We start from the raw sequence: 143,350 nt of genomic DNA on the forward strand, positions 1-143,350 counted from the left end.
CAGGAGAATGACTTGAACCCGGGAGGTGGAGGTTGCAGTGAGCTGAGATGGTGCCACTGCACTCTATCCTGGGCAGAGCAAGACTCGGGTTCAAAAAAAAAAAAGGTGGGGGGAAGGAAAGGCCAAATGTTGTTTGGTTTTTCCTGGCAAGACTTTGTGTTTATATACCAGAAGGAATGCCTTTGCAGTGGACTTCAGCCTGCATCTCATTATCCTGAACTGCGTCTCACCGCCTCCACTGGAGAATCAATTATTCAGCTTCCTGGTCTCTCTGAAAGAAGAAGGCAAGGGGAAGGGGATTGGGAGTGGACGGTTTGGGCAGGATGATCAACCATCCTGGTTTGCCTAAGACTAAGGGAATTCTGGAGACGTGGAATTTTCAGTGGTAAAACCAACCTCCAGGGTCTGCAGCCATACCCCATGTGGCCGGAGGGAGCGCTGTTGTCCTCTCTGTCACCCCTCCTCCTAACAACCTCTCTTTCCCTTCATCACTTCCTCTTCAACTAGAAGGTGGCCAGGTCCTCTGCTGTGCCCCATGTCCACTTACACGCTGTGTCACAGTTGGACCTCCTTAGCCCCCAGCTCTGCCCTGACTTCCGGGAAGCTCAGTGGTGCCAGAGCCTCTGTCCAGCTCTCAGCAACCCCCTTACTTCCACCATCTTGTTTCCGGCCATCTTAGGTCCTTGGAATCCAGAGTTTGCAGGGGTGGAAATGGAGACAAAAATCCCTTCTGAAGTACCGATCTAGACAGTCAATATCTTCTTCTTTTTTTTTTTTTTTTTTTTTTTTGAGACGGAGTTTCGCTCTCATTACCCAGGCTGGAGTGCAATGGCGCGATCTCGGCTCACCGCAACCTCCGCCTCCTGGGTTCAAGCAATTCTCCTGCCTCAGCCTCCTGAGTAGCTGGGATTACAGGCATGCACCACCATGCCCAGCTAATTTTTTGTATTTTTAGTAGAGACGGGGTTTCACCATGTTGACCGGGATGGTCTCGATCTCTTGACCTTGTGATCCACCCGCCTCGGCCTCCCAAAGTGCTGGGATTACAGGCTTGAGCCACCGCGCCCGGCCAATATCTTCTTAATATAAAAAGTGGAGCAACAAACAACTCCAGAAGACGAACTCCCTTTCACTGAGTGCCCACCTTCTATGGAAAAACCTCAAGGTTGCTACTCAAATGCAGTTTGGAACAAAGGCCCTGGCAACCTCTGCCAGCCAGTTGGCTTCTTGCAGCGGGTCACACTCAGAGATTTCTGGCACCACTGCCACTCCTCCCGCCCCCTCTCATGCAGCACAATGGGACTCTCTCTGGCTCTGAACTTCATCACACCCAGTACTTAACTCCGTTTTCCTGGACTGGGGAAGGCCTTTATGTTGTGGGCAACTTTGTGCTAAGTCAACAGAAAATGCTTCTTGGCCCCTACCCTCCTGAGAGCACGTGGTGCATTAATCAGCTTAACCCAGAGTTCCCCAACCTTGGCGCTACTGACATTTTGGGCTGCCTCATGCTTTGCTTGGGGGACCATCCTGTGTGTTGTCTGATGTTCAGCAGCATCCACAGCCTCCACTCACAGAGGCCAGAGGCAACACCACACCCAGTGTAACCAAAACTTTCTCCCTAGGGAAAAAAATCACCCCCAGTCGAGAAACGTTGTCAACTCCTACTAGGAACCACTGAGGTTTGTAATATTATTATTACTAATTTAATTATTTGTTATTTATTATTTTTTTTGAGACAGAGTCTTGCACTGTTGCCTGGGCTGGAGTGCAGTGGTGTGATCTCAGCTCACAGCAACCTTTGCCTCCTGGGTTCAAGCAATTTTCCTGCCTCAGCCTTCTGAGCAGCTGAAATTACAGATGCCTGCCACCATACCTGGCTAATTTTTTGTATTTTTAGTTGAGACAGGGTTTCACTATGTTGCCCAGACTGATCTCAAACTTCTGACCTCAAGTGATCTGCCCGCCTCGGCTTTCCAAAGTGCTAGGATTACAGGTGTGAGCCACTGTGTCCAGCTATATTCTCATTATTATAGAGATGAGGAAATCAGGATTTTAGAAGTGTGATGACTTGTTCAAGTGTAAGGGGCAAAGTTAGGGATTGGAATTTCTCCCAAGCCAGTGATTTTCTTTTCCTCTTCTCTTTTCTTTCTTTCTTTCTTTTTTTTAACACAGGGTTTCACTCCTGTTGCCCAGGCTGGAGTGCAGTGGAGAGATCTCAACTCACTGCAGCCTCCACCTCCTGAGTTCAAGTACTTCTGCCTCAGCCTCCTGAGTAGCTGGAATTACAGGTGCCTGCCACCATACCTGGGTAATTTTTTGTATTTTTCGTAGAGACAGGGTTTCACTGCGTTGACCAGGCTGGTCTTGAACTCCTGACCTCAGGTGATCCACTTGTCTTCGCCTCCAAAAGTGCTGGGATTACAGGCGTAAGCCATCACGACTGGCCTAAACCAGAGATTTTCAAATTCGCTAGCTGATAAATGTCACTGGGGCCCTTGCTAACAGAGGCCTGGCCCCATTGCAGAGCCACTGCATTAGAACCTTTAGGAAAGAGTCCAGGACTTCTGTATTCCCTACAAGATTCTTTCCTGACAACCTGCAAGCATCAGTATTTAACAGCCAATATCCTCTGTTTTTATAGCTTTTCTCACATGAAACCCCACTCTTTATTTTTTACTTTTTTTTTTTTTTTTTTTAAATAAATGAGACTAAGTCTCATTATGTTGCCTAGGCTGGTCTCCAATTCCTGGGCTTAAGTGATCCTTTCACCTTCGTCTCCCAAAGTACTGGGATTATAGGTGCAAGACACTGTGCCTGGTCTTTTAAATGTTTTTAGAGTTGCACTGGCTATTTGTAGGAGTGATCATAGCACATTACAGCCTTGAACTCCTGCCTCAGCCTCAGAAGCTGGGACTACAGGCACGCTTAGGGTGTCCAGTTTGCCATTCTTATTTCAGAGAAGAAACTGAAGCACAAAGAGATTGTGACTTACCCAAAGCCATGTAGAAAGTGAGAATAGGCCGGGTATAGTGGCTCAAGCCTGTAATCCCAGCAGTTTGGGAGGCAGAGGTGGGAGGACTGCTTCAACCCAGGAGCTGGAGACCAGGCTGGGCAACATGACTAAATCCCGTCTCTACAAAACATACAAAAAGTAGTCAGGTATGGTGGCACTCGCCTGTAGTCCCAGCTATGCGGGAGGCTGAGGTGGGAGGATCGCTTGAGTTTGGGAGGTCAAGGCTGCAGTGAGCCGTTATTGCACCACTGCATTCCAACCTGGGTTTTAAGACCATCTCAGAAAAAAAAAAAGTGAGGCCAGGCATGGTGGCTCAGGCCTGTGGTCCCAGCACTTTAGGAGGCCAAGGCAGGCAGATCCCCTGAGGTCAGGAGTTCAAAACCAGCCTGGGCAACATAGTGAAACATCGTATCTACTAAAACTACAAAAATTAGCCAGGCATGGTCGTGGGTGCCTGCGATCCCAGCTACTTGGGAGGCTGAGGCAGGAGAATTATCTGAACCCAGGAGGCGGAGGTTACAGTAAGCTGAGATTGCAGCACTGCACCCCAGCCTGGGTAACAGGGTGAGACTCTGTCTCCAAAAAAAAAAAAAAAAAAGTGAGAAGAAAAATAAATAAAATTTAGGCTGGGCGCGGTGGCTCAAGCCTGTAATCCCAGCACTTTGGGAGGCCGAGGCGGGTGGATCACGAGGTCGAGAGATCGAGACCATCCTGGTCAACATGGTGAAACCTCGTCTCTACTAAAAATACAAAAAAAAAAAAAAAAATTAGCTGGGCATGGTGGCGCGTGCCTGTAATCCCAGCTACTCAGGAGGCTGAGGCACGGGAATTGCCTGAACCCAGGAGGCGGAGGTTGTGGTGAGCCGAGATCGCGCCATTGCACTCCAGCCTGGGTAACAAGAGCGAAACTCCGTCTCAAAAAAAAAAAAAAAAAAGAAAAAAAGAAAAATAAATAAAATTTAAAATAACCAAAAATAAGAAACAGAAACACACACACACACACACACACACACACACACACAACCAAACAAAAGAAAACAAGAAAAGGAAAAATGAAACAAACAAAAATAAGCCAGAAAAAAGAAAATGAGAAGAATGTCATCATGTGCTTAGACTCATCCCTGCCAGGTAGATGTCTTGGAGTTGTGATTCGCGTAGATAAACAAGACGTATACATTTTCCTGTGCACTTGCAGCTACACACACACACACACACACACACACACACACGTGTGCATATGTTTGGACACACAAACACAGGGGCTGGGGAGACGCACAGCCTCCCCTTAGACACATCGTTGTCCAATGTCCCCTACCCCAACTGGGGTTCTGTAAGCAAAAGAGAAAGAACAGGACGAGTATTCAACAGGCAACCTGAGGCTTTCCATGGACCTCACCTCATTTGATAGACGGAAAAGTCCCTACAGCAAGTTCATTGGCAGGACTAGGCCTGGGCCCACTCTCTGGGCTAGCCGACTCCACACCACCTGTTACAACTAGAGATTGTGTGTCTGCCGGAAGCTGTTTCCTGGAGAATAGCAGCCAGCTGCTGGCCACACAGGAGCTCTTCGTTCCCCACTACCGCACCTCCCAGGGATCTACCCAGGACCTGCCTGCTTGAGTACCAGGATGTGACCCTACAGTCACCAGGGCACTTGCTGCCCATTGAAAGTCCTCATGGGTCATCCTCCTAGGTTCCAAGGGAAAAAGAAAAAATGTCCTAGATAGGGGTCCATCCCAGAAAGAATAAAACATTGGCCCAGGGCCCAGACTTTCAGGGAAACCAGCTGGCCTGCTTGTGGGTAGGGGGTGAGGAGGTCACCTTGAACTGAGATCTCTCTGGACAGAACTGCTTTCTTATTCAATCATTCATTCATCGTCTATTTGTAGACATGACATTTATTCATACATTCAGCTAATCTTTATTAGGAGGGGCAAAATAACTCTCCCTTCTACACATTTTTGAGTTGTTTACGTTCATTATTATACAAGCATGTCTGCTTTCATTTTTTCTAAGCTTTGTTTTTAATTAATTAATTGTATTTATTTTTTGAGATGGAGTCTCAGGCTGGGCGCAGTGGCTCACACCTGTAATCCTAGCACTTTGGGAGGCCGAGGTGGGTGGATCATCTGAGGTCAGGAGTTCAAGACCAGCCTGGCCATCAGGGTGAAACCCCATTTTTAAAAAAAAAAAAAAAGTAAAGAAGAAAAGATGGAGTCTCACCCTGTCACCCAGGCTAAAGTGCATTGGCATGATCTCAGCTCACTGCAACCTCTGTCTCCAGGGTTCAAGCGATTCTCCTGCTTTAGCTTCCTGGGTAGCTGGGATTACAGGTGCCTGCAGTCACATCCGGCTAATTTTTGTATCTTTGGTAGAGACGTGGTTTCACCATGTTAACTGGGCTGGTCTCGAAGTCGTGACTTCATGATCCACTCGCCTCGGCCTCCCAAAGTGCTGGGATTACAGGCATGAGCCACCATGCCTGGCCTAATTAATTAATTTATTTAGCAATCCCAGGATGGAAACAGATTTTATTATTTTAAAATAACAGGCCGGGGATGATGGCGCACACTTGTAATCCCAGCTACTCAGGAGGCTGAGGCAGGAGAATCGCTTGAACCCAGGAGGAGGAGGTTGCAGTGAGCCGAGATCATACCACTGCACTCCAGCCTCAGCCACGGCCTGTCTCAAAAAATAAAAAAAAAAAAGGAGAGAGAGAGGCTGTTTTCTGATCCAGAGGACATAAATGCCTCACTGGCAAGACAGAAGATCCCCAATTCAGACAGCTACCTGGAGAAGTTGACCTCTAAGCTGAAAACTCAAGGATGAACGTTGCCAGATGACAAGGAGGAAATGACCAGAAGTGGTGCTCTGCGCACATGTACAAAGGACCAGCATGTACAAAGGTCTGGAGGTCATGTCTTGTTTCCGAAAATGAAAGTGTTTGAGATCGATACTGTAGGAAGTGGGAGGGGAAATGATGAAGTCAGAGAAAAAGAGAGAAAGGCAGGAAGTCCACTTAAAGGAATTGCAATTTAACCACCCCTATCGCTTCCCGCCCACATCCCACTCCCAGGACCATGACTCAGTCACGGGGTTTTTACACTCTCTCACTTCAAGCTGGGCACAGTTTCTGTATCTCAGCCAATGTGTCATTCATCAGCAGATCAGGTCATCTCCCACCCGATCCACACCATGGTTCCAGAATGTCAGCTGCTCCTCATGAATTGGAACACAAAGCTTCCAGAGTTTTATCAGGCAAAGAAATCTTACATTGAAAATCAAGGACGCCGGGCGCGGTGGCTCAAGCCTGTAATCCCAGCACTTTGGGAGGCCGAGGCGGGTGGATCACGAGGTCGAGAGATCGAGACCATCCTGGTCAACATGGTGAAACCCCGTCTCTACTAAAAGTGCAAAACATTAGCTGGGCATGGTGGCACGTGCCTGTAATCCCAGCTACTCAGGAGGCTGAGGCAGGAGAATTGCCTGAACCCAGGAGGCGGAGGTTGCGGTGAGCCGAGATCGCGCCATTGCACTCCAGCCTGGGTAACAAGGGTGAAACACCGTGTCAAAAAAAAAAAAAAAAAAAATCAAGGGAGCATTAATAAATATTATACCGCTGGGTGCATCCCCCACAGATAGGCAGGCAAGTTTTGTTCAATTGGAGGCACTTTATGACTAGGTCTAAAGCCACCATTTTTTTTTTTTTTTTTTTTTTTTTTGAGAGGGAGTCTTGCTCTGTCGCCTGGGTTGGAATGCAGTGGCACCACCTAGGCTCGCTGCAACCTCCTCCTCCCAGGTTCAAGCAATTCTCCTGCCTCAGCCTCCCACGTAGCTGGGACTACAGGCCCACACCACCACGCCCAGCTAATGTTTGTATTTTTCTTTTCTTTTTTTTTTGAGACGGAATTTCGCTCTTGTTACCCAGGCTGGAGTGCAATGGCACGATCTCGGCTCACCGCAACCTCCACCTCCTGGGTTCAGGCAATTCTCCTGCCTCAGCCTCCTGAGTAGCTGGGATTACAGGCACGCGCCACCACGCCCAGCTAATTTTTTTGTATTTTTAGTAGAGACGGGGTTTGACTATGTTGACCAGGATGGTCTCGATCTCTTGACCTCGTGATCCTCCCACCTCGGCCTCCCAAAGTGCTGGGATTACAGGCTTGAGCCACCGCGCCCGGCCTGAGCTCAGGAGTTTGAGACCAACCTGGGCAATATGGTGAAACCCCGTCTCTCCTAAAATACAAAAAATTAGCTGGCATGGCAGCGTGCACCTGTAGTCCCAGCCACTCAGAAGGCTGAGACAGGACAATTGCTTCAACCTGGGAGGTGGAGGTTGCAGTGAACCAAGATTTCGCCACTGGGCGACAGAGCAAGACTGTTTCTAAAACAAAACAAAACAGAAACAAAAGAACATCATAAAGGAGCGTATGTTACATGCTTTCATTTATATGAAATGTCCAGTATAAGCAAATCTATAGAAGCAGAAAGTAGATTAGTGGTTGCTAGGGCAGAGGTATTTTGGGGAAAAAATGGGGATTGACTGCTAATGAGTATGGAGTTTCTTTTGGGAGCAGTGAAAATGCTCTGAAATTGAGTGAGGATTTGGTCGCACAACTCCAAAGGTGCGAAAACCCATTAAGTCATACACTTTTGTGTGTGTGTGTTAGAGAGAGACAGAGTCTCACTCTGTTGCCAGGCACTGGGCTGGAGTACAGTGGCATAATCTCTGATCACTGTAACCTCCACCTTCCCAGGTTCAAGCAATTCTCCTGCCTCAGTTTCCCAGATAGCTGGGACTACAGGCGCACGCCACCATGCCCAGCTAATTTTTTTATTTTTAGTAGAGATGGGGTTTCACCATGTTGGCCAGGATAGTCTCAATCTCTTGACCTCGTGATCCGCCTGCCTCGGCCTCCCAAAGTGCTGGGATTACAGGTGTGAGCCACTGCGTCCAGCCTAAGTCATACACTTTAAATAGGTAAATTATGTGATATCTGAATTATATCTCAGTAAAGCTCTTATAGGAAAAAGTGGTTTTTTTTTGTTTTTTCATTTTTTTTTAAGAAGGGGACTCACTCTGTCACCCATGCTGGAGTGCAGTGATGATCCACCTGGTGCTCCACCATCCTCGACCTCCCAAAGTGCTGGGATTCAAGCGTGAGCCACCACACCCAGCCTAGGAAAAAGTTGTTTTTTTTTGTTTTTTTTTTTTTTTTGAGACGGAGTTTGGCTCTTGTTACCCAGGCTGGAGTGCAATGGCGCGATCTCGGCTCACCGCAACCTCCGCCTCCTGGGTTCAGGCAATTCTCCTGCCTCCCGAGTAGCTGGGATTACAGGCACGCGCCACCATGCCCAGCTAATTTTTTTGTATTTTTAGTAGAGACGGGGTTTCACCATGTTGACCAGGATGGTCTCGATCTCTCGACCTCGTGATCCACCCGCCTCGGCCTCCCAAAGTGCTGGGATTACAGGCTTGAGCCACCGCGCCCGGCCAAGAAAAAGTTTTAAAAAAATAATAATAGGAGCCAGGCGTCCAGCACTTTGGGAGGCCAAGGCAGGTGGATGACTTGTCAGGAATTCAAGACCAGCCTGGCCAACGTGGCAAAACCCAGTCTCCACTAAGAATACAGAAGCTAGCCAGGTGTGGTGGCAGATGCCTGGAGTCCCAGCTGCTTGGGAGGTGGAGGCTACAGTGAGCCGAGATCATACCACCGCACTCCAGCCTGGGTGACAGAGCAAGCCTCCATCTCAATAATAATAATAATAATGGGCAGTCTGTGACCATGACCTAAGCCATGATCTGTGTTTGAACATCTGCACTTACTATGGGCTAAACTAGCCTGATCCAAAAAGAGCAAGGTTTTTTTTTTTTTTTTTTGAGATGGAGTCTCATTCTGTTGCCAATGCTGGAGTGCAGTTATGTGATCTTGGCTCACTGCAACCTCTGCCTCCTGGGTTCAAGTGATTCTCCTACCTCAACCTCCCAAGTAGCTGGGATTACGGGTGCCCATCTCCACACTGAGATAAATTTTTAGTAGAGATGGGGTTTCACCATGTTGGCCAGGCTGGTCTCAAACTCCTGACCTCAAGTGATCCGCCCACCTCGGCCTCCCAAAGGGCTTAGATTGCAGGTGCGAGCCACAGCACCTTGCCAAAGTTCTTACCCTCCCTGTGTTTCAATGTGTTTGTCTGTAAAATGGACTCACGGTCCCTCCCTTGTAGTGGGGTTGTTCTGAGGCTAAAATGAGACTCTGAATAAAGGGCTTAGAATGATGCCTAACGGGCTGGGTGCGGTGGCTCATGCCTGCACTTTGAGAGGCCGAGGCATGTGGATTGCCTGAGCTCAGGAGTTTGAGATCAGCCTGGGCAACATGGTGAAACCCCATCTGTAGGAAAATACAAAAAAAAAAAAAATTAGCCGGGCATGGCAATGTGCCGCTGTAGTCCCAGCTACTCGGGAGGCTGAGGCAGGAGAATCACTTGAACCCAGGAGGCAGAGGTTGTGGTGAGCCGAGATCAGGTCACTGCACTCCAGCTTGGGGGACAGAGCAAGCCTCTGTCTCAAAAAAAAAAAAACGAAGAGGAAAGGGGAAAAGATAGAATGACAGGCTTGGGGCCACCAATGGTGCCTCTACTCCACCCATCAGGGCACACGTCACTGTGTGGTAATCACGTAACCCCATCAGACTTTGGGCTCATCTTTGACTCTTGGCACCTGATAGAAGGCCTGACCCAGTAGGGTCGCATCCAGGGATATAGGTCTTGAAGTTCATGAAATTTTAGGAAAAGAATGCAAAACTATAAATACGAAATAGTTAAGGAAGTATTTATTGACAAAGGAAATAATTGTTTATTTCCATTTACCGAACACTTGAAGAGTCAGGATCCTTTCATCTGAGATCTCTTTAGGCAATTTACCAGAGATATCAACTCAAAGCCTGCTCCTCCCTTACCCCAGAACACTCTAGAACTCCCAACACCCCCAGTACTGGTAAATTATAGTAAATTTACCTTTGGGCCTAATATAGATTCTAAATAAATGACCGTTGAATCACTAACTGATTCTCTAGCTACACCCCAGATAATCCTTTTTTTTTTGAGATGGAGTTTTGCTCTTGTTGCCCAGGCTGGAGTGCAATGGCGTAATCTCGGCTCGCTGCAACCTCTGACTCCTGAGTTCAAAGGATTCTCCTGCCTCAGCCTCCCAAGTAGCTGGAATTACAGGCATTCATGACCATGCCCAGCTACTTTTGTATTATTTCTAGAGATGGGGTTTCACCATGTTGGTTAGGCTGTTCTAGAACTCGTGACCTCTGGTGATCCACCCACCTTGGCCTCCAAAAGTGTTGAGATTATGGGCATGAACTGCTGTGGTTGGCCTGTCAATGTTATTTTAATGATAGTTGCTCCTTCTCAGTCTTTCCTCACATATTCAGATACTCTTTTTCTAGACACGTTCTGGTTCTGTTACATCAGCCTCCTGAGTAGCTGAGACTGCAGGTGTGTGCCACAATAATTTATTTATGGGAGTCCTGCTATGTGTCCCAGGCTGGTCTCATACTTCTGGCCTCAAGCAATCTTCCCACCCCAGCCTCCCAAAGGGCTAGGATTACAGGTGTGAGCCACGCACCCAGCCCTCCCTTGCACATTTAAATGACCAACTCCCTTGGCTTCTTCAAGTCTGCTTAAATGCCACCTTCTCAGGAAGTCATTTTCTGAGCACTCTATTAAATTGCAACCTGCGCTCAAACATGTCTTGCACTCACTATTCCTATCTCTGCTTAAATGTTCTCCATAGCATCCGGAAGCGGTGGCTCACACTTGTAATTCCATCACTTTGGGAGGCCGAGTCATGTGGATCACAAGGTCAGGAGATCAAGACCATCCTGGTCATCATGGTGAAACCCCATCTCTACTAAAAATACAAAAATTAGCTGGGTGTGGTGGCATGCACCTGTAGTCCCAGCTACTCAGGAGGTTGAGGCAAGAGAATGGCTTGAACCCAGGAGGCAGAGGTTGCAGTGAGCCAAGATCGTGCCACTGCACTCCAGCGACAGAGCAAGACTCCATTTCAAAAAAAATTTTTTTTTTCTCTCCATAGCACTCATACCATCTAACACATTGTGTATTTACTTGTTTATTTTTATTTTTTTGAGACAGGGTCTCACTCTGTCACCCAGGCTGGAGTGCAGTGGTGTGATCATGGCTTACTGCAACCTCCATCTCCTTGGCTCAAGCAATCCTCCCACCTTAGCCTCCCAAGTAGCTGGTACCACAAGCATGCATCACCACACCTGGCTACTTTTTGTATTTTTTGTAGAGAAGGGTTTTGACATGTTGGTCAGGCTGGTCTCAAACTCCTGGGTTCCAGCAATCCACCCGCCTCAGCTTCCCAAAGGGCTGGGATTATAGGTGAACCCATGCTGGGCAACTTACTTATTTTCTATTTCCCTCCACCAATAAATCAGCTCCAGGAGAGCAGGGACCTTGTCTGTTTTCTACACAGATGCATTCCCGGCACCTAGCACAGTGCCTAGTAGGTAAGGTACCTGAATGAATGAATCAATCAGTGAATGAATCCATGCATGCATGAATGAAGTATCTTTGTACCAACCATGAGCCATGTACATGTTAGGTGCCCACAACTTTTCGTTTGAATTAATGAATAAAAGAACAGACAGCACCAATCCTCCTTGTGTGTTCCATCTGAGGTTGATCTGAAGCTGCTGCCCAAGGCTACTAATTGAAATTTCCTTCTAAACAAGTCTGTCCCACAGTTCCGGTGTCTAATATGGACAGTCAGGCTGCCTGGCACCAGACTGGACCCAGATGCAGAAATGGAATCAGGTCACATTACAGGGGCAAGGAGAGCTTTGCGGCCAGAGGCTCTAGGGGTGGGCACCAAGTCACGAATCTGAAGGGGAAGTTGATTGTTGTAACTTGAGCTGAAACGGAAACTGCGGTGGCTGGCAAGGACGGGTCGCCATCTGTGCCTCTCGGCCGCTTGGCCATTGCTGGCTTCCAACAGACCACAAAGACTTTTGGAGGGAAAGTTTTTTATTGAAGTGTAACAGACATACAGAAAGATGCACAAATAAGGAAAGTGCACACAGGAGTGATGGCTCCATACATTTCCACAAAGGCAACACAGCAGGGTAACCGGGCCCCAGCTGAAGGGACAGAACATTCCCAGCCCTGGAGAAGCTCCCTTCAAGTCATTTCTATCCTCAGCGATAACCGTTATCCGGATTCCAACAGCAGTGATGATTTTTGCTGGTTTTTGAACTTGATGGAATAGCAGCACATGACACGGATTTTTTTGTGTGTGACTTGCTACGAACTTCATATGTTTGCAGCAACTGCCTTTTGACCCTGTCTGTTCCTCCATGCCCTCAAAGAGAACAAGGAACATAATAACAACGTGAAATAAAGCCAAATACTACTTGCTTGACTGCTTTAAATGTGCCATCCGCCTGGGCATGGTAGCTCACGCCTGTAATCCCAACACTTTGGGAGGCCGAGGCGGGTGGATCACTTGAGGTCAGGAGCTCGAGACTAGACTGGCCAACATGATGAAACCTCATCTCCACTAAAAGTACAAAAATTAGCCAGCTGTGGTGGCACGTGCTTGTAATCCCAGCTACTTGGGAGACTGAGGCAGGTGAACTGCTTGAACCCGTGAAGCAGAGGTTGCAGTGAGCCGACATCGCACCACTGCCCTCTAGCCTGGGCGACAGAGGGAGACTCCATCTCAAAAAATTTAAAAAATAAAAATATAAATAAATAAATAAATAAATGTGCTATCCATTCCTTCACACTTCAACCACCCAGTGGGCTGGAACTGTTACTGTCTCCATTTCAAAGACGGAGAGACTGAGGCATAGAGAGCTTAAATCATTTGCTTAGCCAGGAAGTGAAAGTCTGTATTTAAACCCTGTTTTCTCTGATCTCTAAGCCCATGTTCTTACCCAGCACGCACTCCTTATCAATAAAATAACCATGTATTGAATACCCTCTTTGGACTAGAAACTATACTTCAGCTTTATGTCCATTGTCTTATTTGATTTCCTTAGTCCTTGATAAGTAATATACCATTATCCTTGCTTAGCAAATGATGAAAGCAGGGTTCAGAGAGGTTAAGGAACTTTCCCCAACATCACACAGCCCAGGAAGGCATGAAGTAAAAATGTAAACTCTATTTTATTGATTCCAAAGTCCAGTGCAGAATGATATCAGTACCCAGCATTTATGTGCATCTTTCAAATATACCTTCTGAGGCCCAGCATGATGGCTCATGCCTATAATCCCAGCACTTTGGAAGGCTGAGGCAGGTGGATCACATGAAGTCATGAGTTTGAGACCAGCCTGGCCAACACAGTGAAACCCCATCTCTACTAAAAGTACAAAAAATTGGCCGGGCGCGGTGGCTCAAGCCTGTAATCCCAGCACTTTGGGAGGCCGAGGCGGGTGGATCACGAGGTCGAGAGATCAAGACCATCCTGGTCAACGTGATGAAACCCCGTCTCTACTAAAAATACAAAAAATTAGCTGGGCATGGTGGCGCGTGCCTGTAATCCCAGCTACTCAGGAGGCTGAGGCAAGAGAATTGCCTGAACCCAGGAGGCGGAGGTTGCGGTGAGCCGAGATCGTGCCATTGCACTCCAGCCTGGGTAACAAGAGCGACACTCCGTCTCAAAAAAAAAAAAAAAAAAATACAAAAAATTGGCCAGGCATGATGGCACAAAGCTGTAATCCTAGTTATTCAGGAGGCTGAGGCAGGAGAATTGCTTGAACTGGGGAGGCAGAGGTTGCAGTGAGCCAAGATTGCACCATTGCACTCCAGCCTGGGTGACAGAGCAAGACTCTGTCTCAACAAAAACAAACAAACAAACAAAAATATACCTTCTGAGTTTTTTTTTTTTTTTTTTTTAAAGAGACAACTACAATAGCAATTATTGACCTCTTATGGAGCATCTGAGAGTCAGATGCTTTGGTCAAATTTTGCAAATGATCCCCTAATGTCTGTTCTTTTTTTTTTTTTTTTTTTTTTGAGACAGAGTTTCGCTCTTGTTACCCAGGCTGGAGTGCAATGGCGCCATCTCGGCTCACCGCAACCTCCGCCTCCTGGGTTCAAGCAATTCTCCTGCCTCAGCCTCCTGAGTAGCTGGGATTACAGGCACGCGCCACCACGCCCAGCTAATTTTTTTGTATCTTTAATAGAGACGGTGTTTCACCATGTTGACCAGGATGGTCTCGATCTCTTGACCTCGTGATCCACCCACCTCAGCCTCCCAAAGTGCTGGGATTACAGGCGTGAGCCACCACGCCCGGCCATGTCTGTTCTTTTCTTCTCTCTCCTAGTAAGAGTTTACCTATTTTTAGCTTGTCACATGGCTTCCCATGGCTTTACTATCTATCCCAGCCTTCCTTGTGGCTAGGGGTAGCCACACGACTAACAGCCAGTGGAGAACTCTTCCCTAATATGCTCACATGGCTCATGTAAATTCTGGCATTACATCATTTATTTAACCTCTTGGAAATAGGGATTTAAATATTTGTTTAAGCCAGGTGTGGCTGAGGTGGGAAGATCATTTGATGCCAGGAGTTAGAGACCAGCCTGGGCCACATAGTGAGACCCCTGCCTTTACAAAACAAATTTTTAAAAAATTAGCTGGGCACAGTGGCATGTGCCTATAGTCCCAGCTATCTGAAGTGGGAGGATTACTTAAGCCTGAGAGGTTGAGGCTGCAGTGAGCCTTGATTGTGCCATTGTGCTGCAGCCTGGATGACAGAGCAAGACCCTGTCTCAACATATGTATATACCTCCATCTATCCCTCCATTCATCTATATCTCTCATCTCTCTCTCTCTCTCTCTCTCTCTATATATATATATATATATACATATTTAATTTAACAAATATATAAATATACATATATTTTTTAATTTAACAAAAGCAGGAAGTAAACAGACACAGTGGATGGTTCATGCCTGTAATCCCAGCACTTTGGAAGGCCAAGGTAGGAGGATCGATTGAGGCCAGAAGTTTGAGATCAGCCTGGGCAATAGAGTGAGACCCTTATCTCTACAAAAAGTTAAAAATTCTCTCAAAAACATAGCCGGGCGCGGTGGCTCAAGCCTGTAATCCCAGCACTTTGGGAGGCCGAGGCGGGTGGATCACGAGGTCGACAGATCGAGACCATCCTGGTCAACATGGTGAAACCCCGTCTCTACTAAAAATACAAAACATTAGCTGGGCATGGTGGTACGTACCTGTAATCCCAGCTACTCAGGAGGCTGAGGCAGGAGAATTGCCTGAACCCAGGAGGCGGAGGTTGCGGTGAGCCGAGATCGCGCCATTGCACTCCAGCCTGGGTAACAAGAGCGAAACTCCGTCTCAAAAAAAAAAAAAAAAAAAAAATTCTCTTAAAAACAGAAAACAGAAAGCTAGGTATTAGAGTCACCTTGGGTGTGTATTGGGAGAAGAACCTAGGACAGGAAGGACACTAATGGGTTTGTGTTGGGTAAATAAACCCTGTTTATTGGGAGACCACCTGCTCCAGGAGAAAAGACACCAGGTGAAGACAGGAAGCTGGGTGCTGCTAACTGAATGACTTGGGGCAAGGCCCCTCCCATACCTGGGGGTAGACAATAAAAAATATTATATTGTATACACACACACACACACACACACACACACACACGTATTTCTTCCCCCGAGAAGGAGTTTCACTCTTCTTGCCCAGGCTGGGGTGCAATGGTGCGATCCCAGCTCACTGCAACCTCCACCTTTCAGGTTCAAGTGATTCTCCTGCCTCGGCCTCCTAGGTAGCTGGGATTACAGGCATGTGCCACCACGGCCAGGTAATTTTTGTATTTTTAGTAGAGATAGGGTTTTGCCATGTTGGTCAAGCTAGTCTTGAACTCCTGACCTCAGGCGATCCTCCTGTCTCAGCCTCCCAAAGTGCTGGGATTACAGGCATGAGCCACCGTGCCTGATCTTTATGGAATATTTTTAAGATACTGATTCCTTGTCTGCAGAGTGAAGATTTAGATTACATCTACCTTTTGGTTTTGTCTACTCACTATGAATACCCCATCCTCTCATAACATCACCCCAATTTCTCTGGGAGCCCCCTTCTTTACACCCTGTCCATGTGAAAGGCAGGCAGCACTAACCTTATCCTTGGCTTCAGGGAAGGCTAAATGCTCCATGCCAGCCAATCAGCAGCACCCCTCATCCCTCTGTCCATAAGGATTGGCTCAGAAATGGGCATGTGCCCCAAGTGGACCAGTGAGTCATTCCTTGGGTTTTTGCTGGCATTGTTTTGCTTCTGCTGTGCTAGGACAGTGCGAAGAGGGTTTGAAGCTCAAAGGTGGCCACCACTGTGAGAGTGAGAGAAAGACTGAGCCCTGGTAACTTACGAGCCCCTGAAACCAGCTGTACCTGAAGCCAGCCACACATTTTTGAACATGTTATTTGTCATGAGTCAATATGGTTACTCTTTGCTGTTTTTGGGTTTTGAAATGGAGTCTCACTGTCACTCAGACTGGTGTGCAATGGCACCATCTCGGTTCATGGCAACCTCCATCTCTCCCAGGTTCAAGCAATTCTCTTGTTTCAGCCTCCTGAGTAGCTGGGACTATAGGCACGCATCACCACTCCCAGCTATTTGTTTTCGTATTTTTAGTAGCAACAGGATTTTGTCATGTTGGCCAAGCTGGTCTCGCACTCCTGACCTCAAGTGATCCACCCACCTCGGCCTCCCAAAGGGCTGGGATTACAGGCGTGAGCCACCGCACCCATCGTCAGTATGGTTCCTCTTTGGACTTCAGTCACTGTAGCAGATGATGTGGCTTCTGCATGCATATCCTCTTGGCACTCAGCCTTTTGACGCACAGTGACTGGATGGCTTCCAATTTCCACACCTATGCTTGCAGCCTGAGGGCTTTGCTCCCATACACGCTCTGTACACACAGTCAGAGAATGCTGGGGGCTTCACCCTCCCCTACAAGTGGCCCTTAACCAATGAGTGACAGGGGTCGGTGTATAAATGCCCCCACTCCCTTGACCTTCACCTGGATAATTCTGAGGTGTGTTGCACTCTGTGTCCCAGCAGGGTTGAGTGCCAGCTGCCCAGAGTGACAACCTGCTCAAGAACTGACCTTTGATTGGTTTCTTTCCTTTGCCTATGTCATTTCCCTCCCCCACCAGAGCTTCCTGGTATCATTTCTCAAGTAAACAATTTAATATCTGCACACAAATCCTTGTCTCAGATCTGCTTCTGCAGGAAACCAACCTAAGCAATTCCTAAGATTGGTTTTCCGTCACGCACAGCTAAAGCTGCTCTGGCAGACACATGGTTCAAGAATTCTTCTAAAATATTTGCCTCATAACTGTATTTTTCCAGCCTGCTTTTCAGCTCAAAGGAAGTGTATGCACTGTGAGTTGACTCATCGGGCGCATGGCAGAAAAGGACCCCGTAAGAGAAAGCCCCCAGTGTGGTCCTGGGACAGCTGAGTGAGCCCCACCTTCGCTGCCTCCTCTCTACCTCGTGCTCACACACTAACCTTTCCCAAGCCTCTTCATTCCGAGGCTCCAGCCGTCTCCTCCACCCACCCCAGGAGATAACCCCAGTTCCTTCCTTGGACTCTTTCATCTGCAAGGCCTCAGTGTTCTGTCTGGCCAATGATAAGGATATTCCACGTCATTTTCCTGTCCCTGACCTTTGAAAGAAACCTACCCATCCAGGGCCTGTGATGTAGACTCAGACGGAGATGTTCCTTCTTGGGGATATAATCAGTGGGAAAGAGAGAGATTTCCAAGACATCATCATTCATTCATTCATTTATTCAACAAGTATCTATTGAGTGCTCAGGCAAGGTATTCTAAATTGTAGTGTCAACTAGAGCCAGCTTAAGCAGAAGGAATTTTTTTTTTTTTTTTCCCTGTGAGGGAGTCTTGCTCTGTTGCCCAGGCTGGTGTGTAGTGGAATGATCTCTGCACAGTGCAACCTCTGCCTCCAGGGCTCAAGCGATTCTCTTGCCTCAGCCTCCTGAGTAGCTGGGATTAGAGGTATGCACCACCACGCCTGGCTATTTTTTTGTATTTTAAGTAGGGGTGGGGTTTCCCCACGTAATCAGTCTTGTCTCGAATTCCTGGCCTCAACTGATCTGTCTGCCTCGGCCTCCCAAAGTTCTGGAATTGCAAGCATGAGCCACCATGCCTGGCCCAGGAAGGGATTTATGAAAGGTAGGAAGTATCCTAGAGGTTAAATAGCCACAAACAGTGCAGCCAGGAGCAGCAATGCCAGGAGCAACACTCACCTTCACTGTTGAACTGTTCCAATCAAAACATCACTGCTGAGGCTGGGTGTGGTGGCTCACACCTGTAATCCCAGCACTTTGGGAGGTCGAGGTGTGCAGATCACGAGGTCAGGAGTTCAAGACCAGCCTGGCCAACATGGTGAAACCCTGACTCTACTAAAAACACAAAAATTAGCTGGGTGTGGTGATGTGTGCCTGTAGTTCTAGCAGGAGAATTGCATGCACCTGGGAGGTGGATGTTGCAATGTGCCGAGATTGTGCCGTTGCACTCCAGCCTGGGTGATAGAGCAAAACTCCATCTCAAAAAAAAAAAGATGGTGGTGGTGATAATAAAAGACCCACATCACAGAGATTCAGCAGGACAGGGCTTAAAAACATTTGGCAGAAGGAAGACTATTGCTGTGTGGGAACCGTACTATGTGGTGAGTTTGGAGTCAGGTAAACTCTGGATCAAAGGCCAGCTCACTGTGACCTCAGGCAACTCAACCTCTGAGCCTCACTCTCCCTGAAAAATAAGGATAATAAAAATACCTACTGAGTTCTTTAGAATGCCCTTTGCTAGAAAGAAGAGGGTAATAAAACTCATGCATGCTTTACTGGAACAGGCTACCGTGGAGCCCCAGGACATTTCTAGGACTGGGTCGTAGCAGTAGATCCAGCAGCCTAATGGTCTCATCCTGGAGCCAGGCTTTTTACACGTCTCTGTCCACAATGTCGGTTTCATCCTCAGGCTGGTCCTCCTCGTGATCACAGGATGACCGCCAGGAGCTATCAGGGCCACAGGCATCCTCTTTCATGTTCTGTAGGAAAACAGATTCATTTCCAGGCCATCTTCCTAGAAGAGTGAGGAACAACTTTTCCAGAAGCATCTGGCGAACTTCTCTCCATTTCTCATTAGCCAGAGGTAGGTCAGAGGCCCATTCCAGAACCAAACTCTGGCAAGGAGATGCAAGTCCCATGACTGGCTTAGACTCATTGGTTCCGGTGCCTGTGGCTGGGCTGGGATGGATGTCAAGGAGTCAGTCGACAACATTGTCCTCTCTATCTGCCTCAAACGGCTACTGGGAGAATGAAATGAGATCATGCTTGCAAAGCTTAGTACACAGTAGGCACTCAATAAATGGTACCTCTTATTACTATTACAGGTTGGGTATCCCTTATCCGAAATGCCTGGGACCAGAAGTGTGTCAGAATTCAGATTGTTTTGGATTTGGGAGCATCTGTATTCTATTTTCCCGGTGAGCATTCCTAATCTGAAAATCTGAACTCCAAAATGCTCCAGTGAGCATCACATCAGTGCTCAAAAAGTTTGGGATTATGGCACATCTCAGATTTCAGATTTTCAGATTAGGGATACTTGTGCTTAGCACACATCCAAGCCAAAGTAAAAACAAACAAACCAACGAAACAACAAAAAAGGAATACTTAACCACATTGTTTTCTTTTTTGAGACGGGGTCTTGCTCTGTTTCCCAGGCCGAGTACAGCAGTGCAATCTTGGCTCACTGCAGCCTCAACTTTCCGGGCTGAAGTGATTCTCCTGCCTCAGCCTCCCAAGTAGCTAGCTGGGACCACAGGCACCAGCACACTAGGCTAATTCTGTTTAGTTTTTGTAGAGAGGAAGTCTCACTATGTTTGCCAGGCTGGTCCCAAACTCTTGGACTAAAGCAAAGTGCTGGGATTACAGACATGAGTCACTGCCCCCAGCCTTCAACAGTATTCTGATTATTATCTACATCACCATCATCCTTTGGGGGCTTTGACGCCAGGCAGGCTCTGATCAAGTTCCAGTGTCTCTACTTCTTAGCTGTGTGGCCTTGTGCAAGTTACTGAGCTTCAGTTCCACTCTGTAAAATGGGAATAATTGCTCCTATCTCTTACCATTATTGTGTGGCCATAGTTAATGCTCCATATGTGCTGATAATGCATTTCCTTGGGCTTCCCATTAGGAATTTGGGTGGCTTCTGCCACCCTCCGTAGATGTGGTTCTGGTTGGGGAGACTCTCCCTGCTGTTCCAAAAGTGGACGCATTCTCCTCACGTGAATTCCTGAATCCCTTAGGTCAATATGATGGGTTCAGGGAGCCAAGGAAAGAGGTTTTCTCTATTCTCTAGAATTGCTGACTGGAAAAGCAGAAGCTAGGAGCTGCTGGAAACCATCTTGGGGAGAGTTTGCTTGAAGTGGAGCCAACAAGAAGGAAAGCAGAGATGAGAGATGGAGAGAGGCAGAGGGCTGTTGATGCTGTTGAGCTCCTGGATCCAGCTGTGCCTGAATCACATTTACCACTGGACTTTTCGTTATGTGAGCCAATAAATTCTCTCTGTCTCTCTCTCTCTCTCTTTTTTTTTTTTTTGAGACGGAGTTTCACTCTTGTTACCCAGGCTGGAGTGCAATGGCACGATCTTGGCTCACCGCAACCTCCGCCTCCTGGGCTCAGGCAATTCTCCTGCCTCAGCCTCCTAAGTAGCTGGGATTACAGGCACGTGCCACCATGCCCAGCTAATTTTTTGTATTTTTAGTAGAGACGGGGTTTCACCATGTTGACCAGGATGGTCTCGATCTCTCGACCTCGTGATCCACCCGCCTCGGCCTCCCAAAGTGCTGGGATTACAGGTTTGAGCCACCGCGCCCAGCCTCTCTCTCTTTTTTTTAGTTTTCTTTTCTTTTCTTTTCTTTTTTTTTTTTTTTGAATAAGCCAGTTTGAGGTGGGGGTTCTGTCACTTGCAGTGATGTGTGTAGAGTCCAGCCCAGACCAGCCAGGATGGAGAATTAGAAAAGGAGATAGTCCTCTGAGGTCAGGATTATGCCTACCTAAATCAGCTTGGTATTTGCCCCGGCCAACACGTAGAATGGAACTCCAGAAGTATCAGGAGTTAAAATCATAAATAGGCTGGCCTATTTGTGCCCTATAATCCCAGCACTTTGGGAGGCCTAGATGGGAGGTCTGCTTGAGCCCAGGAGTTCAAGAACAACAGCAACAGCCTGAAAAACATAACGAGACCCCATCTCTCCAAAACAAAAATAAAAAATTAGCTGGCCATGGTAGTGTGTGCCTATAGTCCCAGCTACTGTGGAGGCTGAGGCGGGAGGATTGCTTGAGCCTAGGAGTTTGAGGCTGTAGTGAGCCACTGCACCATAGCCTGGGTGACTGGGCAAAACCTTGTCTGTAAAAGCTAAAAAAATAAATAAATAAAAACACAGATAGTCTAGTGAGTATCCCTCCAGACTTCTTCTCTGTGCTTATAATAAATAGTCATATACAAACACAGAAGAATATTTTTACAGAAATGGAATCATACTCTACATTTTCAGTTCGAACGCTACCTCCCCAGCCACCCATCTGAAGTAGCCCCACCTCCATCATGCTTTCTTGTATGCTAGAATTCTTCACTCCCTAAATTAACTTCTTCAGAGCAGAGATTTTCCTCTGTTTGCCATTGCTGTGTTGCCAGTGCCTTTCACAGGCTGACCAAGTATCCAATACACATTTGTTGAGTAAGTATCACTCTATAGTTGGTGTGTTTGTCTTAACCTGCAGGGAAATAGACAGGGATCTGCTTTGACCTTTGAGATGAATGCATGGAGACCTATGGATTGGATGGGTCATGTTTGTTGCCCACATTTTGTTGAAAAATTGGGGGTGAAAAATACTGGGAGTGAAAAAGCAGCCAAACCAAGAAAAAGAAAAAACTTCTGAATATTAGCTCACTTCACCCAAAAGTAATACTCTGAAATACATACCGGGGAAACTGAGGCACAAGGAGGTTAGCTTGCCCAACATGACAGAGCAGTAAGTGGCAGTGCTGAGATCTGAACCCTAGATACTTGGCTCCAGTGTCTGGGTTCTTAACTCCTAATCAGCCTCTCTGTTTACTCGTTGGCCCAAGAGAGCTGGCCAGCCCTGGGCTACTCGAAGCAAACTCACTTTCAGCTAGGCACTGAAGGCAGCAAGGTGAATACGTATATTTTTCCTTTTGAGTGATACTCATGTATTAACTCGCAGTTCTGTAGGTCCTAAGCTCATGCAGGCTTTGCTGTGTTCCATGCTCAGGGCATCACACGGCTGAAGCAGAGATTCACTTCTTTCAGAAGTCACTTCTTTTTAGGAATTCACTTCTATTCAGATTGTTGGCAGAATTCAGTTCCTTGCAGTTGTAGAACTGAAGCTCCCATATCCTTACTTGTGATTCTGCCTGCAACTAGAAGCTTCCTGCATTTCTTGTCCTGTGCCCCATTCTATCTTTTATTAATTTTTTTAGATGGAGTTTTGCTCTTGTTGCCCTGGCTGGAGTGCCATGACGTCATCTCAGCACACCACAATCTCCACCTCCCAGGTTCAAGCGATTCTCCTGCCTAAGCCTCCTGAGTAGCTGGGATTACAGGCATGGGCTGCCACGCTCGGCTAATTTTGTATTTTTAGTAGAGACGGGGTTTCCCCATGTTGCTCAGGCTGGTCTTAAACTCCCAACCTCAGGTGATCCACCCGCCTCGGACTCCCAAAGTGCTGGGATTACAGGTGTGAACCACCACGCCCAGCTGTATCTTTTAATTTATGGCAAATATTTTTTTTTTTTTTTTTTTGAGACAGAGTTTCGCCCTTGTTACCCAGGCTGGAGTGCAATGGCGCGATCTCGGCTCACCGCAACCTCCGCCTCCTGGGCTCAGGCAATTCTCCTGCCTCAGCCTCCTGAGTAGCTGGGATTACAGGCACACGCCACCATGCCCAGCTAATTTTTTTTTTGCACTTCTAGTAGAGACGGCGTTTCACCATGTTGACCAGGATGGTCTCGATCTCTCGACCTCGTGATCCACCCGCCTCGGCCTCCCAAAGTGCTGGGATTACAGGCTTGAGCCACCGCGCCTGGCTTATGGCAAATATCTTAACTGTCCCACGATTTGTCTTGAATAAAAAGGAAAGACATGGGAAAACCCCTTAGAAACAGATGTTCAGTGGGACTTTTCTTTCGTTTGAGACCAGCCTGGCCAACATGGTGAAATCCCATCTCTACTAAAAATACAAAAATTAGCTGGGAGTGGTGACGCACACCTGTAATTCCAGCTACGTGGGAGGCTGAGGCAGAAATCACTTGAACCCAGGAGGCAGAGGTTTCAGTGAGCTGAGATGATGCCACTGCACTCCAGCCTGGATGACAGACACTTCGTCTTAAAAAAAAACAACTAAAGGCCAGACGCGGTGGCTCACGCCTGTAATCCAGCACTTGGGAGGCCGAGGCGGGTGGATCATGAGGTCAAGAGATCAAAGATACTTGAGGCTGACGAAGGAGAACTGCTTGCCCCCAGGAGGTGGAGGTCGCAGTGAGCCCAAATTATGCCACTGCCCCCGAGCCTGGCCACAGAGTGGGACTCTGTCTCAAAAAAAAAGAAAAAAAGAAAAACAAACACCCAAAGAACAATAGTGACATGTGGAAGTAACGCAAAACTCAAATTTCAGTATCCTTAAAGTGGTGTTCAAACACAGCTGTGCCTATTTATGTTGTTTATGCTGCATGCAAACTGCAGAGCTGATTTGTTGCTACAGAGATTGTAAGGCCCACAAAGCCTTCAATATTGACTGTCTGACTCTTTACAGAGACTGGTCAGGGAGGGCTTCCCTGAGGAGGTGATATTTAAGCAGAGACCTGAATAAGAAGAAGACTGGAGGTAGTGAGCAGAGCCGTCTAGGCAGAGGGAACAGAGAGCAAAGGCAGTTTTCTCTCTAATCTTGTAAATCTTCTAAAGAGAAGTGTTATTAAGAAAAAATATATATGAGGGGCCCTGAGGCTCTGAGGGTGCTGTAGCCTCTCAGGGTCCTGGAAACTGTAGGTCCTGAGGAGGGGTTGGGAGCCAGCACCGTCTGGCACCAGAATTTGCGGTGCCTTACGCTGGCACCTTCTCAGCCTGACATGGCATAGGGGCCCAGAAAATGCATGTTGAATGGCTTTATTTACCTTCCTTGGGCAAGGACCGTGGATTTTAGATTCATTGCCAGGAATTGGTGAGAAGAGCCAACCCACCCATGGGCCTGAGAGCAGGTTCTCTGCCGTCTCATGGTTGGTAGCAGGCCAAGAGAAGGCTAAGGCCAGGAGCTCCATGACCATGTAAAGCCCTGATCTGGCCCTGACAGCAGAATCTGTAGCAAGGGCAGTAGGCGGGACACTGGATAGGGAAGAACAGCCCTGGGTGAATTACAGCCTGGTGGGGTTTTCCGGTGCTTGCAGAATGGCAGCCTCAAGCCCTCCACTGACAAGCGTGGCCAGGGAGAACTCCACTCTTACCCTCCCCGCCCCCCCAGACGGAGTCTTGCTCTGTTGCCTGGGCTGGAGTGAGGTGGCATGATCTGAGTTCACTGCAACCTCTGCCTCTCAGGTTCAAGCAAGTCTCCTGCCTCACCCTCCCGAATAGCTGGGACTACAGGCGAAAGCCCAGCTAATTTTTCGTATTTTATTAGAGATGGAGTTTCACCATATTGCCCAGGCTGGTAGCGAACCCCTGAGCTCAGTCAATCTGCCCTTCTTGGCTTCCCAAAGTGATGGGATTACAGGCGTGAACCACCGCGCCTGGCCGAGAACACCACTCTCAATCCTTGGCGGACCAACCAGGTCATTCCCGCCAGGCTCTGTGCTGAGGGAGGACAGTAGGTTATTAGCTCCATTTAAGAGCCAGAGAAATTAAGGCAGTGGAGAGCAACAGAGCTACTGGTTTAAAACCCAGGCTCTGTGCCTGGATCCCAGCCTTGTCATTTGGTATCTGTGGGACTGCAGGCAAGTGCCTTGATTTCTCTATGCTTTAGTCTGTGGATGCTTGTATCTACCTCAAAGCTATGTAAAGAATTAAGGAAACAATAGCCCAACACCACACGGCAGGAAGGAAGCCATTTTATTATTATTCAATAAATATTGGTGGATCCCGAAGACATTCTCTCATAGCTTTGGCAGCACTCTTAAGAGACCTTAGAGGACGAAGAACTCAAGGTCAGAGCCAGATTTCTTCTCTACCCAGTTCCTCTGGCCCAAAACCCTGACATCACACCTGACTCTTCTTTTACACGCCATAGTACATCAGCCAACCCTGTCTTCAGTATGCATCTGGAGTCCAACTGTTCCCGCCACCTCCACGGTATTACTTTTATCCAAATTGCTCTCAGTGGTCACCTAGATTATTGCAAAAGCCTCCTTACTGGCCCTGGGGCTTCCATCCTCTCTCCCCCAACCCCCAATCAACTCCCAACAGGCAGCAAAACTCATGTTGCTCCTCAGTTCAAAACCCTTCTGTGACTTCCTAACATACCTAATTAACTAACTGATTTATTTACTCAAATGATTATTATTGAATGTCTACTATCTGCCAGGTACTGTTGTAGGCATTGCAGACAAAATGGAGAAGAAAATAGACAAAAATTTCTACATTCATGTAGCTTCCGTTCTCATGGAGGGAAATGGTTAATAAACCAAATGTATGAGTAAAACGTGGTAGGTTGTCATGTGAAAAATAGTTTAGGGAAGGTTGGATTTTTTTTTTTTTTTTTTTTGAGACGGAGTTTCGCTCTTGTTACCCAGGCTGGAGTGCAATGGTGCGATCTCGGCTCACCGCAACCTCTGCCTCCTGGGTTCAGGCAATTCTCCTGCCTCAGCCTCCTGAGTAGCTGGGATTACAGGCACGCGCCACCATGCCCAGCTAATTTTTTGTATTTTTAGTAGAGACGGGGTTTCACCGTGTTGACCAGGATGGTCTCGATCTCTTGACGTCGTGATCCACCCGCCTCGGCCTCCCAAAGTGCTGGGATTACAGGCGTGAGCCACCGCGCCCGGCGGCCTTGGATTTTAAGTAGGGTGATCAAGGAGGCCTAACACGCAAGATAAGGGTTAAATACAAGGCAGAACGTACAAGAGGTGGGAGTCAAAGAGCTACCCAGAAGAAGATAAAGATAAAGCCTAGATAAAGGCTCAGCAGGTGCAATGGCGGAAGTATTCCTGGTGAGTTTTGGACACAGCCAGGAAACCACTGTGACAACAGTGGAAAGTGAACGTGTGTGGGAGGGGAGATATAGAGCCCCATGTCCCCCTCCCACACACTTCAGAGAGGAAAAGGTGGCAGGGTTGAATTCTGTACATTCCCCAAGGTTTTTTTTTCTCTGATGGGAGACTGGAAGCCATTGGAGGGTCTAAGCAGGAGTGATGAGTTAACAGATCACTCCAGCTGCTGCGTGGAAGTCATAAGCAACAGGGGCAAGTCAGAGACCCTGAATGGAGAAGCCGTTGCAATTATCCAGGTGAGACAGAGTGGCTTGGATCAGGAAGGGAGTTAGCAATAGAAGCGGTTAATAAAGTCCAAAGTCCTTATGAGTGGGTGCCGGTCCTCCCGATGGGGGTCCCACCTACCTCTCCCACCTCACTTTGTTCCTCCCTGCATCCCCACCCCACTGGCCACTGCTAGGCACATAGGAGGCATCGATTAAACATCTGCTCAATCAATGAACTACTCAAGGAATGGTCCACCGCTAGATCATCAGCGTCCATTTTAACGCTAGGCATATAGTCTGAAAGCAATACAAGTTTACAGATGGAAAGCTGCACAGGCCTGCCAAGTCCAGGCGGTTATTCCTCTCCACAGCTGAGGGAAACTGAGGCTCAGATTGAGGAAGTGCTCCCTAGGGTCTCTCGGCACAGCTTAGGCTAGAGGCTGGACACCCTTCTTCACAATCCTTTTAGCACAGCGAAGTCCAGGGCACTGGATGGAGGGCGCCTGCCCTAAGGGTGAGTCAGTGATCTCACAGAGTTTCCCCAAAACGACCCTACCCTGTGGTGGGGAAATCCGGAATTTCTCGTGCCCAGATGGTCACGTGCCTCAGGGCGGACAGGCGTCCGGAAAGCCCCGGGAGGGACTAAGGAGCTGTCCTCCCACGCGCTTCCTCCCACCCTCGGGCCACTGAGACCGAGGGACAGACGGCCGCCCTCGCGCGGCTGAGGCCACGCCTCCCGCTCGTCGGCCCGCGCCTCCAGCGGAAGCCGGAAGCAAAAGCGAGTTCTTCTAGCCCCGCGGCTCCGAACTCGGTGGTCTTGGAAGCTCCGCAGGACGGGGGAGAAGATGGCGGAAGAGGAGTGAGTGGGCTTTTTCCCGGGCTGCGGAGGCGGCGGGGCTGGGCCGCGGCGGGGCTGGGCCCCGGCGGGTGACAGCGAGCGCCTCAGGCCGCCCTCCGGCCCCGGAAGGCGGAGCTTCTTTTGCTGGTTGGCCAGGACTGACCATGCCGGTGCCTACGAGGAGGGCGGGATGGGCGGGCCTGGGCCCAGGTGGGCTTTGCGTTCTCCTGGAGGTCTGTTCCTCGAGCTGGAAATCTGCTGCCCAGCGCAGGCCCCGAGAGCCGTCTTGCGAAAAATGCAACCCATATTTGCTTTCCCGGTTTTCGGTTATCTCATGGTTACTGAGTCCGCTTCCGCCGCCTCCAGGAAGTCGTCCGGATTCTCCACACCCACCTCCTACGTAGCCAGTCGCCTCTTCCTCTGTAACGATCAGTTTTCATGTCTTTCTCCTTCACTAAGTTTCATTCAGCCATTAACTGTTAGCCATCTACTCAATTCCAGGCCGTGGGCACATAGGAGAGGAGGCTGACCAGGAGCCGCTCTTTGGGAGCTTCCATTCCAGTGGGAAAAGAAAACCATAATTAGTCAAGATGGTTTCAGATCGTGATGAATTAACCCCATTTGTGCGCTAAGCATGTGGGAGTTATTTATATTCTGCTGTTCAAGGTCATCCCCTAGGTCTGATTTTTCACACATGTCTGCAATTCAAAAAGTTGCAACCTCTGGCGTAAATGCGTTAAATGTTCTGAAGGAAGCAGAATACAGTTAGGGTTGAGGAGGTCGCTCAGGAAAAAGTGACATTCAGCAGAAGCTTGAATGACCAGAAGGAGGGATAGGAGAAGGAACATCAAGTTCAAAAGGCCTGGCTCAAGAAAGGGTTTAGTGCATTGAGTGACAGGCAGCCTGGCTACTGTGTAGAAAGGAGGGGGTTAGCTGTACAAGGGGAGATAGGGAAGGGCCGTCTATGTCCTCCAGGTACTTTGGGCAAGTCCCAAAGTCATCTCCATACCTGCAGGGCAGAGTTTATTGCAGATTGTAGATGCCTTATCATTGTGGAATGAATATGTGAACATGAATAAAGAACCCTTTCATTGATACTGGACTCCTTCACCTGACAACTTTTCGAATAGTATTTCTTGGCCAGATTGGGGTCATTTCATGTGATTAGCTTATGTATTGAGCAGTTGCTCAGTCCCAGACTAAACAGGGCCTCAGCAGTACGAAATAAAAGAGGCAGTGTAGCCTAGCGACTTCAAGTTTGGGTTTTCAGCTTGATTCTGCCACTAACTGAGATGTTGGTGAAGTTTTGCAACCTCCCTGAGGCTTAGTTTTGAATGGGTAAAAAAGGGAAAGTAATCGTACCCACGTCAGGCATGTTATACCTATTAAATGAGAGGTAGTGTGTTACCTAGTTCCTGGAATGAAGCAGTGCACGGAAAATACTAACAATTACAGTTAATTACAACAATATTGCACTAGTTGACAATCCCAGAGAAGAGAGCTGTGGGAACAGAAGCAGTGGAGTGGGTAAATTGGGGTGAGGTAAGATGGGGTAATAGAGAGGAGGTGACATTTGAGCCTTTTGAAATTTGAGAAGGATTTGTAAAGTAGGGCAGGGCATGCCCAGATCAACAACTGGGCAAATTTATGTGGCTTCTTCAACTTGTGGAAGTAATGCAAGGAAAAGAATGTAAATTGGAGAAATAAAGATATAAATAAACAGTGTTTGACCATGGAAAGGATGAGACCACAGGTTGCTTCCCTTTAAATGCCCCAGTAAGTGCCAAAGAGCAGGCAGCATTTCGATTCTGTACTAGCCTGGATTCCCTGTCGTTCCTGTCCTCTAAGTGGCTGTACAAAAGCACCGGAGGCCACTAGTACCCTTGTGCTGTGCAAGGAGGGATTTCTCTTAATAAGTTTCTCTCCAAGGCCTGCCTGCTAGTTAAAAGGCTTGTGAATCCCATAAAGCTCTTGGTCAGCTTTGCTTTCTGGTGTGAGGTGTGTGAATTGATATTCTGGGGCCCTTTTCTATGATCTAATTCTGCTTTTTATGTCTTCAGTAGGTTCCCCAATACAACTCATGAGGGTTTCAATGTCACCCTCCACACCACCCTGGTTGTCACGACGAAATTGGTGCTCCCGACCCCTGGCAAGCCCATCCTCCCTGTGCAGACAGGGGAGCAGGCCCAGCAAGAGGAGCAGTCCAGCGGCATGACCATTTTCTTCAGCCTCCTTGTCCTAGGTGAATACAGACACCGTCATCCCCTTCATCTGCCATCTCCAGGGTCTGTGTGTTTAACCCTGTCACTGCTCTTGACTGTGTCAGGTCTCCCTCCCATTTGGTTTTCATATCAAACACTGAAAGAACATGATCAGTTCATAACAGGGAACTCTTTTTTATAAAATAATGGCACTTAGCAGTTCTGAAGAACTCTTAGGTAATACCTTAGCCTTTGAAAGAAAGAATTAAAGAATTTTTGGCCTAGAAAGAATCTTGAGGGTGGGCGTGGTGGCTTACCCCTGACATCCCAGCACTTTGGGAGGTAGAGGTGGGCAGATCACTTGAGGCTAGGAGTTCAAGACCAGCCTGGCCAACATGGTGAAACGCCATCTCTACCGAAAATACAAAAATTAGCCAGGCATGGTGGTATGTGCCTGTAATCCCAGCTCCTTGGGAGGCTGAGGCAGGAGAATTGTTTGAACCTAGGAGATGCAGTTTGCAGTGAGCCAAGATCACGCTACTGTACTCTAGCCTTGGCGATGGAGTAAAACACTGTCTCAAAAGAAAAAAAAAACAACAAAAACCATAATTTCGTTCAACCTTCTCTTTAATGGGTAAGGAAATTTCAGCATGGAGAAGTCAAGCGATTGTCATACCAGGCTGGTAAAGAACAAGAGACTGATAACCAGGTTGCCAGATACCAGTCAAGAGGTTTAGATAAAAGACAAAAACTTAAATGTCTCCCGGAGGCAGTAGACAGTAGACAGTTGTTTTAGACAAAAGAAATCCAGTTGAAACTATACAACTACTTTTGATTAGCTAAGGAATAAATAGCTTTGAGTTTGACTCAAGTCCAGAGTCTTGTTTGGCCGGACACAGTGGCTGATGCCTATAATACCAGCACTTTGGGAGGCCAAGGTGCATGGATCACCTGAGTCAGGAGTTTGAGACCAGCCTGGCCAACATGATGAAACCCCATCTCTACTAAAAATACAAAAATCTTTATCTGGGTGTGGTGGCATACACCTATAATCCCAGCTATTCAGAAGGTTGAAGCACTGGAATCATTTGAACCTGGGAGGTAGAGGTTTCAGTAAGCTGAGATTGCACCACTGCATTCCAGCCTGGGTGACAGAGCAAGACTCCGTCTCAGAAAAGAAAAAAACAGAAGGTTGAGAGTGGTGGCTCACATCTGTAATCCCAGCATTTTGGGAGGCCGAGGCGGGTGAATCACAAGGTTGGCAGATCGAGACCAGCCTGGCCAATATTGTGAAACCTCATCTCTACGAAAAATACAAAAAAAATTATCCAGGTGTGGTGATTGATGGGCACCTGTAATCGTAGTTACTCAGGAGGCTGAGGCAGGAGAATCCCTTGAACCTGGGAGGTGGAGGTTGCATGAGCCAAGATCACGCCACTGCACTCCAGCCCGGTCGACAGAGAGACTCTGTCTCAAAAAAAAAAAAAAAAAAAAAAAATTCTTGTTTGAAAGTGAAGCAGACTTTTTGTTTGCTGCTTTTCTTTAATGATACCAAAGTCATAGTCCTAATGAGATTAGATCTTTTCAGAAAGTTGAAAGGTGGACTGTTTTTTTTTATTATTTCTCTATTGTGTATTAGGACTGTTTTTTAAGGAAAAGTGTAACTTCTGTAACATTTGCATTCAGTCTCTGGTAAGTGCTCAAAGAATTTTAATAATATGTTTGAGGCCAGAGGTTTGAGAACAGCCTAGACAACATGGTGACTCTGTCTCTACAAAAAAATAAAATATTTTAATAATATAGTCTTTCTCTTTGAAGTCCTAGAACTTGGCCGGGCATGGTGGCTCACACCTGTAATCGTAGCACTTTGGGAGGCCGAGGTGGGTGGATCACCTGAGGTCGGGAGTTTTAAGACCAGCCTGGCCATCATGGTGAAACTCCCATCTTTAAAAAAAAAAAAAAAAAAGAAAGAAAGAAATCCTAGAACTCATTCTTTATCTGTCATAGTTTTAGAAACTCTTAAACCGATACTGAAAAAGTACACAGACCAGATTTATACCATGTCTCATATAGGTATAATATACCCTGGTAATTTTTTTTTTTTTAAGACAGAGTCTCACTTTGTCACCCAAGCTGGAGTGCAATGTAGTGATCTTGGCTCACTGCAGCCTCTGCCTCCCCGATTCAAGCAGTTCTCTTGCCTCAGCCTCCTGAGTAGCTGAAATTGCAGGCATCTGCCACCATGCCTGGCTAATTTTATGTATATTTAGTAGAGACAGGGTGTCACCATGTTAGCCAGAGTCTCAAACTCCTGACCTCAGGTCATCTGCCCACCTCAGCCTCTTGAAGTGCTGGGATTACAGGTGTGAGCCGCCACGCCTGGTCCACCCTGTAAACATAGTTGAATTCTTTTTCTAGGGGATTACTTCAACAATGAAGGACTCTTTTTTGTTTCGTTTTCCTTTTTTTTTTTTTTTTTTTTTTTGGTGATAGTAATTGAAGACGAAGAAAAGCATTTCTTTTCTTAATTAAGAAATTAGTAGCCAAAGCCTTCCTTCAGGGTTAAGGAATATTATTGTCTATTTACATTGCTGTCAATTTGATGTGTTAGACAATGTAAAAGGTGGGCCTGGAAAAAAAAAAAAAAAAAGCTTTTGTAATTACTTTTTTTAAGGTAAGTTGAAAAGTATAATATAATATGACTTTTAAAGTAACTTCCAGAGTGTGGAGCATTTAAGATTAGCTGTACAAAACACCACAAAACAGGTTTCTCTAATGTACTTTTTTTTTTTTTTGAGACGGAGTTTCGCTCTTGTTACCCAGGCTGGAGTGCAATGGCGCCATCTCGGCTCACCACAACCTCCGCCTCCTGGGTTCAGGCAATTCTCCTGCCTCAGCCTCCTGAGTAGCTGGGATTACAGGCACGTGCTACCATGCCCAGCTAATTTTTTGTATTTTTAGTAGAGACGGGGTTTCACCATGTTGACCAGGATGGTCTCGATCTCTTGACCTCGTGATCCACCCACCTCGGCCTCCCAAAGTGCTGGGATTACAGGCTTGAGCCACCACGCCCAGCCCTGTACTTTTTAAACCAGGCAAAATCCTGCCCAGTGTTAATACATTTTTGGGGCCAGAAAGGCTGAACTGTATTTAATAGTGCTGTATATTTCTCTTGGACTGTCCTCTCCAAACAGATTATAAATCTAGATTCTAGAGTCACACCAGTGTTAGGTGGGTTTCATTTTCACCTAATTAGATTCTTTTTCTTTTTTTAAGGTTCATTTTTATTTAATTAATTAATTTTATTTATTTTTGAGACGGAGTTTCTCTCTTGTTACCCAGGCTGGAGTGCAATGGCGCCATCTCGGCTCACCGCAACCTCCGCCCCCTGGGGTCAGGCAATTCTCCTGCCTCAGCCTCCTGAGTAGCTGGGATTACAGGCACACACCACCATGCCCAGCTAATGTTTTGTATTTTTAGTAGAGATGGGGTTTCACCATGTTAACCAGGATGGTCTCGATCTCTTGACTTCGTCATCCAACCGCCTCGGCCTCCCAAAGTGCTGGGATTACAGGTGTGAGCCACCGCGCCTGGCCAAGGTTCGTTTTTAATGTTTTATTCCACTGCGACAGCCTACTCTAGCTTTCTACCACCCCGCATTCTCTGCATCTGAGTCCAGGGTCCTTTCTGCTCCAGCACTGGGTGCTCTGAAGAGATAGGGCTGCCACATGGGGGGCCTCTCACTGGAGCTGAGCCCACTCTGGGGAACCCTGGACCTGGCCCATGCCCCTAATCAGATTCTTGGTAGTTTATGAGTCAGTGTTTCTGTTTATGTGGAGGTCAGCATGTATTAGCAAAATAGAATTATGCTTTCTTTTTAAGTAAATTTGATGGCATTGTTTCTCTGTCTTTCATATTATTATCATTTATTTCTGATTAGATATCCAAACAATGAAAATCTTTTTTTTTTCCTTTGAGATGAAATCTCTTTCTGTTGCCCAGGGCAGAGTGCAGTGGAATGATCTCAGCTCACTGCAACCTCTGCTTCCCAGATTCAAGTGATTCTTCTGCCTCAGCCTCCCAAATCACTGGGGTTACAGGTGCCTGCCACCATGCCTGGCTAAATTTTGTATTTTTAGTAGAGATGGGATTTTCCCATATTGGCAAGCTGGTCTTGAACTCCTGACGTCAGGTGATCCTCCCACCTCAGCCTCCCAAAATTTTTGCTGGGATTATAGATGTGAGCCTCTGCACCTGGTTCAAACAATGTAAATCTGATAATGTTTTAGAAATTACTGTTATTAGGTAGCTTGCTAATTCATAAATAAATGAACTCAAGTGAATTGAGGGAAATTAATCCATGGATTATTCTAGACCTCAGAACTCCTGACTGGGAATTTATTTGCCACTTTTGGTTACTCTTAGTTAATTCAAATGAAGCGGTAACTGTCCTGTAAGCACATAGGACTGCAGTGTGTTCCTCTTTGTTGAGAAGGGATGATATAACTCTGTAGTTAGTTTTGACTTTTAGAAGCTTGAAATCAGGTGACTTGCACTTAACCTTTGTTGATCTTTGACTTCACAAGAAACAGTGGCGAATCATTGTTATTTACTTACACTAAATTAACAGTTAACATTATTTGACACATACGTTTTATGGGCCTTGAAACTTAATGGAGTTATTGGAATTGATACGTGTATTATGTATTTTCCATAGTCATTACTCCAGGCATGAAAACTTGGAAGCATACCCTCCATACTACAGAGAAGTTTTTGCCCTTTCTTGCTCTGTGTTTTTCCAAGTGTACTTGAAAACATGTGCTTGTTTTTGCATATACATATGTCTATTTGTAACCACATACACATACACGTGTAATGCTGTAATATATGTTTGGAGTTGCAAATTTGTTTTGACATAAATGGGGTTCTATAACTTTTCCTCACACAGAATGTCTTGGAGATCACTGTGTTGGTGTTTTTTCTGTCTACCTCATTCTTTTTTTTTTTTTGGTAGGAAAATGTGCATAACATATATTTATAGTTTTAACCACTTTAAAATGTATAATTCAGCAGCATGTAGTACATTCACAGTGTTGTGCAACCGTAACTACTATTTAGTTTCAGAACATTTTCATCACCCCAAAAGAAAACCAATAAAGGCAGTAATTCCCCATCCCTCCCTCTTCTAGGTCATTGGCAACCACTATTCTGTTTTCTGTCTCTGGGAATTTGCCTATTTACAATATTTCATATAAATGAAATATAAAAGGCCATATAATATGTGGCCTTTTGTGTCTGGTTTCTATTACTTAGCATAATGTTCTCAAGATTCATGTTATAGCATATGTTAGAATTGTGTTCCTTTTTATGGCTGAGTGATATTCCACTGTATGGATATACCACATTTTGTTTATTCATTCATCAGTGAACATTTGGATTATTTCTACCTTTTGGCTATTGTGAATACTGCTGCTATGAATATTTATGTACACGTTTTTGTGTAGATAAATGTTTTTATTTCTTTTGGACATACACCTCCAAGTGGAATTACTGGGTCAAATGGTTACTCTATGTTTAACTTTCTCGGAAACTGACAAATGTTTTCCACAGGGGCTTCACCATTTTACAAGGGTTCCAGTTACTTCATGTTCTTGCCAACACTTGTTTTCTGGTTTGAAAAAAATGATAACCTAGGCATGGTGGCTCATACCTGTAATCCTAGTGCTTTGCGAGGCTGAGGTGGGCATATCACTTGAGGCCAGGAGTGCGAGACCAGCCTGGCAATATGGTGAAACCCTGTCTCTACTAAAATTACAAAAAAATTAACTGGGCGTGGTGGCATACACCTAGAATCCCAGCTGTTCAGAAAGTTGAGGCACTAGAATCATTTGAATCTGGGAGGTGGAGGTTTCAATAGTCTGAGATCGCACCGCTGCACTCCATCCTGGGTGACAGAGCAAGACTCTGTCTCAGGAAAAAAAAAAAAATTATATATATACATAAAACTATCCTAGTGGGTATGATGTCGTATCTCATTGCATTTTTTTTTTTTTTTTTTTTTAAACACAGAATCTTGCTCTGTCACCCAAGCTGGAGTGCAGTGGTGTGAACTTGGCTCACTGTAATCTCCGCCTCCCAAGTTCAAGTGATTCTCCTGTCTCAGCGTCCCATGTAGCTGGGATTACAGGCGCGTACCACCACACCCTGCTAATTTTTGCATTTTTAGTAGAGACGGTGTTTCACCATGTTGGCCAGGCCGGTCTTGAACTCCTGACCTCAGGTGATCTCCCCACTTTGGCCTCCCAAAGTGCTGGGATTACAGGCATGAGCCACCGCACCTCGCCCTCATTGTATTTTTTTTTTCTTGCATGTTCTTCCAGTGAAACATTATATTTTGATTTTTGTTTCTGTGGTGATTATTGATGTTGAGCAACTTTTCATGTGCTTATTGACCATTTGCACATCATCTTTGGAGAAATGTCTGTTAACATCCGATGCCCTTTTAAAAGATGTGTTGCTTGTTGAGATTGAGTTTTTTATGTATTGTGGATACTGCATTCTTATCAGATACATGATTTGCAGGTATTTTCTCCCTTTCTATGGATTGTCTTTTCTGACTTTATTCTTTTTAATGGCTGAAGGCTTAATTACTCTAACTACTTGGCATTGATGAGCCTTATATTTAGCTCTTTCTGTTAGTAGACAAGTTTCCCCTTTTGCTCTTAAAGCCACAAAGATTTGTTTGGTCTATGTATGAGAATAACTTAAAATTTTAAACATCTAGCTTGGTACAAAGGAAGAGCAGAAACTGGTTCAACTTTTTTTTTTTTTTTTTTTTTTTTTTTGAGACGGAGTTTCGCTCTTGTTACCCAGGCTGGAGTGCAATGGTGCGATCTCGGCTCACCGCAACCTCCGCCTCCTGGGTTCAGGCAGTTCTCCTGCCTCAGCCTCCTGAGTAGCTGGGATTACAGGCACATGCCACCATGCCCAGCTAATTTTTTGTATTTTTAGTAGAGACGGGGTTTCACCATGTTGACCAGGATGGTCTCGATCTCTCGACCTCGTGATCCACCCACCTCGGCCTCCCAGAGTGCTGGGATTACAGGCTTGAGCCACCACGCCCAGCCTGGTTCAACTTTTTTTGGTCTATTTTCTGTCCACTTATGTGCTCATTTGCCTTTTTTGGTTTTGTCTAGACAGTGGTCATGTTCATCAGTCACATGTTATGCTTATGCACTGAAACTTTTTTCTTGCCCTTAGTATTTAATGTAGGATTTCTATCTAGGTTAAATATTTATATAAAAGTAACACCACAGATTGATAGTTTAAAGCACAGAATTAAAAGAGGACAGAATGTCTACATTTACAACACTCTGGCCACCCGGTGCTTTTTGGTGGGATTAAAGAAAACTAATTTGTCAGCGTAGCCTCTGAGAGTGACCAGTTAACAGCCATATGGATTGTTTAAACGTTTTGTTGAAGAAAATAACACAATTAATTTCAGTCCTGTTAATACTGTGATTGATGAGGTGGTATACCATCTAGGTGCCAATGAAGACCATTTCTCAGAATCAGAAAAATTTGAATAATTTTATATGATTGTATAACATTTACCAGCTTATATTAAAAAATAGATTTCTGGCAGGGCACTGTGGCTCAAAGAAAAAGAGAGAGACATGCACACTAACATTTGGATTAGGAAATTACGTTCAGGAATAATTTTTGTGAAGTACCCTATTTTTTTCAGGGGGTAGTCCAGAAATAGGCCTTTCAAATAGTTTTATTTTGCATCTGCTTATTTTCTTTCATGACAACACCTCTGTGAGGAAAGTTCGACATTATTCTATTTTGGAGGTTGAGGAATGAAGGCGTCCAGCCAGGAGGGAAGTGGTAGGGTCCACTGTGGTTAAGATTTGGATCTGACTCAGCACTGCAGCTCCTACCGGTGGTGTGACAGGTGCTGTGATGTCTTGAAGCCTCAGTTTTCTGATCTGTAATCAGAGAAGATAGTGGTAATCACAGCTAGTTCAGAGGGGATTTGGAGGATTAAATGAAAGCGTATTTGGGGTGTTTAGCCTAGTTCATGGCTCATGGGAAGCCCTCAGACAGTGGGAATGGCAGGACACAGCTGTACCCAGCTGGGGAGCAGGAGTGGTCCATATTCAGATCTTGGCATTGATGAGCCTTGTATTTAGCTCACGATTTAAAACAAGATGTTCTTGTTACGAAACCAAAGTATTTACTTTTTCCTGTTGTAAAACCCTCACTTCCCTGTATGTTAAGAGCCAGTCACATGGTGGCAAAATAATTTGTGTCATTGCAATCTGTTGTGGTTACGTTTGTGCAAAAGTGATTGATTTCATCAACTTCCTCTTCACCATATAGAGTGTTCCCGTTGATAATCACTTCCAAAAAGTTGAAGACCATTTCTCAGAATCAGAAAAATTTGAATAATTTTACATGATTGTATAAGGTTTAACAGCTTATATTAAAAAACAGATTTGTGTCTGGGCACTGTGGCTCAACGCCTGTAATCCCAGCACTTTGGGAGGCCAAGGTGAGTGGATTGCTTGAGCCCAAGAGTTGGAGACCAGCCTGTGCAACATGGTGAAACAAAAAATTTAGCTGGGTATGATGGCATGTGCCTGTAGTCCCAGCTACTTGGGAGGCTGAAGTGGGAGAATCACCTAAGCCTGGAAAATTGAGACTGCAGTGAGCCTAGATCACACCACTGCACTCCAGCCTGGGTGACACAGTGAGATTCTGTCTCAAAAAAATCAGGTTTCTGTGGTTCTTCCAATAGCTACTGGAAAACAAACTAGTTCAGGCAGACAAATAAGTATAGAGAAAATATAATAAACATTGTAAGTGTACCTCCAGTTTAAAAAATGAGACATGAAAAAGACAGCTGAAGTTCACTATGTTATTGAAATTTTTGTGAGGGACATCCCAGAAAGAACCACTGACTTGAACTTGGTGTTTATTATTTAAAATTGGGTGTTTTTTTTTTTTTTTAATGTCTTTTTTTTTTTTCCCACAGCTATCTGCATCATATTGGTGCATTTACTGATCCGATACAGATTACATTTCTTGCCAGAGAGTGTTGCTGTTGTTTCTTTAGGTAAGTGCATATTGGTGATTCCATAATAAAAGCAGTAACAGTAACTACCGTTTTTTGAGTGTGTCTTTAGTGCCAGCAACCACAGGAGATGCATCACATCCCTGATCTCATTTAATCCTCACTGCAACCTACCCTAAGGGTATTATGGTCCCATTTTACAGATGAGGACACTGGGGTTCAAGAAGGGTAGTGACCTCCTAAAGGTCATGTAGAAGCCCAAAGGCCATACAGCTCTGTAAGCTTAGAGGCCCTTTCTTAGCCTTTTAATTCTGATAGAACTACCCTTAGGGAACATTGACCTCTACTACTAGGCTAGGCTGGCATCCAACTCAACTAAGGTAAGTAATGACATTTCATAGAATCACTCAGTTTTGGCTGGGCATGGTAGCTCACACGTGTAATCCCAGCACTTTGGGAGGCCGAGGTGGGCAAATCACCTGAGGTCAGGAGTTTGAGATCAGCCTGGCCAACATGATGAAACCCTGTCTCTCCTAAAAATACAAAAAATTAGCCAGGTGTCATGGCACATGCCTGTAATGCCAGCTACTTGGGAGGCTGAGGCAGGAGAATTGCTTGAACCCGGGGGGCAGAGGTTGCAGTGAGCTGAGATCACGCCATTACATTCCAGCCTGGGTGACAGAGTGATACTCTGTCTCAAAACAAAAAGAATCACTCAATTTTTTAGACAGAAGGGGCTCTGACTTTACAGTTTAGGAGGGAGAAATGGCTCACTTGATGCCAGACTCAGATCTAAAGTCTTCAGAGAGCGTTCCGTTCTACCCCACTTAAATTTCTCTTTTGTTTCCTGTGCCAATTAAGTGTTGAGATCTAGTTGCAGTGAATGAATTCATGTAATGACAGGTGTGAATGCACACGCAAGTTTAGGAAGTGAAGGAAGTGGGGAGTTTCAGTAAATAGAAGTTCGGGACAAAAATGTGGGTGGAGACACATAAGGCACAGTAAATGAAGTCTTGCTAAGGTCAGCCAAAGGTTTTTACCAGTTTATTATTTTGTGGTTACTTGCACAAGTTTCCCCTTGCCAACTAATGGCATTTAATTTTTCCTGATCATCGCTGATGTTCAGAAGTTAACTTTCATTGCCTGGTAGATCTTTAGTGGAGTAATAGTTCTTTCACAAGATAGTATTATTTAGGTTGGCTTTGGAAATGATCATTCAGATTCTGTTCACTAGCTTCCCTCTCCTTCCATCACCACCAGCAGTTCTGCTACCTTGGTTCAGACTCTCCTGAATTTTCCCTCAGCCTCAGTACTACTCAGTGCCAGATTCTGGCCTGTGAGCCTTCACAGTGTCATCTCATTTATGCCTTATGACCTCCAGGTGATGCCGTATTTTAAGGAATGGGCACCACTGCATAGTATTGATCTTCAGTACAAGTTTGGAAACCAGTTTTACTCAGAGTTCTTGTTTTCTTTTAGCATGTTTTTTAGCAGTGTATCTTGGTAGACCCTTAGCTAATAAAATAGTTCTAGAGCTCTAAGAATAGAAGGCTTGTTCATTAATATTCCTTTCTGCTATTAGGCATATTGAAAAGAATGTATGTGGCTAATACTCATAATTCTGGCACATTCAGTAAAGGCTTGCACTACTCCAAAGAATTTACAGTTTTGTGGTCAGCTTTATAGCTTTTTAAAGAAATTTGCTATCAAAATTATAGTTGGTGTGTATTTAAATATTAATACATATGCAAATTAAAATGATAATTATAATTTGGTTTGGAATTTTTTTCTTTCTTTTTTTTCTTTTTCTTTTTTTTTTTTTTTTTTTGAGACGGAGTTTCGCTCTTGTTACCCAGGCTGGAGTGCAATGGTGCAGTCTCAGCTCACTGCAACCTCCGCTTCCTGGGTTCAGGCAATTCTCCTGCCTCAGCCTCCTGAGTAGCTGGGATTACAGGCATGTGCCACCATGCCCAGCTAATTTTTTGTATTTTTAGTAGAGACGGGGTTTCACCGTGTTGACCAGGATGGTCTCGATCTCTCGACCTCGTGATCCACCCGCCTCGGCCTCCCAAAGTGCTGGGATTACAGGCTTGAGTCACTGCGCCCGGCCTTTTTTTTCTTTTTTTAGACAAAATCTTACTCTGTCGCCCAGGCTGGAGTGCCATGGCACAGTCTCAGTTGACTGCAATCTCTGCCGCCCGGGTTCAAGCGATTTTCCTGCCTCAGCTTCCTGAGTAGCTGGGATTACAGGTTCCTGCCACCACGCCTGGATAATTTTTAAAAAAATTTTTAGTAGAGATGGGGTTTCACCATCTTGGCCAGGCTGGTCTTGAACTACTGACCTCGTGAAATCCACCTGCCTTGGCCTCCCAAAGTGTTAAGATTACAGGCGTGAGCCACGGTGCCTGACTTCTGGTTTGGAATTTCAAACTTTTCATATTTCTTGAATGTTTGGGTAACTGCAGCTTGCTGAACACCAGTGCTTCTATTAGGCTTAGAGCAGATGTTGTTGGTTGCTTACCAAAGAGTCATTTCCCCCTTCTTCCTTGAAAGTAGAACCCCAGTTTTGATCAGGTATCTTGCCACACTGTGCTCAAGGAAGATGGGCCCCTCCAACTCAAGACTGGTCTTTGCCATCATGTTAATTTCACTCTTTGCCAATGATTGGTTGAGAGGGGTGGAGGCAGCGAGGCAGTGTGAAACCCAGCTCCGGCCAGTGACACCAAGGGGAAGTATGAGGAGGTGGTGGGTCCTGGAAAATGTTTTCTTCTTCGATAGTAATGAGAAATTTCTCCTTCCTTTCTTTGATGCAGCTGAATAAGATTGTGATGCCTAATGTATGGGTAGCCATCTTGCAACTACTGTGGCTCAAAGACAAAAGCCAGAATGCTAAAGATTGCCAGGGGGACAGATGGGAATCCCAGATTCTTGATTGCATTGTTGCTTTGTTGAATTGATAGCCCTGAAGCTTCCTATCTTAGTGCTACTCATTATATGAGATAATAAACATCTATTAGCTATTGTTAATTTGGAGTAAAGAGAAAAAAACCAACATTTGTTATTTAAGCCATTTTTAGTCTAGGTTCTTTTTTTTTTTTTTTTGAGACGGAGTTTCGCTCTTATTACCCAGGCTCTAGTGCAATGGCGCGATCTCGGCTCACCGCAACCTCCGCCTCCTGGGCTCAGGCAATTCTCCTGCCTCAGCCTCCTGAGTAGCTGGGATTACAGGCACGCACCACCATGCCCAGCTAACTTTTTGTATTTTTAGTAGAGACGGGGTTTCACCTTGTTGACCAGGATGGTCTCGATCTCTTGACCTTATGATCCACCTGCCTCGGCCTCCCAAAGTGCTGGGATTACAGGCTTGAGCCACCGCGCCTGGCTAGTCTAGGTTCTTTTACTTGCAACTAAAAGCATCTTAACTAACATAGAACTCTTTCTATTCAAGGGACAAAACCCAATTTAAAAGAAAACAAATTGAAGGCGAGGTGGCTTATGCCTGTAATCCCAGTACTTTGGGAGGCTGAGGCGGGCAGATCGCCTGAGTCCAGGAGTTCAATACCAGCCTGGCCAACATGGTGAAACCCCGTCTCTACTAAAAATAGAAAAATTAGCTGGGCGTGATGGCAGGCACTTGTAGTCCCAACTACTCTGGAGGCAGGAGAACCACTTGAGTCCAGGAGGTGGAAGATGCAGTGAGCCCAGGTTACACCAGAGCACTGCAGCCTGGATGACAGAGCAAGACTTCATCTCAAAATGAACAAACAAAAAATTGGTTTGAGGTCACACACCTGTTGGCTCATATAATTGGCAGAACTACAGGTAATATTAGCTTGAGACAGCTGAATCAGGTCTCCTGGACCCAGTTATTCTCCATGTCTCAGCAGTGAATCCTTTTTCCTTGACTTCACTCTCAGGCAGGTTCTCCATCCACAGGTTCATTTCTTCACTGATGTTGCAGAAATAATTGCACAGCCAGGTCTTGGGAGAAGTGATGGCAGCCTTGCTTTCAATACTTATTTGCTAACTCAGGTGACTGAAAACCTAAGAGCAGTTCCAGGGAGAGTGCTGGGGTCCAGAAAGTACTTTTTAAAAATTACATTAGAGGACATTCGGTTAGAATTTGCATATGCTGACATAGCTATCAAAATAATTCTGTATTTCATAAAGTATAGAAATTAAAGGAAAAATTTTTTCTCAACTGGAACAAAGTGTAACTAAATATTGAGATATCTACCATTTCAACAATTTCCACCTTTTGTGCCAAAAAAGAATCTAGATGAAGATGCCAGAGAAAGTAGGGTTTTCATTCTTTCAGGGATAAATTTTCCTTGCCTGCCAGAGTTTACTTTGTAGTTGGCAGTCATTTCGAGACATTGTTGGTCTTTTGGTTTATAGTTCGGTGTTCAGCGTTCTTAAGAAATTGTTGGTATAGCAAAGGACCATCTGTACTCTAAAAGCACATGTCCCCCCTTCTACTTTATTGTATTTTTAAATGAGTGTCTATCTGGCAACTTTTTATTCTTTATAAAAATATAGTATCAACCTGAAGTTCTTTTTTTTTTTAAATTAAATAATTTTTTTTAAATTTATTTTTATTTTTTAAAAATTTTATTATTATTTTTTGAGATGGTGTCTTGCTCTGTTGCCCAGGCTGGAGTGCAGTGGCTGTTCACAGGTGCAATCCCACTACTGATCAGCACGGGAGTTTTGACCTGCTCTGTTTCCGACCTGGGCCGGTTCACCCCTCCTTAGGCAACCTGGTGGTTCCCCGATCCCGGGAGGTCACCATATTGATGCCGAACTTTGTGTGGACACCTGATGAGCATAGCGCACTACAGCCCAGAACTCCTGGGCTCAAGTGATCCTCCCACCTCGGCCTCCTGAGTAGCTGGGACTACAGGCCTGCGCCACTGTGCCCGGCAACCTGAAGTTCTGAAGAGTTCCTTGGACCCTGTTCCAAGCTTTCAGGATACTTTCTCTACCTTACGGAATTCTGTAGTTTTGGCCTTTTAAAAACTATTTCCTTTTGTACAGCTAAACAACTATATAAAGAAAAAAAATCCTGTTTATTGACAATTTTTTAAAATTTATTTTTATTTTTTTGAGACAGAGTCTTGCTCTGTTGCCCAGGCTGGAGTGCAGTGGCGCGATCTCAGCTCACTGCAACCTCCACCTCCTGGATTCAAGTGATTCTCCTGCCTCAGCCTCTCGAGTAGCTGGGACTAGAGGCGTGCACCACCATGCCCAGCTAATTTTTGTATTTTTAGTAGAGACGGGGTTTCACCATGTTGGCCAGGATGGTCTCGATCTCTTGACCTGGTGATCCGTCTGTCTCAGCCTCCCAAAGTGCTGGGATTATAGGCATGAGCCACCGTGCCTGGCGTTTATTGACAATTATTTTTATCTTGTTTCATTTTCTTCCAGTCTTTGCGTAGGCATATCCATATGTATTAGATCACTTTATATAGTTTGAGTTTATCTCATTTTTTTGGTGTTCTTTCCATGTATTAATTGAGTTCACATATTTATTTATTTATTTATTTTCTTTTTTCTTTTTTTTTTGAGACAGAGTCTCGTTCAGTCGCCCAGCCTGGAGTGCAATGGCACGATCTCGGCTTACTGCTACCTCCGCCCCCCTGGGTTTAAGTGATTCTCCTACTTCAGCCTCCCAAGTAGCTGGGATTATAGGCATGTGCCACCATGCCTGGCTAATTTTTGTATTCTTAGTAGAGATAGGATTTCACCATGTTGGCCAGGCTGGTTTCAAACTCCTGACCTCAAGTGATCCACCTCCCAAAGTGCTAGGGTTACAGGCATGAGCCACCGTGCCCATATTTATTTTTTTACTGGCTGTATAATGGTGATTCATTTATATATTTGGGGCTAAGATTTGTAAGGAATTAAAATGAGGCTGGGCATGGTGGCTCATGTCTAATCCCAGCACTTTGGGAGGCCAAGGTGGGGAGATCACGTGAGGTCAGGAGTTCAAGACCAGCCTGGTCAACATGGCAAAACACCACCTCTACTAAAAATACAAAAATTAGCCGGGCATGGTGGTACATGCCTATAGTCCCAGCTACTCTGGAGGCTGAGGCAGGAGAACCACTTGAACCTGGGAGGTAGAGGTTGTAGTGAGCTGAGATCATGCCAGTGCATTCCATCCTGGGAGGCAGATCGAGACACCATCTCAAAAAAAAAAAAAGAAAGAAAACGAAATACTTGTAAGCATATTGCCCAGCATCCTCTGTTTAATAGCGAAAACAGGAGTTTGCCTCCAACTCCAACAGTCATGGCTTATTTTAGTGAGAAAAGGCCTGATTGGGACTATAAATGAAGGGCTGGAAGTTTGACTTTCAGATGCAAAAATTTAGCCTTAATACTGCTGATCATTAGAAAAACTATGATCTAATTTACAGACAAGATTTGATTGAATCATTGGGTAAACAGAATATGCAAATGTGCTCCCCATCATAGCTTTTTAAACCATGTTCGTTCTATTTAATTCTATTCCTTCTTGTTTTTTACTAAAATATTTTGATTTTTTTTTTTTTTTTTTTTTTAAGGATAATGCTTTTGGCCAGTTACAGTTCTTTTAGAAGTTGTCTAGCGGGCTTTCTGTACCCCACCAAATAAAATTGTTTTTAATTAAAAAAAAGGGGGGCCAGGCACAGTGGCTCACACCTGTAATCCCAACCTTTGGGAGGCAGAGGTGGGCAGATCACTTGAGGTCAGGGGTTCAAGACCAGCCTGGCCAACATGGCAAAGCCCCATCTCTACTAAAAATGCAAAAATTAGGCATAGTGGCGTGCACCTGTAATCTCAGCTACATGAGAGGCTGAGGCAGGAGAAGTGCTTGAACCTGGGAGATGGAGGTTGTCGTGAGTCAAGATTGTGCCACTGAACTCCAGCCTGGATGACAGAGTGAGACTCTGTGTCAAGCAAGTAATAATAATGTATTAATATATTTTGCACAGTAGCACAGTGCTTGGCACACAGTATGAGTGTGTGTGTATGCATTTATTTCTAACAGTGCAAATCCATAGGTGTGTATGTGTGTGTGTGTATATATATATATATATATATATATTCTTTTTTTGAGAGAGAGAGAGAACTTGTGCTATGATTATACATTTTGTAATCTGATTGTTAATACATTTGAGGATTTTTTAGTGGCCCATGCGTCAGGGATGGTTGGGTGGTAAGGTGGCGACTGTGAGTCTGCTGTTTAGCGACTTTGTGTGGGGGAAACTTGGCCAGTATCCTCCTTGGCCAGGAAAGATTGTTAAGCCATCAAAGGACTTGAAGAAACCTCTTGGAAAGAAATGCTTCTTTGTGAAACTTTTTGGAACAGAAGATCATGCCTGGATCAGAGTGAAACAGCTGAAGCCATATCATGCTCATAAAGAGGAAATGATAAAGATTAGCAAGAGTAAACTATTCCAGCAAGGGGTGGATGCTATCAGAGGGTTTCTTGGGAGAGCCCAAAGGGAAAGACCAGACATCATCCCACAATTCTGCTAATGACAAGAATCGGCATGATTCCAATGAGGAGAGAAGTAGGCCAACCTCAGGTAATGAGAAGCACAAACTTAGCCTGTCTGAAGGGAAAGTGAGGAAGCGAAGGGGAGAAGGAAAGAAGAGGATGTCTTCGGCCTCTTCGGAGAGAGGTGCCAAATCCCCTCTGAAAAGGGCCCCAAGAGCAAAGTCCCTGGCTGTGGGGTCGGCTCCCAAAGGATGAGAAGAATCTCACCATCCCTGTGTCTAGTACTGTGAAGCGGATAATGGCTGGACTGATGGCCACGTTTAAATGGCAGCCAACCACAGATGAGCCTGTTAAAGACGCAGATCCTCATTTGCATCATTTCCTACTAAGCCAAACAGAGAAGCCAGCTGTCTGTTACTAGGCAATTGCAGAGAAGTTGAAAATGTGTGAAGAGGAAACTGGTTCCACCTCCATCCGGGTAGACAGCACGGCTGTGAATGGCAGCATCACAGACAAAAAGTTAGGATTTGGGGCCTTGGTCTCATGGGAAGTGGAATCGTCTCCACTTGCTAAAAATTGGTCACCTAGTGACTCTCTGGAACAGCACTGCAAAGAAATTTGATTTGTTCATCGAGGAGGAGGCCTGCCTGGGAAGAACCCCTGCTGAAGCCTTCTCAACCTGTGACATCTCTTTCACCTGCATGTCGGATCCCAAGGCAGCCAAGGACCTGGTGCTGGGCCCCAGTGGTGTGCTGCAAGGAATCCGTTCTGGGAAGTGCTACGTGGACATGGCAACAGTGGACACTGACATAGTCACTGAGCTGGCCCAGATGATTGTGTCTAGGTTAGGGGGGTGCTTTCCAGAAGCCCCCATCTCAGGGAATCAACAGCTGTCTAATCACGGGATGTTAGTGATCTTAGCGGCTGGAGACAGGCTAATATGAGGACTGTGGCAGCTGCTTCCAGGCAATGGGGAAGACCTCCTTCCTAGGTGAAATTGGCAACACAGCCAAGATGATGCTGATCATGAACGTGGTCCAAGGGAGCTTCATGACCACCGTCGCTGAGGAGCTGACTCTGGCCCAGATAACAGGCCAGTCCCAGCAGACACTCTTGGACATCCTCAATCAGGGACAATTGACTAGCATCTTCCTAGACCAGAAGTGCCAAAATATCCTGCAAGGAAACTTTAAGCCTGATTTCTTTCTGAAATACATTCAGAGGGATCTCCGCTTAGCCATTGCGCTGGGCAATGCGGTCAACCGTCTGACTCCCATGGCAGCTGCAGCCAATGAGGTGTACAGAAGAGCCAAGGCACTGGACCAGTCGACAGTATGTCGTGTACTGAGCCTACATACACTAAGCTGTCGACACCCCGCTCCCACTCCTCTAATCTCCCTCTGACCCCCTCTTCCTCACATGAGTTCAGGGGCCTGGGACTTTGCTCTGGGCCAGCCCACCTGTCTCCATTTCCTTTTATCTAGACTTTGAGACTTGCCATCAGCACAGCACACAGCAGCACCCTTCCTTTGAGGCTGGTGTGGAGGGGATGAGGGTCAGCAGGATTGGCTCATGGGAAAGTTCTTGAGCTAGGCACTGGCCCCTCGATGAGGTGGCTGTGTGTTCACACATACACAAACACACCCACACACATACACTGGCTCTTGCCCTAGGATAGAAGCTGCCCAGAAACTGCTGCCTGGCTTTTTTCTTCTAAGCTTCTCTTATCTTAAACCTCTTCCAGTCAAGGAACTAGAATCAGCAATGAGAGTTGGAGGACTTCCCACAGCTTCCCCCAGAGTGAAGAGGTTGTAGTCATGTCCACGTCCCCCACTTAATCCTCTGCAGGGAGAGGCTTTGGGCACAGATAAGCCAGCACAGACTCCAGACGGAGGGTCCTGTGGGGCCCCCAACCTCAGGTGAGCTGAGAATGAGAAAGATGTTCACATCGAAGCATCCAGTGTGCACCCAGCACTCCATAGATACCTTTGTGAACTGAAAAGAGACTGGCAGAGTCCTGCGAAGATGGGGCCCTGGCTTTACAGGGAGTATGGTGAGTAGCCAGCCTGCAGGTGAGCATGGAGGCCCAGCCCTCACTGCAGTGAAGCGACACCCCAGTCGCCACTGCCACAGTGGGCACTTGTTTCTCCCTGGGCTGTTCTAGTGTTGGATTTGCATTCCAGCCCTTGTTAGGGGGTCCTCAGGGTCACTAGTGAGCCGAGAGGAGTGGGGGTTAGGGGACACACCTTCCTGTTTCTGTTAGGCCACAGACTCTTCACCTGGCTCTGAACTTGGTCCCCTCCCAGCGGTCCCGCCTTCTTCAGCCTGCCCTGCCAAGACCCCTGCATGCCCACTGCTCTCTGTCCTCCCTCCCCCGCCTTTCCTCCCGTGGAGACAGTATTTCTGTCTGTCCCTTCTTTGGTTCAGACCCAGCCTGACCAATGATGAGCATTTCTTTCTATTTTTTTTTTTTTAAAGATGGGGTTTCACCATGATGGCCAGGCTGGTCTTGAACTCCGGACCTCAGGTGATCCACTCACCTCAGCCTCCCAAAGTGCTAGGATTACAGGCATGAGCCACCACGCCGGGCAGTGATGAGCATTTCTTAGGCTCAGCTCTTGATATGGAAACGAGTTCGTCTTCACTCCAGCCAGCATCATGGTCTTTGGTGCTTCCTGGGCCCAGGGTCTTTTGGGAGGGTAAAGAACTGGGCCTGACCTACCTGAATTGACTGACCCTCCCAGGTGGGTCTGGGACATCCTCAAGGCCCTAGCATTTCTCCTTGGATAGGGGACCAGAGGGACCTTGGGATGTTAAATAAAAACAGGGAGATATCACCCAAGGGATGTCAATTTCTTATCCCTCTGCATGGGTTTTCCAAAAGAATAATTTGTAGAAGGCCAGCACTTAGGGCACAATATGTAATTTTATATAAGGCAGCCACACTGGAGTGGGGTCCGGCCCCCTCACAGCCTTGACCCCTTTCACAGATTAGAACCTGGGTTAGAGGATTGCTGAAGATGAGTGGGAAGGGCAGGAAAGATGCCTTTCAGGTTTTTAGCACAGTTCATTTTGAAGCGTTTCTGTTTGAACACAAAGCCTGTTCTAGTCCTGGCAGGACACACTCTGGGTAATGTAACCAGTTGGTCAGTCTTGTCTTAATATTGTTGACAGTTCTGTAAAGTTCCTTTTCATAAACATTTCTGTTTAAGCTATTTCACTTTTGTTTTGAAATCCTTCCTTTTTTTTTTTTTTTTTTTTTTTGAGACAAAGTCTCGCTCTGTCACTAGGCTGGAGTGCAGTGGTGCGATCTCGACTCACTGCAACCTCCACCTTCTGGGTTCAAGCGATTCTCCTGCCTCAGTCTCCCAAGTAGCTGGGACTACAGGCACCCGCCACCACACCTGGCTAATTTTTGTATTTTTAGTAGAGTCAGGGTTTCACCACATTGACCAAGATTTTCTCGATCTCCTGACCTTGTGTCCTGCCCGCTTCGGCCTCCCAAAGTGCTGGGATTACAGGCATAAACCACAGCGCCTGGCCAAAATCCTTCCCTTTGAAGCAGAAAATGTGATACTTGTGAAAAAGCTTGTAAGAAAGCCCCTCCCTTTTTTTCTTTAAACCTTTAAGGGCCAGGCGCGGTGGCTCACGCCTGTAATCCCAGCACTTTGGGAGGCCGAGACGGGTGGATCATGAGGTGAACAGATCGAGACCATCCTGGTCAACGTGGTGAAACCCCGTCTCTACTAAAAATACAAAAAAGCTAGCTGGGCGTGGTGGCGTGTGCCTGTAATCCCAGCTACTCAGGAGGCTGAGGCAGGAGAATTGCCTGAACCCAGGAGGCGGAGGTTGCGGTGAGCCGAGATCGCGCCATTGCACTCCAGCCTGGGTAACAAGAGTGAAACTCCGTCTTAAAAAAAAAAAAAAAAACAAACCTTTAAATGACAAATCTAGGTAATTAAGGTCGTGAATTTTTATTTTTGCTTTGTTTTTATTTTTTTAGAAAGGGGAAAGGGAGCTCCCACCATGTGGCAGGGGATTTCAGAGAGCTGGAAATCCCTATTTTTGCTTTGTTTTTAATGAACATTTGTCTTTCAGAATAGGATTGTACAATAATGTTTAAATGGCAAAAACGAAACATGATTTTGTGCAGTTGTTTCTACTGCAAGAAAAAACATTTCTTGGTAACAAAAAAATTAATACATTTGGAACATTTTTCATGTAACCTTACTGACCAGGAATATTTACATTTTACAGTCATAATGGTAACCCTGCAGTGCACTCTGGGAGCCAGCAAGCATTGGCAGTTCATTGGAGTAGTGTAGGCAGCCTGCAGTAGTACAGTCTTCTGTGTCTGTAGCATGATTAGGTGGTAGGATGCAGCAGAGCTAGTGGGCCAGCATCACTTGCTGGTCCTAAGCTCTCAGAAAAGCTTAAACTCTCTGAGCCTCCCTACAGTGTTCTTTTGAGGATTAGAAGTAATTGAAAGTGACAAATCCTGGAAGAAGAGGCTCAACAAATAATCATTAATTGCTCCTGATCTTCTGAATGAATTGAGTGGTGTCCTTAATGAGGTGTGTGCACAAAGATCAACTAGGAGCAAAGGAAAATGTTAGAACTTGAGTTTCTATTTATTTTTAACCTCACTCTTTTACAATTTCTTTTTTTGTGAATATTTTAAAATACAGGCTGGGCACAGTGGCTCATGCCTGTAGTCCCAGCACCTTTGGGAGGCTGAGGCAGGTGGATCACCAGAGGTTGGGAGTTCAAGATCAGCCTGGCCAACATGGTGAAACCCAGTCTCTACTAAAAATACAATCATCATTAGCCAAGTATGGTAGCATACAATTTTAATACCAGCTACTCTCTATATCTGTATATCTATGTATATATAGTGGTACATGGCTGGGTGCAGTGGCTCATGCCAGTAATCCCAGCACTTTGGGAGCCCAAGGCAGGCAGATCACTTGAGGTCAGGAGTTTAAGACTAGCCTGAGCAACATGGTGAAGCCCTGTCTCTACAAAAAAATTAGCCAGGCGTGGTGGTGCACACCTGTAGTCCCAGCTACTTGGGAGGCTGAGGCAGGAGAGTTGCTTGAATTCAGGAGGTTGCATTGAGCACTTCAGCCTGGGCAACAGAATGAGACTTCATCTAAAAAAAAAAAAAAAGCGTGTGTGTGTAGTAATGAAATAACTTTTTTTAGAGTTTCACTCTTGTTGCCCAGGCTGGAGTGTCAGAGCATGGTCTCGGCTCACCACATCCTCCACTTTCTGGGTTCAAGCAATTCTCCTGCCTCAGCCTCCCAAGTAGCTGGGATTACAGGCATGCACCACCACGCCTGGCTAATTTTTGTATTTTTAGTAGAGACAGTGTCTCCATGTTGGTCAGGCTGGTCTCAAACTCCTGACTTCAGGTGATCCACCCACCTCAGCCTCCTAAAGTGCTGGGATTACAGATACGAGCCACCATGCCTGGCCATCACTTTCATATTAATTAATAACAAATTAAAGATTGTAACTTGAGAGTACACATTCAAATTCTTTTTAATACTAGGAATATACAAAATTGTATCTCAGGCATTATTTCTATCTGGTGGCCAGTTGTGTGATATGAATTCATTTTCTCTGTTGAGTAGATTGATTTGACCTAACTTGGAACCTCAGTCTCAAGAGGTAAAGTAGTAGTTTGCCAATTTATTGGTGCACAAAGGATTATTTAATAATAATATCACATTGTATTTTACAGAGCTTCCTAGCACTTCGTAAATAATAAAACACAGGCTCGGGCAATAGAATAATTACTGATTTTCAAATATAACTGTTTTATGTGTGATTATAAAAGGTAATCGTGGCATTAAGGTTTGGTATACTTATTAGAAGAGAAAAAGAAAGGAGGTTTTAGTAAAGCAGAAAAACACTAGCTTTGAAAATGAAGTCTGAAACCGTGGAAAGAGGTTTAACTTCCCTGGGAATCAGGGTAATTGCTGAATGCAAATTGAATGCAAATACAAATTGAAACATTAAAGTACGATTTCTTGCCCACCATGTTGGCAGAAATGTTAACATCTGATGATTATCCAGCGCTACTGAGGATGTGGGACACTTTCTTTCGGAAGTGTAAGGTGGTACAACCAACCACTTTGGAGGATAATTTGGCAACATTTTCATGATAAAAATGCTCATGCTTTGTAATCCTGCCATTTGTAGTCTCTGGATCCACCCTAGGGAGAGAGTCTTGGTTTTTTTGTTGCGAATGTCTTCCACAGGGAGATGCTCTTAACACAAAGTGGCATGTACAAGCATGTTCATTGCAGCGCCACTGTTAATAGCAAACAGTTGGAGGAAACCATCAGTGGGGGAATGGTTAAAAAGGTTGTGACTTAAAAAAAAATACAATGTAACTCACATATAATTTCACTATCTTAAAGTGCATAATTCAGAGCTTTTTAGTATATTCAGAGTGTGTAACCATCACCTCTACCTAATTTCAGAACATTTTCATTACCCTAAAAAGAAATATCCATTAGCAGTCACTCCCCATTTCTCCCTTCTCTCTTCTCCCATCCCCTGGAAACCACGAATCTACGTTCTGTCTCTATGAATTTGCCTGTTCTGGACATTTCATATAAATTGATAGAATCATACAACCTGTGATACTTTTTATTTGGCAGCAACTTTATTGAGATGCACTTCACATACCACACAATTCTCCCACTGTACGGTTCAACAGTGTTTAGTATGTTCAGAGTTATGCAGCCATCACCACAGTCAATTTTAGGACATTTTCATCACCTCAAAAACCCCATGCCCGTTAGCTATCAGCTCCACACCTCTCCTCCCTATCCCTGGGCAACCATTACTGTCCCTATAGATTTGCCTATTGTGGACATTTCATATAAATAGAATATGTGAAATGTCTTTTGTGTCTGGCTTCTTTCACTTGCTCTATTTTCAAGATTCTTCCATGTCGCAGCAAGTATCAGTACTTCATTCATTTTCATTGCTGAATAATATTACATTGTATGGATATACCACATTTTGTTTATCCACTTACTAGTTAAGGACATTTGGGTTCTTTCCACATTGTTGTTGTTTTGAGATGGAGTCTTACTTTGTCACCCAGGCTGGAGTGCAGTGGTGCAATCTTGGCCCACTGCAACCTCCACCTGGCAGTGTTCCAGTGATTCTCCTGCTTCTTCCAAGTAGTTGGGATTACAGGCACATACCACCATGCCTGGCTGATTTTTGTATTTTTAGTAGAGATGGGGTCTCACCATGTTGGTCAGACTGCTCTTGAACTCCTGACCTCAAACAATCCAACTGCCTCGGCCTCCCAAAGTGCTAGGATTACAGGCATGAGCACCTGGCCTCTTTCCAACTTTTGGCTGTTTCAGATAATGCTGTTGGGAACATCTGTGTACAAGTTTTTACATGAACATGTTTTCAGTTTCTTGGAGTAGAATTTCTGGGTCATAATGGTAACTTTGAGGAATTGCCAAACTTTTCCATGGTGGTTACACCATTTTACATTCCCATCAGCAATGTATGAGTGTTCCTATTTCTCTATATCCTTGCCAACATTTGTTTTCCATTTTAAAATTACACTGAAAGAAAGAAATGTTGGGACCCTAAAATCACTAAGCTAAAAGGAAAAGTCAAGCTGGAAACTGCTTAGGACAAACCTGCCTCCCATTCTGTTCCTAAAAAGATAGTTACTGAGATTAAAAAAAAGCTACATACCTCCCTCTCAATTTTTACACAGGAAAATTCCTTGTGGACAAGGGACAGAACTCAAAGTCATCCCTCTGCTCACTGAGATAAATGCATTTCTGATTGCTTCCTTTGGAAAGGCTAATCAGAAACTCAAAAGAATGCAGCTGTTTGTCTCTTATTTACCTATGACCTGGAAGTCCCCTTCTTGCTTCAAGCAGCCCTGCCTTTCCAGACAGAACCAATGTACATCTTACATTGTTTTGTTTTGTTTTTTTGTTTTTTTGTTTTTTTGAGACGGAGTTTCGCTCTTGTTACCCAGGCTGGAGTGCAATGGCGCGTTCTCGGCTCACTGCAACCTCCGCCTCCTGGGCTCAGGCAATTCTCCTGCCTCAGCCTCCTAAGTAGCTGGGATTACAGGCATGCACCACCATGCCCAGCTAGTTTTTTGTATTTTTAGTAGAGACGGGGTTTCACCATGTTGACCAGGATGGTCTCGATCTTTCGACCTCGTGATCCACCCGCCTCGGCCTCCCAAAGTGCTGGGATTACAGGCTTGAGCCACCGCGCCCGGCCCATCTTACATTGTTGATAGATGTCTCATGTCTCCCTAAAATGTATAAAACCAAGCTGTGTCCCGACCACCTTGGGCACATGTTATCAGAACCTCCTGAGTCTGTGTCACAGGCCTGTGTCACGTCTTTAACCTTGGCAAAATTAACTTCCTAACTTGACTGAGACTTGTCTTGGATACTGTGGTTTGCATAACCATCCTAGTGGGTGTGGACTGGTATCTCATTCTAGTTTTTATTTGCATTTCCCTAATGATTGATGATGTTGCACATCTTTTGATGTTCCTCTGCCATTTGTATATCTTATTCTCTGAAATATCTATTCATTTATTTATTTTTATTGTATTATATTTTATATTTTGAGATGAAGTCTCACTCTGTCCCCTAGGCTAGAGTACAGTGGCATGATTTTGGCTCAACGCAACCTCCGCCTCTCGGATTCAAGCGATTGTTCTGCCTCAGCTTCCTGAGTGGCTGGAATTAGACATGTCAGTCATCATGCCCAGTTAATTTTTGTATTTTTTTTTTTTTTTTGAGACGGAGTTTCGATCTTGTTGCCCAGGCTGGAGTGCAATGGCGTGATCTCGGCTCACCGCAACCTCCGCCTCCTGGGTTCAGGCAATTCTCCTGCCTCAGCCTCCTAAGTAGCTGGGATTACAGGCACACGCCACCATGCCCAGCTAATTTTTAGTATTTTTAGTAGAGATGGGGTTTCACCATGTTGACCAGGATGGTCTCGATCTCTTGACCTCGTGATCCACCCACCTCGGCCTCCCAAAGTGCTGGGATTACAGGCTTGAGCCACCGCGCCTGGCCAATTTTTGTATTTTTTAAGTAGAGACAGGGTTTCATCATGTTGAGCAGGCTGGTCTCAAACTCCTGACCTCAGGTGATCCACCCACCTCAGCCTCCCACAGTGTTGGGATTACAGGCATGAGCCACTGCAGCCAGCTTCAATTTATTTTTAATTAAAAAAAAATTTTTTTTTAAAAAAATAATTAGAGTCAAGGGTCTTGCTCTGTCACCCAGGCTGGAGTGCATTGGTATGATTACAGCTCACTGCAAGCTTCCACCTCCTGGCCTCAAGCCGTCTTCCCGTCTCAGCTACCTGAGTAGGACTGCAAGCACATGTCACCACATCTGGCTAATTTTTTTCTTTTTTATATATATTTTAAAACAAAGTTTCACTCTGTTACCCAAGCTGGAATGTAGTGGCACAATCACAGCTTACTGTAGGCTCCGCCTCCTAGGCTTAAGCGTTGCAGCCACTTCAGCCTCCCACAACTGGACTACAGGTGTAGACAACCATACATAGTTTTTTTTTTTTTTTTAATTTATTATTTTTTAAGGCTAGTCAAGTGAAGCAGTGGGAGTGGAGAAAGAGTAAAGAAATCTGTAACTGGTTGTGATCAATTAGTTGTAAACACCACTGCACTCGGACCAGACAGCTATTTTTTTTTTTTTTTTTTTTTTGAGACAGAGTCTCACTCTGTCACCCTGGCTGGAATGCAGTAGTTCAGTCTCAGCTCACTGCAACTTGTACCTCTCAGGTTCAAGTGACTGTCTTGCCTCAGCTTCCAGAGTAGCTGGGATTACAGGCACCACCACCATGCCCAGCTAATTTTGGTATTTTTAGTACTAAGAGACCAGGGTTTTACCATGTTGGCCATGCTGGTCTTAAACACCTAACCTCAGATGATTCGCCTGTCTTAGTCTCCTGAAGTGCTGGGATTACAGGCTTGAGCCACCACGCCTGGCCCTTAGCTAATTTTTAATTTTTTTTGTAGAGACGGAGTTTCCCTATGATGCTTAGGCTGGTTTCGAACTCTTGGGTCCAAGTAATCCTCCTCCCTCCTCAGCTTTCCAAAGTGCTGGAATTACATGTGTAAGCTACTGTGCCTGGTCAGAAATATCTATTCAGTTTGTGGCTTTTTTTCTTCTCCTCCTCCTCCTCCTCCTTTCCCTGCTCCCCTTCCCTCTACTCCCCCCGCTTCCCCCTCCTCATTAGATGTGTGAGCTACTGTGCCTGGTCAGAAATATCTATTCAGTTTGTGGCTTTTTTTCTCCCCGCTCCTCCCTTATTTCTTCTTTTTCTTTTTTTTTTAAGACAGGGATGGGGTCTTGCTATGATGCACAGGCTGGAGTACAATGGCTGTTTATCGGCACTGTCATGGTATACTGCAGTCTTGAACTCCTGGGCTCAAGCGATCCCTCTGCCTCAGCTTCCTGAGTAGTTAGGATGTAAGCAGGTCTTACTGCGCCTGGTTCTGTGGCATTTTTTTTTGTTGTTTTGTTTTTTGTTTGCTTGTTTGAGACAGAGTTTCTCTCTTGTTGCCCAGGCTGGAGTGCAATGGCACAATATCGGCTCACTGCAACCTCCGCCTCCTGGGTTCAAGTGATTCTCCTGCCTCAGCCTCCTGAGTAGCTGGGATTACAGGCTCCCACCACCACCCCCAGCTAATTTTTTGTATTTTTAGTAGAGGTGGTGTTTCACTATGTCGGCCAGGCTGGTGTTGAACTCCTGACCTCAGTTGGTCCACCTGCCTTGGCCTCCCAAAGTGCTGGGATTACAGGAGTGAGCCACCATGCCCAGCCAGTTCTGTGGAGTTTTTATACTATGCTGCCAAGCTGTTAACAGGAGTGAAGCAAATCTATTCATAATAATCCCTGACTAGATCTCTAAGACTTAACACTGAGCAAAATAGCAAATAGTAGGATGATACATTTCCATACATTTTATATAAATAAATACACACAGGTGTGCCATGCATATACTTACATATGCATACCAGAACTGTTCAGTTAAATATATATATGTATATAAGAGGAGAGAGAAGGGCTTGACATAATATTTCTCAAACTTTCCAAGATAGTTTGTTACCTTGGGCCAGGAAGAGAGAGAATGAAGATGGTGGTGGAAGTAGGGTATGATCTAAAGGGGCTTTTGTTTTATTTATGACATTTTACATAGTGTTTATGTACTATTTGGCTAATAAAAAGTACATAAATAGTATTTATGTGCTATTTGGCTAATATTCAGTTTCTCTAGCATAATAAACCGGAATAATGTTTCTCATATCTTAAATTCATGTTGAAGTTTACATTTTCTCTTGTAGGTATTGTAATTAAAATGTAATTACAATCTGAAAAAAATAAGAACATGGGATCTGTAGCAGGAGATGGGTTGATGGGTTAGAATCCATGCTTCGTGCCCCCTGGCAAGTAAACGTATATTCATTGACTCCGTTTATAGCTCAGTTTTATTTTGTCTTGGGTCCTTTCTCTTTTTCAAAATAATTTTATTATTTTTAATACTTTATAACAGTTCCAATAGCATGAAGGTTTATAAAGTTAAAATGAACTTATCTCCGCTGTTCACCTCAGACTACTGACTCAAGGAGGTCATGTTAGTACATGTCCTTTTCCTGCTCAACTTCTTGTTCTGATACTTTCTCCTACCGCACCCAGTAAGCTGGGCTTCAGTCTTCTCTGGTTCATGGCGGAGCTCCTTCCTCCATGGGAAAGGGAAGTCTTCATTTTGAAGCATCCATGGCAGGGGCCTGCAGGCTTGCTTTGTGTCACCTCCTACCCGAAATTGTGATTTAGTAGGTCTGGAGTTCTTCTTGGGCATCTTTATTTTATAAAAAGTTCCCATGGTGATTCTGGTGAACCAGCAGGGTGAAGAGTCATTTATCTGGGGAGTAGCAGAGAAATCATAAATTGTACCCATGCTGCTGCTTTGAGAATTATTTTTGGTAGCTGCTTTATGAGAGTGATGAGCCTGTCAGCTTTATGGAAACAAGCCTGAACTTAGGTCTGTTTTCTTCCAGGAATTTCACAGAACTTTTACTTTAGGTTATTTTCAGCATTTGTGTTTTTCTAACTAAATATTCGATATGGAGCTGCTATTTGAGTCTGAGAAAGTGATTGTGAATTCTTTTTTGAAAATGATGAAAATAAACAGTACTCGGCAAACTTAGTTTGTAAACTCTTGCCATTTCCCATTGAAAATGGGTGGATATAGTAAAAATGACAGGTGATAAATCTTCCCCAGCCAGAGTATCCTTGGGTCTTGCTTTAAAAATGCTTTACTTCCCCAACTGTCTGACTTTTGTACTTTATTTTAGTGTGTTTGCCTGAGATGTGAGCGAGAAATTCATGTGACTCAAAACTTAACTCTAACTTACTATTCTTTTTTTTTTTTGAGACGGAGTTTCGCTCTTGTTAACCAGGCTGGAGTGCAACGGCACGATCTCGGCTCACCGCAACCTCCGCCTCCTGGGTTCAGGCAATTCTCCTGCCTCAGCCTCCTGAGTAGCTGGGATTACAGGCACGCACCACCATGCCCAGCTAATTTTTTGTGTTTTTAGTAGAGACGGGGTTTCACCAGGTTGACCAGGATGGTCTCGATCTCTTGACCTCATGGTCCGCCCACCTCAGCCTCCCAAAGTGCTGGGATTATAGGCGTGAGCCACCGCGCCCGGCCTCTTAACCAGGGTGGAGTGCAATGGCGCGATCTCGGCTCACCGCGACCTCCGCCTCCTGGGTTCAGGCAATTCTCCTGCCTCAGCCTCCTGAGTAGCTGGGATTACAGGCACGCGCCACCATGCCCAGCTAATTTTTTGTATTTTTAGTAGAGACGGGGTTTCACCATGTTGACCAGGATGGTCTCGATCTCTCGACCTCGTGATCCACCCGCCTCGGCCTCCCAAAGTGCTGGGATTACAGGCTTGAGCCACCATGCCCGGCTAACTTAACTATTCTTATGTTTGCATGCATAAAACTTGCAGAACTCTGTAAAAGCCATTTAGATACATTATTGGTCATATTTAGTTTCTCTAGAATAATAAAACTGAGTAATCTTTCTCATATCTTAAATTTATGTTAAAGTTTACATTTTCTCTTGTAGGTATTCTCATGGGAGCAGTTATAAAAATCATAGAGTTTAAAAAACTGGCGAACTGGAAGGTAGGTTTGCCCAACTGTTTGTTTTTAATGTAATCGCAGTTTTTAGTTGTTCTTAATTTTAGTTAACAGTGATGGTTATGCTGACTTTTTTGTAATTACTTGGCTATCAGTGGAGTTGTTTATGTAATTATATATCCCATTAATTTTTTAAGATTTTATTAGATACAGTTGATGCCTTTTTATCTAAGTTTTTGCAAAAGCATAAATCTCATACTGTTTCAAGTCAGCGTGGGAGCACCAATGTCATTTTTTTTTGTTATTTTACTTGCATTTTTACAATCCTAGACTAACCTACTTTATGAGGCAGGAAAATTCTCTAATTAGCATTAAACATTAAATACTGTTTATTGCTCCCAATTCCATTTTGACAGCTGAGGATAATAAAACATACTTGTCCAGTACTTTGAGACACAGTACTTCACGTATTGTAGCTCGTATTATCCTCATGATAGTCATGTGAGGTGGATTGACTGAGTATTGTAATTTCATCACCCTGTTTTTACAGATGTAAAAAGTGACATTCAGGGAGATTGGGATGTATTCAGTGTCACAGAGCTGGAAAGAAAGTAGCTGAGTGGAGTCTTGTGTCCAAATCCCCCAGCCTGAACATGCAGTGTTCTCTCCACCATACCACACTGTCCTCGGTTTCCTGATACACATACCCTTGTGTTTATGCAGAGGTTATTAGAGTATGAGCGTCATCCTCGGGATGATGGACTCATTGAAACTGGAAATTCAACTTCAACTTGAGCATCCATGTTGAGTAGGGCAAGATTAGCAAGTATGCTACAAAATTGATTTTGTAGAGGTAAATAAGATTCATTTCAAAATAATAAATAATTAGATGGCTAAAATTGATCACATTTGAGCCCTTCCTACTTTGATGCAGCTCCTAGGTGCTAGGATTAATTTACCTGTGAAACTGTAGAGTATAAAATTAGCAAGACAAACCTTACAGTGTAACGTAAAACACAATTTGAAGCTGTTATAAATGGTAGTAATGAGGCCGGGTGCGGTGGCTCACGCCTGTAATCCCAGCACTTTGGGAGGCCGAGGCGGGCGGATCATGAGGTCAAGAGATCGAGACCATCCTGGTCAACATGGTGAAACCCCGTCTCTACTAAAAATACAAAACATTAGCTGGGCATGGTGGCGCGTGCTTGTAATTCCAGCTACTCAGGAGGCTGAGGCAGGAGAATTACCTGAGCTCAGGAGGCGGAGGTTGCGGTGAGCCGAGATCACGCCATTGCACTCCAGCCTGGGTAACGAGAGCGAAACTCCGTCTCAAAAAAAAAAAAAATAAAAAATAAAAAAATAAATGGTAGTAATGAAATATTTTATATATTAAATAAATTTTCAAAATGTATTTTGAGCTCCGAATAGTGATAGGACACACCTTGGCTGTGGAGGCCTCACTGGAGCACATTACATGTGGGATCTCTGCCTTCCTGTGACTTGGTTACATTTAACCACTCTAAGAGTGGGTCAGTACTGACTGGAGAGCCTTTCTCTACTCCTAGACTGGATATAGCCTGATGTGTAGATTTTGCCCACTAACCCATTTTGTTTGATCTGATTTAAAAATCAGTTGATCAAGATTGGGCGTGGTGGCTCATGCTTGCAATCCCAGCACTTTGGGAGACCGAGATGTGTGGATCACCTGAGCTCAGGAGCTCAAGGCCAGCCTGGGCAACGTGGGGAAACCCCGTCTCTACAAAAATAGAAAAAAATAAAAAATAAAAATGCAGTTGATCAAAATTTAAATTGACTTCAAAACACTTAAAAATTGTTAGATTTTGGCTGGGTGCGGTGGCTGATGCCTGTAATCCCAGCACTTCGAGAGGCCAAGTTGGGCGGATCACCTGAGTTCAGGAGTTCGAGACTGGCCTGGCCAACATGGTGAAACCCCATCTCTACTAAAAATAACAAAAAATTAGCTGGGCATGGTGGCATGCACCTCTAGTCCCAGCTACTTGGGAGGCTGAGGCATGAGAATTATTTAAACCTGGGAGGCAGAGGTTGCAGCGAGCCAAGATTGAGCCACTGCACTCCAGTCTGGGTGACAGAGTGAGACTCTGTCTCAAAAAAAAAGTTAGATTTTAAAATATTACCAGTCCATATAAAATTCTGGAAATTTTACATAAAATCTGGAACTTCTAGCTTCTCTTGGAAAAGTGGAAGCTCTCTTAATACTAGGTCCAGCAGTGATCAGAGCCAGTGAGCAGGGGCTCATCTCCCAAGTCATGCAGTGTAGCCCCAAGAAATCTTTGCTTGTGACCTCTGCTCTAAGCAGTGGGAGGTGATCTTTCACTTCTAGTTTTATATGCATCAGTGTTACCGAATTTATTTTCCAATAGATGTTACAAAGATATAATAGAATGTATTTAATAGTACAGATCGTGAAACCAAAGTTAGGTGATGGATGTGATTAAGTGCCTAAAGTGTCATCCAGACAACCAGTGCTTGACTTCAGAAAAAGGCAGTATTGGGGATGTTGGCACGTGCCTGTGGTCCCAACTACTTGGAAGGCTGAGGCAGGAGGATTGCTTGAGCCTAGGAGTTTGAGGCTGCAGTTAGTTATAATTGTACCACTGCAATCCAGCCTGGGCAACAGAGCTGTCTCTAAAAAAAAAAAAAAAAAAAAGAAAGAAAGTTGGGGCAGGCTTCCTGGAGGAGCCTGCATTTGTAGAGAGTCAGAGTGGGAAGCAGGACACCTGTCTGGAAACCAGATGGGCAGGGAGCAGTGGGAAGTCAGAAAAACAGTAGCTGTTGGTTTCTTTCCATGAAGTTCTGCTTCCAAACTGACCTGCTGGGTCTGCCTTCTATTTGTATTATCATGTGCTTAATATTTTTCTATCAACTTGCTTTTTAATTGTAAATACATATACGCATTTATATTCTCTCTATACATATTTTATTTATTTATTTAATTTATTTGAGACAGAGTCTTGCTTGAGACAGTCCAGCCCAGGCTGGAGTGCAGTGGTGCAATCTCAGCTCAATGCACCCTCCGCCTCCCGGGTTCAAATAATTCCCCTGTCTCAGCCTCCTGAGTGTGGGCAGAACAGACGTGCACCACCATACCTGGCTAATTTTTGTATTTTTAGTAGAGGCAGCGTTTCACCATGTTAGCCAGGTTGGTCTCAAACTCCTGACCTCAAGTGATCCACATGCTTTGGCCTCCCAAAGTGCTGGGATTACAGGCATGAGCCACTGTGCCTGGCTGTGGCTAATTTTTAAAAAAATTTTTTGTGGCTGGGCGTGGTAGCTCATGCCTGTAATCCCTGCACTTTGGGAGGCCAAGACGGGTGGATCACAAGATCAGGAGTTCAAGACCAGCCTGGCTAGCATGGTAAAACCCTGTCTCTACTAAAAAAATACAAAAAATTAGCCAGACGGGGTGGGGTGTGCCTGTAATCCCAGCTACTCAGGAGGCTGAGGCAGGAGAATCACTTGAACCCAGGTGGCAGAGGTTGCAGTGAGCCTGGATTGTGCCACTACACTCCAGCCTGGGCGATAGAATGAGTCTCTGTCTCAAAAAAAAAAAAAAAAAAAAAATTGTCTGGGTGCGGTGGCTCACACCTGTAATCCTAGCACTTTGGGAGGCCGAGGTGGGTGGATCACCTGAGGTCAAGAGTTCAAAACTAGCCTGGCCATCATGGTGAAACCCCATCTTAAAAAAAAAAAAAATTTTTTTTTGTAGAGATGGGATGTCACTATGCTGCCCAGGCTGATCTTGAACTCCTAAGCTCACGCGCTCTTCCTGCCTTGGCCTCCCGAAGTGTTAGGATTATAGGCGTGAACCACCCCGCCTGTCCTATATACTTTTTTTTTTTTTTTTTTTTGCCGGGGGCAGGAGGGCTGGGGACAGTCACTGCGTTGCCCAGGCTGGAGTGCAATGGCATGGTCTCAGCTCACTGCAACCTCCACCTCCTGGGTTCAAGCAATTTTCCTGCCTCAGTCTCCTGAGTAGCTAGGATTACAGGAGCCTGCCACCACTCCCGGCTAATTATTGTATTTTTAGTAGAGACAGGGTTTCACCAGGTTGGCCAGGCTGGTCTCCAAGTCCTGACTTTGTGATCTATCTTCCTTGACTTCCCAAAGTGTTGGGATTACAGGCATGAGCCACTGTGCCTGGCCATATTTATTTTCAAGGCAACATTAGTACTATTTTAATTCAGAAACTAATATTGTTTTGTAAACATGATAAAAATGAAGTTAGTACAGATGCCTGCTGAAGCATCAGGGCAGCTGAAGCTGCTCTCTGTCAAGGGAGATCAGCACGTTGGAGAGAGCCCTTAGAGGCGGTATTGCCATCCTAAGATGTTTGATTTATTTGGGACTGAAGAAATAATCAAAAGGGGCTGACTTTCAATCCATGAGGTCAGTGGTATTTGACACACATTGCTCAAGTGCCACCTAAAACCACCTCAGACCATTTTGGGGGCGTCATTGACAAGAGGAGCTTCAACACTATTTCCTGAAAGGCGGTGTATTCATAAGGGCTGCAGTAACAAATTACCACAAACTGAGTGGCTTAAAACAACAAAGATTTGTTTTCTCACAGTGCTGGAGGCCGGAAGTGAGAAGTCAAGGTATCAGTAGGACCAGGTTCCCTTCAAAGACTCTAGAAAAAGAATTCTTCATTGTGTCTTCCAGCTTCTGGTGGCCCAGGTTTTCCTTGGCTTGTGGCTGCATCAGTCCTGTCTCTGTGCTCACATGGGCTTCTTCTCTGTGTGCCTTGTTCTGTCTCTTACAAGTCAACGTTTGCTGCATTTGGCTTTCCCTTATCTAGTGTGATGTCATCTAGATCCTTACCTTCATTAGATCTACAGAGATTCTGTTTCCAAATAAGGTCACATTCTGAGGTTCCTGGTAGACATGAATTGGGGTGGGGGTTGGGGTACACTGTGTAACCCCATTGTAGTTAGATTCTCCTTTTTCCCAGGAGAGATTAGTTTTGTACCTGCAAAAGGCTGTATATAGTGGTCCTGCTGCACAGATCCTGGGAATAGGTTGCCCCATAAAACCCAGAGCTTGGCCCATTTTTTTTCACACAGTCCCAGTCTGAATCATGAGCTTGTTGTACATGCTGCTATTTTTAAACTTAATAAGGCATTTCAGAAGTCATCATTTGCTTCTATTTTGAGCCTTTTTTGAATATTTTTTAGTCTTTATGGTAACAGCTGTACATTTGTAGGAATACATTTAGGCATTCTTTGGAATAGGGGTTTTGACAGGAAATTAGACCGTCAAAATTGTGACATGGGAAAATATTCATATGAAAAAGGGCCTGATTTTGTTTTTTTTTTTTTTTTCTGAGATGGAGTTTTGCTCTTGTTGCCCAGGCTGAAGTGCAATGGCGCGATCTTGGCTCACTGCAACCTCTGCCTCCTGGGTTCAAGCAATTCTCCTGCCTCAGCCTCCCAAGTAGCTGAGATTATAGGCATGCACCACCACGCTCAGCTAATTTTGTGTTTTTAGGAGAGATGGGGTTTCTCCATGTTGGTCAGACTGGTATCGAACTCCCGACCTCACGTGATCTGCCCACCTGAGCCTCTCAAAGTGCTGAATTAAAGGTGTGAGCCACTATACCGGGCCTGATTTTGCATGTTTAAATAGACTGTGTATTACACATAACCATTTTGGGCTTGAGGACCAATAAATATTTTCCCCAAATTCTACCAACAACTAGAGAGATATATTAATAATATAGAAAATGAAATTGTTATTGTTTCACCCCTCCAAAGATGGCTGGTTATATTCTAGAAACATCTTTCCTAATGGCATTTAATATTCAAGTCTGGAAGCATGGTGCTGTGGTTTGGGTGTTTGTCTCCCCAAACCTCATGTTGAAATTTGATCCTAGTGTTGGAGGTGTTTGGGTCATGGGGGCGGACCCTTATGGAGAGACTGATGCTCTTGCTGGGTGCTGGGTGGTGGGTGAGTTCTTACTCTGTTAGTTCCCTATACAGCTGATTGTTAAAAAGAGCCTGGTCCTGCCTCCCTGCCCCCCGCTTCCTCTCTTGCCATGAATCTCTGCACACTCTGGCTCCCCTTCTCTTCCTCCCTGAGTGGAAGCAGCCGAAGGTTCTTACCAGATACCCAGTCTTGAACTTTCCCAGACAGCAGAATCATGAGCCAAATAAATATTATTCATTTGTAAATTACCCAGCCTCAGGCGTTCTTTTAGAGCAAGACACATACATGGTAAGGGGCTGTCTTTCCAGCCAAATCCCAAGTCCAAAGAGCATCCACCGGGGACTGTTTCATCATATCAGACTTCGGAAAATGGCAGAGTTGTCTGTGACAAACAGAAAGAAGACAGAGCTATTTTAACCATATGTAGGATTTACTGTTCCTCTGAGTGGATTGTTTTAGGACTTACCATTACTGTACTTTTTTCCTGGAGGATTCCAATTTGTGGACTTGTTTTGAAAGTATGCAACCAGAATTGAAATGTTCTATATTCAGATTAATTTTCTTTCTCTACTAAGGAATAAAAAACATACTACTGTGTGTTTGGAAGCAGTTTGTTGTGCTATTTCTTTTTACCAGTCACCTTTAAAATCCTTGTCCATGCCTGTAATCTCCTAGCTTTTGGAAGCTTGGGTTGGGAGGATTGCTTGAGGCTAGGAGTTTAACTAGACTGGGCAACACAATGGGACCTTGTATCTACAAACAAAAAGAAAAGAAAAAAAATTAGCTTAGAGTGGTGGTGCGAACGCATAGTCTCAGCTCCTCAGGAGGCTAAATGAGAGGATCACTTGAGCCCCGGAGGTTGAAGCTGCAGGGAGCTGTGATTGCACCACTGCACTGTAGCCTGGGCAACAGAGCAAGACTGTCTCAAAATAATAATAATAATAATAATAATAAAATGCAGTTTTTTTTTTTAGTGTGGGGGGGACCTCTCATTCTGCTAGATTTTATTGTCAAGTAGTTATTTAAATAGTATACGTTTCTACTATACCAGGCCCTGAGAGGAGAATTATTTTGGCTCTTTATTGATGAATTTATTTCTTACTTACATAAATTTCATGCCTCTTAAGATACCCATTTTCTATTTACAGGAAGAAGAAATGTTTCGTCCAAACATGTTTTTCCTCCTCCTGCTTCCCCCTATTATCTTTGAGTCTGGATATTCATTACACAAGGTGAGACTCTGGCACACATTGGTGCTTTGGTCTGAGGGGTTTCTCATGTTGTCAGGCAAGTTCCTTAAAAGCTTGGGTGTTAATTTAGCAGCAGCAGCAGCTCTGCTCCTTCTTGAGTGTGCTCAATGGAAGCTGGACTACAGTGCCTGACTTCTGGAGAGGAGCAGACGTGATCAGTTGGCTGCTTGAATGGTTTCAGGCAGGGTGGCTCACTGAGCCTGTGTTTTCTGTAAACATGTGCCTTACCCAGGAAGATGGCTGAAGTGATGTTAAGTGGTGCACAAATGATGCATTGACTCGTCTTATTGGACACAGACTGATACATGTAAAGAGGATAGACTGTGTCCTGGGATGCCGGGGACATGTGCCCCAGGGCTTTTGCTTCTTTCAGCTGCCCCACTGGGGCCTTTCTAACCTCCTCAGGCCCATCCATCCTTCCTTGTCTCCCTCTCAGTGCCCTCCCCTGGTGTCAGATCCCAGCTTGATATTATCCTTCCTCCCCCAGTCTCTTGTCTCCTCTTGCCCACTCCCTGGTCTAGCTTCTCAGGCTGGAGCCCCATCCTTCCTTGCCTGGTCCCACAGTTGCCCCACCAATTCTTGCCTCCTTGCCCTGGCAAGCAGTGGCGGTGGCCCCTGCCCACTTCTCTGCTTTGGCTTGGCCTTGATGGCCTTTGCCTTGCAACTCCCAGTATGAGTATTTATTTATTTATTTTGAGATGGAGTCTTGCTCTGTTGTCCAGGCTGGAGTGCAGTGGCATAATCTTGGTTCACTGCAACCTCTGCCTCGTGGATTCAAGAGATTCTCCTGCCTCAGCCTCCTGAGTAGCAGAGATTACAGGTGCGCACCACCACACCCAGCTAATTTTTGTATTTTTTGTAGAGACGGGGTTTCACCATGTTGGCCAGGCTGGTCTCAAACTCCTGACCTCAAGTGATCCATCCACGTCAGCCTCCCAGAGTGCTGGGATTACAGGTGTGAGCCACCACACCCAGTTCCCCAGTGTGAGTCTTTCTGCCTGGGCAGGAGCTTTTCAGTTTTAAGCCTGTTTATGTGAGTTTTTTTCCTTGTCTATGAGTTTTTTTTAAACATAATGTATTTCAGTTTTAAAATAAAGTGATTCAACTTAAAGTACGAGTATTGGCTGGGTGCTGTGGCTCATGTCTATTAACCCAGCACTTTGGGAGGCCAGGGCAGCCAGATCACATGAGATCAGGAGTTCAAGACCAGCCTGACCAACATGGAGAAACCCCATCCCTACTAAAAATAAAAAATTAGCCAGGCCAGCTGGCACATGCCTGTAATCCCAGCTACTGGGGAGGCTGGGGCAGGAGAATTGCTTGAACCCAGGAGATGGAAGTTGCAGTGAGCTGAGATCGCACCATTGCATGCCAGCCTGGGCAACAAGAGAGAAACTTCACCCCTCCCAAAAAAAAAAACAAAAAAAAAACCTAATGTTAATAATACAACAGCTCTTTTGTGAATGTTATGGTTTTTTTTTTAATTGTGAAGATTTGAAACTTTAGGGCAGCCCTTGGAGAGAGGAAAGCTAGAGAGACACAACACAGGGCTAATCATGTGCTGCCCTCTACAGGTTTCTTTTTGGTAAAGTTAAAAACCCTAAAACTCTACCTCCCAGGATGCTTTGAGATTTACATTAGATGAAAGAATGTAGGTAGATCACCACTCACCACACTAAATAAATAGAGTGCTGCTTCTTGTTGTTATTAATGATAAAAATGTTATCTATTGTTAATAACAATATTACCACCAGTAGTAGTAATAATAACTTATTAAACTTAATATGTTCAGGCAGTGGCTCATGTCTGTAATCCCAGCACTTTGGGAGGCCAAGGTGGGTAGATCACTTGAGGTCAGGAGTTCAAGAGTAGCCTGGCCAACATGGCAAAACCCCATCTCTACCAAAAATACAAAAATTAGCCAGGCGTGGTTGTGCATGCCTGTAATTCTAGCTACTCTAGAGGCTGAGGCATGAGAATCACATGAACCTTGGAGGTAGAGCTTGCAGTAAGCTGAGATTGTGCCACTGCACTCCAGCTTGGGTGATAGAGGGAGACTTTGTCTTAAAAATAAATAAATAAAAATAAGCTTAACTTGTTGTTGACATGGTATAAATAAACAAATAATTTTTTTAAATGAGTTAGATTTGTCTAGAAATTTTTGGTAAAACAAGGAAATTAAGTCTTTAATTTTTCTGTACTAAAACAAAAATATATTAAAATGTTCAGTCCAGATGTTTTTTAAAGTCATAATTTTATTGTGCATCTATCCAAAGAAAAAGTGAAAAGGAAGTTATTTATTTTATTTTATTTTTATTCTTTTTTTTTGAGACAGAGTTTCACTTTTGTAGCCCAGGCTGGAATGCAAGAGCGTGATCTTGGCTCACCGCAACTTCCATCTCCTGGGTTCAAGCAGTTTTCCTGCCTCAGCCTCACGAGTATGTGGGACTACAGGCATGTGCCACCATGTCTGGCTAATTTTTGTATTTTTAATAGAGACGGGGTTTCACCATATTAGCCAGGCTGGTCTTGAATTCTTGAGAACCTTGTGATCTGCCCTCCTTGGCCTCCTAAAGTGCGGGAATTACAGGCATGCACCACCACACCCAGCTGAAAAGGAAGTTTAGTGTAAAAAATATTCACAAGTCTTACAAACTGTTACTGACATCAGATAATTTTAAAAAAAGAAACAAGGAAACATTAAGTTGAAGGTCACCATGTCTTTCCTTCTTTTACTTTGTAAACAAATCTTAACTGTAAGCAGATTATGAAATATTTCAAAACATGCTGAGGAAATTGACTTGATTTTGACTATTTGAGCATGTGAAGTTTTTATTTTCTATTTTTTTGCAGGGGAGGGAAGGGAGATAAACTTGTGCAAAATTTGAGCAAAGTAGTAGTTTCTTAGAAAAACATTTTGTTGAAGATTACTTTCCAGCAGAAAATGTGACAATTTATGTGAAAGGGACTGATAGGATGATGAAATGCCAATTCTGAAACTTTTGTCTGCTTTCTATCCTCCCCCAAAGATGATAGGAAATAAACTTTGAATGTTTTATTTTAATATTGTGATACTTGCTAATGTAAATTTGGACCTGGAATACAAATTTCAGTAAGATTATCATCAGTTGATATGCATTAGCTAGGCAGCTACTGGTTCTTTAAATTGTAAGTATTACGCAAATAATAGGGTGTTAATTATGTCTAAAAGAAGCAGATAAATTTGCTTTATGTAGCAGAGGGAAGTTCTTGTGGTGTGATAACTTGAATTTGGGTAAATGTTCAGGAACCAGATTAATATTAACTATATAAATTATATCAACATTAGCTCTCTGCACAGGTCAAAACTGATAATCTGTTTTTTTTTTTTTTTTTTTTTTTTTTTGAGACGGAGTTTCGCTCTTGTTACCCAGGCTGGAGTGCAATGGCGCTGTCTCGGCTCACCGCAACCTCCGCCTCCTGGGTTCAGGCAATTCTCCTGTCTCAGCCTCCTAAGTAGCTGGGATTACAGGCACGAGCCACCATGCCCAGCTAATTTTTTGTATTTTTAGTAGAGACGGGGTTTCACCTTGTTGACCAAGATGGTCTCGATCTCTTGACCTTGTGATCCACCTGCCTCGGCCTCCCAAAGTGCTGGGATTACAGGCTTGAGCCACCGCGCCCGGCTGATTAATCTGTTTTTTTTTTTTTTTTTTTTTTTTTTTGAGATGGAGTTTCGCTCTTGTTACCCAGGCTGGAGTGCAATGGCGCGATCTCGGCTCACCGCAACCTCCGCCTCCTGGGTTCAAGCAATTCTCCTGCCTCAGCCTCCTGAGTAGCTGGGATTACAGGCACGTGCCACCATGCCCAGCTAATTTTTTGTATTTTTAGTAGAGACGGGGTTTCACCATATTGACCAGGATGGTCTCGATCTCTCGACCTCGTGATCCACCCGCCTCGGCCTCCCAAAGTGCTGGGATTACAAGCTTGAGCCACCGCGCCCGGCCGAGATTGAAAGCCCTTTTTTTTGAAAAACTAAATCATTGTGTTTGCCTTGAGTTATTTTAAAATTCTTTGTGCAGTAAAGATTGATATGCTAAACAAAGGAATTGAATGTCAGATTATAGGCAGCCAAGTCAAAATTGCAAAGAAACTTCCAGGAGGTAGGTGTAGTGGGGGCAGTTAGTGTTTAGCTGAGGACACTCTTTCACAAGAGAGCTTTAAAATGCCAGGTCCTGATGTCCCTGGTTGGCAGTTTCTGAGCTAAAAACAAGATTCTTGTTCACAGCCACAATTGGGGGTGATCAAAGCCTCTTGGTAGCTCCTAAATGGAGTCCATAGGATTATAATAAATAGCTTAATTTCCTTAATTTTATGGAAATTTGAAAGATGTTACCATACTGTTTGGACTTGAATATTTAAATGCTGTGAAGTACAGATGGAAACATTTTATCTGTCATCTGTTAATGATGATACTAATAGAGTGAAGTAAAATTGTTTAACAGAGCTGGCCAGGAAAAAGCACTCTGTGATAGTGTATCTTGATATCCTAATTCTGTGGACTTTGGGCCTTAGATGTGAAACAGTTAATTCCTTCGGTGCCTGTCTGTTGGGCATCCTCCATCTGATGGGCGTTATGTCAGGGACTGTGTTGTGCACAGATGTGGTCATTGCCCAGAGCCTGCAACCTCATGGGAAGGTCAGACATCAATTACATAAATAAGAGCAAAGTTGCAGCCTTGTCAATGGCAACAAGAGAGGGTGACTGTGCCCTGAGAGCATAGACTAGGATCTGAGCTGGGAGCTGGCTTAGGGATCGGGAAGAGGTGAAATGACCTGAGATCTCGGGATGATGAAAGCTTAACAAGCAAAGAGGGAGCACAACCTGCTAGAAGCCACCAGTGGGACTGGAGCCCAGAGAACAAAGGTGAACCTGGTCCCAGATGAGCCCAGAGCCTCCTCAGGGGTCGAGTCATCCAGGGTGGGGACTAGCTGCATTTTTTTTTTTTTTTTTAGACAGAGTCTTGCTCTGTCACCAGGTACCAGGCTGGAATGCAGTGGCTCGATCTCAGCTCACTGCAACTTGCGCCTCCCAGGTTCAAGCAATTATCCTGCCTCAGCCTCCTGAGTAGCTGCAACTACAGGTGCACACCACCACGCCCAGCTAATTTTTCTGTATTTTTAGTAGAGACAGGGTTTCACCATGTTGGCCAGGATGGTCTCTATCTCTTGACCTCGTGATCCGCCCGTCTCGGCCTCCCAAAGTGCTGTGATTACAGGCGGGAGCCACTGTGCCTGGCCTAGCTGCAATTTAAGTGGAAGCAGGGGTCCAGGTGAAGGCAGCACCATCAGATTTGTCTTTTGTGAAGATCATTCTGGAAGTACTGGATCGTGGAGGGAAAGGGACTTGGAGGTGTTGAGGTGACTTGTGCGAAACTGTGCAGTGATCCAGGTGAAAGATGATATGAGTGAGGGGACACTGCAGTAGGTGGGGGGAGTGTGGTGCAAGAAGACTCCCAGACTCCCAGCTTGCCACGCAGGGTGGGCAGCGGTGCCTTTTACCAAGAATCAAGTCTGCAAGGAGGGCAAGGTGTGCAGGCCATGCCTTCACTGACAGGACTGGCTTTCTAATCATTTCCCTGATTTCTGCTCTTTCAAACAGGGTAACTTTTTTCAAAATATTGGTTCCATCACCCTGTTTGCTGTGTTTGGGACGGCAATCTCTGCTTTTGTAGTAGGTGGAGGAATTTATTTTCTGGGTCAGGTAAGAAGATCATCTTTGGAATACTTTGAAAGTCTTACATTCTTAGAGCTAGTGCTGGGAAATGGGAAGGTAAAATGGGGCCACTTAGTGGAGCCTGGGTTTCATCCTTAGGGTAAATTCCTTCTGGAAGGAAATCCTAGCTTCGTATGAGGCACAGTAGAGGCTAAATTGTTTCAACGTGTCCCCCAGAACTTTGGTATCTGGAATTTAGTAAAGCTTTTCTATACTCCCCTCCCCCACCATAGTATTTGATTTTATTTGCAAACCAATGCTGCCTTAAACTGGAATACCTAAAAATAAAGCCTAATAGATGCCATCAAGAACTTCAGACAGTTGTGTTGTCAGGTAGACCAAATTGGGTTGAATGCTGTTTTTTAATAAAAATTTGCATTTTAAAATCAAACGTGCTTTTCTGCTGGCATTGGAGAAATACTAAAATCAAAGATGATTCTGAATCTGTTCACTCAATTCTAAGCTGTCTACCTGTAGAATTATATAGTCTGGATTTTCCACAATTACTAAACCACGTCCCAGTGGTATCAGTTGGGTGTTCTCTACTTTAGACTTCAAATTAATTCAAATTAATGTAGACCAAACATCCCTAGGAAGGTAGTATCTGTAGTTTTGCATTATGCATGTCCACGCATGTCACATCTTTTCCTTTATTGTCAGTTGCAGAAAGTTTGCCTGTCCCAGTTCTGAAAACTGAGTTGAGGGTCAGGTGTCTGGGTGACAGGCAGATTTATTTAACACATGTCAGCTGTTTTCTTCTCTCGATAGCCAAAGCCCATTCCATTGGATTTTCGCCTATATTGCTGCTTCGATGGCACCAGAATAAATCTGTCTGTCATGCAGCTTTCTTTATTGCTCAGCTTCTAGTATTAAGTAAGAATAAACTTAAGGAAACTGCAGTTAATTGGGCTTGACAAATATAGCATTCTTTTCCATACTTTTGTTGCATGCTGATGGAATGCATACTTCAACAAAAACTTAGGAGCCTTCTTTATTTTTCAAGTGGTTTGGGAACTGAAGATTAATGTCCTTATTAGTTTTAATAAAGCACTAATGGACATTTAAATCTTCTTGGCTGTTCTCCAGGGTTTTTTTTGTGTGTCTGTGTGTTTGTATGTTTTATTTTACAGGCTGATGTAATCTCTAAACTCAACATGACAGACAGGTAAATCCTTCATATTGTAACACCCATGTGACTGCTTTTCACACAGGGGCACATTTTCTCCACATTGCTTCCTGGGTGTGGTACTGTTCTATTTTCTCTCTGTATATTTAGTTTTGGTAAGGATTTCTGCTGTAGAATCTTAGTCTGAGTTAATTTGTATCTCTGAAATGAATCAAAACTATACTAAAGATTTTTGAAGCTCCCTAGTCGGGCACTGCTGATTGGAATGATTTAGTTTAAGCTTTGGAGGGGGTAACTCTGCTCAGCTAACTGCCCTGCCCATTTGCATACAAACACCTTACCATTGTGTTCTTATTATTTCCAAGACTTTTCAGTCGCCATAACAAAAAGTTGTCTCCTTGATAGATTATGGACGGAGTGGGGAGTGAGGGAGAAACTTTCCTCTGAGATTCCCACCAAGCCTGGGATGGGGGAAGCAGGGCCAAGACCTCTATTGTGGATATTGTAGAAAGCCCCTCCATCCGAAGTCACTCCCGTGAGCACTTCCCATGAGCCCCATCCAAGAATTCCCAGAATTGCATAGTGAGAAGCAGCCTCAGTAGGTTGAGGCAGTTGTCTCTCAGAAGGTACCAGATCTAGTGCTGAAAAAGTGCCCACGCAGAGTGTAGTCTGGGTTCCCCCTTCTGAGAGTACGTAGCCTTGCTCAGTGTGTCTGAATTTACCACCGGCACCTGGTTTGGTCTTGTGGCATGGCTAGGGAGCTGGGCAGCAGGGCCACAAGTTTGTCCCCAGCTCCTTGCCGTAGGGTCACTCAGAGCTTTCAGGATTTAGCAGCAGTTTAGCAACTTGGGACTAGAATCTGGGAACCCTTTTCATGGGAACTGTGTCTCTGATAACAAGTCCAATTCTATTTCCACCTCCGCTCACCACCCACCCCAGCCCAGGACATCAATTTTGGAGCTTTTGTTGTAAGACAGTTTTGATACATAAACAAGTAGCGAAAGCCACATTCCTATTTTGTGGCAGCTGGAAACAAAGCAGAACTGATGTCCTGTGTTTTGTAGGTACTTTGCAAATGAAAAGAAATGCCCAGTAAAGGAAGGTATCACAGTACTCAAACCTTCAACCCATTTTGGGAGCAACTGCTTAGAGATCCAGACAATGCTGGATAACTTTCTGTGAAAGCCACAGACCACCTTTTGCAACCTGTAGAAAACATGAAAATACCTTTGCCGCACACGTTCTGCTTTGTTCTAGTGATACCTTGCTGGAGAGAGATTTCACTCTTGGAGATCCTGAATTATTTCACTACCTTAGTCCATTTCTTTTTCATTTTGTTGATGTTGCTATCTTTTGGGGTTATGGAATTAAAGAAAATACATTTTTAAATTGAACCTCTGGCTTCTGGCCTTTAAAAGATGAGGTCCTGAAGATGCAAAGTGGAACAGCTGACAGGTTAAATGACCCTCTTTCAATACAGACCTCTCAGTGATTCAGCAGTTTGTATTTCAGACTTTTCATCTTCACTGTCAGAAATACTCTGCCTTGGCCCAGGCGCGGTGGCTCAAGCGTGTAGTTCCAGCACTTTAGGGGAGGCTGAGGTGGGTGGATCACAAGATCAAGAGATCGAGACCAGAAATACTCTGCCTTGGCCAGGTGTGGTGGCTCAGGCCTGTAATCCCAGCACTTTGGGAGGGCGAGACAGGTGGATTGCCTGAGGTCAGGAGTTGAGACCAGCCTAGCCAACATGGCAAAACCCCATCTCTACTAAAAAGACAAAAATTAGCTGGGCGTGGTGGTTGGCGCCTGTAATCCCAGCTACTCGGGAGGCTGAGGCAGGAGAATTGCTTGAACCCTGGAGGTGAAGGTTGCAGTGAGCCGAGATCATGCCATTGTACTCCAGCCTGGGAGACAGAGCAAGACTCCATCTCAAAAAACAAACAAACAAAAAAATTCTGCCTCAATTTAGATTTCCAAGCATACTAAATGTGTTACATAGTTTATACAAAGCATTTTCCCCAACCTTTTGTTTGTTTTGTTTCTTTTCAGTTAATTTAGAAAGTTTATTTTGCCAAGGTTGAGGACACCCACCCATGACACAGCCTCAGGAGGTCCCAGTGACGTGTGCCCACAATGGTCAGAGTGATTTTATACATTTTAGGGAGACATGAGACATCAGTTGGCTTACTTAAGATGAATGTTGCCCCAGCCTTTTCTTATGAAAAATTTTAAACATACAGAAAAAGTGAAGCATTGTGCAGTGAATACCCATAAGCAGATTTTTAAAAAATAAAAAGCGTATCCTGCAGGGGTAGGAGAGGCGCAGCACAGGGAACCTGGGAGTCTGTGGTGGGCCTGAGCTTCACCGAGGCTGGTGTGTAGGGGCATGATCACAGCTTGCTGTAGCCTCAAACTCCTGAGCTCAAGCCATCCTCCTGCCTCAGCCTCCCGAGTACCTCAGACTACAGGTGTGCGCCACCACTTGCAGATAATTTTTGTGTGTGGAGGGATAGGGTTCTCTCTGTATTGCCTGGGCTGGTCCTAAACGCCTGAGCCCAAGCCATCCTTCCATCTCAGCCTCCCAAAGTGTTGAGATTACAGGCGTGAGCCACTGTGCCTGTCCTAGGATACACTTTTTAGACATCATCCTCCTTCCTTCACTGCCTCTGGTGATGTGGCTGCGGTTGATGAGAGTGAGAATAAAAAAGCAACCAGAAGCTCTGTGTCTGGGTTGTGGTGCAAGGGCCTGGGGACCAGCTATCAACAAAAGAGAGTCTCCCAGATGGACACTTGTTTGGTGGAGTTACCTTCCCTTCCTTCTTCCTGCCTGCATGCCTACTTGTCTTCTGCAGGTGTCTCTGGGTCATGTCCAGTACAGACCCTGGGAATTCACCTACGATGAAAATTCAGCATCCACTCCCTTGGAGCTCACAAACCTGTGATGACCTCTGTGAGGGCAGGCAAAGTCTGGGAACTGAATCCTCAGCCTAGGATCCGGAGGTGCTCTGGATTAATGCACATGAATCACATTCACAGGCAGCTACCGTGGAAACCAGAGGTCAAATGATTGACTTATAAGGAGACCTGTACCTGGCAAGGCAGCCAGCCATTTCCTCAGTCAGCTCTCCTCTTCCTGACCCTGCAGCCAAAAGATCACCCATCAAAGGCTGCCCAGACCAAGCGTCCTCTTCCCTCCAGACCCAGGCTTGGTGAGGGTGGGAAGCTCAGGGCAGGCGTGTCTGGCTAATGACTGACACAAGCTGGCCATTGGGGCTCCATGTTTTGGCTGGTGTTGTGGAATGGGGCAGACCCACCCATTCTGCTGCCCTAGAAAGAAATCACACCAGGCATGGCACAGAGACTTGTGGGAAAATCACCAGCGGGCAGTGACAGTTAACCGTCCAGGCTCATGTGGCCCACAAGGCCCTCTGGGGGAGCTGGTCTTGCCTTCCTCGCCAGCCTCCTGTGGTGCTGCCACTCGCCTCACCCCCGCCACCACATGCACCTTCCTCTGTTCCTCAGGCAGCAGGCTTGCTCCCACCTCAGGGGTCACTTGCTGTCATTCTGCCTACAGCTTCTGGCCTGGCGAGCTGCTTCTTACCACGCAGGTTCTTGCTTACGTGGGTCATCTCTTCAGAGAGGCCTCTCCAGACCCCCCAATCTAAGTGGCTTCCACACCTACACCCCCTACCCCACCTTGTCATGTCACCTCAATTGATTTCCTGTGTCACACTTGCTGTTGTCTGAATTTGCCTTCATCTCTTGGTATTGCTGCATCTACCGTTTGGGGTAGCAACACCAACTCTGGGCAGATAGCCGGGCTCTGCCACTTGTTAGCTGAGTGACCTCGGACAAGTTACTTCATCATCCTGTTGTCCTGCAGTGTTCTCCTCTGTCATGGGGGCAGTAGTAGCACTCTCACACATGGTCACTGTCTGGATTGTTGAGTCACCATGTGTGAAGTGCTTAGAACAATGCCGGCCGTGGTAGGTTGCTGTTACTAGCCTCCATGCCTGAAACATTTTAAATAATCAGCACATATCTTCCGGGGTGAGAAGATCTTCACGGGGACTGTCAGGGAGGTCACTGGCCTCAGTGTTTTTACTGCTGTCCACACCACTCACCCCCAAAGTACACTAGGGTTGCTACTGGATTTTGACACTTTCTTGGATGTTACAAATCTGAGTACAGGCTGGGTTTGGTCACAGATAGCACTCCAAGGGCCTGGTGGCAAGGGGCAGAGCAGACGTCAGACACAGGAGCTTTTGAGCTGTTTGGCTCCAGCTGCTCTGATCCGTGGGACTGGGCGGTGTATAATAAATAGATCTAAGCAAAAATCTCCATCACTGGTAATCACTGGTTAAAGTCGAGTCTCTGTGCTGACAGTAGGAAACCAGGCAATTCCTAACAACTTAATTTAGAGTGGGCCTTTCACACTCCATCCACAATGTCAACAGTATATAAATGGGAAAAAGTACACTACTTTCTATAGTTCAGCTCTAGTGTGTAGTATTGCCTTCTGTTAAATGTGGCCTTTGACTTTAATGCTTTAATATGCGGACCAAGTGACAACGCATTACAGAATCTCCCCTTCCCTCTGTCTCTTACAGTTTTGCGTTTGGCTCCCTAATATCAGCTGTTGATCCAGTGGCCACTATTGCTATTTTCAATGCACTTCATGTGGACCCGGTGCTCAACATGCTGGTCTTTGGAGAAAGTATTCTCAACGATGCAGTCTCCATTGTCCTGACCAAGTAAGTACGAGGGCAGAGAACAGACGTTTTTCATGTGACAGAACTTAGAGGTCCTTGTAACAAAGGGGCAGATATTTCCACGCTGCATGTGTACAGTTGCTTGTCCTCTCGGTGATCAGTTCACCCAATATCTTTCTCCATCTTTCTGTCCTGACAAGCCTTGACATGCCGCCAGAATGTGGTCAAGGTTTAGGGGTGGTTAGTAGAGGTGTGTCCACCTTTTTTTTTTTTTGACACAGGCTCTTGCTCTGTCACCCAAGCTGGAGTGTGGTGGCTCCATCACAGCTTACCACAGCCTCAACCTCCTGGGTTCAAGTGATCAGTTCTCCCACCTCAGCCTCCTAAGTAGCTGGGACTTACAGGCACTTGCCACCACTCCAGGCTAATTTTTAAAAAAGTTTTTTAGAGACAAGGTTTTGCCATGTTGCCCAAGCTGTTCTTGAACTCCTGAGCTCAAGCAGTTTGCCCACCTCAGCCCCTCGAAGTGCTGGGATTACAGGTGTGAGCCATTGTGCCTGGTTACACCCACCTTTTTTGACCTACCTTTTAGTGGTGGTTTTTGAGCCCAGCTTCTCAGCATCACTGAGGGTGCTGATTAAGTGTGACATTCCCAGGCCCCACCCTCAGAGCTTCTGATTAATTAGGTCTGGGGTGAGTCCCAAGAACATAGGTTTTTAATAAGTTCCCCAGATGATGATGAAGCGGCCTGTTGAGGGGTGAGTGTTTGGGCAACATTGGAGACAAAAGCAATAGACAGAGGCCCCACTAGCTGTTGCATGTCACCTTCCTTTTCACAGCTTTAAAATAAGGTGGTAATGCTGATAGCTGCCCGGCCTTAAGAGGCTATTGTATAAATGCCACTTTGGAAACTGCAGTTAGTTTTCAAATATTTGTTGGCATTACTGCCCTAGTTGATGGGATCTGATAAATTAAAGATGGATAATAAAATGTCAAGAAGTCATTGGGGGCTGGGTGTGGTGGCTCACCCCTATAATCCAGCACTTTGGGAGGCCGAGGTGGGTGGATCACCTGAGGTTAGGAGTTCAAGACCAGCCTGGCCAACATGGTGAAACTCCGCCTCTACAAAAACTAATCCCAACTACTCAGGAGGCTGGGGCAGGAGAATCGCTTGAACCCGGGAGGCAGAGGTTACAGTGAGCTGAGATCACACCACTGCACTCCAGCCTGGGCAACAGAGTGAGATTCCATCTTTAAAAAACAAAAGAAGAAGAAAAAGAAGTTATTGGAGGACTGGGCACAGTGGCTCACACTTGTAATGCCATCATTTTGGGAGGCCAAGGTGGGAAGATTGCTTGAGGCCAGGAGTTCGAGACCAGCTTGGATAACAGAGTAAGACTCAATCTGTACAAAACATAAAAAAAATTAGCTGGGTGCTGCCGGGCATGGTGGCTCACACTTGTAATCCCAGTACTTTGGGAGGCCGAGGCAGGCAGATCACAAGGTCAAGAGATCTAGACCATCCTGTCCAACATGGTGAAACCCTGTCTCTACTAAAAATACAAAAATTAGCTGGGTGTTTTGTGGCGAGCACCTGTTGTCCCAGCTACTTAGGAGGCTGAGGTAGGAGAATCGCTTGAACCCAAGAGGTAGAGGCTTGCAGTGAGCCAAGATCGCCCCACTGCACTCCAGCCTGGCGATAGAGCGAGACTCCATCTCAAAAAAATAAAAATTAGCTAGGTGTCATAGCATGTGCCTGTATTCCTAGCTACATGGGATGCAGTGAGTTATGATGGAGCCACTGCACTCCAACCTGGTCAACAGAGTGAGACCCTGTCTCAAAAACAAAACAAAAATTGGAAAGGAAATGCATTTAAGATAATCTCAAATATATTTTTCTGATGCAGGGATATTTCCTTGAGCTCTGCATTTTATGGTTGTTATTAACATGTGGGCAAGAAACCCAAAGAATTTTGCCAAAACTGAGAAGGCGCAGACAAAGTAGTTGAAGGAAGCCAGGCATGGTGGCTTATGCTGTAATTCCAGCTACTCAGAAGGCTGAGGTGGGAGGATCACTTTAGCCCAGATGTTTGAGACCAGCCTGGACAATATAGCAAGACCCCATTCTCCCACCTCCCCAAAAAACTCCAAAACAATTGGAGAAAGAGTCCTGGACAGTGTATCAAAGATGAGCTAAGAGAATGTTAGAGGTCAGTCTGTGTTCTGTTAGATAATAGAATTTCCATTTACCTGAATACTGACTTACTTCCTTTGCTAGAGCATAACCATTCTGTGGTAGCTGGCATTTTCTTAGATGATTTTTTATTTTTATTTTATTTTTTTATTTTTATTTTTTGAGATGGAGTTTCGCTGTTGTTACCCAGGCTGGAGTGCAATGGCGCGATCTCGGCTCACCGCAACCTCTGCCTCCTGGGCTCAGGCAATTCTCCTGCCTCAGCCTCCCGAGTAGCTGGGATTACAGGCACGCACCACCATGCCCAGCTAATTTTTTGTATTTTTAGTAGAGACAGGGTTTCACCATGTTAACCAGGATGGTCTCGATCTCTTGACCTCGTGATCCACCCACCTCGGCCTCCCAAAGTGCTGGGATTACAGGCTTGAGCCACCGCGCCCAGCTCTTAGAAGATTTTTTATAGACTATATTCAGAATTCTTTTGTTGGAATAAAATGACTCAGTCTAGGACTAGATTCGAGGACTGAATAGTTAAGATACTACAGGGCTGGGCATGGTGGCTCACACCTGTAATCCCAACACTTTGGGAAGCTGAGGCTGGTGGATCACTTTAGGCCAGGAGTTCAAGACCAGCCTGGCCAACATGGTGAAACTTGTATCTACTAAAAATACAAAAATTACCCAGCTGTGGTGGTGCACGCCTGTAATCCCAACTACTTAAGAGGCAGAGACAGGAGAATTGCTTGAACCGGGAGGTGGAAGTTGTAATGAGCCAAGCTCACGCCACCTGCACTCCAGCCTGGGCAACAGAGCAAGACTGTGTCAAAAAAAGATACTAGGGAAAAGCATTCAGCATCAGGTAATGTGGTATCCTTTCCTCTCCTTTCCCTGCCCCAGTTCTTGTTTTCACCGTGTTTGCCCTGTTTCTGCCCTTCCTTTGCAGGAAGAGCTTGTCAAATACTGCCTAATCGCAAGAAGTCCTCAACAGGCCTTAAAAACAACCAAACTTAAAAGTATTTTTGTTACTCTAAAAGTAGTACATATATTCTTATAAAATTTAGTAAATACACAAGCAAAAAAGAGAAATGTCACACACATTGCTACTACCTAGAGATAATTATGGTTAACAATTTGGTATAAATATACATACATTTTATTTAAATAGGCTTATACCCCACATATTGTATTCTATTTTCCATTGAACACAGTTGATAAAACAATCTTCTGTAACATCATTTTACTGGTTATGGAGTATTCCCTTTTCTGGGTTCCTTATGATCTACTTAACCAGTTTCTTACTATTGGCTTTTTCATGTTTCTCTTGGCAGAAATTTCTATACCTTTATTAGGATATTATCAAACAAGACCTTTAAAAAATCTGATGGCAATATTTTTTCTTACTTAAGATCTACTCTGAAAGCCTGCTTAGCTTTCTGGTTTTTACTTTTATCTCGTATCCTGGCTACACATATTGAACATTTGTGATAAGGAATTTTGCCCAACTTGGAGGTGACATCATGAGTTATTTTTATGCATTGGGAGCTAAGCTCAATTGCTTTGTCTCTGATTTTTTTAAAGAAAAATAATTTTTCAGAGGTAGGATATTTTCTGAGCTTTTCCAGTTCTGTTATAAAAGCCAAAGATTAGGAGACTTTTCTATTTAAGATGAGAAATGATGGTGTCATTGTCAGTAAGCAGAGGTTCTTACTGGAAAAGTGCTTTGGAAACCCAAGATCAGGTCAGGCATGGTGGCTCATGCCTGTAATCCCAGCACTTTGGGAGGCTGAGTTGGTTGGATCACCTGAGGTCAGGAGTTTGAGACCATCTTGGCCAACATAGTGAAACCCCATCTCTACTAAAAATACAAAAATTAGCCAGGTGTGTTGGCAGGTCCCTGTAATATCCCAGCTACTTGGGAGGCTGATGTAGGAGAATCACTTGAACCTGGGAGGCAGAAGTTGCAGTGAGTCGAGATCACACCACTACACCCCAGCCTGGGCAACAGAGTGAGACTGTCTCAAAAAAAAAAAAAGAAAAAGAAAAAGAAAAACCCAAGATCGCCTATGATAACAGTTCCCACAGTTAGATCTGTGGACCACGCATGTGTAGTTTCCAGCCGCCGCCTCCACCAGCAGCACTGCCACTGCTGAGACAGAAGCTGGCTTGAGAATCAGCCTCACGAACTCTCCAGCCACGGCTGGTCATCTGCCGTCAGCATTTGTCGAGGGACCTGTATATGCCAGAGACTGCTGACAGCCAGGTGGATTTGACGAACTCGGTCCGTGACAGGCAAAAGATGCCCATAGAGAATTGAACATGGTGTCTTAAGCACTAGGGGGCTCCGTGACCAGACCACAAAGGATATGAGGAAGGCTTCTCAGAAGGAATGTCTTGTCAGCCAGCCCTGGGAGGCTCATTTTCAGACCGAAGAGAGAGAAAAGAGGCATGTCAGACTACTCCCCTGCCTTTTTTTCTTTTTGGTAGCATAAAAGAAAAATGAGCTCCCGGGAACTGCTGTCACCTTTCCCTGGTTATCAGGTAGAATCACATCTGGTTTTGAAGAGGTATACTTCATAAACGATCATCTCCAAAGCAAGCTGACACATTTATCTTTGCGACTGAATATGCAAATAAATTACCCCCTTTTTAATGTTGCTACCTTCATGAGTGCCGGAAAGCAAATGTCCTGTTTCTTCAGTAACTTGCATTAAGTCATTTTCAGCTTTGAATTGTTGCTATGACAGTGTATTCTTACAGTCACTGCTGTAGAGGAAACCTTTTGTTTTCTCCAGCTACAGCTTAGGCTCATGAAATGGACCCTGAAGCATTACTCACTTTTATTCTTTAAGGTATGAGAAACATGACCTTAAGAAACAAAATTAGGCCGGGTGCGGTGGCTCACACCTGTAATCCCAGCACTTTGGGAGGCCGAGGCGGGTGGATCACGAGGTCGAGAGATCGAGACCATCCTGGTCAACATGGTGAAACCCCGTCTCTACTAAAAATACAAAAAATTAGCTGGGCATGGTGGCACGTGCCTGTAATCCCAGCTACTCAGGAGGCTGAGGCAGGAGAATTGCCTGAACCCGGGAGGCGGAGGTTGCGGTGAGCCGAGATCGCGCCATTGCACTCCAGCCTGGGTAACAAGAGCGAAACTCCGTCTCCAAAAAAAAAAAAAAAAAAAAATTAGAAAAGTACAAGGCCAGAAAGAGTCCAGATTCTACTTACATTACCTGGGGTTCACAAACCAGTGGCCCAGCCCTGGAACTGCTGTTAACCCTTTGTGTGACCTTACCCAGTGACTCACTGTCTCTGGGCCTTAGGCTTCTCTGTATTAAAAGAAAGCAGTGAAACCAGCCTGGGTACCCGCTGTGGTAGTGATGTGAGCTGAGGCTGGGCACTGTGTATGTATGGCCTGCAGGCCCATTTTTGGGAACTGTGGGTGATCATGGCCTTCAAAAGCACTTTTCTGAGATGAGCCCTTGTTGGCTGCCACATTCCTCAAGGTGAGATGTTTACCTGTGATCTGCTAGGAAGAAGTGGGATTAGGGAGATTGTGTGTTCAGGTGAGTCTGGCAAGCTTTCATGTGAAGAAAGTTAGATTTCTTTTTTGCAAGACTCCTCAGAACCTTTATTATGTTATTTTGTGCTGTGAATCTCCTCAAAAGGCTTTCTGAAGTTGTTTGACCAAGCTACCTTTTCATCTTATTCTGCTTTAAAATTATACCAATCCTGGGGCCTGGCGTGGTGGTTCACATCTGTAATCCCAGCACTTTGGGAGGCCAAGGCAGGTGATCATTTGAGGTTAGGAGTTCCATACCAGCCTGGTCAACATGATGAAATCCTGTCTTTACTAAAAATACAAAAAAATTAGTCTGGTGTGGTGGTATGCATCTGTAATCCTGCTACTTGGGAGGCTGACGCAGGAGAATCGCTTGAACCCCAGAGGCAGGGGTTGCAGTGATCCAAGATCATGCCACTGCACTCCAGCCTGGGCAACAGAGCGAGACTCTATCTCAAAAATAAATAAATAAAATGATACCAATTCGTGACATGGTGATTAATGAAGCTGAATGTTACTGTTGACTATTCTTTCATTTACTGAGTCAACAAAAAGGTATTGACTGTCTTCTGTGCGAGGCTCTGCTTTAAGCCCTGGACATAAGGCAGCAAACGAGATAGACTTAGGCTTCGTCGTCATGGAATGAGGCACTACAGTTTCGAAGGCTGTGAAGGAGAAGTCAGGCACCATGACAACCTTTAAATGGGCAGGCCTGTGTGAAGGGGTCAGGGCAGGTGTCCCTAAGGGAGTGGCACTGACCCTGAGTTCTGAGGGATGAATAGGGAGTTAGTTGGGGAGGGAAAGGTGAATGGTGACTACCTGGGAGGTGCCAGTGACAGTGTGGTCCAGGTGTTTAGATTTGGGGAGGAGGAGGTTATGGTCAGAGGGGTATGGCAGGTGGGAGCCAGATCAAACTAAAACTAGGCTTCCTGATGACATGGGGAAACTGAGTTCTGAACAGGCTGGCAACCTGATCAGGTGTGCCTTTGAAAAGGATCAGTTAGGGCCTGTAATTCTAGCACTTTCGGAGGTTTTGATGGATGGATCACTTGAGCCCAGGAGTTCAAGACCAGCCTTGAACCCCACCTCTACAGAAAATACAAAAACTAGCTGGCTGTGGTGATGTGTGCCTGTGGTCTCTGCTACTCTGGGGCTGAGGTGGGAGGATCACTTGAGGCAAAGGTTGCAGTGAGCTGAGATCACACCCACTGCACTTCAGCCTAGATGACAGAGTGAGACCCTGTCTCATAAAAGGGGAGGAGGGGAATCATTTAGGCCACTGAGTGGAAAACAGCGTTGGTCTGTAGGAAGACAAGGATGTCTAGAGAGAGACAGTGAGGCTTATCCCTGGGAGTAAAGGGTAGTAGGGGATGGATCTGAGAGACAGGAGGAGGATATTTAATGAGAATAATTCCATGTTAATGGTGTAATGGTTTTCCCTTTGAGGACAAGACCAACAATTGGATTTAATCTGACATTTTCCTTTGTTCTATTACAGTGAAAGGAAAGTTCCTTCATTTCTTCCTCCCTTATGCCTCCTAAATCTTTCCTCTCAGCCTGAAATCTCGGACATTTCTTCTCTGGGTAGCTCCATTCTAATCTAACTTCTTGCCATAGCCCAAATTTTAGGTTTTATCACAGGATTTCTGTACTGAAATCCTTCCTATTGACTCTCCAGGCCTTCAGGCTGAAATACCAACGCCTTCCCAGGGCCCTGTTCCTCTGCCACTGCTCTCACCTTGTCCTGCCACTGTACCTCCCACCCCCGCCCCCGCCCCCGCCCCCGTTTTAGCTGCACTAATCTCGAACTTGAAAGTTCCCACAATGGGCTGCATATGGATGGGCTCCCTTCCTTTGCACATGACGTTTCCTCAGGGGGTGCCTTCTCCCATTTCTTCACCTGAGCAAGTCGTCTTTATCCGGAATCTAAACCCAGCCTCCCCTTTTTTGGGGGACAGAGTCGCTCTGTTGCCCAGGCTGGAGTATAGTGGTGTGATCTCTGCTCACTGCAACCTCTGTCTCACAGGTTCAAGTGATTCTCCTGCCTCAGCCTCCTGAGTAGCTGGGATTACAGGCATGTGATGCAACACCTGGTTAATTTTTGTATTTTTAGTAGAGACAGGGTTTCACCATGTTGGCCAGGCTGATCTAAACTCCTGGCTTCAAGTGATCCACCCACCTCAGCCTCCTAAAGTGCTGAGATTACAGGTGTGAGCCACCGAACCTGGCATCAGCCCACATTTTCTCAAGCACCTTCCTTGAGCCTGGCCGGTCTGAGTCAGGTACCTACCCATCCTTCGTTTTACAGCCCTCTGCTCTTCCTGCAGATTGTTCTTAGTGCTCATCGTGTTTTTCTCCCTCATTAGCTTGGGGGGAGGAGCTCTTTAAGGGCAGCAACTTTGCTCTCATCTCTGAACCCCAGAAAATAACACAGCACCTGGGACAAAGGTGAACAATAAATGGCTAACTGAATAAATAATGGTATGATTGAATGAATAAGGGAATAAGCAAGAAATAAGTTTTAAGTTAATTTCTAAGAACTTTTTGTATATAACATTTTAACTTTCTGTTTTCTTTCATTTCCTAGCACAGCTGAAGGTTTAACAAGGAAAAATATGTCAGATGTCAGTGGGTGGCAAACATTTTTACAAGCCCTTGACTACTTCCTCAAAATGTTCTTTGGCTCTGCAGCACTCGGCACTCTGACTGGCTTAATTTCTGCATTAATATCCTTTTAATGTGATGAACATGCAGGACTGAGATTATTCTTGATTATTCTATCTCTAGCCAGTTTCTCCTGTTTTTTAAGGGGGTCAATGTTAGATGAAGGTTTTGCTTAAAGAAGGATTTTTTGCTTCATTTTGTTTGAGAAACACTCTAACTCAGGAATTTTTAAATTTAACATGTGAAATTTAGGATATCAATTTTCAAAGTTTAAAAAACGTGTACACTGTTGGATATCAGATGTGATTTTGGGGTACCTCTCGGTTCCCAGGGTACGATAGCCACACTCGGATGATTTTCATTTTCTGCCGTCTCACTTCTCACATTTGGAAAATTGGAAATTAATTTTCTTTGAAAATATCAAATAGACCAGGTGCAGCGGCTCACACCTGTAATCCAGCACTTTGAGAGGCTAAGGCCAGGGGATTGCTTTCGCCCAGGGGTTCAAGACCAGTCTGAGCAATATAGTGAGACCTCATCTCTAAAAAATAAATAAAAATAAAATGTCAAATAGGGAAAATTTTTATCCCACTGAAAGTGTTTATCCATAAGGACTGGAAATGGGGGCTCTTGAAGTGTGTTCCATGGAGTTACTTGCACTGATTTTGTTGTTTAACAACCAATACGCTTTTCCAGCTGAAGCAGGAAAGAGGCTTGTTAAGGCCAATGACACCTTTATTGCTGTAGAAATTTCATTATGTTTAAAATAGAAACAGGCAGACCACTTGGGGGCGCGCCTAAGCCTACATCTCAGGGAGATGGCCACCTGCCCCTCCTCCACGAGCAGTTTGTTTCACAGATGGCCGGAAGAGACTCTTGCCTGTTACAGGCATGTTTTTCTGCCATCCTGTTGAATTTTCCCATCAGCTCCTTTGTCCAGAAGTCTAAAGGCTCTATTGAGTTGGCTAACAGCTTCTCATATTGTACCAATAAACAGAATGAAACAGAAAACTTTTTCCAGTTCAGTGTTTTCCTCCATATTTATCTTTTCCTTTAAAAAAAAACAAAAAGTATCAAAATGAAGTGTCGCAGATGGGTACTGTAAGCACCAGTATAGGCATTATGAACAATATTTGAATATATAGAAGGCTCTCTCCTTTCACAAGGGCATGAGTTTGGAAATCTCCAGGAACAGGAAAGACTGTTTCAACAGGGCCTTGAACCCCAGTTTGAACAGCGATTCACACTAGTTGTCTTTGACTCAAAACTGATGGGGAAAGTGACATGGGTAGCGTTAGTGATCTCATCTGATGTTGGAAGAGTGGCGGTGGCGCGGCCCTGTGGAACCTGGCCGAGTGAGCTATCCTTGGCATGTCTGTAGCGCCAGCTTCACCCCATGGCCTGGCACATCCTCAGCCCTCTAAGTCAGCGTTTTTAAATGAGTTGACGTAGGTTGATTTTCATTTTCTGCCACCATTTATCTCCAAAATTAGTGTTTTGTCAGATTCCCTTTCTTATAGTAACAGTTTCCCTACAAAGGAAAAAATCCGTAATGACAAATTTTCAGTTGTAACCTTGGGATGTTGCAAAATCTTCTGTATCTGTTGTTTACTTCATGTGTTTGGAAAGCTGCAGTTTTGTGACTTCTCCACATCTCCCGTCAACTCTCCCTCGATTCTTCTTCCTTGACAGTTGTCATTTACGTGCTGAAGCATATTGACTTGAGGAAAACGCCTTCCTTGGAATTTGGCATGATGATCATTTTTGCTTATCTGCCTTATGGGCTTGCAGAAGGAATCTCACTCTCAGGTAAGTGACAGAGACTCTGAAAGTGCTGTGATGATGGCACCTTGTCTTGTCCTGCCTGGTGAAAGAGGCTTTGTCAGCTGGGTCACTTTCAGTCACAAGAGACAGTCACAACTCAGAAGAGCTTAAGTAAAAGGGATCTGTTGGCTCCCTAGAAACACATCTGGTCTGGATGCAGTGGCTCACGCCTGTAATCCCAGCACTTTGGGAGGCCAAGGTGGGTGGATCACGAGGTCAGGAGATCAAGACCATCCTGGCCAACATGGTGAAACCCTGTCTCTACTAAAGGTACAAAAATTAGCTGGGTGTGGTGGCAGATGCCTGTAATCCCAGCAACTCAGAAGGCTGAAGCAGGAGAATTGCTTGAACCTGGGAGGTGGAGCTTGTAGTGAGCCAAGATCACACCACTGCACTCCAGCCTGGGCAACAGAGCAAGACTCCATTAAAAAAAAAAAAACCCAAAAAAAGCACATTTGGATTTAGGCCTGCCTGGATCCAGCGGCTCAAACAGTCACATTGGTGTCACAGTCACATTTCCTCTTAACCTGCCTTCTCCCATTTAGCCCATCAGTCCTATGAGGCTCCCTCAGAGGAGGGTAGCCTGTGGGAGGGAGGTACTGTGAAGGTCCTTATTTTACTGATGAGAAAACTGAGGTTGAATGAGATTAAATAAATTACCCAAAGTCACAGCCGGGATTGGTGGAATAATAATTTAAACTAGTTGTCTTTGAGTCAAGAACTAGTGCTTAGAACCCTCCTGTAATACAATTTTCTCCAAAACAAATCATCATAAACCATGTACTCAGTGCTACATAGAGGAAACAGCAAAGTATGGTGGTGGCATAATGTTGGAGTAGCCGTTTATTGGACACAGCAGTTTTGAGACTTTTTTTATGCTGTATTCGGGTTTTTTATGCTGCTACCACCCCTGTGGAGTAGGTACTAGCAGCTTGTCATTAGCCCAGAGCTGCATTGCACAGGCAGTGGTGGCAGTGAGATTGAAAGCCAGACGTTGGAGCCCCATAGACTTTTCCCTGCACCCCATTGGAGGAGGGCATGCAGCTCCCAGCAGCAGAGATGACTCTGATGTGGCCCTAGAAGATGATGCTCACCAGCTGGGGGAGGGGTAACCACTCACAGAGTAAGGGTCTCTGAGCAGTGACCTTGTAGTCAGTCAGCAGCCCCTGTTTGCAAGGCTTGGCTTAGTTGGGCTTTCTGCCCGCAAGTGGCAGTCAAGCTTGTGCCCGCAGTTCGTTGCATTGTAAGGATGTTGACCTGAAAATGGAGCATGACTCACCCCTGTTCCTGTGTGAGGGGGCAGCCAGGTGGGAAGGGCTCTGCCCTGAAAGTCTGACCCCATCCTTTGAGTGAAGGCCCTTCAGAGCCCTTGTTCTGGAAAGGAGGTGCCATTGCAGGGATGTTTTGATCTGTGCCACAGGATGGCAGAGATTTTCTTTCCTATTAACTTTGTTGAGGTATAATTTACACGTAATACATGGACCTATTCTAAGTATACAGTTCCATAAATTTCGGCAAATTGCAGGCGTAACAACCCCCACAGTCGAGATATGGCGTATTCTGATCGCCTAGCATGGCTCCCCTGTGCCCTTCCAGTCAGTCCCCCGCCTGTCCTGACTCCTGGCACCCACTGATCTTTGCTGTCACTATAGTTTTGCCTGTTCCAGAGTGTCATTTAAGTGAAATCATGTGGTCTGTGTCTCCTCTCTTTGAGTTACTATAATGTTTTTGAGAGACACCCATGTTTTTGCATGTGTCAGTAGTTAATCATTCTTATTGCCCCACAGTTTATTATCTGTTCACTATTTGAAGGACATTTGGGGTTTTCCAGATTTGGGCTAAGAACACTGTGCGTATGTTTTCATTTGTCTTGGGTAAATACCTAAGATTAAAGCTGTTAGGTCATATGGTAAGTACATTTTTACTTTTTTAGAAACTGCCTAGTGTGTTTTGAAGTGACTATATCATTTTACATTCCCATCAGAATGTGTGAGAGTGTGCCAGTTGCTTCATATTGTCACCATACTTACTTAAATTTTAAAAAGTTCAGCTGTCCTGATAGGTGTGTAGCAACGGGATTTAGATGTGCCTTGGTGTGGTTCTTTTTATATTCTACTTGGGTTCATTGAGCTTCTTGGGTTTATAGTTTATAGCTTTCATCAGATTTGGTAAGCTTTTGCCCATTTCTTTATTAACATTTTTTTTGTTCCCCCTTCCCCTTCTCCTTGAGACTTCAATTTACTCTAATTATGAGAGGTAGCGTGTTATTGGCCCACAATATGCTTTGCCCTTTTTTTTTTTTCTGTCTTTTTTTCCCTACGTGCTTTATTTTTGTTGTTTTCTGTTGCTGTGTTTTCAAGGTCACTGATCTTTCCTTCTGCCATGTAGAATCTCTTCTAATCCTACCCAGTGTATTTCTAATTTGCATATTCTATAATTCATTGACGGAAGATCCCCTTTGGGTTATTTTCACTTCTTCCATTTCTCTCTTCATCATGTTCATGTTTTCCTCTATATTCTGGAGCTTATGAAACATAATAGCTGTTTTAATGTCCTTGTTTGCTAATTCCATCATCTCTGTCAATTCCAGGTCTGTTTTGTTGTTGATTTTTCTTGTGCTTATAGGTCACATTTTCTTGCTCTTTGCCAGTCATTGTGAACTTCATGTTGTTGAGTACAAGATTTTATTGTGTTCCTTTATGGAGTTCCAGACTTTTGTTTTTTAAAAAAAATATATAGGCCGGGCATGGTGGCTCACGCCTGTAATCCCAGCACTTGGGAGGCCGAGGCGGGCGAATCACCTTAGGTCGGGAGTTTGAGACCAGCCTGACCAACATGGAGAAACCCCGTCTCTACTAAAAACGCAAAATTAGCTGGGCTTGGTGGTGCATACCTATAATCTCAGCTACTTGGGAGGCTGAGGCAGGAGAATTGCATGAACCCAGGAGGCAGAGGTGGTGATGAGCTGAGATTGTGCCGTTGCACTCCAGCCTGGGCAACAAGAGCGAAACTCCATCTCAAAATAATAATAAATAATATATACGTATATATATATTTTGTTTCCTGTGTGTTATTTCTGGGCTTTTCTTGTGGCATATATCTAAGTCTCTTGACATCAGTGTAATCCTTTTTGAGGCTTACATTTAAACTTTGTTAGGGCAAGTGCAGAGTAGCAGCGCCCTAACTAAGGTGTCTCAGGTATTGTGAGCTCACTCCACTCTGGCTGGTGGAAACACAAACTATTCCCAGCCCCGTGTCAGCTTCTGGGATTCTTCAGCCTGCTGCTTTTTCATGGTTCTTTCCCTACCTCTTGTTTCATCCCACATACTTAGTGATCAGTATCAGTCAAAGACTCAAGGGGACTTTACAGTAGATGTCCAAGAGCTCTCTTTCTGTGCAGCTTCCCCTACCCAACATGACAGCCCCCCAGAGCCTCAACCTCAGGCAGTCAGCTCAGCCATGGGTCTGGGGAAAGAGTGGCCACCTTGTTTGTTTCCTTTATGGCCAGACCATACCCTATCTTTTGTCCCATGTCAGAAAATAGTTTTGTTTCGCATCTTGTATCAGGTTTTGTAGATATGTAGAGGAGGACAGTGTTCTGTGTAGCAGTAATTTCTTCAGACACAAAGGGGAAGGCCCAGTGATCTTTAGTGACTCCATTGACAGAATTCTCCTGCCCACAGTCACTTTCTGGAGTCACACGTTGGTGCTGCGTGAGCAGCACAAGGAGGAAGCAGAGTGGACTCGCCATTTTCAGGATTTTGTTTTTCATCACAAACCAGTTCACCAGGATAATTCCATCATGGTATCTGCCATGAGGTTCCCTTTCTTTAATGAATGTTGGCACTTACAAAAACATTACCTCTGAGTCATTTGACGCTAACCTACTTACTTTTACATCTGTTTTTCTAAATTGTTCCTCTACCCCCTTGAGATGATCATTGAATACCTGCTGGCAAAGATGTGTTTCATGCATCTGTTTGGAATCTGTGATTAAAACAAAGGAGTGTTTTTCTTACCTTCTTTTCAGAGTGGCAGTGTTTCCTGTTGATAGGGGTGTCATTTCCTTAGGGACCTTGTTCCATGCAGAGCAGTGCAAGCCAGGAACACCAGATCTGCCTCTGGGTAAGGGACCCTGCTCTGTCTGCACTTTGCATTTTGGTTGCTTGCCACGCCGAGAGGGGCAGGATGGCCCTGTGTGGTGTGTAGACCCTCACGCTGTACTCTGTGAGCACAGGTGGAAAGGATGGCGTGTGTGCTGCCTTCTGCTTCCTTTTTGTGCTCCCCTTTTCCTATCACAAAGGACTGATCTCAGGTGGCTCCCAAGACCACAAAGCAGGACATTTTCCTCCTAGGAAGTGGGAATTATTTACCTAAATCCGCATGTAGGGAACACAGTTGTTAAGGACTGGGGCTGGAAAACAGACAGACTTGGATTTGAACCCCAGCTCCACCTCTTATTGGCTGCGTAACCTCAGACAACAGACTTAACCATCCCGTGCTCTACTTCCTCATCTAAAATAGACAAGTAAAAGGGCCAGCCTAATGCCTTTGCTGAGAATGAATGAAAGTGATGCAAGTGACAGTCCTGATGGGGCATCTGTGCCACTGCTGGGGTGGCCATAAGTCCTGGTTTGCTCTGAGACCCCCAGTTTTGCTGTTGTCTCAACATGATGAATGAATAATATCCCCTTTTATTCTAAAAAATGTCCTGGTATCCACAGCAAATCAAATAGTCTCCCTAATTATTACTCAGCAAGCGTTAGCTATTCTCAGAATATTCATTCTAATTATATCCATGTTAACTGTTTTTATTGTTCAGTCAAGCCAGTTTTGAGGGCCACTTTGGCCTCTGACACTAAAGATTCAGAGATGAATAGACCCCACTTAGGCAGAGCAGTTAGCAAACACTGGGCTTACAGGGGATGGGACAGCGACACTCTGTCAAGGTGAGTCAGAGGAGGGGACTTTGGGCTTGAAGGATGAGTTTGCAAGATTAATCATGACATAACGCGTTCTTAAGATATTGGCATGAAGTTGGCCAAAGATGGAATGTACACTGCAGTGCTCTTATGCATTGATATCTAAGGAATTCCATTGCAGCACTGCTTGGGAGAGAAAAATTGGAAGGAACTAAATGTTCATCAGTAATGGAAAAGATTAAATTCCAGTCCATTTGCACTTTGGAGTCCTGTGCAGTCACTTCAGAAATGAACTTGAGCTGTTTGTACCACCCATGGAAAGAATTTGACATAGTGTTAAATTTTTTTAAAGTAATTTGAAAACTCAATTTCTTTCTTTCCTTTTTTTTTTTTTTTTTTTTTTTCAGACAGAGTCTTGTTCTGTTGCCAGGCACCAGGCTGGAGTGCAGTGGCACAATCTCGGCTCACCGCAATCTCCGCCTCCCAGGTTCAAGCAATTCTCCTGCCTCAGCCTCCTGAGTAGCCGGGACTACAGGTGCGCGCCACACCCAGCTAATTTTTGTATTTTTTAGTAGAGACAGGTTTTCACCGTGTTGGCCAGGATAGTTTCGATCTCTTGACCTCATGATCTGCCTGCCTCGGCCTCCCGAAGTGCTGGGATTATAGGCGTGAGCCACTGCACCCGGCCGAAAAAATCAATTTCTTACCCATTCAAGAAATATCTATTAAATGCCCACCCTATGCTGAGAACTATCCTTGCTACACTGGGGCTACGGTAATAAACAATACAAGATCAGGTTCCTTTTCCTGCAGAAGAAAGCCAGAATGTAAGCAATCCCATACAACAATTCCAGGTGGCAAGAAATGACAAGAAGAGAAATCAAATCCATGTGGCAGAGAGTGGCATGCGGTAGAGGATGTACTGGGGTTTAGGCAGCCAGGGAGGTCTCTCCTGGAGGTGGCCCTGGAGCCTGGACCTGTGTGGTGACAGGAGCCAGCCCAGAGATGCTCTAGGGAAGGAGGTTCTGGCAGCAGGAACTGCAGGAGCCAAGGGTCTGAAGATAGATGTGTGGGAGTGTGGCACACTCCGGGAAGAGAAGGAACACCATTGTGGCCAGAACAGAGCAGGCAAGGACACTGCCTCGCAGGCTCAGTAGGCCTGGGCAGGAGCTGGGGTTCTGTTAGAGGCACCATGACAAGAGAGTTGGAAGCCCTTGAAAAAAATCACTCTGCTGGTAATAGGCACCATATATGTGATAGGATCCTGTTTATTACTTTATTTTAATTGTATTTTTTGAGACAGGATCATGCTCTGTTGGCCAGGCTAGAGCGCAGTGACACAATCACAACTCACTGCAGCCTTGATCTCCCCAGGCTTAGGTGATCCTTCCATCTCAGCCTCCTGAGTAGCTGGCACTACAGGCACGTGCCACCACACCGACTAGTTTTGTTTTGTTTTGTTTTCATAGAGATACATATAATTTATTCTATCTTATTTAAATAAAAATTAATTTAAGAAAATAGTATTCTATATATGAAAGGCCAGGTACCATTATTGAGATGGCATGAAATAGAAACTAAAGTAAGGATTGGGATGCACCCGGAATTAGTATATCTTGGCAGCTTGATGACTTTTTAAAACAATCTCAGCCTCCTTACATGATATAGAGACCCCTTTTCTGCTGCCTACACAGGGAGATACTGAGAAGAAACCTGAGTTCCCCAGGAGCGACTGAGGGCAGCGGACAAATGTTGAGGCTCCAATCCTGCGTAAACACCGAATGCTGGAGATGTTCTCATTCAGGGCTTTGAAGAAAAGACGCATTACTTTTTAAATAACAGTAGTACATGATTATGGGAAAATTCATTGTTAAGGAAATATATTTCAAAAGTCCATCAAAATCCAAACATTTGGCCTGGTATAGTGACTCACACCTGTAATACCAGCACTTTGGGAGGCTGAGGCAGGTGGATTGCCTGAGCTCAGGAGTTTGAGACTAGTCTGGGCAGCATAGTAAACCTCATCTCTACAAAAATACAAAAAAATTAGCCAGGTGTGTTGATGTGTGCCTGTGATCCCAGCTATTTGGGAGGCTGAGGTGGGAGGATTGCTTGAGCCCAGGAGGTGGAGGTGCAATGAGCTGAGATCACACCATATATTCCAGCCTGGGTGATAGAGTGAAATTCTGTCTCAAAAAAACAAAAAAAAAAACCACACATTCTCCATACACAGATTCTTAGACTTTTCTGCCCCCCAGAGTGGTTCACTTGCCCCTGTTATACAGTCCTCCCTCAGCATCCACAGAGGATCAGCTCTAGGTTGCCCCACAGATAGAAAAACGATGCAGTTGGCCAGCATGGTGGCTCACGTCTATAATACCAGCACTTCGGGGAGGGCGAGCCAGGCGGATCACCTGAAATCAAGAGTTTGAGACCAGCATGGCCAACATGGTGAAACCTCGTCTCTACTAAAAATATAAAAAATTAGCCAGGCAGGATAGTGTGTAGTATTCACAACTCCTCAGAAGGCTGAGGCAGGAGAATCGCGTGAACCTGGGAGGCGGAGGTTGCAGTGAGTCAAGATCGTACTATTGCACTCCAGCCTGGGCAACAAGAGCAAAACTCCGTTTCAAAAAAAAAAAGATGCAGTGCAGTGGGCCCTCCATACCCACGGGTTCCACATCTGCCAGTCCTATCCCTGGATGTCAGTTAATCCACACCTGTTTAGCTCTGGTACTGTGAAGAGGACTTTACATGGCTTCTTTTCACTTACCCACCTAACAGTTCTGTGAGGTACTATTAGTCCCACTGTACAGAAGAGAAAACCGAGGCTCTGATGGGGCACATGATGTGGCTCAAGATCACCCAGCTAGTAATGAGACTGCCAGAGGAAAGGGGCCCATGGTGTTTTTTCTGAAGCCTCTGGGAGGCCTCAGGTATTCATTTATATTCCTTTTTCTTTTTTTCTTTTTTTTTAAATTGTAATTTAGGTTTATATTCCTTTTTCTTAAAATGCCTAAAGCTCTAGGCCCCAGGGCCTTGCAGGAATCGTGAGATCCGAGTTGGGGATCGCACAGCAGGTGCATTTCTGTTCTGCTCTCTCCCTCTTAGGCATCATGGCCATCCTGTTCTCGGGCATCGTGATGTCGCACTACACGCACCATAACCTCTCCCCAGTCACCCAGATCCTCATGCAGCAGACCCTCCGCACTGTGGCCTTCTTGTGTGGTGAGTTCTGCCTCTGTGTGGCCGTGCACAGGCCTACCCGGAGCTGATGTTTCTTCCTTATCCTGTTTTAGAAGTCAGCTGAGACTTTCCCTGGCAGTAGGCCATCAGTTCCTCAGGGCCAGGTCCCATACTCCCTTATCTTTTGTTTGTTCCTCTGGCTCTGAAATTTCATAAACCAAACACCTAATACATGGACATCTGGTGCCTATAATTTAAAGATCAAAAGTAGAACTAATTATGAACATTTGAGACATGCATTTTTAATGTATTAATGTGACATTTCCAAAAATGTATTCTTTAGAAATAATATTAATGATGGTTAGATGAAAATGGCTCCATAGTCAAGCAAGGCATGGGGCTCATACCTGTAATCCCAGCTGCTTAGGAGGCTGAGGTGAGAGGATCACTTGAGCCCAGGAAATTCAAGGCTGCACTGGACTATGATCTTTAAAAAAAAAAAAAAGAAGAAGAAAGAGAAAAAACGATAAAGCTTTTGTAGTCAGACAAGAGTTTCGGCAGTTCTGGGTTAAATAAAATTTAACATTTATGAATTGCCAGGCTTTTCAGCAAATGGGCATTGTAAAATTCTTAACGGGGGATATAGTTACAGCATTTGCCAAACTTGTCCACAGAATCCTTTGTTCACAAGAGCAGCATGAGGTACATCACTCAGGGACAGTCTGCAGTAGAGGTGTCATTTGTTGGGCTGGGATAAGCCACGATGGCTTTTTCTTGATCTTAGCCAACAGGTGAGAAGCTCACTATGGCTTTTTCTTTAAGCAGTTTGAGCTCTTGTTCCCCCGACGCTCAGACATACCCATGTATCTCCCCCACAACTTTACACTTGGAAGTGGTTGGAGTCGGGGAACAACCCTCACCATATCCCTTTAAGCTGGCCCCAAGTAGCTGTGCCCTAGCCGTCATCATCAAAATCACCCCTGACATTTTTTTTGGCAGCGGGGGGGCGGGGGGATTGTCTGATTTTTAATTGCCACTTCCACACTGTTAGCATGCTAGCAGCAGATAAGGAGGCTTAGGTGAGAAGTGGTCAGATGATCTGCCCATGGTCTCAAGGCCAAGAAGTGGGTATGCAAGCCAGATCTCTTTATTCCTGGCCAGTGGGTATTATTTGTACAGCACCTCTCAGAAGGCCAGGGCTATAGATTCTGACCCTGATCCTCGCAATTAAAGAAACATAAAGCAAAACATCCATCCAAAAAGATTCTGTTTTGTACCATCAGATGGGCAAATGTTAAGTCTGATAATACCCACTTCTGGCCTTGGTGTGTGGGACACAGGCCTAGTGTATGGGACACTGATGCCATCTTTTCCGGAGAGTCATTTGCCACGTTTGTCTGAATTTGAAAGGCACGTGCTCTTTGGCCCAGCAGTTCAACCATGTGGTATTGAGCCTGTGTACTGGGGTGTTTGTTGACCCTCTCAGAAATAGAAACAGTCTAAATATCCATTCATAGAGGACTGGTCATTAGAAAAATTGTCAAATTTTGGCAGTTTGTCAAATTTGACAGAAAAACTGCCAAATACTTCTGCAAATAAACACTGTCCGTCCCACCCAGGGAAGATGAAAAACATGAGTCTGTCTGTTTGCTGAATGCTGTCATTAGCAAGGGTCCCAACTGTGGCAAAGTGGCAAAAATTCAGGGCAAACGACTGCAGATGCCACAGGACAAATGTGAAGGGTCTTTGGTTAATCATGATGTATCCAGGTCCTGGAGTTGATGCTGCCAGGGAAGAGCATTCACTAGATCTGAATGTCTTCTAAATGTGCTCGTTTGGAAGGATCACATAAATATGAGATAAGAAAAAAGTTTCAAAGAGAAGGGTGATTAAACTGTCTAGCTTGTGGACTTGTTTTAAACTTGGGTACCATTCAAAGGAAAAACATTGCTGGAATGTAAAACAGTCTTGCTGTTTATGATCAACTATTTTAAAATACGGTTTTAATCTCTCTAGTCATTATGCTATTCTGAGGAACATCACAGTTTAAGGAGAGAGCCTAGTGGTTGAAATTTATAAGGTACTTTTTCTTAAAATATACAAGTTTGTGTGACAGAGAGTAAATATTGGACTCTCTTTGGCTTGCAGAATGGAGCCAAGAGTTAGCATTGCGTCTCACTCTGCAAATCCTGCTGGGTGTGAGCTGTGTACTAATCCTTGTGACAGCATTAAATATATTAAGCTAATCATGTGGAAGTTAACCAAAGTCCCCTTCACATTTGTCCTGTGGCGCCTGAATTTTTGCCACTTTGTCACAGTAGGGATCCTGGCTAATGACAGTGTTCAGCAGATCGACAGATTCATGTGTTTATCATCTTCCCTGGGTGGGATCGTGTTTATTTGCAGAAGTATTTGACAGTTGACCGGATTATATTAGGAGATTTCTGAATACCAGGGACGTGTTGCTTGTGTAATAGAAAAGAATGAGAGAACTAAAGGAATAAATATCATAACACACACACACACACACACACACACACACACACACACACACACACAGAGGGAAAAGAATGAGAGACTTTAAGCACAAGTTTGACCAAGTTATTGGCTCAGGATTTGCAAGAAAATATGGAAAGTGTTGTATTGGATTCTGACTGTTAATGCTTGCTTAACAATTTAGTACCATACTGGAATGAAATCATGGGGGTTGAGTAATCCATTCTTTGGTTTGTTTCAGAAACATGTGTGTTTGCATTTCTTGGCCTGTCCATTTTTAGTTTTCCTCACAAGTTTGAAATTTCCTTTGTCATCTGGTGCATAGTAAGTATTTTCCTTGTTTTTGTTTTTTTTTTTAATTTATTTAGTAGCTTATTTGTAGATCAGTAGCCACATGTTCTGGATTCATTTATGTAACTGTTAACTGTTCAAAGTCAACAGCTACATTGACACTCTTTTGTTTAAAGTTTCTTTTGTTAAAAGAAAATCATAAACATACGGTAAAGGGACAGGGGTAGAATTAAGTGAATAAATATCCCCATAAAGGACTTTCGCTTGTTTTTTAAGATTATTAGTGGCTTTGAATATTATGGTCTGGTTTATATCTTTTTGTGTGAGGAGGTAAAAGCAGATTTCGAAATTGAATATGTAATTGATCATAACCATATAAACATAATTATTATGAAGAGAAAAAAGAAAATATGTAAAGAAAATATAGCCACATGTTCACAGTGGTTATAGAGCTGGGGGTTTCTCTCTCTTTTCTACTTTTTCTTGGTAATTTATTATGTACTTGTTAATGCAGTTTTCTTCCAATTTTTCTATGTATAAGTGTGCCCTTGGACATTTGTTTAAAGATTACCAATCCCTTACCTCACCTGGAGAGTCATCCAGAGTAGTTATCCTAGATGATGCTAACAACCAAGAGGATTTGGGGGCTGGGCGTGTTGGCTCATGCCTGTAATGCCAACACTTTGGAAGGCTGAGACAGGAGGATCGTGGAGCCCAGGAGTTTGAGACCAGCTTGGGCAACTTGGCAAGAGCCCATTTTTAAAAAATTAAAAACAATTTTTAAAAAAGAAGATTTGGGAAACAAGCCAGGCACAGTGGTACATCTATAGTCCCAGCTGCGTGGGAGGCTGAGGCAGGAGGATCGCTTGAGCCCAGAAGTTCGAGGCTGTAGTAAGGGCTGATTGTGCCACCGCACTCTAGCCTTGGTGACAGAGTGGGACCCCATCTCTAAAAAATAAAAATTTAACAACTTAAAAAAAAAAGGTTTGGGAAACAGTGTTATAATTGGACTGGGTGTGGCAGTAGGCAACAAATATACCTTTAAAAAAGGAAAAGATAAGCTTCATCATTTTCAGCAGAACCAAATTACTTTTGGGAATGGAGTGAGGAAAAATAAGTGGTGTTTTAAAGAAAGGTCTAGGTCCCTCAGTCGTGATCAAAGTGACATTAATGACTTCTAACGCTTGGACATTTAGCAGTCTGTTCTTTCTTATGTCTCTGTTCCTTCAGCAGGAATTCATCTTCCATAAGTACTACTGCGGATTCATCCTGTAATTCCTGATTTGATTTTGTTGACTACTTTTTAGATCCTCTGATAATTTAAGGCACTTAAGAAGCACAGCTTACAGCCTGGCCAACATGGCGAAACCCTGTCTCTACTAAAAATACAAAAATTAGCCGGGCGCAGTGGCACGTGCCTGTAATCCCAGCTACTTGGAAGGCTGGGGCAGGAGAATTGCTTGAACCCGGGAGGCAGAGGTTGCAGTGAGCTGAGATCGCGCCACTGCAATCCAGCCTGGGTGACAGAGTGAGACTCTTGTCTCAAAAAAAAAAAAAGAAGCCAGGCATGGTGGTTCATGCCTGTAATCCCAGAATTTTGGGAGGCTGAGGCAGGCAGATCACGAAGTCAGGAGATCAAGACCATCCTGGCCAACATGATAAAACCCCATCTCTACTGAAAATACAAAAATTACCCCAGCGCAGTGGCACACACCTGTAGTCCCAGCTACTTGGGAGGCTGAGGCAAGAGAATCGCTTGAACCTAGGAGGCAGAGGTTGCAGTGAGCTGAGATCTCGCCACTGCACTCCAGCCTGGTGACAGAGCGAGACTCCATCTCAAAAAAAAAAAAAAAAAAAAAAAAAAAAGCACACCTTATTGTTGTTGAATTATCATAATTTATCTTCAGATAACTTTTATTGTCAACTCCACTTAATAAAACATAGCTATTAGGAAACTTTTTTTTTTTTAGTATTGTCATCTTCAGTATACAAACTTATACTCGAGCATATAGAGAAACTGAGACTGAGAAAAGATGAGGAAGCCTAAGAAAAAAAGATATTCTCTTGCAACCTGGGTACTTCTACTTTTCAGTCAGCAAGGGCTGATTGCTCTTGGTCACTGTTATTCGTCCTCCCAGCTCATCAGGTTTCAGGCCAAGAGAAAAGCAGCAAAAGTCCTTTACAGAAAGTATAACAGCCTATGGCCGGGCGCGGTGGCTCAAGCCTGTAATCCCAGCACTTTGGGAGGCCGAGGCGGGTGGATCACAAGGTCAAGAGATCGAGACTATCCTGGTCAACATGGTGAAACCCTGTCTCTACTAAAAATACAAAAAATTAGCTGGGCATGGTGGCACGTGCCTGTAATCCCAGCTACTCAGGAATTGCCTAAACCCAGGAGGCGGAGGTTGCGGTGAGCCGAGATCGCGCCATTGCACTCCAGCCTGGGTAACAAGAGCGAAACTCTGTCTCAAAAAAAAAAAAAAAAAAAAAACCAGAAAGTATAACAGCCTAGGCCAGGCACAGCGGCTCATGCCTGTAATACCATCACTTTGGGAGGCTGAGGTGAGCAGATCACCTGAGGTCAGGAGTTCATGGTGAAACCCCATCTCTACTAAAAATACAAAACTAGCTGGGTGTGGTGGTGGGTGCCTGTAATTCCAGCTACTCAGGAGGCTGAGGCAGGAAAATCGCTTGAACCCAGGAGGTGGAGATTGCAGTGAGCTGAGATCGCGCCATTACACTCCAGCCTGGGCAAAAAGCAAAACTCTGTCTTTATGTCTCTCTCTCTCTCTCTCTCTCTCTCTCTCTCTCTAACCTTTAATGTAGCCGCTGGGTGAAAGGGGACACATTTGATCAAACCTGAAACATAAGTATAGGCATGGAAGATTAGATTTCAGTGGGTGAAACAGGGAGGTGACTGTGTCAGCTACAGGTTGGGAAGAAAATGAGAGGATGCCCTGGATGATAACTCAGTTTACTCTAGGCCCAGCCTGGCCCTGCGGCTAGTGGAGACGGCCTGTGATATTCAGATGGGTTACAGTTCCTGCCCTTTAAACTCGGCTTAGTGGTCAAGAGCATGGGCTTTGGGGTCTGATCCAGATTTGAGGCTTAGATCCATTACTTCACTTCCTCCCTTATCAACTTGGACCAGTTACGTCATCTCTCTATACCTCAGTTTCCTTGTCTATAAACTGGAGACAATAATACCTACTTTATAAGACCTTTGCAAGGATTGACATTTAGCAGGATAATGCATGTAAAATGATTAGCATATTGTCTGGCATAGAAATGCTTGATGATTGGAAACAGTTATTCTTGGCCAGGCACGGTGGCTCATGCCTATAATCCCAGCACTTGGGGAGGCTGAGGTGGGAGGTCAAAATCACTTGAGGTCAAAAGTTTGAGACCAGCCTGGCCAACATGGCGAAACCCATCTCTACCAAAACCACAAAAATTAGCTGGGTGTCATAGCACACTGCTGTAATCCCAACTACTAGGGAGGCTAAGGCAGGAGAATTGCTTGAACCCAGGGGTGGTGGCGTGGAGGTTGCAGTGAGCCAAGGTCACACCACTGCATTCCATCTCAAAAAAAAATTACTCTCAAATTCATGCTTGTTAAAGGAACAAACTTAAAGCCTAAAGAATGTATTATATATGTCTGTATCATCATTTTCAAGTAGTTATGGTGAGAACCAAGATGAATAAAATGAAAGTAAAGTAATAGTCCTAAGAATCCACTTAGATTACATTTAAACTTTAGGCTGGGTGCAATGGCTCACACCTGTAATCCTAGCACTTTGGGGAGGCCAAGGCAGGAGGATTGCTTGAGACCAGGAGTTTGAGAGTAGCCTGGGCAACATAGCAAGACCTCATCTTTAATTAAAAATTTTTAAAAATTAGGCATCGGGGAGAGAGGGCAGGATCCAGGAAAAAAAAAAATTAGGCATGGTGGGGTATGTCTGTAGTTCTAGCTACTTAGGAGGTTAAGGTGGGAGGATTATTTGAGCCCAGGCGGCTGAAGCTGCAGTGAGCTGCAGTCTCACCACTGCACTCTAGCCTGGGAGATAGAGCGAGACCATGTTTAAAAAAAAAAGAAAGAGATGTAAACTTTACATAAAGCTGTACTTTGCCAAGACTAACATGCCTTTGGGGATGGAAAGGAACCAAAAGCCACAGCAAGTCGCTGTCTGGCTAAGCCAGGGCATGTGGCCTCCTTGTAGACCCTACCTCTGCGTTCCTCTTGCTCAGAGAGCAGCATTTCCATGCATGGGTAGGTCCTTCATTGCTCCCCTCCTTTCCCTGAGGAAGAGGCAGAAACACCCTGTCTGTCCCCTTAGGGCTGGAATGATCAATGCAGGCCTGTCCCAAGGGGGCGCCTTTGGAGTCAGGTTGCCCTTAAATTAATCCGTGAATACGGCTGTACAGCCTCTTGGCATTCAGTTTTGTTCTGCTGTCATTACTGAAGCCCTTCCCGATACCTTGTCAGTCCTCTCTTTTCTGACTGCTGAGAAAGGTAATGTACAAAGCTTTATCCTTTCCTAGATGCATAGAACCCGAAGCTCCAGCAGCACGCCCATGCTGGGTCTCTGACAAGCATGGTGTCGCTCGTGTCTTTTATGGTTGAGGAGAATGCTGCATTTGTACTTGATGTGTTACACAGTCTGCATTAGCTTCGGGAAGCTTCTGCTTCAAGAACCAGACGTTTTCACCTAAGACTTAATTTGTTGCTGTCGACAGGTTCTTGTACTATTTGGCAGAGCGGTAAACATTTTCCCTCTTTCCTACCTCCTGAATTTCTTCCGGGATCATAAAATCACACCGAAGATGATGTTCATCATGTGGTTTAGTGGTAAGTCAAATCTTGAATAAACAGGGTGGGAAATACCTGTTAAAACCACGCCCCATGTGGGGAGAGCCATAGTTCTCTGCTAGCACCCTTGGCAAAGGCATTTGCTCAAAGCCACAAGTAATCAACACCCCTGTTTAATGGCACCCACTGCAGCCCAGATGGTGCCCTCACCATGGTGCTGTGAAGTAGGTGAGGCTTAGTTGGAAGAGGGCAAAGGACATGCCCAGGGTCATGTGACCACTGGAGGCAGAGCCGGGATTTCTGCCGCTCTCTTCTGGACAGGACAGTGCAGTCCAGGGCACAGCTGGGCATGGCTCAATGCCTCCCTGTGGGTTTTCTAGGCTGTGTCCTAGGCTGAAGTAATGATGGACTCAAGGTAGAAAAGGTGAAAGTAGAAAATGTTTTATACCTTATGTTAGTTTTAGATATTTTTCCTTTTAGTTACAAAGTTCTGGTAGTTTAATTTGAATGTTTCAGTTGCTAATCACTTTTTAAAGGATGGAAATGATTTCATAAAACTTTGCTTCTAAAGAACTGGATCCATAGTCATCTTTAAATTTATTTTTGAGCAATACATACTGTTCTTTATGCTTTCTTGCTTAAATATTATAATTAAAGTGTCTTCCGTGTGGGTTGGGTTATAGCTACACATTTTATGATGTTCTCTATCCAAAGGCATATCTGTAAGTTTGTCTCAGATTTCTCTTCTTTCAAAAGGCCATGTTTAAAAATGTATGTGTTTCATATATATGTACATATGTGAATATATATGTATGCATTTATATATGGTGAGAAAAACTAATTTTTTTCCTAATCTCTTTTTGCCAGTGAGGCAAGCTACTTTGTAAAGTGGTTGCAGAAGTGTGTCAGAGGTTTTTCGAAGTGATGTGAGCTATTTGGGAGGGGGCATGACTAGGATAAGAGACCTTTGCGGGGAAGGCTGGAGTGTGTTTGAAATGGCGAGGGCTGTAGGCTCCTGTTCTCTCCCAGGCTCGCTCTCCTCGGCTTTCCATCCGGGCTTTCCTGGATTCTCAGCAAGGAGCACTGAACAAGCCTCTGCTACCGGCCCTTCCCATCATCGTTTAAGCAATCAGGGTTTCTCCTCCTTCCCACAAAACACCAGCACCTTTAACCAGAGTGCCTCCTCACGTGCCCTGCAGCTGCGTTCCAGCCTCTTTCACCATGGCCAGACTCCTGTGAATGAGCTGTTCTCGCTCATTTTCTCCACTTCTTCACCGCCTGTCCACAGGGCTGGAATTGGCCTTGGCAGGTCACCAGCGACCTCCCGCAGCCAGACCTGGAGGGGAGGGAGATGGGTCCGCCCCCGTCCTAGCCCACCTCCTTCCCACCGCCCCTGCCTTCTGACGAGGACCGCTTCACCCTCTTCTGTGGCCTCTGGGCCTTGCTCCTGGTTTCTCTTCTTTGGCGTCTCCTCGGGCTCAACCCCCTTCACCGACCCCTCACATAGCAGCTTCCTCGGGACTCTGCCGAGCCCTGATTCTGTTTGTGTGTTCTGCGCTTCACTGAGTGTGCTCACCTATCCACTGGCCTTCACTTCCATCTAGTCCCAAAGCTGTTCCCGAGAACCCAGACCTCCCTCTGGGATCCGCACTCCTGTTTTCAGCTGCCTGCTTGGATGCCATGGAGATGCCGCCATCTCTATGCCCTTGCCCAAGAAATCCTACTTTGAATTGCCTCGTGGCCTGGTTAGCTCGTACTAAGCACTTGCTGGGTACACACCCTGTTAAAGCACGTTACGTGTGCTGTGTCGCTGAATCCTCTGGCCCCCGTGACAGGTTTAGAGAGGCAGAGAGTCCCTCATCCTCACCATGTCTCTGCATTCTGTGCTCTGTGCTCCTGTTCCGCCTTTCCCCATCTGGGTCTTACCTGCAGCAGTCTGGCTGTCCTGCCCCATCGTGATGCAAGCTTCCTGCCTTCCTGTCTGCTCCCCCACCCTGCCCATCTCTTCCGGGTACCATTTCACAGCCTTCATTTGCTGTGTCTCCTCCCAGCTGCTCTGGGAGCTCCCCAAGGGCAGGGCTAGGACTGCCTGTCTCCTCCATACGGTGCCAAGGAAGCCAGGAAGCTTCTTACAGAGGAAAGTCCGGTTCCCAACTCAGTCCATGCTCCTCCGTCATGCCCTAGTAGCCTCACAGAGGACCAGCCAGCCTCTCATTATCACCTAAGCAGCCCAGAGCCCTGTCAGTGCCACCAGGGGCCTCCGCAGGGGTAGCATCTTGAGATACGAGGGGTGCTGGACACATGGCATCCTGTGCTGTTGTGGGGATTAGCTGAGTGGCCCCAGGCGGGACATGCTGCTCTTGGCCTCGGTCCCTCATCTGTGTGTTATGGACGAGAGTATCGCTGCTTGGTGAGGATTCCTGTAAAGATCCAGCGAGGCTCTGCCCGCCCTAGCACCTGCCTGGGCCTGGCGCACACACCTGAGGGCTTGGCCCACAGCAGCTGTCCTACAGTTTCTACGACACGGGCGTCAGCCTTGATAAGTCCTCCTGCACCTGCACGTGGTGCTCTGTAGCTGGGGTAGGGCACCTCGTTGATCTACCCAAGGGGGCATAAGGGTGAGTCTGTGGTCCCCAAATGTCTGTGGCCTGCGCTTCTCACCTCAAAGCCTCGCAGGGCGAGCACACGCTCTTCAGTGGGGCCATTAGAATAGTTGCTGGTCACAGTGCTGGGCCAGTCGGATTTCCAGGGAAGCCAGCCCATGAAGCTGCTGCCTCCTCTCCGTGTCTTCTCACTCTGTTCGCCGTCCCCCAGGCCTGCGGGGGGCCATCCCCTATGCCCTGAGCCTGCACCTGGATCTGGAGCCCATGGAGAAGCGGCAGCTCATCGGCACCACCACCATCGTCATCGTGCTCTTCACCATCCTGCTGCTGGGCGGCAGCACCATGCCCCTCATCCGCCTCATGGACATTGAGGACGCCAAAGCTCGCCGCAGGAACAAGAAGGATGTCAACCTCAGCAAGACGGAGAAGATGGTCTGTACCATGCGCCTCCAGGGTGGGGCGGGGGGCTGGCCTGCTGCACAGCTGGTGGCCCCAACTGTCAGGAAGTGGGGAGATGAGCCTTGCTTTGAGGACACCCAGCACCTCCACATACACACTTTACCCACATCCTGCACACGCACACACACCAGTTGTTCCCCCTGAGAAGGATGTGACGGAACTTGAGTTGTAAAGCATGGCTCTTGGGATGGGGGTGTCTGGTGGCCATGATCTGCTGCAGCTGGGGAGGCTGTGGGAGAACCCATCTGCTCCCTGTCTGAAGCTCCGTGGGGCACTGCAGGAGTCTGGGCCTGTGCCATACTCTCCCAGCAGTGCCTCTGTACTGCCAGCAGCTGAAACACCTGTCAGGACCCAGGTTTGAAGGTTTCAAAATCCCATCATTTTCCAGCATTTAGTAAAAACCACCTGTTGGGGGCCTGAGGTGGGGAGGATGGCTTGCAGTGCTTGTGAGGGCCCTGTGAGGGGTCCCCTCCCTCAGGGACAGACACGGTATGGGGTTGGAGGTCCCCAGGCCCCAGCAGTAGGGAGAAGTGAAGCTCTGCGGCCTGCCCACCTCTTCTACCTGCAAGTGACCGCCCCTGCCACCAGGCTGCTTCCGCCCTGTCTTCATCCTCAGGACCCCTGCACGAAGCCAGGCCCTCTGACCTAAGCAGAGGCTGCTCTGGGCTCCAGCCCACCCTCCTGCTACCTCTACCAACCACCGTGCCTCTCTTTCTAGTTCCCATATTCTAGGCCTCAGTCACTTTAATCAGTCATCAGAGGCCCAGGAGTCCTCAAGTGGCCTTCCACTGCCAGCACTGGAGTTGGGGCTGGCAAAACCATGGCCTCCCGTTTCCATGCTGGGCCCCTCAGCCTCTGCAGTGTGGCTGGAAACTTTCCAGATGGCCATCAGACCTGGCTCTTCTGAACTTCCGTCACACTAAGAGGCCCTTTGCCCCCATCTCGTATCTACCAACTTTCTTGTTTTTCACAAAAGCTCTAGCTCAGGCCTTTCTGGGTATCAGAATTAGCGGGGGACTTGGTACGCACAGGCTGCTAGGTCCCACACCAGCATCTCATAGGTCTGGCGTGGGGTCCGAAAGAATTTGTGTTTCTTCTTACTTATTCTTATTTATTTTTGAGACAGGGTCTCACTCTGTTGCGCGGGCTGAAGTGCCGTGATGTGATCATGGCTCACTGCAGCCCTGACCTCTTGGGCTCAAGTGATCTTCCCACTTCAGCCTCTGAAGTAGCCAGAACTCCAGGCAGGCGCAACCCCACCCAGCTAATTTTTTTTCTTATTTTTAGTAGAGACAGGGTCTCACTGTGTGGCCCAGGCTAAGAATTTGCATTTCTAAAAAGTCACCAGGTGGTGCTGCTGCATCTGATCCTGTGAATACACTTGGCGAAGCACAGTCCTAGCAGAAACAGGACAGCTCCTCTGAGGATGAACTGCTGAGTTTCTGGAATGTTTTCTGTGGCAGTCAGTGCTTGTGTTTTCCTTGGACTATCTCAGATTGTCCCAATAGCCTGCCAGAAACTGATGCTTTCATTATACCCATTTTGCAGATGAGGATGCTGAGGCATCAAGAGAATCAGATCACACAGCTGCAGGCACAGACTCTCGCGCTTGCACTCTTCACCACCACACTGATCAGCAGTCCTCAAAATGGGGTCCCCAGACCAGCAGCATCACTGGGAACTTGTTAGATATGCAGATTCCCAAGCCCGCTCAGACCTACTGACTTAGCTGCTCTGCATGTGACTCCACTGGGCCCACTATTTTGTGTTTCACAAGGCCCCCCCCCCACCCCAGGTAGATTTTGATGCAGACCAGTGTCTGACAAGCGCTGTTCACAGCATCTGAATGCCCTCCCCTCCCCTGCCGTCCTCTCCCTTCCTGCACCTGCCCCTCCCCCACCACCTGCAGTGAAGCTGTAGAGCACACGTCACTATGGCCCCACCAGGGCTCCTCCAGCAGCGCGGGCCACTGCACTCAGAGCCTGTCAGCTTCTCCTCCCTGTGGGGAGTGCCGGACATCCACAGTGACCGGAGCCCCGCCTCTTCACCTCTGGCCCTCCCCTCCACATGGGGTCCTTTTCTTCATCCCTTCCCAATTCCTACAGGACGCGTCCTTCTCCCCTCCCCTCTCCTGGCTTGATTGGCAAAAGGCTACCCATAGTGGAGTCCTAGCTGTTGGAGCCACAGGCAAAGAGGCAGAAAGAGTCTCCCTGTGCAATTTACTGGTAATGAAAAGCCCAGAACGACAGTTCCAGTCCTGGTTGCATAAGAGAGTCACGTAAAAGCTTAAAAACCAAGCCCCAGCCTGGCCTGGTCCTTCTGATTAAGTTGTCCTAGCTGGGGTCCTAGGCATCCATTGTGCCCTGATGAACCTTCCTGCCTCCCTGCAGGCTTCCAGGAGGCTGTCTGCTGCCCACCATCACCCTGCACCGATGGTCAAGTGGAGTTAGGGTTGGGGACACCGGCAGATTGGGTGGTGGTGGGGATTCCAGGAGATGTCCCCTGATGGTGTCAGCTGATGGCTATCAGACCGCCTTTCCTCCCCACTCAGGGCAACACTGTGGAGTCGGAGCACCTGTCGGAGCTCACAGAGGAGGAGTACGAGGCCCACTACATCAGGCGGCAGGACCTCAAAGGCTTCATGTGGCTGGACGCCAAGTACCTGAACCCCTTCTTCACTCGGAGGCTGACACAGGAGGTGGGACACCGGCCAGACTACATTCTCTGGGGTCCCTTGCCTGCCTCCTTCAGGACCTGCAGTTGCCCAGGGTCGGGTGGAGCAAGAGAGGGGAGGCAGGAAGGCTCACGTGGGCCTGCCAGGCCGCCGCCTCCCGGTCTGGAGGCTGGGTGTGCTTGTGGAACTTGGCATCTGCTGTTTTTCCTTCACTGCCACATTTAGTGCGAGGTTAATAATAGACGTTAACACAGTTTGGTTTTTCTGGATGATAGACTCAGGGTATCAACCAACTAGTGAATCGGAGCTGAGGAATTTCCAACATACCAGGGCCCCAGGCGGTGGCCCAGGCTCAAAGCTCTGCTTCTGTCCCTCAGAGCACTTCTGGCCTCTTGGTGGTTGGAGGCCTTGGGTCAGGGTGGGGCTCTTCCCACTGCTGCCCCCTCTGTTTCTGAGCAGGCCTGTTTTCCACTCTTGGGCAGACCTGATAGCTAGCGGCCTGTGCGCTCTTCCAGGAGCCAGGCAGCTCCGGTGACCGTGACCGCCACCGCTTCCTTCTCCAGCATCCCGTGCAGTGGCTGTGGCTGTCTCCTTGACAGCTGAGGAGATGGAGGCTTAATGGGGTGCAGTAACCCCGCAAGGTCACAGCCAATATGGGTAAAACCGGGAACAGAGCCAAGTGTGTCTGACTCCAGAGGCCACGTTTTTACACTCACGCCATGCTACCTCCTCCTTTCTGAATGAGGCCTCCTGTGATCTCCACTCCACAAAGAACAACCCCAGCTCAGTTTGTTCAGCTGAAACTGAAGTTGCTGTGGCCATCACCCTGCCCTCCCACCTCCTCCCCAGACACCCCACACAAGACACCCAGCAGCCTCCCCACCCTTCCTTGGCCCTGCCCCTGATGCATTGACAGCTTGGTTGTGTCTCTCCACCCAGGATCTGCACCACGGGCGCATCCAGATGAAAACTCTAACCAACAAGTGGTACGAGGAGGTGCGCCAGGGCCCCTCCGGCTCTGAGGACGATGAGCAGGAGCTACTTTGATGCCAGGTGCCAAGGCTTCAGGCAGGCAGGCCCAGGATGGGAGTTTGCTGCCTACAGACACTCAGCAGGGCCCTTGAAGAGGTGTGTGCATCCAGCAGCCCCTTCAGGACATAAGAGGGCGGAGTGAGGCACCGGCTGCAGAGTCACCTTAACCCGGAACTTGCCAGGCATCTGGAGCCAGGTGACTTGTTGAGAAACTGTCATCTCCCCACTCCTCCCTGAGCCAGCCTCCGCTCTCACTGTAGCTCCTCAGCCCACAGAGGGGAGGGAGCACTGGGCCAGGCCCCAGTCATCGGTGAAGCTGGGGTGCCCGCCCGCCCATGCACCCAGAGGACCCCTGTGGTCCCATGCCGGGAGGAGTACCATCTACAGTTGCACCAGTCTCCAGCCACTGCCTTCATCCCACCCCCACCAGACTGGCAGAGCCAGGGGCCAGCCGCCTGCCTTTGAGTCATCAAGATGCCTCCACAGCAGCAATTCTGACCTAAGTGGCAGGGCCCAGAAATCTTGAAGACCTCCCACTCCCCTTTGCAATACTTCCTGGGCTCCCTCAGAAATGGAGTGACCTTTTTTCCTGTACCTGATTGGCACCTCATAGCCTGTCTACCTGGGTGGCAGGCGGCTGCTGCCCTTCTCTGGGCACGTTCTGAATGTTCACACTAGTACCTTCTGGTATCTTCTTTAGAGCCCCCTGCAAGCTGCAACCCTGGGTTTTTATCTTTTGGGGTCAGAGCGCCCTCTAGAGGGAAAAGCTAGAGGCACAGGGTTTCTGCTGACCCGCAATTGCTGTCTTGATTAGGTTTAAATTCATGCGTTTTTACAGCAAAGTGCTGGGAACCTCATAGTCGCCTCCTGCCACCTGATCTCCCTCCCTGCCATTCTCGTACTCGGTTGTTCTTTTGTCTAATTGGAGACCGCTGTGCTGAGGCCCTGTGGTGTCTGCTCACTGCTGCCACTTTTGCTGCTAATCACGGTTCCATCTTCTTTCCCCTCTCCCAGTTCCCTACCACGTTGGATCCCATTTGTCACCCATGCTGGGGTCCCCAAAGCACTGGGGCAGGGGCCAGAGCAGCAGCACCCAGTGCTCCCCCCTCCCACCCTGACCTGGAGCCCCAGCAGCCTGGAGTTGGATGAGGATGCTCCATGCACACACACACACACCTCCTGCCCTGTCCCTGGGTCCTGTCCCCCTTGGCTGTCTCAGGGTAAGGAGCTGCCAGTCATGTCCAGATGGAACCGAGTCACTGACTTGCATCCTCTCCTCACCTCCACTTTGACAAGCCTCAAACTGCTCAGCTCATCGAAGGGCCGTTGCCAACTTCTGTATGTGGTTCTGGGTCATAGGGAGCCTTGGAACCTGGCACCCTGGCGTGGTTGAATTCATCATGTGCATGCCTGCTTCTTTGGGGACACAGTGGGCCCGCATAGACCCTACCTGGAGCAAGCACGTCTCCATCTCTTCGGTGTCAGGCAGCATGGCCTCTGGATGTCAGGAGGAACTGACCTCAGGACCTTCCAGGACTTGTGCCAGGAATGAGAGGCCAGGCCTGATCCTGCCACTTCGCCTCACTCCCAGAGTCAGAGCAGGCCAGCCAGGCAGGAAGCACGCTGTTTACTTTTTGCATGAAAAGTAAATTTGTACCTGATAGACCTAAAGTATGATCTTTTTTAGTCCCTCACTTTAACCCCGTAATTTGAGCCGTTGCCTTGCTTAATTTAGGTCTCCACCATTTCCTTTCAGTGGAGAAGAGAGGAGGTCAGAGGGTGGGGACCTTTGCCTGTCCCTGGGGGAGTGGGATTAGGGATCTGAGACCAGATTGTTCTCTCACCCCTGCCAGAATTCACTCTCCCCTGAAGTTCAGGGTCCGATCTCCCAGATGTAAGTTGCTTTGCAAACTCAGTTGTTTGCCAGGATTTCTTTATTTCCGAATCTAAAATTCACAGGTAAAGCAACGAAAAGGTCAGATCCCATTTCCATCTGCCCCCACATCACCAGTCCGATGCCCCAGCCATGTCACACCTGGCCTCACACTTTTAGCTGAGACCTGAAAATGATGCTGTAGAGGAAGAGCATGTGGGGGCTTGGTGGAGGGGCCCCAGGGTTTGCAGAGGGGAGAGGGGCTTATGGGACTTTTCCCAGGAGATACCAGCACAACGTCATCTCCTGTGAGCCTCCTCTGCCCCCTGCTGGCCAAGTGAGGTCAGCAGCCTGGGAGAGTGCCCTCAAGAGATCAGGGCACCCCATGTTCCTCAGCAATCTTGGCTCACCTTTGTAACAAAAGGCCATGGAAGTCTTTTTCTGGTCGATTTTTTCAAATGTCTTTGCCTGAGAATAACAAATTGCTGCTGTCTACCTTTAGCACACCCAATAATTCTATTTGGGGCAGTGAATGCGTAGAAGATACAAAAATACGCAGCTTAACTATATCTTCCTGCGTGTATATTTATTTTCTTCTGAGTCTGGGCCATGGGACAGGAGAGCTGTGGCGTGTAGGAGGAATACTTGAGGAGGAGTGAAGGCTGGAGCCAGGGAGCGCTGGGGGGAGCCAGGCCTTAGCCAGCAGCCCCTCCACCACAGGCGCCACTGTGCGCAGCTCGTTCTTGGAATAAATCCCATGCGTTCTGCAGCCTGTAGCCCCCTGTGACTTGGTGTGCGAGGTCTCATAGGGAAAGGGGCTGGCTTCTCCTAGGTCCTTGAGATCAAGTTTGTCGGGGGCTGGGCCAGGGCCAGGCTGAGGGTGGCTCCGTTCCATCATCTGGAGCTCAGACACTCCGTCCAGGGGCAGAACTGAAGCCCTCCCGGCCCCCACCCAAGCCAGCCACTCCTTTTTACAGTGGGCGGGGGGGCTGGGCTGGGCAGTCCGGGCAGGCTGGCTGGCATGACATCAAGGGGCAGCCCTGAGCGCCAGAGTCGCCCAGGTTAGCCCACAGGATTCCTTTGTGTGCCATGGAATGCTGAAAGATGGGTGACTGGGGATCCTTCTTAAAATCCTTGGCAGGCCGGGCGCAGTGGCTCAAGCCTGTAATCCCAGCACTTTGGGAGGCCGAGACGGGTGGATCACGCGGTCAAGAGATCGAGACCATCCTGGTCAACATGGTGAAACCCCGTCTCTACTAAAAATACAAAAAATTAGCCGGGCATGGTGGCGCGTGCCTGTAATCCCAGCTACTCAGGAGACTGAGGCAAGAGAACTGCCTGAACCCAGGAGGCGGAGGTTGCGGTGAGCCAAGATCGCACCATTGCACTCCAGCCTGGGTAACGAGAGCAAAACTCCGTCTCAAAAAAAAAAAAAAAAAAAAAACCTTGGCAAAGGTGCCGTCAGCAAGGCTTGACCTCATGAAGTCTTGGGATTGTGTTCCCACAAGGCCCACATACTCAGAGAGTCCTCAGCAGGGTGGCCGAGACTAGGGTGCTTCTGCTGAGGAGCAGGTAGGCTTGGGTACGGGTGTGGCCTGGGGTGGCTCAGGGCTGGAACTGCTGCCTGATTCCTGTGTGGGGTAGAAGCTCAGTGGCCATTCTCTGCCACTGACAAGGTTTTCACATGCAGAAGAGAAAAGGTGCCCCTCCTGCCAAATGTGTGCCAGTGTATGCTGCCCTTGCTGGGGGCGGGTAGGAAACCGCACCTGAGTGTCCTGATGAGGAGTCATGAAGCAGTGTCCTCGGGAAGGCGTCTCTAGAGCCCCGGGTCTTCCATCTAACAGGTAAAGCCCTCAAGAGACTACAGAGCCAGCCCCCTTCCCTTTAGGCTTCTGCCATTTCCCAAACGGTTCTCCAACAGACATTGAGGGGCTTTGCTGTTACAGGCATGTAACAGAGCGGGGAAGACTGGCTAGCATCCTTGCCCCCTCCCATCCTCCTTCCTCTGGCCATTTTCTTGCCATGGCCTCTGGTGCCCTTGAGCGGGTCTCCCTGGCTGCTCTGCAGGGCTTTACTGGCTTCAGGATGAGCGCAAAGTGCTGGTGAGCAGTGGGCCTGTGGTTGGATGGGAAGATGTACATCAGTGGTCAGAAGTCCCCTGGCAGCCCTGCAGAGCCAGAGCCTCAGGCCAGGACGGGGGCGGCTCCCTACTCCCACCTGGACAGTGGGCATGGTCTGGACGGTGGGCAAAGGCTTATACCAAAGCCTCTGATGGTTTCTCCAAGTAGGGATCTGCAAAGCTCGAACTGTCGTCAAGATGGGTGTGAATCTTACATTCCTTTTCATTATTTCCTTTGTTAAAAGAGTGCTGGATTTTTGTTTTAAGAAGCATTATGAAGGCCAGGCTTACTCATTTTTCTCCCCCAAGGGAGCTGTGAGGGGCCCCTGTTAGGCCCCTGTTTCCTGAGCAGTGATGTGCTGCTCTTCTTGCTGAGGCTTTGGGTTGGGAGGAGAAGGCAGGTGAGAGATGCGGGACCTGTGGCTGCCATGTGGGAGCCCCTGCGTCATCTCACTGGACTCTTGTTCAAGAGAGTGGGAATAGATGGAAGACGTCACTGGATGCTTACTTAGAATTAAAGTGTTGCTGCTGAATTGGAGCCAGTCTCTGTATTCACGTTCAGGTGGCTTTGCAGAGGCACAGGTCATACCTCCTAGACTGGGCTCTGCGGCACACAGCTACCTAGCCTCTGGGCTGCTGGCAGCCATGTCACCAGGAAGTACAGTGCTTAGGAGCAGGGCTTGGATCAGGCTGGCCTGTGTCTGTTCCTACCTTTGGCCTTCAGTGAGGAGCATGTGCAACTCAGCCCCCAGCCAGGCTCAGCTTCTCCTCACAATGCTAGGAGCCCTTCCTCCCCAGGGCTGGCTGCTGGCCCAGGCTGCAGGGCTGCCTGGTCTCCTGCTCTCCAGTCCCCCACAGACCTTTGCCTGATGGGGGATCTTCTGTCACTGAACGCGCCCTGCCGCAGGAGTGGGGCTGTCCATAGCCCTGATTGGAGGCAGTGGCGTGTTGGGGAAGAAGGGGCATGAGTTCATCTATACCCCCACGTACTTCGAAAGGCATCCGAGCTGCTGATGGTAACAGGCACACACCAAAAATGCATGTGATGTAAAACGAAACCAGGCAGGAGAAGCTGTCCTGGCCCCGGCCAGGAGGCAAGAGCTGAGTTTCCTGGTTCCTTCCCAGCCTGCGCTTCACCTCACCCCGGGGGAGACTCCCAAGGCCACAGTGGGCTCCCTTTGTCCTGCTTTTGGTGGAAACCCAGATTCAGAGAAATGTTTCTCCACCGTAAGAAAAACTGCAAGTGTGATGACAAGTGGCAGCTGACACTTGCCTGGATTGTCCTCAAGATGGATGTGATCTTATATTCCTTTGGAGTGTAAGAATCTCACATTCCTTCAGAGTAAAAGCATATTTGGGAGTATAAGAACCTTATGTTCCTTGGGAGTATAAGTATATTCCTTGGTGTCAGGGAGGCACAATGAGAGTGATGAGGACTCTGGCAAACAGAAAGCAGAATTTTCCAGACCAGACCTGCCTGCGAGGGCGGCTGCGAGGTGGAACTGTGCTGTGCTGAGCAGAATGTCAGCCGGGACGGAACGGAGCCCTGGCAGCAAAGGTTGGGGGTGGTCCTGAGCGGGCACCTCATTCCCACGGAGGGAACAGGGTATGTTTTATTTGTATTTCAACCTTCCCACCTCCTAGAAAAAGCTCTCAGGGTAGAGGGGAGCAATCGAGGCAAGAAATATTTTCCTTAGAGGCTAGAAAGCTGGCAGGAGGCTGGAGGTTCACGCACCGAGTTGAGAGCCCTGTTCTTACTCCACAGGGCGCTAGGGGAATGAAGCTGGCCTGGAGGGGAACCCCACCGACTCTTGGAGGCAACCCCTTCCCACCCTAAGCAAGGGACAACGCGGCCCTCTACCTCTAGCCAGAGAAGATGGGAGACATGAAGGGCAGTGGGGGTCAGGGGCCAGTACAGTCATTTCAAGGCCCTGGGTAACGGTAAGTGCCCCATAAATGGAGGTCCTCTTTGTGAATACTTACGGGCCTTCAGGAGAGAGGTGTCAGCCACACTCCCCCTGCCTGGGCAGGCTGCCTGGCAGACCTGGGGGTCTTAGCATCAGTTGGGACCAGCTTAGTGCCAGGGACAGAAGGGATCTCTGCACATAGAGGCAGCTGCCAGCTAATGCCGTGATGTAAATGGGGAAGAAAATAAGTCTTTGCTTACAAAAAAAAAAAAAAAAAAGGCCACAAAAATGTAGTTGGTTCATCTTGTGGTGAAGATGAGCTGTACGCTCCTATCTGCTGGTGGGAGGGCAGCTGGCTCACACTCTCCAGAGGCCACTGTGGTGACAGCTCTCCAAAGCCTGCAAATGGCTGAGCAGTTCCACTCACATGAAAAGGAAAGTGCATACAAACTGCGCACCGAGAATGGTCATCCTGGCAATGTCTGAATGAGGAAAAATGGGCAACGACCTCTTTGTCCATGAATAGGGGATGGTGAGATAAATAATGATAGAACACCAACAATTCAGGATCCTAAGGACGTGGAAACATGTTGAGAATGTTATCAGGCCAGCATTTTACCACCTTTAGAGAGAGAAACATTTCACCCTCTCCTTAAATGCTGTTTGAGATTTCAAAATGATGAAAAATGAAAGTAGAAATTTTAGTGCATCCTTTTATAAAAATACACATACTGGTGCTCTAGCACACACCCATTGATCCCTAATACGTCAGACCTGGTGGTTCCTTTCAACCACAACTTCTTCCCTCTGCCCTGATGTCTTTGGTGAGAGAACCCATGTGGTTCGTGTAATGAGTGACTGCATGCTTCAGGGGGAAACAAAGTCGGTTCTCAGCTCAGGCTGTTCCTGGTCAGTCTCTCTGCTTGTCTGAGATTGGCTGAGAAATGGGTCTATGACCTTATTTGGCAGGAGAATGAAGCAATGTGTTTTCTTTTTTGTTTCAAACGGAGTCTTGTTCTGTCGCCCAGGCTGGAGTGCAGTGGTGCGATCTCGGCTCGCTGTCACTGCAATCTTCACCTCCTGGGTTCAAGTGATTCTCCTGCCTCAGCCTCCCGAGTAGCTGGGATTACAGGCATGTACCACCATGCCCGGCTTTAGTAGAGATGGGGTTTCACCCTGTTGGTCAGGCTGGTCTTGAACTCCCGACCTCCGGTGATCTGCCTGCCTTGGCCTCCCAAACTGCTGGGATTACAGGTGTGAGTCATCGCACCTGGCCTGAAGCAGTATTTTGAGGAATTTCTAAAACTGTTTCCTTACTCTCAAAAAGACACTCAAAGAAGGGACATGTTCTCTTCCCATTGTCTGGCCTTTGCCTTCCATTACACGAGGATGTCATGTTGCACCCGCTGCAGCCATTTTGAGACCAGGAGGGAACACCTTGCCAACAGGCTGAGGGTGGCAGGGCAGAAACAGAGGCTTGTGTTTCGTTTTCAGAAGCATATCAATAGATGTGCCTCTATAGGGTAAATTCGTGGTATGTGTATATAAGAAAAAAACCTGAAGGGATAGACAGAGTTTTAACTTTGGTTCTCTCCAACTGGAAGGATTATAGGTAACTTTCCTTTTTTTGAGCTGGAGTTTTGCTTTTGTTGTGCAGGCTGGAGTGCAGTGGCACAAACTCAGCTCACTGCAACCTCCACCTCAAGAGCTTCTGCCTCAGCCTCCCAAGAAGCTGGGACTATAGGCACCTACCACCACGCCTGGCTAATTTTGTATTTTTAGTAGAGACTGGGTTTCACTGTGTTGGTGAGGCTGGTCTTGAACTCCTGACCTCAAGTGGTCCACCCACCTTGGCCTCCCAAAGTGCTGGGATTACAGGCATGAGTGCCTGGCTGATTATAGGTAACTTTAAAAATCTTGTCGTTTGCAAAAAAAAAAAAAAAAAAAATCGTCGTTTGCATACATTTTCAGTTTCTCTCATAAAGGATATTTATTAATTGAGTAGTAAGGAGCACACATGTTCTTTGATCCCAGAACTAGAGGAGCAGTGCATTAGATGGAATGCCTTGAAGGAAACAGGTGAGAGTCCAAACTGATGAAGTCACCGTGGAGAGGCCTGTGGCCCTTCCACCAGCGATTCCTCTCCTAGCCCTGGGGCAAAGACTGGCAAATTACTGCCTGTGGCCCAAATCCAGCCTGCCTCCTGTGTCTGTACTACCTAAGAGCTAAAAATGGTTGTAACAGTTGTTCTTTCTTTTTTTTTTTTTTTGGTTGGGGGGAAAAAAAAAAAAAAGAATAAGGTCAGGTGTGGTGGCTCATGCCTGTAATCCCAACACTTTGGGAGGCCAAGGCAGGAAGACCACTTGAGCCCAGGAGTTTGAGACCAGCCTGGGCAACACAGGGAGACTCTGTCTCTACACATAATTGGAAAAAAAACAACTAGCCAGTGAGTTGACGTACACCTGTGGTCTCAGTTACTCAGAAGGCTGAGGTAGGAGGATCACCTAAGCCCAGGAGGTTGAGGCTAAAGTGAGCTGTGATTGTGCCACTGCACTGTAGCCTGGGTGATAGAATGAGACCGTGTCTCAAGAAAAAAAAAAAAAAAATCGCCGGGCGCGGTGGCTCACGCTTGTAATCCCAGCACTTTGGGAGGCCAAGGCGGGTGGATCACAAGGTCAAGAGATCGAGACCCCGTCTCTACTAAAAATACAAAAAATTAGGTGGGCATGGTGGCGCGTGCCTGTAATCCCAGCTACTCAGGAGGCTGAGGCAGGAGAATTGCCTGAACCTGGGAGGTGGAGGTTGCGGTGAGCCGAGATCGCGCCATTGCACGCCAGCCTGGGTAACAAGAGCGAAACTCCGTCTCAAAAAAAAAAAAAAAAAAAAAAAAAGATTCATAAGAAGTTGCCAAAAAGATAGTACAGAAAGGTCCCATGTACCCTTCACACCGTTCTGCCAGTGGTAACATTTTTCACTACTATAGAATAGTTTCACAACCAAGAAATGCATTGGTACAATCCATAGATCTGGTTTCAGTTTCATCAGTATATCAGCACTCGTTTATGTTTAGTTCCATGCGATTTTAGATGATGTAGATTCACATGACCACTATCACAGGGAAGTTTCTTTTTATAGAAGTATTCCAGCTGCCAAACAAAGTAGAAATCATTGAATTGAAATCTCTCTATGTTGTAACTTCCAGTGAAATAATGGACCTAAGTGGGAAGTAACAGCCTTAATAGCTGTTAATTCCCTAGAGGGAGAGAACTCGCCATCATATGCTTCCTGATGAGAGAATATGCATCAAGTATTCTTACCACAGAGATCAAACCCAAATCCAAGCAAACCTCAGGAGCCAGCTCCCCTGCAGTTCACCACATGCACACATTCAACACCCGTTCCTGATAAACACGCTCAACAAGCTAGAATAGAGGGAAACGACCTCAACATGACACAGCCCATCTAGGGTCACAGCTGACATCATCATAGTCAGTGGTGAACGACTGGAAGCTTACCCTCTGAGAGCAGGAACAAGCCTGCATTCACCACTTCAACTCAATGTAGTACTGGAAGTTCTAGCCAGAGCAATTAGGCAAGAAGAAGAAAGGAAAGATACCCCAGTTGGAAAGGAAGAAGTTAAAATTATCTCACAGATGACATCTTACATGTAGACAACCTTAAAGATTCCACAAGAAAAAAACTTCAAATAAATTCAGTAAAGTTGCAGGAAACAAAGTCAACACACAAAAGTCAGCTGCATTTCTTTCCTTTTTTTTTTTTTTTTTTTTTTTTTTTTTTTTGAGACGGAGTCTACCACTGTAGCACTGTTGCCTGGGCTGGAGTGCAGTGGCGCGATCTCTGCTCACTGCAACCTCTGCCTCCCAGGTTCAAGCGATTCTCTTGCCCCAGCCTCCTGAGTAGCTGGGATTACAGGTGCCCGCCACCACACCGGGCTAATTCTGTGTATTTTTAGTAGAGACAGGGTTTCACTATGTTCGCCAGGCTGGCCTGACCCCATGACCCACCTACCTCGGCCTCCCAAAGTGCTGGGATTACAGGTGTGAGCCACCGCGCCCAGCCAGTCAGCTGCATATATTTCTATATATTAACAGTGAACAATCAGAAAAGGAAGTTAAGAAAAAAAATCTCATAATAGCATCAAGAATAATTAAATAGGAATAAATTTAACCAAGCAGCAAGAAAGACTTGTACACTGAACACTATAAAACATTGCTGAAAGAAATTTTAAAGACACAAATAGGGCCAGGCATGGTGGCTCACACCTGTAATCCCAGCACTTTGGGAGGCCAAGGCAGGAGGATATCTTGAGGCCAGGAGTTCAAGACCAGCCTAGGCAACATGGTGAGACCCTGTTTTTACAAAAAAAAATATTTAAAAAGTAGCCCTGCCTATGGTGCCAATTACTTGGGAGGTTGAGGTGGGAAGATCTCTTAAGCCCAGAGTTCAAGGCTGCAATGAGCCATGACTGCAACACTGCACTCCAGCCTGGGTGATAGAGCAAGACCCTGTCTCAAAAAAAAAAAAAAAAAAAAAAAAAAAAAAATCCATACTACCCAAAGTGGATCTACAGATTCAATGCAATCCCTATAAAAGGTATTTTTTACAGAAATAGAAAAGTAAAACCATCTTAAAATTCATGTAGGATTTCAAGGAACCCTGAATAGCCAAAATAATCTTAAAAAAGAAAAAAGTTAGAGGCCTCACATTTCATGATTTTAAAACATATTACAGAGCTACAGTAATCAAAATAGTGTGATATTGGCATGAACACAGGTATACACTCATACACTAATGAAATGGAATAGCCCCAAAATAAACCCTCACATATATAGTCAAATGATGAGTACCAAAACCACTCAATGGGGAAAGACCCTCAGGTGATCCACCCACCTAGGCCTCCCAAAGTGCTGGGATTACGGGCATGAGCCACCACACCTGACCCTGTCTCTATTTTTAAAATAATAAAAATTAAAAGTGAGCAAGGACTTGATTAGACATTTTTCCAAAGAAGATATATAAATGGCCAAAAAGTATATGAAAAGATGCTCAACATCACTAATCATTAGAGAAATATGAATCAAAACCTCAAGAAAGCATGTTACCCCCATTAGGAAGGCTGCTATAAAAACACCCCAGAAAATAACAAGTGTTAGCAAGATGTGAAGAAATGGGGATTCTTGCACTGTTGGTGGGAATATAAAATGGTACAGCTGGCCAGGCACAATGGCTCATGCCTGTAATCCCAGCACTTTGGGAGGCCGAGGCAGATGGATCACTTGAGTCCAGGAGTTTGAGACCAGCCTGTGCAACATGATGAAACTCCTCTCTACTAAAAATACAAAAAAGTTTGCTGGGCCTAGTGGCCTGCCTCTGTTGTCCCAGCTACTCGGGAGACTAGGATGGGAGGGAGGATCACCTGAGCCCGGGAGTTCAAGGCTGTGGTGAGCTGAGATCACACCACTGCATTTTAGCTGGGGTAATCGGAGACAGACTCTATCTCAAAAAAATAAAAAATACTAAGTTCAGGGGTACAATAAGAAAAATAAAAAATAAAATGGGTACAGCTGCTATGGAAACAGGATGGAGACCCCTCAAAGCATTAAAAATAGAACACCTGTTAGTCCAGCAGTTCTGCTTGAACCGCTGACACCTCCTCACATAGGACCTGAAATGTGTTGCCAGTGGAGATTTGCATGTCTGAAAACCTGGACCTACTCCCATCCCTAAGCACAGCCCTGCCTTCAGTGATTTCCTGTCATCCCTCGCTTATGAAGCTGCAGCCTTGAATTATACTTGTAAGAAGTGTTTATTTTTCTACTTTTGCACAGTATGTGCAAATAAACAGTAAGGGACTGGGGGGGAAGCAGAGAGAACAATTCCCCCCACTGCCAAAACAGCAAGCAGACTGGAATAAACATTTAGGCTCTGACAAACTCTAAAGGACGAATCACGCCGTTTCCTCAACAAACATGTCTCAAGGAAAAAGTTAGATGTGTTGCTAATACTGTCTCACCCTGTTCAGGCTGTAAAATACCATGGACTGGGTAGCTTTTATACAACAAAAAAAATTATTTCTCATGGTTCTGGAGGCTGAGAAGCCCACGATTCAGGCTCTGGCAGATTCAGTGTCTGGCAAGGGTCCAATTCCTGGTTCACCGACGGTCATATTCTCGCCAGGTCTTCCTGTGCTGGGAGAACTCCATTCTCTTCAGCCTCTTGTAAGGGAACCTACCCATCCTATTCGTGAAGGCCCCACCCACATGACCTAATCACCTCCCAAAGTGCCCTCCTAATACCAGCACACTGGGGATTAGGTTTCAACATACCGATTTGGGGGCAGAGGGTGGAGGACATATGGAGTCCATAGCCAGTATCATGTTTTAAAAGCCCTTGTCTTTTAGAAACACACACTGAAAAATTCACAAATGAAATAAATGTCTAGAATTCGCTTCAAAGGAGTTCGGGAGCAGGGAAGTGGATGGCCAGGGTAGAGACAAAACCAGACTGGCCACAAGTTGGTGACTGTCCAATTGCTGAAGCTGGGATTCATTATTCTAGTTTCATTTTGTTTGTTTGTTTGTTTGTTTTTGTTTTTGTTTTGAGACAGGGTCTCACTCTGCTGCCCAGGCTGGAGTGTAGTGGCACTATCACAGCTCAGTGAAGCCTGGAACTTCTGGACTCAAGTGATCCTCCCACCTCAGACTCTCAAGTAGCTGGGGACCAAAGGCAGGTGCCACCATGCCCAGCTAATTTTATTTTTTTTTTGAAATGGGGTCTCACCATGTTGTCCAGGTTAGGTTTCATGTCTTTTGTAAACAAAAAGGTTTTAAAAAGAGGCAAATTGGGAGGAAAGTGGTTTAAGTGAGATAAGAGTTTTTCATATAACAGACCTAGAGGCAGGCACAGGCCACAGGGGAAGCTTCCAGAGCATCAGGGCCAGCTGCTGTAGCCGCTGCCTACCCTTTCCCCACTTGGCCCCCTCAGCTTCATAGAACTCCTCCATCTCCAGCCATCACAGTCGCTCCAGCCAGGAAGAAGGGCGGGTTAGGAAGGGCAAGCTCCCTTCCTTAAAGGCCATGCCCAGACGCCACACAAACCACCTCTCCATCCAGGAACCAGACAGTCATCTGACCACACGTGGCTGCAGGAAAAGGCTAGGGAATGCAGTGTTTAGTACAGGTGGCCACAGATTTGAAAACCAGGGCAGCTACTACCACAGGGGAAGGGATGGAGACTGGGGTATAATTTGGTGTCTACCACAACTCTCATCCCTGAGATTGGTAATCTGGCATCCTTGGTGCCACAGATTGGTCAGCAGAGATGATGCTGTCCAGCTGGTGGGCCCGATGAGGTTTAAATATGCTTGTCATTTACATGCACAAATGAAGCAATCTGCTCCAAAGTCACTGCTCCCCCTTGGACGCGGAGCAAGCGTCTGGCTTCCTTAGCTCTCCCAGGCTAGGTGTGCATCTCCAGGAAGCTGCTACCCACGACAGCCAGGGTGGCAATGCTGTTTCCTATGCTGAAAGCAGTCCAGCACCTGAGCCTGGCTTGACCTGAGATCTGGGTATTTGTTTGGCCAGCGAATGACATGGAGAAACCTGTTCAGTGTTTGCTCTGACAGCTGAGCTACCTGGTGGGAGCCCACACAACAGTGTGGTCAGTGGGTGGGCACAGCGCTGCTGGTGCTGCCTGAACATTTCTGCCATGTATTTTGCTTTTAAGTCAATCCTCATTTAAGGAAAAAAAACACCTTAAGGTTTTTTTTTTTGTTTGTTTTTTGTTTTTTTTTTTCTGAGACAATGTTTCACTCGACACCCAGGCCAGAGTACAATGGCACGATCTCGGCTCACTGTATCCTCCGTCTCCCAGGTTCAAGCGATTCTCCTGCCCCAGCCTCCCGAGTAGCTGGGATTACAGGTGCCCACCACCACACCAGCTTATTTTTGTATTTTTAGTAGAGACAGTGTTTCACCGTGTTGGCCAAGCTGATCAACCTCCTGACCTCAGGTGATCCTCCCACCTCTGCCTCCCAAAGTGCTGGGATTACAAATGTTAGCCAACCCTTAAATGGATTTTTTCCCCCCTTAAATGGATTTTTAAAACAAACCTGGCTGGGTGCAGTGGCTGTTTTACCTGTAATCCCAGCACTCTGGGAAGCCAAGGTGGGTGGGTCATAAGGTGAGGCATTTGAGATCAGCCTGGGCAACATAGTGAAACCCCGTCTCTATTAAAAATACAAAAAAATTAGCTGGGCATGGTGGCAGGTGCCTATAATCCCAGCTACTCAGGAGGCTGAGGCAGGAGAATCGCTTGAACCTGGGTGGAGGTTTCAGTGAGCCGAGATCGCGCCACTGCACTCCAGCCCGAGTGACGACAGTGCAATACTCTGTCTCCAAAAAAAAAAAAAAAAAGATAACAACAAACAGATCTATCACTGTTATAAATGGAAAAGTAGTAAGGCCTGCCCTAGATAGAAGGTAACTGAAAACCTGGCTAAGGGCCTGCCACAGGCTGTGTCTGATGCCAGGATTCTCTGTTAAAGAGAAGATACCATTGAACTGACTCCCTCCTTGAGACAGTTCAATGGATGGAAAAAAATTTAAATGGAATTAATTGTTAAATAACATTCTCCAATGTTAGTTAATGCCTCTCAGTCACTACTAACAAGCATTTCTCCTGGAGGATGCGGTCCCCTCCTTGGGAAACATCTGAACTCTGTGCACCTCAATTTCCCCATCTGTCAGACGGGGATCGTAACAGTGCCTATTTTATAGGACGCCTGAGGCTAGAAAGCAAGATCATCCAGACTCTCGGGATACAAAGTGCCCGGTGGGAGGATCACTTGAGTCTAGGAGTTCCAAGATCAGCCTGAGCAATATAGTGAGACTCCACATCTACAAAAAATAAAAAATTAGCCAAGCATAGTGGTGCATGCCTGTAGCTACTCGGGAGGCTGAGGTGGGAGGATCCCTCAAGTCCAAGAGGTCCAAGCTACAGGGAGCCATGATCACACCACTGCATTCCAGAATGGGAAGCAACAGAGCGAGACTCTGTCTAAAAATTAAAAAAAAAAAAAAAAAAAAAATCAAAACTTTACAAAAAAGTTAAAAAACAAAAACTGCCAGGCTTGCCATACAGCACTCAAATGCTGTTTGTCAGTTTTATGAAAGAGAAAATTTGAGTCCTGTCATTAAAAAACTAAATACAGCTTGAGGAAAAATAAACTCCCAAGTAACCAAACTTCAAAGCAGTGGGGACAGGGGACATAAAACCCCAAACACTTCATTTAACAATGGAAGACACTTTATTATTATTTTTATCATCTCTCAACATTTCAACTCTTGGTAGAAGTCAAATGCAAAACATCTGCATTTTTAAATTAGCATGTATTTAACTATCTCAATCACGGCAACCTCATAGAGTAAGATCCACAGCAGGGAGCAGGGTTTAGTATTTCCTATTCCAGTCTGTGACCACAGTACTCCGTGATGGTAGATACACCGGACTCTCCCTCCTAGGATGCGTTAGTCATTCCTGCTTTTGTCCGCTGGGTAAGTTACGTGGCATCACGGTTGGATAAAAGAGTTAGTGACTGTAATGCTGGCGCAATCTGGAAATGGAAAACTAGAAAACTAGAGCTCTCAGGAGTGGGCCAGGCATTGCCGATTCTGAAATGTGAAAAGGAAGAACGTCGAAGATGAATGCCCCTGATAGGCTGGTCTTAGTAATAAAGTTGGTTGAAATTCAGCTTAATATACACACTGTATATCTACATATGATCTACCGGATATATATATATGTGTATGTGTGTGTATATATATATATATATATTAAAAAAGAGCCATATAAGATTTGGAAAACCTTAAAATCACTCAACTGAGTTGGAAGAACATCAGCAAATTCACAGTGGCCTCAGGATTCAGCCAGACTTAAACTTGCTCAAGAGCTGAATACCTTTCTCCCAGAAAGACCCACTGCCTAAGAACCCCTTAGCATTGTGTACATCACAAACAGTTATGGCTAAAATATGTTATTAGTTCACAAGGAGGCGGCTTTGTTTTCAAACTCTTGCCCCACTCCTGCTCTTGTACCCCCACAAGGAAAATCCGGGGGTCGGTAATTCACATGAGGAGCTGAAGGGGCCTTCAGGCTTGGAACCGCTTGGGCTTAGCTGAACATCTGAGGAGCCATCTGTCTGATGCACAGGTGCCGACTCCCGCCCACTTGTAGTGCAAAAAGATCGCCAGTGTTGCAGACGAGTCCTGGAAACCGGTGGAGAGGACTGAGATGGAGGGGCAGTAGAAATCCCAAATGACTTTCCTTCTGAAACGAGACTCAAGAAGTGTGAAGTGCAAGGTTCCTGCTCAGCAAGCTACAGGTCCGACAGGTGAGGTCCCTGAATTGTCACTAGGTCAGCAGTCTGCAGGCACACAGACCTCGATACCCGCGCTCACCCCCTAAGTGCACACTGGAGGTAGGTGTATAGCTAGTTACTGCAGGGAAGACAGTGGCTCTCCACCAGCTCAGGAAAAAGGGGCTTCGTGTCTGTTCCTCCCTGCCTCAAACTCAACTCTCCCCTTGGGCTGTAGTGAGTGGAAGATACAACACGAACGGGCGCCAAGCCCTCCCTTGGAAGACTAAAGAACCCAGGGCATTTAATAAATAGCTACATAATTCATTGTTTTTAACCACGTTGAAACACATAGCAAGTTGAATATTTATTTAAAAATAAATCTCAAAAATATCTATTGACAGTACAGTAACAGGGACATGTGCAAACAACAGAAAGGGAGTCAGTTCTGCTGGGGGAGCCCACACTTCACTGTGCTGGGACAAAGTTCACGAACGCCAGGGGCTGACTGCGCTGTGGTTACAAAAGGACATTCAGCAAACACTGGACTCGGTTCACCTTTGGCACCTGGAGAGGTGGCAAAGCCAGCGGGTGGGGAGTCCAGCTGGGGATCCTTGTGTTTGGGAAGGGGGCGGCCAAGGGATGAGCCTTTGGGAGAGGCCCCGTGTGGCAGGAGGGCTCATTTCACAAGCCAACAGGCCTCTAGCTCGCCGCTCCAGGTGGATGCTTGGTGACCTGAAGGGCCCTTCCCAGTCCAAGTTGGCTTTGCAATGGGAGGGGTAGGTGTGGTGAGGGTCCCAGAGATAGAAATCCCCTTGAAAGGAAAAAACGAAACAACAAAACCAAACCAAAAAAAAAACAGAACCAACTGAACAGGGAGTGGAGAGATTAGCAAAATGAATCTGAACGGAAGTGCCACCTTCTCCCTTGTCAGACAACAAAGCAGCCATTGGTTGAAACATCGGAGTTGCTAAGTGAACTCCTACGTGGACACAGCCAGCCCACGATCTCTGCCACCTACATGGTCAAGTGCAGGCCCCCGCCTCTGAGATCAATGCGGGAATACTTCTTCACCGGGAAACCCGAAAGGTGGGTGGTGTAGCCCTTGGAGCGGGAAGGGGTGAGGCCGAGTCTATCTGTACACGAGGTGGGAGAACTGGGTGGACTTGTAGTTCAGCTGGTTGTTGGGCATGAACTTGTGCAGCTCACTCTTTTTGTAGCAGGGGTCGTAATGGTAAGCACTGAGGCAGGCGTCGCAGGAGACTTTTGAACACTGGGTGCAGGTGTTGGTGGCGCCTGGGCGGTTGCAGAAGCCACAGCGGGAAGTGGCCGTAGTGGAGGGCTTGGGTTTGGAGTGAAGGTGTGGGAGGCGGTCAAGGCCCTGAGTCTGGCCTGGGTACTTCTCCCGCAGAGAGGCCCCGTGGGCCAGGCTGTCGTGGGCAGAGGCCTTGCTGGGGAAGGCGCCGGGCTTGGAAGCTGGAGGACAGGTGAGCAGGCTGTCACAGCGCTGGCAGAGGGAGGAGCTGCAGGACAGCCCGCAGCTTTGGCACTTGGAGAGGGAGGACTCTTTGGCAGGGGGCGAGCGCTTGTGGTAGAGGGGGTGGGCGTCGTTTCTGAGCACCCACACGTCCGGCCGCAGAGCGTCCTGCCGACGGTAGGTGGCCCTGGGTTCGGAGTCTGTGTACAGATCCACGTCATCCTGAGAGGAGAAGTAGGTACTGCGCAGCAGGGCCGGGCCGTTGCTGGGGGAGGCGGGTGGAAGGGCATCCGGGCTGCTGTGGGGAGAGGCGGCCATGGTCAACAGCGAGGGGGACGGGCGGATGATCTCGTCCTTGAGGTCGTCGCCCACGTCCACTGCCACGGGCTCCTTCCGAAGGCTCAATGAGGCCTTCAGGGGCGGCTTCCGGCTCTCCCAGTAGCTGTCGTAGGCATCCACCGACCTCGAGGGCTTGGTCACACGGGGCTTGTAGTAGTCCTTGGCTGCCCGCTCGCTGGCTGACTTCTGGAGCGCCACCCGCGCCATGGAGGCCGTCAGGTGCTCCCGGCCCTCCGCCCGCCGCCGCAGGGCATCCAGGCAGCCGGGCACGTCCTCCGTGCTGCTCTTGCGCTCGCTCACAATGTCCAGCTCGGAGTAGCCCTTGTCCTTCACTTGTGAGTGGATTTCCAGCATCTGCTCACACTCAACTTTGGCCAGAAAGAGCTCAAAGGAGACCATCTTTACCTGGAGGGTCTCCACGAGCTCTCTGAGCTTGTATGCGGTGCCCAGCTCAGGTGCATAGCCCATGCAGCTCAGGATGGCTCGGATGTCCTCTTCCAGTAATGTCGACTTGACGTAATAAACAAAAGGGCCCGTGTAGGTCTAGAAGGAAAGGAGTAGAAAAGAGAGGTGGGCTTTTCTCCTGGAGACACAAGACAGAGACTATGTCAAAGCAAAGGACGTCCAGCTCTGAAGTGGCACGGTGGGGAGAGGGCAGGGCAGGGCAGGGAAGGGTCTGGACAGCTTCGCCCTGCAGGAGAAAGGGGAGGCAGGGGCTGGGGCTTGCTAAGCACTCGGGAGTGGTGCATGAAAATGACCCAGCGGCTCCTCTCTTAAACACAGGGGAGCAAAAACCTCTCTCCTCCTAGTGGGGCGCGAAGGCTCTGCTCCAGATGAAGAGGAAGCCAGGGCATATGGCTGAATAAAGGGGCGGGGTTATAGGCAGAGTGCGGTGACAATCAGGACATTCCTCTCTGGCACTTCCATAAGGCTCTGAATAACACGGCAGAGTGAAGAGCCTGGCTAGGTGACAGCTCTCCTGTGCCATCCCTGTGTAGTCCGAGTCAGGATCCCCTCTCTCAATTCCCCCTCCTCCCGTCCTGTTACCACTTAGTCCAGAGCACCCCACAGCTTGCTGGGACCGCTGAGAAGCTTCCTAACTGCTCTCCCCACCCCTCCCACCTCACCCTCCACCCCTCTGAGTCTCCTTCCCATGCCACAGCCAGAATGACCCTCTTCAGAGGCAAGACAGATCCCGCACTGCCTCCTTCCCAGCCTACTCAGAAGAAATCCAAGTCTTGCCCTGGGCTACAAGATCCTGCATAACCTGGCTGCCCCTGCCTTCCCAAGCTGTCTGCTTAAGGTGTGGCAGCCAGAGCCAGAGCTGGTTCAGAGGTGATGCTGGAGGGACAGGGAAGGTGCAGCGCCCAGGAAAGGTGCAGCCCCTCTCAGGAGCAACTGCCAGGGGCAGGAGGAGAGGATAACGGCCTGTAGGGAGGCTGCTTCGGGACCTCACCTTGATGCTTCTGAATTCCTTCTTCCATGGGTAGAGGAAGAGGTTGATGCCCATCGTCTCCAGCATGCTGAAGGCGCCGTGCAGAGCCCGCAGGCTGGAGGAGCTGAGTGAGCGCAGGGAGCTCTCCACCACCTCGTAGAACTGGATCAGCCGGAATCGATAAAAGGGTTCCACCTTGGACAGGCTGAGCAGGGACGAGGCTGCCACCCGCAGGTACTCATCGCTGCCAGGCCACTGCTTGCTGGGGGTGGTATCCACTTTGCCCTCATGGAACTGCACGTACTTCCGAAATAAGTCATCCTTGTATTTTGTATCCATTGAACTGGGCTTCCCCATCCGATCGAGGGCGGGGCTACCTTATCTCCTCCATGGCTCCCGGATTAGAGGCAGGGACATCACTAAAAGCACGGACATGTTGCTGCGTGGACCAGCGGAGTGCTCTGGAAGGAGATGAACAAGAAGCATGTCATTCCTCGAAATGGGCTGTGCTTCGGCTCCTGGCCGCTGAGGCAAAACGAACAGAACTGGCCTGGGCTACACTGGACCCCAGCGGCGCTCGCTGGTTCAACACGTTACAGAGCATGTGCTACAAGCAGGGTGACAGCAGAGGCCAGAGAGACGGACCTCGACTTTGCTGTGCTTGCAAATGAAAAATACAGTTAATATTCCTGAAAGAGAAGTTTGGGTGAGTACAGGAGGGGCTCCTGTCCTGGTTTTGTTGGGGAAGGGGGAGTTTAGGAACGTCCTTTGAGACAGCAGCAGACCTGAAGGATGAGGAGTTTGCCAGACCAAGAGGCCGGGGAAGGAGCCGCAGCAGAGGAAGGCCCTGAGCTAGCACTCCCAGACGCTCCAGATTCCTGATGAACTTCACACACACTCATTCACTCGCCGTTTTTTTTTGTTTGTTTTTTTTTTTTTTTGAGATGCAGCCTTGCCCTGCTGCCCAGGCTGGAGTGCAGTGGTGCAATCTCAGCTCACTGCAACATCCACCTCCTGGGTTCAAGTGATTCTCCTGCCCCAGCCTCCCAAGTAGCTGGGACTACAGGTGTCCGCCACGACACCTAGGCAATTTTTGTATTTTTTAGTCAAGACGGGGTTTCACCATGTTGGCCAGGCTGGTCTCGAACTCCTGACCTGAAGTGATCCACTGGACTTCGCCTTCTAAAGTACTAGGATTCCAGGCGTGAGCCCCCACACCCAGCCTCACTTCCTCTTCTTAATCCTGGGAGAGAGCCCCAGTGGACCCATGTGCAAACTGAGACACAACCATTAGAAACTGCTCAAGATAGGCCGGGCACAGTGGCTCGCACCTGTAATTCCTGAACTTTGGGGGGCTGAGGCGAGAGGGTGGCTTCAGTCCAGGAGCTCAAGCCCAGCCTGGGAAACATGGTGAAACCACGTCTCTACAAAAATACAAAAAACTTTTTTAAGAAAAAGAAAGAAACTGCCCAAGGTTAGAGAACTCTTACGAGGCAGAAGAGCTGAGCTCAGAACCCAGGCAGTCTGGCTCCAAAGTCCATACCCTTACCCACCATACCCTGCTTTCCTGCGGCAGGAAGCTTGGCACAGGAGCAGCCGCAGCCAGTGAGGCCGAGGCCGCGAGGGCAGGGGCGTGAGGAGAGACAGCTGCCAGCATCAGCAGGACCCTCAGCCCCAAGGCTGCAAAGGCTGCAAGAGCACACTCAGAATTTGCTATTTTATACAAAGAGCTGCGTGAAGCCACTGAAGCGTCTGCAGCAAGGGGAGAGGGATGCAGCCTTCTTTACAGTTTTAAAAAGAGGCCACTGTGGCTGCCGGCCCCTGGAGTGCTGCTACCGGCCTTTGACAGCCTGCATCCCCTTCATCACAAGAGCGCTCTGCAGCCCCCTGTTGGGAGAGGATAGAACGTTCTGAGCTGGAACACAGGCTTTATACAACCTTGTCATCTGCTTAGCCACTTGTGAGTAGAACAGGCACAGATCCAGCAATATTCTTGTGGCCACAATGCTGGAAGTGAATCCGGATTCATGGAGGGACGCTGCCAGGGCCAGGGGAGACAACACGTGCAGGGCCACGGACACGGGGTCCAAGGCCAGGCGCCTGCGAGCGAGGCCAGGGCCACTTCTCCAGGTGACTTGGCAAACTGCTCCACCTCCCTGGGTGTCGCTTTTCTCATCTAGAAAAGGGGGCTAATAATAGCGCCTCTGTCCAGAGCTGGTGAGCAGATTATGTACGACTGGGATATGAAGCTGCTCAGAAAGCCGCTCCGGGAAGCCCTCCAGAGCTGTGGCTGTTGTCGGAAGGTGCTGTGCCCCTAAGCAGCCAGGCCTTCTCTGAGCGGAGCCAGTAACTCTGACTGGGTGGCAGAGGTGCATTTTCACATGCTCGGGTCCTGCCTCCTACCCAGAAGCCCCGCGGGTGCAGGACTGTGCCCATCTTGCTCACTAAGGTGACCTGTGTGCTTCATACATGTCTGCTGACTGTGGGAGACAGCAAGGGGCTGAGACGGAAGCTGCAGCAGGCCTGGGACTGGCGTGTGGAGTCCTTTAGAGACCTGTTTTCGGCTCAAAGGTCCTATGAGCCCCGCAACTATCATGAGGTCAACAAAACCATCCTCATCTCAATGAGCCAGTAGTCTGGCTCCTCCACGGTTTCTGTCCCCAGGAGGAGACGCACAGGGGTATTACTGCTGCTGTGAGAGGTAGGATGTGTATTAAAACTAGGGACACAGGGAAGCCACTGTCTCCAACACTGCGCTGCCAAGGGAGCCCAGTGCTACAGCGACGAGCAAGCCTGAGGAGCTCAGGGGGGCAAACACATCCACTTAAGGGCCAGGTGCAGGGGCTCATGCCTGTCATTCCTGAACTTTGGACCCGGGCAAGGCAGGAGGACTGCTCGAGGCCAGGAGTTTGAGACCAGCCTGGGCAACATAGCAATACCCTGTCTTTATAAAAGAAAACAAAACGCACTTAGGATAAAATTCTGCCTCATGAAAATTCTCATCACTCAGGCCTTAGCCCAAACATCAGCCCCCTGAGGTACCGCCCCATCTCACCTTCGCCTAAGATAACCACAGTCTGAAACTGTCAACTTTATTCATTTACTAGCTTCCGCTCTTTGTCCCCCCACCCTCCCTGGTAAGCTCCATAAAGGCAAGGACCATGTCTGTGTTGTTCACCACGATGCCTAACACAGAGCCAGCCACACGGCCGGTGCTTGATCAAGTAGTGCTGCAAAGGATGTTGGCATTCGTGATGCTCCCACCTAGTTTCTCATTGGTACCTCCCAAGAATCCTGGGAGATCAGCTAGAGAGCAAAGAAACAGGCTCAGAAAGATGGCATGAGGTACAAGTAGCTCCAGGTTAGAGAAGATGGACCCAATCATCCAAGCCTGGCCTTCTGACTGGGAACCTGCGTTCCTCTCACCACCCCACAATTCCTACGTCCAACAAGCATTTCTGCAGCACCCACCTTCTGCCTGAGCTGGACCCAGTGGGGGAATAGGGATGGCAGGATAGAGGACAGCCGTGAAGGAGACACATCCTGCCTGCAAGTCCAGCTGGAAGAGCATACCACCTCGTATCAAAGTACGGATGTGCTCTAGGCTCATATTGTTTTGTCCATACAAAATAAACAATTTAAAATGTATATTCTCTTAAAAAAATAAAAATGTAGGCCAGGCACAGTGGCTCACACCTGTAATCCTAGCACTCTGGGAGGTCAAGGCAGATGGATCACCTGAGGTTGGGAGTTTAAGACAAGCCTGGCCCACATAGTGAAACCCTGTCTCTACTAAAGATACAAAATCAGCCAGGCATGGTGGTACATGCCTGTAATCCCAGCTACTCAGGAGGCTGGGGCAGGAGAATTGCTTGAAACCAGGAGGCGGAAGTTGCAGTGAGCCGAGATCGTGCCACTGCACTCCAGCCTGGGCAATAGAGTAGAAACTCCATCTCAAAATAAATAAAAATTTTAAAAAAGTGTACTGCAACACTGGAGAGGATACTCGCACATGCGCTTACCATTCGTTTATCTAAGAGATGCTGCCGTCACGCCTGTAGTCTGAGAACCATTCAGACACAGGGACATTAAGCTTCCAAACACTGCTGTAATTTTTCTCCAAGGAAGTCAGCTTTAAACTCAAAGAGACTGATTTTTAGCCGGGCACGGTGGCTCAAGCCTGTAATCCCAGCACTTTGGGAGGCTGAGGCGGGTGGATCATGAGGTCAAGAGATCGAGACCATCCTGGTCAACATGGTGAAACCCCGTCTCTACTAAAAATACAAAAAATTAGCTGGGCATGGTGGCTCGTGCCTGTAATCCCAGCTACTCAGGAGGCTGAGGCAGGAGAATTGCCTGAACCCAGGAGGCAGAGGTTGCGGTGAGCCGAGATCGCGCCATCGCACTCCAGCCTGGGTAACAAGAGCGAAACTCCATCTCAAAAAAAAAAAAAAAAAAAAGAGACTGGTTTTTTACAAAGTCAGCCAGTCTCAAGCGCAGCGCAGCGTCTGCTCCTCTATAATTGCACCACAGTCTACACCCTTGTTTGTTGCTGAAAAAACAATAAATAAGAGAAAATGATCCAAACAGCCCTTGTTCAAAATCCTAACAACAAGGACGGGAAGCCTATCTAAAAAGAGTCTCAAACCAATCTGGGTAGGTGAGAGAAAAGGCGGAAGAAAGTAAAAGCTAAAAGATAATTAAGGGCAAGACAAGCCTGGACAACACAGCTAGACTCCATCTCTACAAAAAACCTTTTTTTTAGTTAGGTGGGTGTGGTGACATGCACCTGTAGGCTTAGCTACTTGGCAGACTGAGGTGGGGGGATCCATTGAGCCCAGGAGTCTGAGGCTGCAGTGAGCTATGACGGTGCCACTGTACTCCAAGCTGGGTGACAGAGCGAGGCCCTGTCTCAGTCAGTCAGTCAGTCAATAAGGAAAGGAAAGAAGGAGACTGACAATGACTGAGGTCCTACTATGTGCTAAGCATTGGGCTTTCCACTTTACCTACATCATCCCGTTTAATTCTCACAACTCTATAAGGAAAACAAGGCTTGCCCTATTAAAGCAACCTGCCCAACAGAGTTAGAAAGGGTCGGAGCTGGTACCTGAACTCTTGCTGGCAGGCCCTGGGCCTTCTCCAATTTACCTCACTTATTTATTGTTACATCAGTACCATTTACTAAGGAATTACCGTAGGGCTCTCTGCTAACTGCTCTGTGAAAATCAATGAAATCCACAGGATAGTCTCAAGGTTAAAGAGGAAACTGAGGCTCGGAAAGGCCAACTCATTTACCCTAAGTCGTAAGGCCAGGAAGCAGCAGATCTGGGTTCTAGACCTAGGTCTGATGCCAAAACTCCGACTCGAGCGAAGCTCTCCTGCTACATCTGCTGGACAGCTCTACTCCCAAGTGTTTGGCTGAGTTAGAACGCCTTATGGTGGTGCGAACAGAGTTGAGTTACAGAAATTCCTGTAGTAGCAAAATTCCCATCTTCCCACACCGAATGGGGCTAGGAGAGCCAATCTCTGTATGATGTAAGCTCAAGGGCCAGGCAGAGAGGCTGGCCAGAGACATCGGCCAGTGGTGAAGCAGCTGACATCATCCCTGCTGAAAACATTTTCTGAGAATACAAGATGCCTTGTCGCTGGTCATAGCTGGTGTTTTTTCTGAGCAGAGCAGAGCCAGCAATTTATTCCCAGCACTCTGCAAGAACAACAAAATACGCTCTTTGCAAAAACACTGTGGTTACAGGAAAGCAAGACAACCCAGCGACAGAAGCTGTTAATTTCTCCGAGCAACCCAAGGATTGGAACGCCAAGCTGTGCCAGTCTGGTGTGGGGGGGGGGGGACAAAACCCCCAGCACTGTGAATATCTTGAACACAGAGGCGAGTCAACGGCTCCAGTCAGCATCTTCTGCACCTACAATCTAGGCGCCCTCTTGAGAAGCAAGTCAATGGAAAGACAGATACTGCACAGTCAGGGAGGCAGTGGCTGCTTTAGTTATTATTTCTTAAACATCTAAGAGGAAATCCGTATCTCTTTAGAGTCCCAATGCATAGAAGTGAAATGATTCCAAGTAGCAAAGCATTTATTAGCTTGGCTTTACCTCAGCTGGCCCATTCAAGCAGAAATGTTCCCCAAGCAGCATTTGAAGGCGCCCCCTCTCTGCACAGGCAGAGCTATTTTGGTCTGTGCACTGGCACTGTCCACAGGTTTACACATCCCTGGTCTAGCTCCATCAGCCTCCAAAGAGGAGATGGGGAAGTCAGTTCAACCCCCTCCACCTCCCCACCCACTCCAATGCACTCGTTCCAAGCAAGAGGCTCCGAGACACATCCACGGCACCTTCCACTGGCTGTGAAACACCAGAAGGTCCCCACACTCCTACTAGATTCCAAAGAAATTCACACAGGGGCCTTCCAAACCTCTGAAAATAACCTCAGCGGCGCTGAAAGAAGCTTCTCTAGTGGCAGCTGCCTCTCTCGGAGAAGCTCTGAAGGAAGCTGTTTCCCTCCCTGCAGGGACAGAAACTGCCGGTTGCTGAGTCCCAGCTGGGTCATTCCCACCGCCTCCGGGGGCCACGTCATTTGTGAAAAACACCCCAGTCTCAAATTCTGGCCTTCCCCATGCGTTCGTGAATTGAATGAAGTAACAGGAACTACCATTTATTAGACGCCTGCTGTATGCCAGAGACCCTGAATGATCTCATTCCATCTCCACTCCAGCCCTAGCAACCAGGTCCAATCACACTTAAATAGGCAACTGAGGCTCTTAAGATGAAGTGACTTATCCAAGGTCACACAGTGAGTGCAAACCCAGGTGTGCCGCCAGAGCCTGAACCGGGAACCCCTGCGCGGTAACCTCCTGGTGGTGAAATCGGGGTGTCCTCCTGTTTGCCCAGTCGCCGAAGAGGGGGTGTTCCTCCTGAGCAACCCTGAGCCACCCTCGGCGGGTCCCAGGAGCTTGCGAGGCAGCTCTCGGGAGAAGGGGGATCCTGAGGATAGGCTGGGGGTCCCGGGAGTGCCGACACAGAGGGCCCGCCTGTCGCCCTGCCCGCCGCGAGGGGACCCCGCTCCCGGGCCAGCCGAGCCCTGCAGTTATCCGGCACCCCCTCCGCCTGGGGAAGCCCCGGAGGCAGTTTCCGCCCGCGGCCCGCCGGTCACTCACCCTGACACTGCAGCCGAGGACGACCCGGCCGAGGGAAGCAAGCGGGAGGCGCGGCTGCCGCCGGAGCCGGGCCCCGCTGGGCGCTCGCCGCTCCGGCTGGCTGCCGGGGAACCGAGACCAGTACCCGGGGGCCAGCAGCGACCCGGAAGCACTCGGCCCGGAAGTGATGTCGCCAGGAGGCTGGCCCGAAGGGAGGGTGGACCGAGGCTGCGCGCTGGCTCCGGGAAGTCGTAGATGCCCGCGGCCGGCGGAGACCGTAAGCCAGAGGCCGAGGACAAAGCGGAAGGCCGAAGAGCGAGGACGAAAGCCACGGAACCGCGCTTTGGAGCCTAACCAGCCATCGCCGCGTCTGAGGCTGGGACCCAGAAGTAAACAGACCGGACGTGACGCAAGCCACTTGGGCTCTGGATGGTGGCTGGCCGGGTTGTCATGGAAACCGCTCCGGAGCCGGGACCTCAGAGCTGTGAGCGCTGAAAGCGCGAGCCCGGACCCCGCTTCCCGGACTTCCCACTTATCAAGATGATCCGCCAGCTGCACTCCTGACTGCGCGCAAGCGAGCAGGGGCTCACGGTCGGATCCCTCGCTCCCATTTTACAGACAGATACACCGAGACTCAAAAGAGAGCCAGTGAGATGGCGAAATCACGCGTGATTGGAATCCAGCCTTGCGACGTCTGTGGGTGTTACGGGCTGTGGGCGGCAGTTGAGAGCGTGGCTCCCATTTTTAGCGTTGCCACTTACTAGCTGTGTGACCTTAGACAAGTTACCTAACCTCTCTGACCCTCAGCTTTCTTACCTGTAAAATTGAATAATAAAGCCAGGCGTGGTGGCACGCGACTGTAGTTCCAGCTAGTCGGGAGACTGAGGTGGGAGGATCGCTTGAGCCCAGGTGTTGAGACCAGCCTGGGCAACATAGCGAGGCCACGTCTCTTAAAAAAAAAAAAAAAAAAAGGCCGGGGCAGTGGCTCACGCCTGTGGCCATCCCAGCACTTTGGGAGGCCGAGGCGGGCGGATCACCTGAGGTCCGGAGTTTGAGACCAGCCTGACCAACATGGAGAAACCCCGTCTCTACTAAAAATACAGAATTAGCCGGGCATGGTGGCACATGCCTGTAATCCCAGCTACTCGGGAGGCTGAGGCAGGAGAATCACTTGAACCCGGGAGGCAGAGATTGCAGTGAGCCGAGATTGCGCCACCTGTAATTCCAGCACTTTGATATATATTATATGTGTGCGTGTGTCTGTGTGTGTGTGTGTGTGTCTATATATATATATATAAGTCTATATATATATAACTCTGACATTCCCACCGGACCTTGAGCTTCTTACTCATCTGTTTTCCCCCAAGCTCTGCACATGTCTTACGAGGAGGCACACAACAGATGAAGGATTCTCACTCTGAGTCTTGGTGACTCCAGCTAAAACCAGTGGGGCTTGTGTGAGGAGTCAGTGACATAATACTGGGAAACGTTTGGAGAATCTGCTGTCCCAACAGGGCATTACTGTGTTTACCTGTCGCTGCCTGAGCACCACTCAGAGTCTCTGTGTTCTTTATCAGCTCATGTTTTAAGTTCCTCTTTTATCTGCAAAGTGATGATGTTCACAGGAATTCCATCTGAGACAAACTGTCCCACCTTAAGTCTGCCTTTACAGCAACTCAGCACTCTGGTTTGGTAGCTCTTACAATATTGCATTTTCACGTGGGACTGCTAAAAAAGTCCCTTACAGCTCCGTGGAACTGTGAAAGCCAAAAGAGAAACAAAGATTTTGAAAATGGGCTTTACCAGTAGGAAACCCTGGTCATTGAAACTTGGTGACATCTACTATCAGAAAAGACGCAGAGTCTCCGAAGAGAGTCACGTTTCTCTTTTTTTTTTTTTTTTTTTTTTTTTTTTTTGAGACGGTGTCTCACTCCATCACCAGGCTGGAGTGCAGTGCCACGATCTTGGCTCACTGCAACCTCCGCCTCGAGGGTTCAAACGATTCTCCTACTTCAGCCTCCCGAATAGCTGGGACTACAGGTGCATGCCACCATGCTCAGTTAATTTTTGTATTTTTAGTAAAGACAGGGAGGGTTTCACCGTGATGGGCAAGGTGGTCCTGATCTCTTGACCTCATGATCTGCTGGCCTCAGCCTCCCAAAGTGCTGGGATTACAGGCCTGAGCCAATGCACCTGGCCACGTTTCTCATCTTTTTTTTTTTTTTTTTGAGACGGAGTTTCGCTCTTGTTACCCAGGCTGGAGTGCAATGGCGCGATCTCGGCTCACCGCAACCTCCGCCTCCTGGGCTCAGGCAATTCTCCTGTCTCAGCCTCCTAAGTAGCTGGGATTACAGGCACGCGCCACCACGCCCAGCTAGTTTTTTGTATTTTTAGTAGAGACGGGGTTTCACTATGTTGACCAGGATGGTCTCGATCTCTCGACCTCGTGATCCACCCGCCTCGGCCTCCCAAAGTGCTGGGATTACAGGCTTGAGCCACTGCGCCCGGCCGTTTCTCATCTTTTAAACACAGTTGAAGGCCTGTGATTTCTCTACTTGGTGATGTAGAAATGACAGGAGCATCCTTTCCCGATTTTATTATATAATGATTAGCATATTATATAAGGGTCATGTGACAATGATTAGGCACCTCTACTTCCAAAAAGCCAACAACACGAGCAATCTACCTACCTCTTTCTATTTTTTAGTTTTTTTCCCATCACCAAAGTAACACATGATTCCAACAGAGGTGTATCAAAAGAGAAAAGCTACCCCGTGACCCAGCAATTGGATTTCTCACAGTCTACCAGAGAGAAATACACACGTACACAAGGAGACCTGTTGCATCATTGTTTCTCATGCAAAAGCAATGATGAGAAATCTTTTAAATGTCCATCGCTGGGGTAATGGTATATCCAAACTAGCAAATGCTGTGGATCACTTTAAAAGGGTGATGCTAGCCTACATAACTCTGCAAGACACACCGTGGAATAAAAACAGAGAGACATAATGTGAGATGTAAAAACCAGACATCAACCATACTATGTATTTTCTAAGGGTGTATATATATGTGTGTGTCTGTGTGTATATATATATACACACCCTTAGGAAAATGTATATATATACACCTTTGACTTTATATATATATATATATATATACTTTATATATATTAAATATTAAATATATATTTAATATAATATATATTTAATTTATATATATCTAATATTTAAATATATATTAAATATTTAATATATATCTAAAGTCTATATATATAAAGTATATATATAAAGTCAAGGGTGTATATATTTTCAATATATATAAAAAAGGTGTCTCTCTCTATATATGTACATAAACATATATAAAGTCAAGTAGAGCAAGGTGCAGTGGCTCACACCTGTAATCCTAGCACTTTGGGGGGCTGAGGTGGGCAGATCACCTCAGGTGGGGGGTTTAAGACCAGCCTGGCCAACATAGTGAAACCCCGTCTCTACTAAAAATGCAAAAATTAGTAAGGCGTGGTGGCATGCCCCTGTAATTCCAGCTACTCTGGATGCCTACTGTGAGCCAGGTACTCTGTTAGATTACATTACTACTAGTTTCTGCTCCTACTCAGTACAAGGCTACAGTACTCTAGTACCCAGCATTTGCCCACACTATGTGCTTGCAGGTAGCTGAGTTTGTTGTTACCGTTTTAGACTGGATCCTCGCTTCCTGGATTCAAACAATTCTCCCACCTCTGCCTCCTCAGTAGCTGGGATTGCAGGCACGCACCATCAAAGGCCAGCTAACTTTTGTGGTTTTAGTAGAGACGGAGTTTCACTATATTGGTCACACTGGTCTCGAACTCCTGACCTCAGGTGATCCACCCGCCTCAGCCTCCCAAAGTGCTGGGACTACAGGCATGAGCCACTGCACCTGGCTGCAGGTAGCTGAGTTTTTGACTTCAGGTCCTTGCCTTTGATTGCTCCCTTTACTCCAGCTGGAAGGAAAGCTGGACATCCTTGCCTGTCCAAGTCACTCAAAGCCCAGCTCAAATGCTACCTCCTCCTGCAGGCTATCCTTAATTTACCCTGTCAGAGGTCGCCGCTCCAAGCTCTGAACTCTATACCCCTCTCATATCATTCACCACCTTCTATCATGTAATCCCAGCACTTTGAGAGGCTGAGGTGGGTGGATCGCCTGAAGTCAGTAGTTCGAGACCAGCCTGACCAACATGGTGAAACCTCAGCTCTACTAAAATACAAAAATTAGCCAGGCATGGTGGCAGGCGCCTGCAATCCCAGCTACTTGGGTGCCTGAGGCAGGAGAATGGCTTGAACCCAAGAGGTGGAGGTTGCAGTGAGCTGAGATTGTGCCATTACACTCCAGCCTGGGCAACAAGAGCAAAACTCCATCTCAAAAAAAAACCAAAAAACAAAAAATAAAGTCAACTAGAGAGAGATACAGATATCTGTCTTTCTTTTTTTTTTTTTTTTTTTTGAGACGGAGTTTCGCTCTTGTTACCCAGGCTGGAGTGCAATGGCGCAACCTCCGCCTCCTGGGCTCAGGCAATTCTCCTGCCTCAGCCTCCTGAGTAGCTGGGATTACAGGCCGTGCCACCATGCCCAGCTAATTTTTTGTATCTTTAGTAGAGACGGGGTTTCACCATGTTGACCAGGATGGTCTCGATCTCTCGACCTTGTGATCCACCCGCCTCAGCCTCCCAAAGTGCTGGGATTACAGGCTTGAGCCACCGCGCCCGGCTAGATATCTGTCTTTCATTCCACAACTACACATTTATGTGATCTTTATTAATATCTTTCTCCCCCAGAAGTCAGTGAACTCCATGAGGACAAAGCTATGTCTGTTTTGTTCACAGTTATCTCACTACTACCTGGCATGTATGCACCACCTAGTGCACAATAGGGTGTTCAACATAATTTGTTTCTGATCAGAATTTTCACTGAATGCCTACCATGTGCCAAGTTTGATGTCAGATTTTTAAAAATTGAGTCAGGGTCTCACTCTGTCACCCTGTCTGGAGTGTAGTGGCATAATCATAGCTCACTGCAGCCTCAACCTCCTAGGCTCAAGTGATCCTCCCACCTTAGCCTCCTGAGTGGCGGGGACTACAGGTGCACACCACCACATCCAACTGATTTTGTTAACTGTTTTATAGAGATAGGGTCTTGCAGTTTTGCCAAGGCTGGTCTTGAACTCCTGGGCTTAAGTGATCCTCCTACCTTGGCTTTCCGAGGTGCTGGGATGATAGGCATGAGTCACCACACCCAGCCTGATGTTAGGTTTAAGGGGTATAACTGGAGTCGGAGGGCAGCTAGCAGCCCAGGGAAAAGAAAGAATTTTAAAAATACATAAATAAAGGGCATAACTGTGAGACAGCTACAGTTCCTGCCCTCAGAGAGCATCCAGTCTCCTTATCAGAAAGAGAATATCCCTAACATACGAGTAAGATGAATACAACCCGAGAATTCAGGATAGAAGCCACCAAACCTGGCAAATTTTTTTTTTTTTTTTTTTTTTTTTTTTTTTTTTTTTTTTTTGTCTTTTTAGTAGAGATGGGGATTTCACTTTGTTGGCCAGAATGGTCTCGGTCTCGTGACATCATGATTCCCAGCCTTGGCCTCCCAAAGTGCTGGTAATACAGGTGTGAGCCACTGCACCCCAGCTGTGTTTCAGTTTCTTTATCTGTGAGATGGGGATGATAACAATAGTACCTACCAAAATACAGGTTAAATGAGATAGTCCTTGTAAGACGATAACA

At 46.6% G+C, this 143,350-nt stretch overlaps 2 protein-coding genes and 1 pseudogene across 3 annotated transcripts; 2 read left to right on the forward strand and 1 right to left on the reverse strand.

The window, feature by feature from the left end:
- Nucleotides 1-27,283: 27,283 nt before the first annotated feature.
- Nucleotides 27,284-112,581, forward strand: SLC9A8 (solute carrier family 9 member A8). 2 transcript variants are annotated; one of them, XM_003932560.4, is made up of 16 exons: nucleotides 27,284-27,439; nucleotides 29,482-29,660; nucleotides 38,660-38,740; nucleotides 59,376-59,434; nucleotides 66,505-66,588; nucleotides 72,248-72,349; nucleotides 73,492-73,526; nucleotides 78,098-78,241; nucleotides 86,543-86,681; nucleotides 88,323-88,428; nucleotides 96,477-96,593; nucleotides 99,289-99,371; nucleotides 104,076-104,187; nucleotides 106,963-107,183; nucleotides 109,762-109,908; nucleotides 110,824-112,581. In XM_003932560.4, exons 1-16 carry the CDS (start codon nucleotides 27,426-27,428, stop codon nucleotides 110,929-110,931), a joined length of 1,731 nt encoding a protein of 576 aa, XP_003932609.1. In that variant the 5' UTR covers nucleotides 27,284-27,425; the 3' UTR covers nucleotides 110,932-112,581. The 2 variants fall into 2 exon arrangements, with proteins under 2 accessions (XP_003932609.1, XP_010341414.2); XM_010343112.3 differs by having other exon boundaries at nucleotides 27,285-27,439; nucleotides 29,479-29,660.
- On the forward strand, nucleotides 38,748-55,056 carry LOC141585712 (cytokine-like nuclear factor N-PAC; annotated as a pseudogene).
- A 13,543-nt stretch (nucleotides 112,582-126,124) lies between the features above and the next one.
- Nucleotides 126,125-138,018, reverse strand: SPATA2 (spermatogenesis associated 2). Its single transcript, XM_003932564.4, has 3 exons — nucleotides 137,611-138,018; nucleotides 130,463-130,902; nucleotides 126,125-129,549 (listed from the first exon to the last, which is right to left on the reverse strand). Exons 2-3 carry the CDS (start codon nucleotides 130,796-130,798, stop codon nucleotides 128,323-128,325), a joined length of 1,563 nt encoding a protein of 520 aa, XP_003932613.1. The 5' UTR covers nucleotides 130,799-130,902; nucleotides 137,611-138,018; the 3' UTR covers nucleotides 126,125-128,322.
- Between the last annotated feature and the right edge of the window lie 5,332 nt (nucleotides 138,019-143,350).

This window comes from Saimiri boliviensis, chromosome 9, assembly GCF_048565385.1.
Source record: "Saimiri boliviensis isolate mSaiBol1 chromosome 9, mSaiBol1.pri, whole genome shotgun sequence".
NCBI lineage: Eukaryota > Metazoa > Chordata > Mammalia > Primates > Cebidae > Saimiri > Saimiri boliviensis.

Coding starts and splice junctions, on each gene's coding strand:
- SPATA2 (XM_003932564.4), bottom strand. CDS start 130,798: ATGGGGAAGCCCAGTTCAATGGATACAAAATACAAGGATGACTTATTT. Junction 129,550..130,462: donor AGGAATTCAGAAGCATCAAG/GTGAGGTCCCGA, acceptor CTTTCCTTCTAG/ACCTACACGGGCCCTTTTGT.
- SLC9A8 (XM_010343112.3), top strand. Junction 99,372..104,075: donor CCTTTGTCATCTGGTGCATA/GTAAGTATTTTC, acceptor TGCTGTCGACAG/GTTCTTGTACTATTTGGCAG. Junction 104,188..106,962: donor GTTCATCATGTGGTTTAGTG/GTAAGTCAAATC, acceptor GCCGTCCCCCAG/GCCTGCGGGGGGCCATCCCC.